We start from the raw sequence: 132,550 nt of genomic DNA on the forward strand, positions 1-132,550 counted from the left end.
AAATAAAAGAGTTGTCTTTACATCTGGATTCATATTGCAGAATAACTACATACTAGTGTCATTGAACTGGGCTACAATATGTTAGATAGGGTGCATTAACTATTGTGCATGTCAATGAAAATTGAATAGTTTTAAATTTTGCATTTGGACACAACATATTTTCAGTTCTTTGATGTCAGACAATTACAAAACTATGAAAGAGCAGATTTGACACAGGGCCACCAAAAGCTAACAGCACAGGAGTTACAGTGGCCTTGAGTCGTGTGAAAACATGAAACAAGAACAAGCAAACAACAGCATATATATATATCAGTTGTCAAGTTTCCATCAAGATGTGGTGCAAATTTTAACTGAATTTCTAAAAGAAAAAAAAACTGCAAAAGAACATGTGAATTAACCCACCCCCAACCCCCCCACCCCCCAAAATCAGGAGATGGGCCTATCAAGTTAAACAGCTGGTGGCGCTAATTCTCCAGTCGGGTCTGATTAAACCACTGCAGAAGAAGAGGACACCAGGAGATTATGTAATGAACAGAGTGCCAATCAAACCTCAGATGGTGGAAAAGGATGTAGAAAATGAGGATAAGAATGATGGAGATGATGGAAATCTGGAAATATGGTTTTTATCGTCTCTTCAGTGGAAGTTTCAGTCACATTATTCATGTGTGTCACGATTTATTTGCTAAGTCTGCAGCATTTTGCTTTTATTGATACACCACATAACTTTTTCCACCTCAGTCCAGCCAGAAAAGCTTTGTGATATTTTGTACTTCCACTCTGGTTTTTGTATGCATCAAGTAAAAATGCACATAAACACAGATGTATGTAAACAAACATACTGACAGCACCTGTACTACGTGTCAGAGTACTGCACTGAAACACTGAATAAAAGATCACAGACCAATTCTGAGGGTGGGTAGGGCAATGGGTTCCTAACATTGCTGATAAAAGAACAGAACAGGTTCATATTCTGCAATGAACATGTCATTACTTTGAAAGTGTGAATCTCTAGGAGAAAGGAATTTTAATTTGCTGTACACAAGATTAACGATCTGCTGTAAGGGGCTGAGAATAAAAACTAAAGTCTACAGAAAATATCCAAACATGTCCACACTGCTGCACAGAAGTATGACTGGCTTTCAGTCACTGTAAACCAACACTTTCCACCACTGAGCATTTCAAAAACTCTCTCTCAAACAGAGAAATATGACTAATCCTGAACTCAGGTTGTCAGAAGTAATAGCCACTGTAAGGAGAATTTAAACTGTACAAGTCTTGATTTTAAATGTGCATACTAAAATCTTTATCAAGCTATGGGAAACTGGCCTTCATCTGGTACATGATATCACGAACACTAGGGATTCTCATCCTTAATCAATAATCAATCCATTGCTTTAAATAAATGTAACATTATGGTTAATAAAACATATTACGTAATACATACTAAACTGACTTTTGTGTAGTACCATCACTACAGAGTGGCCCAGTCATTTTCATGAGATGAGCTCTTGATGTGCGTAACTGAGCAAGTGAACATTTACTTATAAAGCCAGTTCTGATGAGACATCACAAAGCAATTCACAAAAAGAGATAAAAGACAGACAAAGCAGACAGACACCTTAAAGGTCACATATAGTCTAAAGGTAGATGTCCATGTGTTTTTTGATTATAAATCAGGTCTAGGTTCTATATTACTGTAATACTGTGAAAGTATCGAAGCCTCAGTCCACAGAGAAATTCACACAGCCTGTATTCAGAAACTTAGCCTTAAAACCAGCCGTCAGGACTTCTGCAATTTTGTGATGTCACAACAAAGCAGTCACCGCCCTAAGCCATGCCCTGAGCCTGGGATATCTGAACCCAACCTTGCAGGCTGGCTTAACGAGCTCCACAACAGCACCCTGGAGGTTTTGTGGGTTGCATGTCAGGGAAGCAAACCTGGTGATGAGCTTAAACCTAGCAATTCTGAACAAACCAAACACAAACACTGTTTCCACCAGTGTGTTTTAGTCCTTCAGTCTGTTGGTCAGGACAGCGCGTAAACCTTACAACTGAGTTCATACAGTAGACAACACAATGAACAACTAGTCAGTAGCCACTGGAGTTCTGGTGGTAGATGACCCCGCAAATCCCACAAGGAGGCCAACTGTCATGTGTTCTTGTACCAAAACAAACATGGAGAGCAACCAGCAGCTTGTACTGTTTATATGGAATCACATTTGCAATGAAAACGCCAGAAAAGACAGGCAGGACTGTATAGTCTACAGAAGGAACTAGAGGTGAGTGACATCATTGGTCGACATAAAGATTTTTTAAACAAATATCTGCAACTGGATCTGAACAATCTTTATATTACACACTATACAATTTTATCTGCCCACTGTCAACACCAGTTGACCCAGACTGGCACAGAGCCTGTCCAACTTTGTCCTCACGCCTAAATCATATTCATGATTGACTCAACATTCCTCCCATCTCCCATAATCCAACTCCCCAAGCCTGTGTTTTTAGCTACTGGACAAGCTGTGGTGAATTAAGTGTGCTAGAGCTAAAAACGTCAGTTAACTGATTGACAGAAAGCAACTATTTTAACAAGTAATTAATTATCTATTTTTTTAAAGCAAATATAAGAAACATTCCCCAGATCCAGCTTCTGAATTGTGAAGATTTTCTGCTTTTCTTTGTCCAGTGAACTACACAAACTATCTTCAGGTTCTGAGCTGTTTGACAGAGAAGAAATCTGAAGGCATCACCTTGTACTTTAAGTAAGTTTTCCCCAGTTTCAGCCATACACTGTGCACACAACTCACCCTGAATAATGTGTTGCCAGTCTATTTTATATTTCTAATTGATATAACAATTAACATTAGCTACAGCTCTATTTCACTAATACAACAAGGGGAAGTTGAGCTTTAAGTACAAAATCTGTCCAGCATGTTTAGTCTCATCAAATGGCCCTTTTTAACGGGCCCACTTTAGCATGCTTTAGCCACCCCATGGCCTGCTAAGTCCTGCTTTTAGGTGGATAACGTTGCAGAAACCAAACAAACATTTGCAGTTCCAGACCTCGACAGTCTTCCCCTTCAACCAAACTTGGTCCATGCAATGAACTTCAAATCCATTTTTTGGTTTTGCCGAGCCCAGCTTTCAGTACTTTTTCTGTACAAAAGACTGTAAAGCACAATAAAGTCATTAAAATCAGTTTTGTTGTTTGGGCTTTTTTGACAGTTGTGTCATTTTTTAGCAGCAACTAGCAGCCTGGATAAGTGTCATGTGCCTGACGACATGCTGCAGAAATGCAGTTTCATAGCAAAATGTACACATTATGTACAAATTTATGAGCCAATGACATAAACTCAGAGGCTGCAGTATTTCATGCTGAGCACATGCTGCATTTCGAAAAGGCTGCTGTTGTTCACTGACTTTACAACTGCAGCAAAATGTGACACAGCCTCAACGTGGGAGGAACATACACATATGTCAGTTTCCAATAAGGAACCTCATTCATCAAGGTAAGAGTAGAACAGTTGGAGAATTACATAATACCTGTTTATAGTCACAGGCTGACAGAGAATCAGCTCTGGTACATACTTGGTATCAGTAGTAGCTGCTGTGTTACTGGTTACTTGGTTGGGTGTTCTTCACTGGTAGCCACTAGCAACTAGTCATCCACTAACCATCAGGGTAGAGGGTTAACTACTGTCCTCTGTTAGCTTGGGGCTTGTATAGTAGATGGCTGGCGTCCCTGTGGTTGTCACTTGCACCCTGGTCAGTTGCTAGCTGGTAAGTTAAGCCCTGGCCAATAACTTTGTGTGGCGGCAGGTGATATCTGTTACCTGTGTGGCAGCGAGTGAGCTGTTGTGACTGTCAGGTGTCGTCTCCTGTCGTTTAGCTAGCTTACAGCAGTGCGTTCACTTCCAAGTTAGCCGCTGTGTCAACTCTACAGTGTAGTAAGTGCAGGCGAGCGCTTAGCAAGCGCAAAATTTCACCTCCTCCAGGAAAAACCTTTAACTGCCTGTCGGTGGGTAAATCCCTCTCGCACGGTCACGCACACACGCACCCAGGCACTCTCCCGCTCTCTTTCTCTCTCTCTCTCCCGCTCTCTCTCTCTCTCTCTCTCTCCCATGAAGCTCACGGTACCGTGGATGTCGGCGGGTCCTCCCGGAACGCGTATTTTCGCAGAGGTCGCTTCCTCCCCGGCTTTGGTTTCCGCAGAGGCTCGGTGTGTCCCCCCGCGGAGCTCCCGTGCTCTTCTATTTTAACATGAAAACGTTTAAATTAATAAGAGGGACTGGTCTCACCTCCTACCGTTTCACCGCCTCCATATTTACAGTCTCTCTCTCTCTCTGTCTCTCTCTCTCCCACCACCAACAACAACATTATTGACGTCCTCCTCCTGCCACGTGACCAGTCTGCTGGGGCTAAAAATAGACTCAATAGAAAGCAATGGAGGCGGACAGACAGACAGGCAGACAGACAGACAGGCAGGCAGACAGGCAGGCAGGCAGGCAGGCAGACAGTCAGACAGACAGACAGGCAGGCAGACAGGCAGGCAGGCAGTCAGACAGACAGGCAGACAGACAGGCAGGCAGGCAGTCAGGCAGGCAGACAGGCAGGCAGGCAGTCAGACAGGCAGGCAGTCAGACAGGCAGGCAGACAGGCAGACAGACAGGCAGGCAGGCAGACAGACAGGCAGGCAGGCAGGCAGACAGGCAGGCAGGCAGTCAGACAGGCAGGCAGACAGGCAGGCAGGCAGGCAGGCAGGCAGGCAGGCAGACAGACAGGCAGACAGGCAGGCAGGCAGGCAGGCAGGCAGATGTACAGTTTAGTTTGTCTTTCTTGCCCGCTTAACCTTGCTGTCCTGTGTTTCCTGCACACATGGGGCCTCAGTGCGTACAACAGAGCTGCTGAGGTGAATTCATCGCTCTTTGCTAACTGCTAAAGAGCAGGGCTGCACACTGGAAGACTTACAGACTACTCCCTATCAGCTGTGCAATGCATGTAATGCAGACAGGGAATAACTAAAAACAAGCTTGATTCATATTCTGCATCTATATATATATATATTCACGTTGTATTTTTGCATTTTATGTATTATCATTACACTCCTGTCACCAAGTCCTGGAGGGTCTTTACACAACACTTTACACTAATCTTAGTGTATTTCCTGAGTTCTCAAGTTCTCTTCTATCCGTGATGAAACCGATTTCATCTGATGTACAATTAGTGTAGAGGCAAAGTTAGATGGCATGAGGAGAAGGGGTCTTCAGGGCCACAAGCCAAAATTCGTCTGTCTGACAATTAAGATCTTCTGTGTGCTTCTCAACTTGTAACTCTAATTCATGTACAGGCAGCCAAAAGTGATGTATGTCTTTGCTCTTTGTGTAAAACATGAGTGAAAAAATAATAATAATTATAAAAAAAATATTAATTTGAATAAAAATATAAAATACTGGATGAACACATCACTGTGCACATCAGCCAATCATGTGGCAGCAGTGCAGTGCTTACAGTTCTGCAGATACAGGTCCAGAGCTTCAATTAATGTTCGCATCAAATATCAGAATGGGGGAAAAATGTGATCTCAGTGGCATGATCGTTGGTGCCAGACGAGTTGGTTCGAGTATTTCTGAACCTACTGATCTCCTGGGATTTTCACACACAAAAAACATCCAGTGGGTAGTGGCTCTGTTGACGGAAACACCTTGTTGATATGAGAGGTCAGAAGAGAATGGCCAGACTGGTTGGAGCTGACAGAAAGGCCACAGTAACTCAGATAACCACTCTTTACAACTGTGGTGAGTAGAGACGCATCAGAATAAACAACATGTCGAACCTAGAGGCAGATGGGCTACAAAATCAGGAGACCATGTCGGGTTCAACTCATGTCAGCCAGACATCTGAGGCTGCAGTGGGCACAGGCTCACCCAAACTGCACAATTGTGGGCCCCAAGGGGCCTGCAAAAGCCCCATATTTACTATGTGAAAATAGTTTTTGGTGATTTTGTAGATGTGGGGAAACCACTAAAGCTAGATAAGGGTCTAAAAGAGCTTGACCAATGAGCTGTCTGTTATTCAACCATTCAAGAAGATTTCATAACCAATGGTACATATTGCATTCTCACTCCTGATTTGCAACTCAAAACATGAAAAAGTCACCTGGAGACACTTTTTACCCAATTCGCAGACTAAGCATTAGGTTACACTAGCTAGCTAACGCTAACATAGTCTGCTAGTGACAGTTCAGCCAACAAAATCCATGATCACTGACTATATTAAAAGTGTGGTCCCCTCTATAATACTACCATGAATGATGCTGGTGGTAAGTCTGCCATAATTTTCATTGTAAACTCCATAAGTCCTGAGCTATAATGGAAAGATTGATAGTTGCTGTAATTAAAGATAATATAACATTCTGTGATAGCCCTTTGAATATACATTGATATTGACAAAAACAGTTCATGGGTCACAGTGGACACTAGATTCCAATGTCTGCACGATCCTGTTAATTTTTCTATTGTACCATTTAACATGAATCTTATTCCACTGTATCATCATGAGCATCAGTGTTGAAAACAAACCTGGTCAATGGGTACAAACTGTGTACCACATAAGTTAAAGAGAAAAATCAGCCATAAGAAACATACATTTGGATCAGAAACTGACCGTTAGAAGATTGATATATGATCCAGTGGTTGGCGTCTTTGTATATATGTCTATGTGAGGCTACTATTATATGTAGCCAATATAGGAAAAAAAATACAGACACTGGTATATGTATTTAACAAGGCCCTGGAGGGCGGGAGTGGATGAATCAGTAACCGCCCGTAGGCAACGCTGTAAGAAGGAGAGCGAATATGTCGGCAATGAGACAGTGATGATTTCATTGGTCAGCGTCATACCTGGCGTCATACCTACCCTTGCTTGGGAAATTGTGACAGGGTCATTGCACAAATATCTGAGAGTGAAAGCAGAAATCTGAGAGCAGGAATTTTGCCACAGCACAGGAGCAGCCTGAGAGTGAGGAGAAGGGCTCAGACTGAAGCACAGGACATTTGTGTGGCAACAGTAAATCTGAGTGCAGATAGTTTTGAGCAGGAACAGAGGAAATCTGTGCTCGAGGGACAGGGGTTTGGAAAGCAAAATCTTAACATGAAATGAACAAATAATGCTCCCAAAATGAAAGACCACACTCTTGAATAAAGAAGGAACGAAGCTCCATGGAGGTAGACGGAATAGAAAAGAAAGAGGGTGGAAAATAGGGCGGGAAGGAGACAGAAGAAGGTGACTAAGCAGGGAGGTTAGCGAAAAGATGAAGGAAAGAAGGAGAGAAACAAGGAAGGGATGAAGAAAGGAAAGGAAGTTAGGAAAGAGGGGTTAAGGATGGGGTTGAAGGATAAGGGAAGAGGAAAGAAGAAGGAAAGGACATAGGGCAGAGAAACAGTGAAAGAGCAGAAATATTCTGCCTCAACAGAGAAAAAAAAGCTAGAAAACAGAAAGCAGGGGGGAGAATGAAAGGACAGAACGAGTGAGAGACCGAAATAGAGAGAAAGAGAGAGAGAAAGAGCTATTCTGGTAATGATGTTGTTGCCATGGAGACGTTGTCCTCAGTCAGACTACTCCACAGGTGCCTCGTGGGTATTTTTAAAGGACTTCACTGATTGGTAGAGGTCTTGGGTACAGAGGGCTCGTGAGTGTTTGACATAAGTGAAAGTGAAAGGTCATCTCATTACCCTCCCAACGCTTCTCATCACAGCCCTCTCCTCTTCTGCTTCCTCCTTGGATTGCTTGCTCATCTCTCAATAGTCATGAAATCAATAACATTACACCTGCGTGCTGTGTTCTGTTTAAAGCAAAGCCATTATTAACCTGTGTTCGATCCGGTTAGAAGAGCAAAAGCAACAGATACATTAAAGTGGGTTTAATCAATATGTTTGTATCAACAGTGATCATTTGACTACTTGTACTGTGTGTGAGACAGCCTGCTTCTATTGACAAATCTATAGAGAATTATCATTAACTCTGCACTTCCCTAATCTCTACAGCTTTTTAGCATCTTTCAGCTCTTTGTTTTGGTTTTCTGGCCCACAACCTCACTGGTTTGGTTCACGCTTACCACTCACAACAGTGTTGTTTTCAGTCACAGCAGGCAGCTGTTTTCAGGAAAAAATACATTACCTAGCACCAGACAGGAGGGAGACTTAATCAGCAATTTGCTGGTGAACATTGCGGGGCACTCAGGAGACATGGTAGAGACTACAAACTAAATTTTTACTAAAAAAGTTCACCTTATGAATTTAAAAAGTAATTATAGACTAGTGTTGTGATTATTGCCTGTTTCCCCTACTCCTGCTTGGCCAATTGAATCTGTTTTTGTAGGTTTAAAAACACACTGAAGGGGCTATTTGTAAGTTTTCTCTTGCACCAAACGTTTCTTGCCGGGGGGCAGGTGGTGGTGATTGTCACCTGACCAGAGCCTCAGCCATTGTTGTCTTCATCATACTTCATCTGGTTATAATACGCCCACTGAGCACATCTCCAGGGCAGATTTGAGGCTGCAGTGAGTCGCTATCGGAAAGTGTCGAGACAGGCCAGAGCTAGCTGGTTAGCATGCTAACTTCGGGAGAAGAAAAGATGTGATAGAGACAAGAGTTGGTGTTTCTTTCCATCTCTGGAGACAGCTGTTGGTGAGTAAAGAAATGAAGTTTGATGCTGAACTCACAACATTTCCTCTAGGCTGTTAAGTAAACAGCTGCTAATGCTAATGTTGGCTATATAGCAATAGCAAAACTTACAAATAGCTCCTTTGAACCTGAGCAGAAAATTTGTATGTGCAACAGTGTATGTATGTGAAGGTTTATGAAGGCCGACCAATTTTCTTCACAATTATCAAATTTTTGTACAATCCAAAATGTATGCAATCAGACTGATCTAAAACATACTATAATCACAATGTTATGAAGTTAAACCTAAAGCTGCATTTATTGTATTTGACATGTAATCAACTAATCAAGTTCTTACAGTTACATCATACAGTTAGGTGCTAGAAAATTGCTGCACCCCCAACAAACTGTCAAAAACCACAACTTGTCATTTTACTCTTTGTTTTTAGGCACTGATTAAATAACAGAACAGCAAGAAAATTATTGAACTTGAACTGAACCAATTTAATTGTCTCCTTGTTTCCAGTCTTTACTCTAAGGTAAGCTAACATAGCATCCACAGACATAAATAACTGAAATGAAATGAAATGAAACTTCAGGTCCAACATATGACTGGGTCCTCAGCCCAAGTTCAGCCCATATACCTCCACATCTGGGCAGAGTCCAGCTGTTATCCTCTGGTATTGACTGACAGCCAGAGGGTTTTCTGTGTGTGTGTGTGTGTGTGTGTGTGTGTGTGTGTGTGTGTGTGTGTGTGTGTGTGTGTGTGTGTGTGTGCAAGAATTGGTCCAGATGTGAGATCTTACAATCATGCTTAACATGGGCCAGATTCAGGCCAAGGAACTGGGTGTATACTGGGCCAGAAGAAAACAAGCATGTGTGTCCAAGTATGGGCTGGATGTATTTTGCTGTAAACATCTCATCTAATGCTTGGCAAGAAAACAAATAAGTGTATTTCCCCAAAGTTTTTCATAAAATGAGAAAATACTTTCTTGACTGTTGTGCTCCTGAACAACAGAGACCAGAGCTAACAAAGGGTTTTTAAGTTTTACACATTGTTCCTATATATAAACCAAACATAAATAAATAGACATGTGAAGATATACAAGATATATTTATGTTCCAGCCTGATATCAGTGTTTCTTTAATTGTGACCTCATGCTGCACCAGTGGGTGGATGTAAAATCTCACAGGTTTAAACCTACACAGGTACAGATGTGTCCAGTCATAGTGAAGCAGGGACAAAGATTTCATCATTACACTGGGACGAAGAAGGGAAAATGGGCCCCGTGGTGTCATTAAAAGTTATTAGACAATAAAAGATGAAGAGAGAGAGAGAGAAAGAGAGATGATGATGAGAAAAGATGAACAAATAACATGTCAATATGTAGCTCACACACACACACACACACACACACACACACACACACACGAAAAGGAGCAGTGGTGAGTCAGCCTCCTGTGAGTCACCGGAGAAATCAGAAATGTCAGACAGAAAAAGAGAACACACGCACACACACACGCACACACACACACACACACACACACACACACACACACACATACATACACACACAGCCGAGTATCATAGATTTAATAAAACAATAAAACTGCAACAGTAAATTTACCTGCTTAGGTTTTAGGGGGACATCTGATTGTGCATCTCCTTGTGTTGCCCTCTGAGACCTGAAGTCCCCTGCTGGGTCCCCAGACCCCAGGGTGAACACCACTGATCCTGCTGCTTTTCTAAATGCTGCACATCAATATGACCATAAACTGAACTATCCAAGACTGCAGAGCCCTCTAGAGGAGAGGAAGGATGGTGCATGAATGTTCACTGACAGGTGCTGCTGCATTACCACAACCACCTTTATTACTTTATTTAGGTGAAATATTGAACTGCTTGAACTTTTAATGCATCTTTATTTCTCTTTCATAATAGTATAATGGAAAACATTATGCTGTTTACTCCACTAAAAGTCACTTTCTATCATGGAGGCAAAAATATACAGAAACACAGATATTAATATACAGCATTAACCTTTATTAGCAGTTTATTGATATCTGAAACTAAACTCAAACTAAATTTCACTTATTAATATACAGCTTCTTAATTTTTTATACAATATTCCAAATATAAGGACATGATGTTGAAATTGCATTGCACGAGAGACAAAGCTTATAATGTGCACAAAGTTGTTTTAGAAAACAAATCTTTAAAAAAAAGTACTGTACTGTACTGTATGAATCACATTATCTAATTAAAACTTTTCATTAGTCATACGTGGGTATACATGTGCAAAACAATGCTTCTTCTGTACATACTCCCTGTAGTGATTCTGTGGACACCAGCATTTATTTCGATCATCCAGAGGAAACGGGGTTTGGAGATTTGCTTAAAGTAATAAGTATAAAGTATAGTAGTCACTGCTTTACAAATCAAATCTCATTTTACTAACTTTAAATATGAGTCAAACAGTTTCGCTGTGCAACAGCAGCTGGTTAGTTACTGTTAGATCCAGTTGGCTTAAATAATTCATGAAAGTGCCAACTGCGTAAGATTACACACTGGAGACTGCAGTGTGTAATGTGTAATGCACATATTGTCAGTGCTGATGGTTCGGTATTTAACTGCTGTATACATTATTACAGTAGGTGATAACATGACAACATAAAAGGAGCTTCTGCCTCCAAATGTACATGTACACCCATAACGCTCCGTTGTTAGTGGCAGGAGCAGCAGCAGTTCTGGCACTGGCAGTAGTAATGGCGGCTGTCATGGTATTAGGTTTTATATATCGTGCACAGGTGCAGTTTGTAACTGCTCCGATTTGCCTGCTTCTCCTCTAATGAGCAACTATGATTCACTGACAGACACTCCCATCCTCCCTCTCCTCCTTTTCCTCTGCACATCCTCCCCACCATCCCCTCTCTGCACTGTTGTCAAGGCAACAAACCTTTACACTGGAGCTGTTAGTCATCAATCCACGCAGTCAACCCCCCCCCCCCCCCCCCCGCACCCCCCCCCCTCCCCACCTCTCTGTTGATGTTATTGTGACGTTAGCCTAAATCACGTGTCCGATTCAATTCAATTCACTTCCTGTTCAATATTAGACAGAGCTCTGTTTTACTTTAAGAACATAATGTCATATGTGATGCAGCCACACAGACTAATAGAATAATAATTCTTGTACTACTACTACTTCTACTATTTTACTACTACTACCTCTAATACTAATAAAAATACCAATAATAATAATAATGATAATAATAAAATAATATTGGTAGTCGGCCTATAAAGTTGTATTTTGTTCTTTCCTCCACACAGTCCTGCTGTCACGGGGGTTGGGCTTTCGTAGAAGTGCGTCCAACACACACACACTCACACGCACGCACGCACGCACACGCACGCCCCGCACACGCACACGGGCAGCGGGAGGAGGAAGGCGGATCTCGGAGTCCAGACTCCAGGACTTCCTCAGCAGAGCGGAGCCTGCAGCGCAGTAAGTACTTCACACCATCCGCAGTTTATTAGAACCGTTTGCTTTCCCACATGGAAACTGCCTTTTTAATGTTAATGACATCAGCAGAGCGCAAATCACATGATATCCCATCGTTGGAGGTAAACAGATGTTTTGTTAAATCTAAACACTGCGCCAGGTAACAGGTGACAACTCGCTGAAGCTGAAGCCTTACAGCAGCCTGTAATTCTCCTGTAGTTCAGTGTACCCTCCCTAGTCTGTGTGGTGACATCACTGAGGATGTGTCTGAAGCGGGAGTGATAATTCACTTCGGTGAGGTTATAATAATGAAGGCTTTCAGCTGATAACAGGAAAGCCATTGGGTTTTGGCTCATTTCTGCTGCTGCCCTCATGTCGCTCCCGTCTGCTCGGCGCGACACTTCCTGATGTGTTTTCTAAACGACGTGTTTACATTGTTTGACTCTTCGGCTGATTGAAAATGTGATTAAAAAAAAAAAAAGGCAGAAGTGGTTTTTATTCTGAAGGAGATCTGTGCTGCGTAGCTGTTTTACTGTCAACTGTGCTCTCATTGGTCAAGTGTATATATTGTGAAAGTATTCACTCCTGCAAGCTTTCCATGCATTTCACCTGTATTTATCGATTTATCAGTCAAACTCGATTTGTAGCCAAGAACACTTTTCATACAGGTGAATACAGGTCAGAGTGCAACTACTCCCTGTGCAACAGAGAGTATTTCCTCCAGTGATGTATTTTCATGTTATGCTACTTTATACTTACATTTCAATGTATCATATTTTATTTTACTGGTAAAAAGATTATGATTTTATGTGTAAAATATATGATCAGTTTATAAACTATCAGCACAAATTAAAATTGGCTCCAGCTTAACCAGTTACAACATTACAATACTACTTACATGTTAATGCATCAGTAATAATGATACAGTAATTTAATCATATATAGTTAACACTGACAGTGGCCATTGCACACCACTGCATAATGAGTACTATTACCTTTGATATTTTAAGTGCTGATAATATTTTACTTTTACTGAAGTAAAATTGACAATTATATATTTAATATACTTGTATTTTTATGCTGCGGTATTGCCCTTTAATTTAGATAAATTATTTGAATACTTCTTTCACTACTGTTTACGGGTAACTGAAGATATAGATATAATAAGATAGAACAAATAAACATTAAGGAATCATTGTGCCTAAGATGCTTGGTATACATACTGAAATAAAGGCTATAAACATAATAAATAAAGAGGTGAATGTCTATGTAAAGAAGAGTACACGGCATGAAACAAGTGTATGAGTGGATGAATGCATGGGAAATGAAAAAGTAAGGGGTGCATCACACTGCAAATAGGGAAACAGCAGGAAGAGGAATTAAAAACAGGAGACTGGGTTTAAGATGTAGTATGATTATAATGTAAGTGTCCAGAAATGAGTTGTACAGAGTGAGGAATAAGCACTTTCTGAGGTGTTCAGTGACGCACCTCGGTGCCAGGGTGCCACATGCTGTGTTCATCCCAGGTACTGTCCATGATGCTGATGAGTCTGAGCAGCATCCTCCTCTCTGACACCTGCACCGGAGAATCAAGTGTCACGAGAGCTTGTCGCTCCTGTGGGTTTACTGCACATTTGTGCAGAAATGTGATTTAAAAAGCCTTTGAGTAATTGCAGCTGGATTTGTCTCTGGATCTCAGTAATGTTAGTTTTTTTATGCTTTGGTGTATGAAAGCTCTAGATCCAGATTTTCTGACATGTCACTTACTGGCCAAGCTAAGCAGCTAGGATCCAGTGACTATGCTAAGTGACCTGCCTTGGCTTTGCTGTGGTGATGGGGATAATTGTTGCTTTAGCTATTCTTTGTGTTCTTGCTCTTGGGTCCCCATTGACCCTGTCTTTGACACAGGGCCCCTAAATAGGCACTAAAGATGAAACAATAATGCAGGATAATCCTTAATTGATATTGTACATTACAAGTGCAAATTATCATTCTTAACTCAGTCAATTTTATGGAGTAAAATAAAAACACATATGTTTTTTAGCCACTGAGTTTAATCAAACTTCACCGCAACATTGTAAAAGGAAAAAAATACCCGGTTACCACATCTGGATTTCTCAACCTTAGCTCTCTAATTTAATTCATTTTGATTTAGTTTAACAAATGGTACAGCCCAAGGCATCAGTTGTACTCAGTGCTCCTCCTGTTTCTCTCTGTCAGATCATGGATGATTCTGCTCCACGTCCTGTTCGCTCCATGTTTGCGTGGCTGGTGGGAGCGTCGCAGGTGCTGGGTCTGGCGTCTGTGGTGCTGACCGGTGTGTGGATGGGTCACTTCCACAAGGGCTTCGCCTGGGACGGCTCAGCGCAGGAGTTCAACCTGCACCCTCTGTGCATGGTGCTGGGGCTGGTCTTCCTGCACGGCGACGGTGAGTCCACACTCACGCCACTGGTGGGTAGGGAGTGTAGTCACTGAGATTACAGGCAGAAAAAAAAACAAAGCTCTTTTTGGCACAAAGCCATGTAAATTGTAGGACTAAACTGAAGGTTAGCTTTTTCTACAATGTTCTTTCAATGCCAGCTACTTGCTTTCTTGTCAGCACTGACGGGCATAGTCTCCCTGAGGACCTGATAGCAGCCGGAAGTGTCACCTTAAAACGCACTTCTTCAGCCTGGCTTATAATTAAATATGGTTTTTAGTCATTAGTCACCTTATTTTATTCACTTATTTCATTGCAATTATGTTATAAATAGTATTTTATTTATCTGTTTGTTTGTTTGTTTTTTTTTCTCATTTTCCTCTAAATGGGACCATAATCATCATACTGTATTGAAGAAGACTTGAAACTAGTGATTTAGACCATAGAATCAATTGAGAAGTGGAACCAATTTGTCATAGACTTCAATACAGTCAGACTTTTTTTTTTTTTTTTTTTTTTTTTTTTAGTGGAGTCGCCCCCTGATGGGCATTAGAGAGAACACAGGTTTAAGGCTCGTCAGCACTGGCCTCACTTTTCAGAATTGGAGTCAACGTCCATTTTCATATACAGTCTATGTTCTGGACCAAAGCTGTGGACGCACCTACAGACCAGCGTTACAAACCCTTGAGCCACATCTCTAGCTTAGCTAAATACAGGCTGGAGTCAGGAAGTGAGCCTTTCCATCTGCCCTCCACCTGATATCTACAGAAAAACTCAGCTGGTCTTACATCACGTTCGTAGTCATGGTTACAATAAGTTATTTTTGGATAATATTCTGTAAATTGAGTGAAACAGGAAATAGGACCAGTAAAATGTAGATGCTGTATTTCTGTCAGCCTGATAGTGTGTGTGTTTGTGTGTGTCTCAGCCTCAGGCACTGTGCTGCTGACCTGATGCATTATGCTAACACTACCCAGACAGCCATCAACCCCCCCACTCCCTCCCAGTAATTCTGATTTATACAGAGACTTCTGGTTTTGGTGATATTTCCAGTGACAGAGGTTCATAAGGGAATTGAACTAGAAAACAAAGAAAACCTCAGTCAGCAAACTGAGCAGCATCTAGCAAGGGGTCCGTTCCCCCTGCCCTTTTACAAGTCAAATGCTTAAATTAAACCCTTTAAAATGTGGACCCTCTTTTTCTGCCCATTTTATACCACAGTTGCATTTAAATGATTTAATTTTAACTAAACTCGTATCTATATGCTCGCCTATGGATTGAGAATTGTCCCTCATAAAAACCTAGATGACTGTGGTCAATGTTGTCAAAGCCACTTTTATTTAACCTCTTGTCAGAAAATAAGCTGCTTCACAAAAATGTAATGATTTGCAATGAGAAAAGCTACAAACAAGTCACTGTGAACTTATTGTCCCTTTAGTGATCAAAATAACAAGCCAGGCTATCTGACAATTAGCAAACAGTTAGCATGCTTGTTAACATGAGGAGATTTATGTCCCTCCTAATAAGCACAAATTAAATACTGTACAATACAAAAAAACAGAACTACAGGGGGATTAAACAGCATAGTACAGAGAAAAAAGAAAAAGCTGGAGGAGATATTGTGACTGACAAACACATGCATGTTCCCAGCTAGCTAGTTTGTTAGCATGTAGCTCACCAGCTAGCACTATGAGTAGCTGCTACGTCACCAAACGACTGGAAACAAACTTTTCACAAAGATGAATGGATAAAATTCCCATCGGAGGGATTCCCCTTCATGTTCCACTGGGATCGTTCATATTCACACACAGACTAGTTCGTTCATGCGTGGGCCTATCATGCAGATTGCATCCCCCCAACTTAAAATGACTGTGTTAAGATAACAGGAATGTTTACTATGGGAAAAATGTACTTTAGATTAACTAATCCCTGTAGTCGCGTATCCTCCACCTGATCCTTTCTTCTCAGTTGTTAAAAAACGTTGGGAATGAACATAAAAAGATTTCACCAAACAGCAGAAGAGTGCTGGAAAACTTTTACTCAGGAAAGCTAGTCTGCAGTGTTTTCATGTCACCTTTTGGAGGTGACACAAAAAAGTACCAAGTGCCAGGTACTATGCACAACTCTTGCCCAACGGAAAACCAAGAAAAGGCGAGTAGAGTCCAGTTGAGTCGGCATTATGCAGGGGAGAAGGGCTATTTGTTACCTATGGGGAGAGGTGCTGCCTGCTCACACTGCAGCGAATCCTGGTGCTGTCTGTGGTCTCTAGAAAAAAGACAAAGTGAGATTAGTCTATTTTTCCTCTGGGTCCTTTTGTTAATGAGAGCAACCACATTAGTTCAACTGGTTCACCAGGACAGCTGTCTGCTACAACACTGGATTACATTAGAGCAATAAAAGCAAAGGTCAGCTGGACATTAGATGGGACAGAGAAGGATGGTTAATAAGAGATGGAAACACCCTGGGGGGGTTTTGCACACACACACACACACACACACACACACACACACACACACACGCACACACACACTCACACACACCCACACACACCCACACACACACACACACACACACACACACACACACACACACAGAGACACACCCCTCAGTGCTGATTCACTGTGATAACTGCTTTTGTTGCCTCAGGCCGCATCCACACTAATGGTGGATACATTCACTAACTCATCCTTTTTCTCTTTAATCTGTATTCACACTTAATCAGAGCAGAACTTTTTCAGCCTCACAGTATGACTCACACCTCATGCTCGCTCTGCAAACAGCAAGTGAAAAAAAAAAAAAAGCGTGAAGCTGCTCAGTGGAAATGGTACCAAGCAGCTGGCTCAGGTGGCCAAAAGAAAGGATTTCAACTGAACGCAATAAGCAATTGTTCAATGTTTTGCTCCAGTAGAAGGAAAAAAAAGAGCATGTTGACCTGTCAGCACAGCTTTACAACTTATGTGCTCTAATCATCACTTAATGTTTCTCTCAAATCTTTATAGATATTTAAATATTTTCTAAATTCAATTATTTAAGATTAAAACCTCATTTAATAAGTCACTACAAGGTCTTGCTGGTATGTTTTCCATTTTCAATTTTATTATTTTACTCTTTTAAACTGGTTCTTTATAACGTTTTCCTACTCGGTTGACATTTAAATCATTTCCTCAGGTTGATATTTCGATAAAACCATCTATTGCCTTGTTCCCTGTTCCCTGTTTCTTGGCCTCATACTGTCTTCTTCAGATTTCCTGAAACAGCTGCTTAAATTAGTCTTACATTTTCCTTCATTATTAATGCATTGAGATGTGTGCATAATGTTATATTATTTAATCTGAAATTTTTACTTTTAGTATTAACTTGGTATTTTGTGTATTATTATATATTCAGTATAAATAGATAAAATATAAATATAAATATAAAAATCACTTATCATGCATTGCTTATCTATTCTCATAATGACAAAAATTCAGTATTCTGTCTCTTTTTTTTTCTATTTTGATTTGTACTCTGCAGTCTCTGTAATGTATTGTCTGTCTCATTAGTTTTTTCAGTTATTGCTATAGTAATAGTCTTGGCTGATACAACCTGTGGGCTTAGTATAAATAAGTGTTATTTCATATTGCACGCTATCTTCACAAACTCAGACTGTGTACTCTGAGAAGAAAAAAACTTAAAAGTATTAGTCAGTTAACACCCCCCCCCCCCTCTCCAGCCATTCTGGTCTACAGAGTGTTTCGTAATGAGGCAAAGAGGAACGTAAAACTGCTTCATGGGATCATTCACCTGCTCGCCCTCATCATCAGCATCATAGGTGAGGAAGACAGAGAAGTAAAGAGATTAATACCACTGTGTGTGTGTGTGTGTTTGTGTGTGTTTGTGTGTGTGTGTGTAAGTGAGTGAGAGACAGAGAGAGAGAGAGAGAGAGAGAGAGAGGACTTAGCTTTTTTCTGACCTGGTGTCTGTTTGTTATTCACTTTGTGTGTGTGTATGTTTGTGTGCGCAGGTTTTGCAGCTGTGTTTGACTTCCACAGAGCAGAAAAGATCCCAGACATGTACTCTCTACACAGCTGGTGTGGCATGGCTACCTTTGTCCTGTTCTGTTTACAGGTACACACACACTCAGACACTCTCAGATGCACTGGGTAGTTCCTCCCTTTGCTCTCAAACAGCCTCAGTTCTTCACGTCATGGATTCAGCAAGAGGGTGGAAACTTTCCTCTGAGACTCTCCTGTTTACCTCATCCCTAAGATGTTCTGCTGGATCCAGGTCTAGAGACTGGGGAGGTCTCTGAGGTTTCCTGAACTCAACAGTGAGCTAAACAATACTCAGATAGGCTGTGACAAATGATGATTGATTTGTATTAAGGGGTCAAAGTGAGCTCTGTTCTCTATCCTGATTGACAGGCAGGTCGCCGTGTGTGGTACAGTCTGTCAATCACACAGTAGTCCCGCCAAATGCATACCCTGCTTCATTGTCTATTTTCCTCTAAATGGACCATAATTTAAAAAATGAACATCATGTTGTGTTGAAGAAGACTTGAAACTAGAGACTGAGACCATAAACTCATTAGGAAAACGTTTACTAAGGTAATAAATCAAGTGAGAAGTAGAGACATTTTCCCACAGACTTCAATACAATCTGACTTCTTTTTACAACCAGTGGAGTCGCCCCCTGATGGTCATTAGGTAGAATGAAGGTTTAAGGCTCTTCTGCGTTGGCTTCACTTTTCAGACCTGGAGTCTACGTCCATTATTATATACAGTCTATGATCTAGACTCATAACATTAGTGAGTGGATGCAACCAAAAAATAAGACAGGATATCCTGTTGTCACAATTGTGTTGTAAAGATAGATGGATATGTTAAAAAAGCAAACCAAATGATAAAAAAAACGTACAGGATAACAGCTGCTGGCGCCTCTGACCGCAGCCCCTCTGTCAGCTTTTGGTTTTCGGCTTCATTCTGAGTAAAAACTCTGTTGTGTGTGATTTGCAAAAGTGTGATGAAAATTAAAACAGTAACACAAGTTTTAATTCCTTCATTTCTCCTAGTGGGTGATGGGTTTGCTGTTCTTCCTGTTTCCGGTTGCATCGTCATGGTTACGGGCCTCGTTCCTGCCCATCCATGTGTTCTGTGGTCTGGTGCTGCTGGTTATGGCCATAGGGAGCTGTCTGCTCGGCATCACAGAGAAACTCCTCTTCAGCATCATGTATGTGTGTCTCTGACTGTATCTGCCTCCATGCTTCTACTCACTCATTATTATAAACATACTGTACACACTCCCATAGATACAATCTCTTCTATCTTTATGTTTTGTGTGTAATTTGTGTCTGTCTCGACCTCCACCTCCCGAATCCCTCTCTGTCTCTCTGGGCCCAGGCCGACCTACTCCCTGTTTGACCGAGAGGGGGTGCTGGCCAACATTTTGGGGATCCTGCTAGTGTGTTTTGGGGTGCTGCTGGGCTACTTGATCACCAGGGAAGAGTACAGACGCCCGCCCAACCCGGAGGAAGAGTCTCTGTCTGTCCACTTCAAGACCCTGATTGAGGGGGGGTCTCCCACCAGGCCCTGACCTCAGGTCTGACACCTCTGCTTCATCTGGATACAAGCAGTCGTAGTGGTGCCTACAGACTGCCTGTGCTACCAGTCTGTTAATGCCTTGCTATCAGTTCAAACACAAATTGTCATAAGCGTGGTCAGAAAAGACAAAAGTTTAGGTTTGGTCCGGTGAAGTCAATACAAATCATGGACAGGACCAAACCAAAATGTTTTTTTAAATTTTATTTAGATAATTAAAAGTAGTAAATGTTAAAAATATGATCACACCAAATCCGATTCAGTTTATACAGTTAATAGAGAATTAGCAAGGAGTCTGACACGTTCTCATTTTGTGTGGCGTCAAGTAGAAACACAAACAGTCAGAGTTGTCCTCACGTCGCATCATCATGACACGTAGTTACATTTTTGAGGGGACAAACGTCACCGAGAGTGTACCTACAGCAGCCGTGAGCGTAACACATTAATGCAAATGTATAACTCCATCTCTCTGGCAGCTCAGAAGCTGGAGAAACCACATTTGCAAATTGACTCCTACTGTGTCTTTGGCTTCTACATGGTCCTAAAACTGAGGCCCAAGCCCCGCCCATTCTCTGACTCGTGCTGCCAAATGTGAGACCCAAACTTGACCCGAAGCTTTATTTTTCCACTTGTTACTGACTGTTCACCAGTGGCTACACTCTCTCTCTCCCTATTGGCACTGGGAGAGACTGACGGACATTTCTCAATAAAACAGCTCTAACCTGAACAGAGACCACAGCATTACACGTCAGAAAAGGTTCAAACCCAACCCAGAACCCGATACTTTGTCTGGAGCCACTAGGACAGGGAGCAGGACTCTGTCTCCCACTCCTCTGATCAGTACGTAGTCCTGCAAACACACCAGTTGCTGGCACTAGAGCTGTGGTTCCCAACCTTTTCCAAGTCACTGAAAATCTCAGAAATGTTGGCAGCTCACATCCAACCCCATGACAATACAAGGCCAAATAATAATTTATCTTTTTTGTTCGACAGGGGTTTCACCATCTGTCTCTTGACTCTCCTTTTTTATACCTTCCTGTTGCCAACCAGCTATCAATCAATGCCAAGGTTGTAAGCTTTTGGCGTTCTATCATTGGCTTATCACAGTAATAGACCTTAATCCAAGATCTGAGGAAATAAAATGTGATACACACACACACACACACACACACACACACACACACACACACACACACACACACACACATATATATTGTATATAAATGGAAAGCCTATATAGTGCTTTTCTAGTCTTATCAAGCACTCCAAGTGGTTTACAATGTAGGCCACATTCACCCATTCACACACTCTCTGTTTGGCAAGTGACTTGTCAGCCCACTTGCAACACCCTCACAGCCCACAGGTTGGGAACCACTGCACTAGAGGGCACTGATATCAGGGCTGATCTGGACATTTTTAATGGATCTTTACCAGATAAAATACAACCCATCAAATTCTGATGCTTTCTTTGCTGAACTCTCGTGTGTTTTGTTAACCTCAGCCTGCCAGTGTTACAAAGTGTGTGACAGTGAAAAATCATTTGGGTGCACCAGTTTGAGTGACAATGTAAGTGTAAGTGAAAAACACAGATTCACTTTGTTCCAATGAATCTGTTATCTCTCCTCTCTCCATTTCATTAGCAGCGTACAAAACATTCAGACAGCGGCTTCTCACTTTTACCCAGCGCTAAGTGTAACTTTCTAAAAATTAAAATGAAAAACACTGATCATAGCAGCAGGTCTCATAAGCCGTCACTAAACCGTTAAACTTGGTCGTTGTAAGGGTCACGTGTCTGTACTCAGCCAAAGACCTGCTATACCACTGTCCAACCAGAGTGGACTGAATGTTTTTTGAGTCCCAACAAAATCAATGGAGTGATATGTCTCCTCTGGCAAAACTATCTATCTTATCGCAGGAATCGTTTTCTCCCAGTTTCACTCTCATTCATATCAGGTTAATAATTTAAGCTTATAAACGTTATAGTTTTAAATGCAGACATTTGGTCATTTGATTTGTGAAAAATAACGTGCCAAATTTAGTCATCATTTCATTGTGCTAGATGTATTTTAATCAACACTGCATATCTACTGCTGCTACGTATAGAATTATTTTTATCTATATTAGGCATCTTTGGCATGAACATGTCTTTCGGTTGAATTGAATTAAGTTCTGGCTTAAGTGTGGCAGCGTGTCGTTATGGATCAGACTTGGTACCAACACTTGATGCTGCTCTTGAACAGTTGCACACTAAAAATCAGTTGGTGCTTTCAATTTGACCTTCTGCTCAAGCTACACATTTTATTTTGGAATGCTCACGTGCCATCTTGATTTTGCACAATTAAAAAAAAAAAAATATTATTATTATTCCTTGAGCATAATTAAAAATAGATAACTAGACCGAAAATTAATAGGTTTGTTTTTTGAAGTGGGCAAAACAGAAGCTTTAAAATTCATCCCTTTGCACATCAGAAAAAGCTGCAGCTGGACCAGTGCCAAGTGATCATCCATTGTCTTCATGAAAGTGACAGATGATACTGCCAATACTCCATAATGATATTAATAAAAAAAGTTATGTCTCTTAGAAGGTTTACCTTTGTGAAATGTACGACACACTACTAATACTAGTTCACCATAAAATCAGGTGCACTCTTCTGAAGTTGGTCTTTTTATCCAGTGTACTACAGTAAATGTACATGTCTGAAGTCCAAAGTGTGAGAAGCCAAGTCAGTACAGTTTGTCCAGTAATTAGTAAGCTGTTTGTATTTAAATGGAAAATTATCTGTTCATTGTGTATTCATGTATGTTTATAGAGTTTGGCTTGTCGATCCACTTTTACCTAAAGATTGATAGAATTCATATAAGATAAGATTCATATCTTTGAATGTGTTGAACCCAATTTGAAAAATGTAGCTACAGTATTTTTTGCTTGTTGCCTTGACTTCAGGAATCAGCCACAGTGCCTAATGCAAAGCGTTTTCCATTAGTGGCTGTTGTTTGTCTGTATGTAGGTATAGACATTTTTCAGTAGGAAATGTATATGTTATTGGGACAACCTGAAATAAATAAAACAATGTGTGTGAAACAGCTGCAATTTGTTTGGTCCAGCTGAGTTTTTCACCTGATTTAAACCTCAGATATAGTGTAATTTTAGATGTTGATGTTGGTCTCTGGTGTGGGTACTTATTTATTTTAAAGCCATGAACTGTCACAGGTGCTGGTTAAAAAAGATTCAACTAAAGGCAAAAGTAAGAAAAAAGATCCACACACTGTGCTAACGGCTCAATTTTACTAAAACAACAACGTCTGCAACAATCCTCATTAAATTACCAAGACAAAGCAGAACAGGCCACAGAACAGGACACAGACTCATCACACAGGTGATTGTGATCTACATGATTGAGACTCAAACTGCCCCCTGGCTGAACAAATCAGGGCAGAGCTGGACGACACTGCCTGATCCCACCACATGGGGGGTGGGGCATGTCTCTATAGTCAAGTGTGTCTATATGCCCTATAGACACACATAGAGTACAATTCATCAAGGCAAGTCAAATATTATTGAGTCAAATAATAAGTTTAGGAATCAAATTTTGAATTAATTATTAAATTGAAATAAAGGTTAAAAAAACTACCAAAGCAAAATACTTACAAAGATTGAGAAAATAACTTTTGTATATTAATATATTTTTTGTATATGTGTATTTCTATAGTTATTTTATAACTCTTTCTATGTATTTTTGTAGGATCAGTCACTTCCTGTAATTTTTTCAGACTAAAAGCCCTCTAGCGTTTCAGTAGACAGAAACCCTTTATTTCTTAACAGGGCTCTTATTGCTGTGTTGCAGTAAGTGTATTATCTAATTTCCCGTTGCTGCCAAGTTTCTGTTGTTTACATGTTGTTTACATGTTTACATGTTATTCAGTTACTGATGACTTCTCCCTCTCTCCTGCTCTCTCTGCTTGGTGTATCTTATGTTTAGTAATTCCTCTGCCTCCTTTAGTAGTAATGATACATGTAATTAAAGTAGTTTATTTGATGTGATAGTGGTGAGACTCAGTGTAGTGGAAGCGCTCTTCCTCCCAAGCAGCTGGGAAACCAGTCTGTTTAAGAAAAGTCTCTAAATGTAGTGACAGTGTGCTAAGTTAACAACACTTTGAACAGACTTTAGAAAAGAGCAAGACTCAGCTCAGAGAAGCCTCTGCATCGTCAGACGGAGCAAAGTACAACATTCAGACACTAAGGATGGAGAATGCAGATATCAGGGCTAAATTCAAGGCTATGGAGATGAAATATGAGAGAATAATGTTTAAAGAGTGCTCTCTCTGTGAGCGCCAAGAAGAAATTATGAAATATCAAACGAATGAGAATCAAGCTACCATTGCCAGGCTCGAGTACGTGCTAGATGACCTCAAAGCATGTCAGTCAGAAAGCAAGACAAGACAAGCCAAACTTGAAGATGCCCTAGAACAGGAAATTACACAAAGCTCTGACTTGATGATGACGATGAGCTTTATTGTCACTGTAACAGTAGAGAGCCAATCAAATTGTCTCTTCTCTTGAAAAAGAAAGGACCATGTGTGAGATGTACCGTGTCAAGCTCAAAAAAGCTTTGAACAAGCAGAGAGAAACACTGCGGGAATGTCAGAAACTGGCCATGGCCTTCCTGAAAGCTCAGGACAGATTCTCCAGACTTCAGAAACAACAGCTGGCAGAGTCAAACTGTCATAAAAATGAAATCTCTCAGAGTCAAGCTAACATTGCTAAGCTTGAGTACATGGTAGATGGCCTCAAAGAATGTCAGTCAGAGAGCAAGACAAGACAAGCCGAGGACAACTAGACAACTAGAGGATGTCCTAAAACAAGAAAAGAAACAAAGCTCTGATTTGCAGCAGAGATCCAATCAATGTGCCTCTGCTCTTGAAAAGGTTAGGACCACTTGTGAAAAGTACTGTGTCGAGCTGAAGGACGTTTTGGCCAAGCAGGCAGAAACACTGGAAGAATGTCAGAAACCGGCTGTGGCTCTCAAGAAAACTCAGGACAGCTTAACCAAACCTCCGAAACAACAGCTGGAAGAGTCAAGCTTTCAATTCAGACACATCAATGAGAAAAAAAATGCTCTAGATGGGGCATTAAAGGCTCTAACCAGCCTGCAAAGGGAACACATGGATCTAGGGAAGAAGTACAGTGACCTTAACTCAAATTTTTGTAAGCTGCTTAAAACTCACAGTGCACTCCAAATCAAATATGTGAGGCTCTCCAATACACAAGGGAACCCCCAACCAGAACTCAGTTTACCTCAGTTCACCTTCAAGTTGTGATGGTCATGTGTGAGTTGTTAGGGTATTAAGCTGCCTGGGAAGCAGGTAATGATCATTCCAGTTTGTTGCTTTCATTCCTCTTTTAAACCATCAGTCTTCTCTTGCCAAAATGTGCACCTACATTGTTGTGTCCCTTGTGGACAAGGGGCACTCATTTGAGGACAGTTCATTTGACACGGGACAAATGAGTGCCCCTTGTTCACCAGGGCCGCTCATGTGAGAACAGTAATGTCCTCAAATCAGTGGCCCTTGTCCTACATCTGAAGAACAAAAGACACATCTTGGCCAGAGAAGACCACTTACAATGCATTCCTTTTAGCTGGGGGATTCTCATGATGCACTGAGCCCTCTCTCTTTCTCTCTCTCTCTCCCTCTTTCTCTCTCTCTCTCTTATTGATAACACCATTACCTATAGTATATACAGCTGTTCCTGATCTCTCTTTTTCCCCTCTCTTTCCCCCCACCCCCTCTTTCTCCTCTCAGGGTACGTCCACACTACTACTACACAACATCCGTCCAGACCAGTTCCATATCAGAAACAATCTGCGTCCACCTGAAGCGCAAGCAGGTGTAAACAGGAAGCTGATTGTCTTTTCTCAGGTGTACTCAGCTGATTACTTGTAGAAAATACTATGAATGAGGAAAGCAAAGGCAGTTGTAGCCTAAACATGCAGGCATTTCAATGAACAGCTGCTAGCAAAGACAACTAGGTCAGTAACACTTATAATTCATGTGTCACTACTGGCAGCCGAGGCTGATAAGACCCAATCAGGGAGTGACCCGGTGTGTCTACATCATCGTTTCCAAAGGTCTCCATTTTCGCCCGTCCAGACAACAATGCAACCTAACCAAACTAAAACAGGGCCCGCAACATTTCAAAAACGCTCTGTTTTCGAGGCTTGAAAACTGCAGAGTAGTATGGACGGGAGGCAAAAATGTAGCAAGAGAGATGCGTTTTAAAATGAAAACGTAGCAGTGTGGATGCAGCCTTAAACCCAACTGGTCGAGGCAGACAGCCGCCCACCCCGGTTCTGCTGGAGGTTTCTTCCTGTTAAAAGAGAGTTTTTCCTCCCCCCTGTTGCCAAGTGCTGCTCTTTGTGGGAGCTGTTGGGTTTTTCTCTATAATTAAAGAAGGTCTCGACCTTACTCTGTAAAGTGCCTTGAGATAATGTATATTATGATTTGGCGCTATACAAATGAAATTGAATTGAACTTAATTGGACAAGTGAGTGTCCCTTGTCCACCAGGGCCACTCATCTGAGAACAGTAATGTCCTTGTCTTACATCTGAAGGACAAAAGACATATCTTGGCCATAGAAGACCACTTACAATGCAGTCTTGAGATCCCTCACATCATTTACATTATGACTCATGTGGTCAGAAGGACTCACATGATGGCTGGAAGGGTCCACGACTCTCAAGGTGTTAACGACCCCACCTCCCTTTTAATATCCTATATTTATTTCTGGTTGTTAATTTTATTTCTACTTTTATTTCTGGTTTTACTCACTTCCAGACATTTCCTCTCTTTTAGCATTTTATCATCTTATCTTTATCGCTCTATCCTTATCTTTGCTTTACAGTCTTCAGTGTTTACTGTTATTGTTTTATTGCTTCTATTCTGTAAAGCTGACACACAAATGTCTGATGTGTGTCATGCAATGTGTCACACAGACACATTGTATGAAAAGTTCTTTACAAATAAAGTCTGATTGATAGAAGGACTCCACCATTTCTCTCCTCTCAACCCAATGGGTCAAGGCAGACAACTGCCCACATATAGTTTATTATTCCCACTTCCTTTTGAAGAAATTATGACTTGACTATGAATTTGTTTGGCAGTGCAACAATTCTTCAGCTGTTGGTAAAAATGGATATTCACATGTACCAGACCAGATGCTTCAGTGTGCCAACTTGAAATGCATGGGGATAAAAATAGCTTAAGGTAAAAGCAATATATGAAAATTATTCAAGGAAATTACAACTTGAAATATTCCATGAAGAAAAGTTTGTCTTGAAGCACTTATAGTATAAAGAGATAGAGAGCATACAATCTTCAAATGTAATTGAACTGAAACAATGCAGGCATAAAATAAAATGTTGTCATCTCCTGACCATACTCAAAAGGTGTAGTGTAAACTTTTACCTTTCATATTAACTGAGATGGGCACTCCTGAAGGCCAGCAGAAAAAATCATTTATTATGGAAAAACAAACTTATGACTACCTCTCATCCAGTGATAGAGGGAAACTTAAAATTTAAATTCAGGTTGAAGACCACTTGTGATTGGATCACTGAAGACGCACGTTAATACCAGGTCTGAAGTCACAGGCTAATCACCCAGTGAACTGTCACCCCCAGCTGGCCTTCGGCAGGGACTTGGCCGGCAGAAATATGTTATGAAAAAAGACTGCTGCAGTCCCAGTTTTATAAACTAGGTCATTGTTGATCATGTGTCTTTATTATGATAATGATTGATATCATGACCATCTATGATGCTTTAGAGGTTCATGTGTGGTGAAATAATGACAATATGGGTGCTATAAAATGCCATGCTTAAAGATGGCTGCTCTGGAGGACTGGAGACCAACTGTGTGACACAAACTAACTGAGCTTTTTTCAGTGTTAGATCTAATGACTGGTGGGGCAGACAGATTCATATGCAGGATAACAAATTAGATCTGAGATACCAAAATCAAAGATAACATTTTTTTTTTAAATCATTTGGAAATTCAGAAAAAATGTGGCCAAGTGTGCCAAACATGGTGACAAATATCTAACATTAGGTTAACTGGGCTTCTTCTGTATTTTTCATTGACAGGTCTAAAAACTTTTTGTTGCCAGGAGTCAACAGGAGTGACGTTTACTATGGAGACATGGCTTCTATGCCTGAGTTAGTCTGGGGAGTAGGGTGGCAAACCTTTTTGACATAATTACCATGTTTTTGTGAAACTGTCTAACTTGCATTAGACTTACATGAGAACAGACCAGTCTACAATATCTGCAAATAAAAAAAAAAACCCCAAAAAAAACAAAAACAAAATGCTTCAGCTTAAGGGTCTTAATACATTTATTGAAATTTATGACACAATCAATAATAAGATATTGTGCAATTATTCCCTCAAACAGTCCTTCAGCAACACTAGGATATTATAAAAATGTTACTCTTATCCTTCTTCTTCTTCTTCTTATCATTATTATTATTATTATTAGTAGTAGTAGTATTATATAATGTTATTTTATTTATTTATTTGAATTTAAATTTGAATTCACACATCGGCCACTATAACTGAAGTATGATTGTAAATGATTGTTTTGACAAACAAGCCAAACTCTGTTTAAAATTCTTGATACTTTAAGAACCTGATACCTGACTCCGGCCCCTGACTCTGGCCCCTGATTCCGGCCCCCGACTCCGGCCCCTGACGCCCTGACTCTGGGCAGGTGAGTGATGGCGTCGCACACCTGTCACTTATTAGGAGCGTCACTTCCAGTCAAGCCTTGATCTTAAATAATCACAACGTCCTTTCCTTTGTCGGAATTCTAAAGACAATGTAAGAAAAAAAAGAAGTATTCACAGTCAGCTTTTTTTATTCTATTTATCGCGTTTATCTCGAATTCAGTGGATTAATCCGTTTCTAACATTCGCAGGAAGTCCTTACAGTGGTCGTTCACCTTTTTCATACTGGTGCCTCACAGCATATCGCTGGGTGAGTAGCACATTGCACTGGGCATGTTACTGAAGGAAGACCAACCTAAATGCTTTGCTCTTCCAGGACGCTGCGACGACATTTCCTTCTCTTTATGCTGGATGAGCAAGAACGATGCTCTGGAAAGGTAACACACACACACACACACACACACACACACACACACACACACACACACACACACACACACACACACACACACACACACACACACACACACACACACACACACACACACACACACACTGGTGCACATTTTGTTCAGTTTTATTATTATGTTCAAATGTCCTATCACTATGATTGACGGTTACTAACACACCTGACTCACACATACAAACAAAAATCATGTCAAAAGTCATTTAAGGGTTGAATCAAAGTCTTTCAGTATCAAGTTCTTTGTCATGATCCTTCTATCATAATGTTTCATTTCAGCCCAGGATATGATCCAACTAACCCAGACAATGTGGTTATTATGATAACATTTCACTCCATGTGTTTGAGGCAGAGCTACACATGTTCTGTTTGTGTACAACATTTAGTAGCTAACATGTGTAACTAGTTTGTGTCACATTTTGAACACACTGGTTTAAAGAACGGACAGAAATGTTACAGCCATCCCCGGGCTCCCCTGCCTAGAAGCATGTGTCCACATACTTTGTCCATTCTACTGCGCCTTGGACTGGATGACTTAATGTACGAGATAGCTTCTGAATCAAAGTCGAGTTTTGCTGCGTGTGTTCATGTCCAGGGTAACAGATTCTTAGATCTGATGTGAAATGATCACTTTTACTTTGACTATTACTCTTCATGTTTTCAGGAAAAATGGGAACATATGGCTCAATTCCACAGCACTGAAATCCATCAGGAAGGTGGGTAAAGTTACCTCGCTGACTGTGTACCCAGCTGTAGAAAACAAGCTGACACTTCAGTATGGAGGCTCTGTTCGGGCGTGGACTTTAACAGTCTCTCCACGTAAGCATACTAGCTTTATCCTTATTTGATATTTGACTCGATGGTTATAAGTCATTAAATGAACGACACTCATCTCACTGTAAGGTACAAAGTTCACTAAAATCAGAGGCCAGCAGAAACCTCTGGAGCATCCAACAAATGCCACTAAGGTACGTCTGACATGACATGCATCATACTGCGGTTTTATACAGATGGATGGTCATGCTAGATTTTTAAACGCACATTTTCATACATCCATGTTGCTGTGTGTTTTGACTGTCCTTCAGGGCTTCCTGGACTCGTTGAGCCCCACTGAGGTGTTTGCATGTGAAAACAGCACGTTATTCTTCCACCAGGATGAAAACTTCTTTCTTGCTTTTGGTGAGATTATTGGCATTGCCTGCATTTTTTTTCTGTGGATATCCATAATTCCCAGAGGATGAATCCTAATGTGTCTAATGACCTTTGACCTTTTGTACCATTATCAGCCCAAAAATATCTCAATCTAGACTGACATTATCCTTGTTGTCCCAGTAAATGTGTTTATTGCTCATATTTCTTTTAATTAATGTTTAGTCCCCAGTGCAGGTCTGCATCCCTGAACACTTTATGTGACTGAAGCCGTTTTCTCTTATCCTAGGCCACACTCTGCGTCCCCCTATCAAGCTCGAGTCCAGGAGTCCCTCGATGTTGCTGGTCTCCTGGGTGGACAAGAGTCCAGCTCTCAGCGACAGCCACACCGTGACTCTGTACCACTCTGAACTGAACTCCTATAACACACTCAGCATGGACTCTACCATCTACAACCACTACCGCTTCACAGCTCTGGACTCCTGCAGCCCCTATGTGGCCTGTGTGGAGACTGCAGGCTCTCGCTCCTTCACCTGCCTCTCGGCTCTTACTGGTATGGCCTGGTGGTTGGGTGAATGAGCAGATAGTTCACACAAATGAAAACAACCATACATGCTGCGTGGTAAACCCGTGCACGTAGTTCTTTTTCTGTTTGTGTGTCTGAAATCTTTACGTCCAAGCCATCCAGTCTTTTTTAAAAATCAGTTTGTTTTGTTTTGAAATTAGGGTGAACTAAACCTTTATCTACGTTTATGTCTCTACAATTTATTTTTCATATCATAGTAAAGTGAACTGACTGTGTGGAAGATAGAACAAGTTGAGGGATTAAGGATTAAGATTCAGCTGCAGTTGTCCTCTTGGGTATTGAAAGTAATTGAATTTTGTAAACCCTTTTCTGATTCTTTATCGTTTTTCTACCAGACCCAGACGTTCCCAAGGACTTTGAGGTGACATCATGGAACAGCAGCAGCGTATCGTTTGCCTGGGACTGCCCTGAGAACCGCAAGTACTCTCTCTTCCTCCTGACTACCTTCTACCTCAATGGCACAGACCACGTCACGGAGGAGGTGCCCCTCTGGTTCGAGGAGGACAGCTTTGAGTTCACCCTGTCTGACCTGCAGCCCTGCAGCAGGGTGAAGTTCGGCCTGCAGACTGTCTGCCAGGCAGGGGCGGAGCCTCGCTACAGCAAGATGGTCCTGAAGGATGGGAACTCTGGTGAGTCCTGCACTGGTTGATGAACTGACTAAATGAACTCAGTGTAGGTTGATACTGCTCATATGTTTCCTTTCTAACCACAGCTGCACAGTTAGTGTACAGTCTGTGAAATCTGAAATCATTTTATTTTCTCTACACATTTTATTCTTCAGGGGGCGGGGGGGTCTCTAAAAATATTAACAATGTTTTTTAACTTTTGCATTTTCAAATTTTTTGTATCTTCGTCAACATGGATCATGTATCATTCATGCATGACGGTGATGTATCACCATTACACAACATAACAAAGAGAACTCTATGCATTCTGTTCTTGTCAACATAAAAATCTACGTTGTAGAGTCCCATGAACCTTCAAGTGAAGTCTTCAACGTTTCTTTATTATGCAGTTAGCTATCAGAGTGAGACACGTTAAAAAGAAAACAAGGAAGCTGGCTATTTTTGGTACTTCTGGACAAACAGCAAAGGCAGGTGACGAAAAAGTGAGCCTCCCATGAAGGTCATGGTAAAGGACACACAGAAAACAAACAGTATAGATTAGTTGAAAGAAAAAGACAGAGACATTTATTTATTGGCTTGAGATCACAGATGTCTGAATGTTTAAAGATTCCCTCACTTGTACCTGAAGAGTCACTCAGAGAAAACTGCAGGGCTTCACTGATGCCGTCTCTGCTCCTCAGTCCACTCCAGCATCTGGGGCCTGCGTCAGACATCGTTTGGCCCCGACAACTACACCCTGAGGTGGGAGGTGAGCAACACCTCGTCCATCTCCATGTTCAGAGTTTACTGCGATGGGGTGCTGCAGGGCACCACGCTACACACCAGCTACACCGTCGGGGGGCTGCAGTCGTGCCAACAGTACCAGGCCAAGGTGGAGGCGCTGTGTGGGGACGGCGTGCTCATGAGCGCCGAGATGGTCATCGCACACACAGGTAATGAAGAAACTGATGACAACCTAAGACAGACCAGTTGAGTAACTATGATCCCAGGCAAAGTGCAACTCAAATGTCTCTGCTGGTTTCAGATGAATGCAGTGGTCATTTCCCCGTCCAGCGCTCACGTTGTTTAAATAGCAAATACACTTGCGCCCATCTGAGCTTCAAAACAACAGTTCACAAACCAATGAGTGATGTCACAGTGGGTTGAAATCTCTCCACATGTAGGGGCCACAGTGTTAGCTGCCCTCCACAATCCAACCAAAGAATAAGTTTCATATATAAACAAATCTGCCCTGTAAAGTGAAGTATCATGTACTGTGGCAGATATTTCTCATTGTTTACTCTTGAACAAGCGTTTGCGTCTCCAACAGTTTATTGGTGACATTTGGGCTCCATATAAAAGCACGGTCACTGATGCTCCACATGGTGTGTTGGTGATAAGCTCAGTTCATATTTCTATTATCATATTGTTTTTGAGATGTAAAGATGGACAACCATTCTCCTGGACACAATATCTCAGTAATGCCTCAATGTAATTTCTTCAAATTTTGCACAAACATTCACTTGGACTCAAGGATGAACTGATTATGTTTTGGTGGTCAAAGGTCATGGTGACCTCACAAAACACTTTTCAGCCAATACTCAAGACTTCACATAGCAGTTCTGACAAGATCTCACAGAAATGGTTAATCTGGATAAACAGGGATGTAATGTGAAACTTGTCTGAGCGGCGGAGGTCTACAACTGTGAGGCGGTGATTCTAGTCAGTGTTGGTTTTGTCTGTGTCTACAGTTTATATAAAATCTCTGTGATCTGTGTGTATCCAGGACCTCATGGTGTGTCTGAGCTCAGGTACCGCTCTAACGACTCCACCGCGCTGTGGAGAGGCAGCAGTGTGCAGCCGGCTGCCGTGGCCTTTCTGTACAAGCTGTCCTTGGAGAACGGCACCACCATCCAGAGCAGCCGCGTGACCGACACTCAGCTGCGTCTGCTGGGGCTGGAGGAAGGGAGGACCTACATCCTGGACGTGTGGGAGGAGTGTGACGGTCCATGGGGGTCTGACCATTCTCATCTGTGGTTTGAGGGAGCTAATTCATCTTCAGGGGTCCATGTGAGGGCTGCCGGACCTGCTCAGGACCTAGGTCAGTCTGAGGCACCAGTTGTGGTGTTTTTGTTTTGAGAGTCACTACTTTCATTTGATGAGACATCAGGACAATCTGCTGAATATTTAGTTCCACAGCAGCCTGAACCCACTTCATTTCTGTTTTGTGGCTACTGTAGAGCTGCAGTTAGATTTATCCAGCATGGGTCTCACTATGGTTGTGCCCTGGTCCCTGCCTGAGGATCTGCTGGATGACGTGTCAGAACCAAGAGCCAAAATGGGGAAGATTTTCAAAGATAAGGTGGGAGAACATTCATTGTTTCTATCAGTGATCAGACTGCAGATCCAGTGTTCAACCTAACTGTTTACACCCCAGTTTACCTGAGTGTTTCTGTGATTTGTTTAGCTATGAAATTATGTTATAATTTAAATATTGGAATAGTTTTTGACCCAAATCTGCTCAGTCAAGTTTGATTTTTGTTGACATGTTGAATGTAAGAAACAGAGAATCTGTTTGCATCATGACAGCCACTAGACAGAGCTCAGATCTCATTCAAACATCTCATGATTTACACCAAATGTTGTATGTATGTATGTATGTGTCGACGGTTGACATTCAGTCAGTACACCTCAATGGTCAATGTGACAATTCTTACCATTTTATTTGTTTTCTATTTCTATTGTTTTCTCTCTTCATGACACACACTTTAGTGATCTTCAAGCTCTTGTATACATTTCAACTGGAGTATATGAACCGCAGACATTTTATTTGTATGATATTTATATTATTATTTATATGTTAACAGCTATTGGATGGATTGTCATTATCTTTCACATTCGTGGTCCTCAGAGGATGAATTGTAGTAACTTTGGTGATCATTTGACTTTTCATTTGCTCCCAAGATCAGGTCAAAATCTTCAGGGCTTCGGTTTGTGACAGAAAAGCTGCAAATCAAATCACACTCCTGTAAGATAAGCTGCACTTAGTGCTAATAAGCAGCATGCTAACAATGCTAACCAGCGACACTGATTTTTGAACATTGTAAACTTATGTATACCTGTTGAACATCAGCATGTCAACATTGTCATTGTGAGCATGTAACCTCACAGAGCTGCTAGCATGGCTGTAGACTCTGAGTAAAGGAGAGATTGACATTCATGAGGTGACAGGATGTGAGATTCACTCGTGGATGGTTCCCTTTACTTTATTCTAGAAATACAGTACATATGTGGGAACTTTATTTGAAGTTAAACTGTGTGTTAGCTCTGTGTCGTTCTTTTTGCATTTAGTTTCTTCATTTAATTTCCAAACTAAATCATTTGTGTTCTTCAGTAAGATAAAGGTCATTCACCACTTTTGTTGTTGAACCCTCATGTCTTTGTGTGTCTGTCTTTCAGCTGCAGGAGCTGCTGAAAGATTTCGATCAGCCGATCCGTGTCGAGGTGGCCACCTTTGAACCTGCAGAGGAGCCAGACAAAACAGAGGTTCTATTTATGTCTTTTGATGCTTCCAAAACTGAAGAGGACGTGCCCCTGCCCATTGAGGATCTGCTGGACTACATTCGCTCCCTGAATGCAACCAACATCACAGTTACAGATGGGGTCATTCACTGGGACGGTAGGTGATGGTAGCTCAGCTTGGCTCAATTATATCCTCGTCAGTTTAATAATAATACATTTAGTCACTTCATCTTCTTCTGTTTTGCTGGATTTTTTTTGCTTTGGCTGTGTGTTTTGTTAGGTCACGACCTGTGTGCTTCCTTCAAGCACACTTTGTGTTCCCGTAATTCTCTGTGCATCAACACTCTGGGCTCGTTTACTTGTGTGTGCCAACATGGATACTACGACGTGAGCCCTGTCATCCAGCCTGCGGTGGCTTCACATCCCATCTGCAACGGTATAGTTCTTCCTAAATTTGACAGTACCTTTATCTAATGAAATTCATTGGATACACTTGCAATACAACAACAGAACAATGTATCCAATTGATCTAGGACATGGGGAAACTGTGATTGGTTGTGAGTAAAGCAAATATACAAACATGGCCCTGTTAACACACTTGTGTGTAAAATATACAATGTGTTTTATTCTCCATCAGAAGATATATTCGTGGTTTTAACAACCAAAAACCATCTCAGTGTAGTTTTACATCTCCTCTCTCAGGCTTCTATTTGGAGCTCTAGTAGCAACAGGTCAGTGAGCCAATCAGAAGAGAGGCTCTCTTCAGATTTCAGGTAAACACTCAGAGAAGCCAAATCATCCTACAAGGTTGGATGGTGGGTCCAGGTGGGCTGGGTTTGGGTCTGGACTGCTTTGTTGTGACATTACAAAGTTCCAGATGTCCTGATGAATTATTTTAAGTTAAAATTTCTGAATACAGGCTGTGTGCATTTCTCTGTGGACTGAGGCTTTGATACTTTCACAGTAATAATATAGAACCTGGACCTGATTTATAATCAAGAAAACACATTGACATCTACCTTTAGACTATATGGGACCTTTAAAGTCTGACTATCATCTTAATGGAGCTATAGCTGGAAATTTAGGTATCTTGGGATATAGCTTCCTAAGAATCTTGAAATGTTTTATTTCTGTTTCTTATATTGAAATGTATTGACTTTATATTGACAGAGGAACTGCATGTTTAGGTGCTTGAACATTTAGCATGGCATAACAATTATTTTTGGGGCTGTTATTATCAGAACTGCCAAGGTCAAACCAGCCTACACATGTCTGTTAGGTCCAGATTATCATCTGGACCTAACAGACATGTGCAGCTGCATTCATAGATTCGACACCATAAATATGTTCTTGTACATCAATATTTATACATCATTTCTTGAGAAATTGATGAAACTGTTGGAAAAATGCACGTTCCTGGATCTGCCCCTTTAGCTGGATCGGCACCAAAATTTTATGAGTTAGTCCCCGGCCACAGCCCTATCCCTCCACCAAATTTGGTATAAATCAGTTTAGCACTTTTTACGTAATCCTGCTGCTAAACAAACCAACAGACGCAGGTGAATACATAACCTCCTTATCAGAGGTCATGAGGGCAGTAACAGTGTCTGCAATAAGTGTCATCCTGGCCGCTCTAACCCTAACCCTTGTTTTTATACAGAGAAAGGTCTTTTCAGCCAGTGTCTGGACAAACTGATGACTGGTGGAATAGCTAAACCATACCTGACCTCCTACATTGGGGGGGAGGTTGATGTAAAGCTGAATGATGGGCGGTGCACTGTGGATGAGACCGACATGTTTTACTATTTCCGCACGACACGAAGATCATCTGACTGTGGAACAGAGAGGCGGGTGAGTGACTGTGCTTAGCTAAAGGTTATAAAAGATCTGTTTATGCAATGGACAGATTCTGTGCAGGGATATGAAGGGCGGATAAAACAAGTATGTGTCTACTTATGGAATAGGGACACAAAATTCTTAGGTAAAATACTCACTTTTCTTATCAAAGGACCCTTCAGTCCGTACTGATTAAGAGCTATTCTTATTCATCTTATTATTCATGAATTCAAAAAACAGTGAGCTGTCAAATCTCCTTGTCCAGTGTTTGAAAAAATACAAATTCATATCAATATATTTCACAGGAATCACTTGCCTCTTATGATACATACACCAGTGATTCATGTTATAGATAATTAGTCCTGATCTAGGATCATATGCTCAGCGATCATGTGGTATGTAGTCTAGTTTTATGCATTTCATTTGAACAAATGTAAAGACAACTATAACCATGCTAGAGCTAAATGCTAATATCTGCATGCTAACATTCTTACACTGACAATGCTAAGATATGTTAAGCAGGTCTAATTTTCACCATGTTAACTATTTTAGTTTACAACGTTAGCATGCTAACATTAGCTTATTGGCACTGAACACAACGTACAGCAGAGGCTGCTGGGAATGTCTTTAGTTGTGCAGAGTTTTGGTCATAAACTTAAGTATTGGATGAATCAACATTTTGACCTGATGATCGCACAGGATGAAATGTTGAGCCTCAGTGACGGTAGTGTTCATGCTTCGGTCACCATTGATATCTGTACCAAATCCCATGGTAATCCATCAGTAGTTGTTGAAATGTTTTTGTCTAGATCGAAATGGCAGCCCACCCAACAGACCGACATTTCAACAGCCACACCACTAAGCATGGATAACAACTATTATCATGTTAATGTCAAATGTTGCAGAAGAGTCTGAGATCAAAGCCATATGATGAATACAAACCATATCTCTGTGAGGCTACTTCACTTTCCCTTTCCTTTTAGGGTCAGTGTATCAAGACTGTTGTGCATTTTTATGTTCAAACTGTGGAGTCTGCTGCCACCAGGAGGCACCAAGGTCCAGTGCAGCAGCATACTTCTACTTTTTTGTGTGTGTGTGTGTGTGTGTGTGTGTGTGTGTGTGTGTGTGTGTGTGTGTGTGTGTGTGTGTGTGTGTGTTGTTGTTGTCGTCTAGGTGAATAAAACCCACATCGAATTCCAAAACACTTTGATTGTGACCTTGTCCAAAGAGCAAACAATCAGCCGGCGGGATCTGAAAGTCGTCTGGAAGTGTGTCTACCCTCGGCATTATGCTCGCAACGCTCAAGTTAGCATGGATATGGAGTGGTGAGACACATTATATTACATATTCCAGGAGTTGAGCATTATAACAAGAATACAGGGATTCAAGATATTACAAGAATTCAAATATTTGTTTTCCAAAAGAACCAGAGATTTTGTTTGAGGAGTAGCATGTTAGATATTAAGCAACACTTGATGTGTACCATGTGCACAAATTCTTCACAAATGTCTTTTGTTACAGGCTCTCCTCCCTCTCCATGGTGGAGTTCAACTCATCACTGCAGCTGGTCCTGACCATGACCCTGTACAGTGATGAGTCTTACACCCACAGCTACAGGGATTCCATAGCCCTGAGTCTTGAAGACAAACTGTTCTTCCAGGTGGACCTGCAGGCCAACAACTCTTTTGCTTCAGATGTGCTGCTGCAGGTGGAGTCATGCTGGGCCACTGAGAGCACCGACCCACAGGATACAGTCCAGGGTGTTCTTCTTCAGGACGGGTATTCTTAAAAACGTGGCTCTGGTGGACTGACTCTCAGTTCAGTTTGTCGGTTTCATTGTTAGATGCAATTGCACATTAAAGAAGCTGTTTGTAAGTTTTGCTGTTCCTGCATAGCTGATGTTAGCATTAACAGCAGTTTACTTACCAGTCTAGAAAGATCAAACTTCATTTCTTTACTCACCAAGAGCTGTCTCCAGCAATGGAAAGCAGCGTTCATGTGGGGCTTCTATTTCTATCACTCCTTTTTTCTACTGAAGTTAGCATGCTAACTAGCCAGCCCCAGCCCTGTTTTCCCATCTCGTCACTTTAAGTACAGGTCACTCTAGAGTACCTTCTACCCTGAAAAAGTGATGCTTCCCAGAGGATATTATTATAACCTCTTGTGCTGTAAATGTAAAGATGTCTGAAGCTCTTTGGAAGACTGGTCAGTAAACAGCAGTTAATGCTAACATGCTATGTAGCAATAGCATAACTTAACATAACATAACTAGCTCCTTTAACTTTCTAAGTTGCTTTACAGCATGTTATGTGTAAACTGCTTTAGTTGTGTTGGCTGACAGTGATAAAGAATGTGATCCTGACTTTGCCCCAGCTGTCCAGCTGACAACACGTTCCACTGGCTCTCTCATAACGGCCTGGCACAGAAAAGCAGATTTTCCATTCAGATGTTCACCATGCCCAAAGGGCTGCCCCTGTATGTTCACTGCCTGGCCAACATATGTGGGCATGATGAAGACTGTACAAAGGTAAACTGAAGGGTTGTTTCAAGGTTGAGATTCATCCAGTAACGATGTGCAATTCACTCATTAACATATGTCGGTGTTAACATATGCCATGTAACATCTGGTATTAGTGGAGCTATTTGTAAGTTTTGCTATTGCTACATAGCTAACATTAGCATTAGCAGCTGTTTACTTACCAGTCTGGAAGAAATGCTCTTGGAAGGACTGGTAAGTAAACAGCTGTTATGCTTACATTGGCTATGCATCAGTAGCTACATAGCAAATGCTCTGAGTGGGAAAGTCCCCAGTTCGACTCCCAGCTGGCTGAACTCTCTCCTGCTTGTTATTCCCCTTTCCTGTCACTCTCCTCTATCCAATAGATAAAGGCTAACAAAAGAAATAAACATTCTCATTATCTTTCTATTAAATTCTGCTGACAATGTGACTGGATCTCATTATGCCACCACCTCTAGATGTGGTGTGAACGATCCAGTTGTATTCAGTCACATGTGTCCTGGTATAAGGTGTAAGTGGGGTCAAGTGGGATCACGGTTTCAGTAGCCTATCTCATTATCTGGTGATATCAACCTGACTTCCTGTGAACATGACGTTTCTTATCAACACATTTCTCAAAGATTTGTAGTGATTATATACTTCTTTAATCTTATTGTCACATAAAATTGGTTATAATTTCTGATGGTTTCACAAGAGATTCTGTGGTCTTGGTGCTAGAAGGGAGCAAACAATACACTGCCCCAATTCTAGCCATGCAACACTGAAAGAGCTCTTGGTTATATGATACAGTTATGTGACTTGTTGACTTGTTGCAGAATTGCAGCAGCCTGCAGCGGCCCAAGAGGTCAGTGAGCCTGATGGAGAAACAGGGGAAACGTGCTGCTGTAGTTTCTGCTGGACCTCTGGTGGTCAGCACAAGAGTGAAGTCAGGAGTGCGACCGTCTTACTGTGAGTCTGTGTGTCCACAGCATTTTGTTTTTGTCGTACTGAATCTCAATCTGCTGACAAATCTGTAGTGAGTTTTAATGCAAGGTTTGATCAGAAGTTAATTCAGTTTTCTGGAGCTGATGTTGGCTTAATGTGGTGACTGTGCGCACAAATTGTGGTTTATAATTTTTTTTTCACTCAGCAAACATTGGGATGAGTCATTTTTGTTTCCATGTTCCTTATTTTATGTTTTCATCATTGTATGACTGGTTCAAATGTATTTTTAAAAGAAATTTAAAGCTAGGGATAATATTTCTTGGCACAATCTGTCACTGAATTGTGTATCATTTTAAAGATTCGTAATCATTGTCATTAGATTTAAATGGTCAAACCGAAAATATCTGTCAGTTTGGTTTTTATTATAATTCCTAATGAACAGTTCACTGTCAGGTATATATGTGCGCTCTGAATTCAGATTTGGTTCAGTCACTTGTCTCCATGTCTTTTGCAGGGGCAGAGCACATGATGATGATCTCCATTGTGGCCGGATCAATAGGCTTTTTGGGATTAACTGTGCTCTCAGTGAGCGCAACCAAGGCAATCATGACTTACTATGAACAGTTACGGCTGAAATAAAGTGCTTCGAACATGAGCTATAAGTGACTTATGTCAATAATTAAGACACTTTATTAAGAAACAAGGCAGAAAACATATTTTTTAAATTGTTTTCTCGCCAACTTCATGCAAAAGTTGGGTCACCTGTAGGAATTGTTTTTGCATTAACTTTGAAGGCTTCATTTGTTTCCATTGTTCCAGGAAAGTACAAGTTAACCAATTTCTTAATCCCTTAAAAGGCCTTTTTTTATTAAATTGACATGATTTTTATTTAAATAAAAAAAAAAAATAAAAAAAAATGGAAAAATTAAACCAAAAACTTGACTGGTGGTTTAGGTCCATATAGCTGACTGCAATGCTGTGATTGGAGTTGGAGTTGTGTTGTGCTGACCATCACAGAAAATTTAACATTTTACCAAATAAATATCAACAAAATGACACATGCTTATAATTCTTATATCTTCAGTATCAGGTTAAAGTTGGTTGAGGAAGAGTCGAGCACATTTGGTGAAATTCACGTTTCAAATCCTACATACAGCCTCTCGTTAGCACCTGTACATGTTCACTTTTGTAGTTCAAAAAAAATCATAGACATATACATAGATGCTCCATTGGCTGCTGGATGGTACAAGAAGGAAATCATGGTGTCCTGGTAAAAAGTTGATGGGAATCTCTCCAAATATAAAGAAGTGTGGAGTGCAGGTGTGTGCTGGAGTGTTACGTGTCTGATTTCCTTTATTACCGCTGTAAGTGGGGGGTGGACTCTGTGGAGTGGGCTGTAGCAGGTCACTGATGGCCAAGGTGGGATACTGGAATCATGGAAGCCTGCACCTTATCCAAGACACTCTGCATCTGCTGTTGCTTCATCAAATATCTTATATACAGCCTCTCTTCCATGTTGCTCCATAATCTGCAAAAATGGATCTACCGAAACCATGTCCCACTTCTTCAAACATGTCATTAACCATTATATTAAACTACATAGGACTAATAACTGCACCGCGGGGGTCCCATTATCTACACCTGCATTGTCAGAAATACTCCCCCTTACTCCTACCTGTATAGTAAGGGATCTCAAAAATCTTTAATCCAATTTAACATCTGCAATCCTGGCATCATACAACGTAATTATCAAGACCTTTCCATAACACATCACAGGCCCTCTATAGCGATTTTTGACCGTTTTAGAGTTAGAGTGCACTGCATGTTGCTGTACTTGTCAATGTGAACCCACTTACACATTCAAAATAGCAAGTGTAATTAATAGAAGTATGAGAATTGAGACAAAGCAATGGACAGAGGGACAGTGTGCAAAGTGAATAGGACTATGGTGGTCAGACAACAAAGAGCCAATTAGTTCCCTAAGGAAGTAATAGAAAGCCTTAAGAGAGTGAATATTGTACTTAGTGTAAATAAGCAACTTTTACAAAAAAGTTTAGCATATCAACCTAAAAGGTCATGAGACAGTATATCAGCGTTGAGGTTACAACTGTTTCTGCTACCCCAATTGTAGGTTTGAAGGACAGATCAGGTCCACATGGCAACCCACCGTGACATCACTCATTAGTTTCTGCCAATGTGAAGCCTCCAGGTTGTAATTTGGCCGTCACCATCTTGGTTTTTTCAAACCAGGAGAAACCATATTTGGACAAGACAGTGGACCTGAGGAGGAGTGAGGGACAGATCTGACCTGCTCTGTACTCTATCCTGATTGACAGGCAGGTCCCCGTTTGTGGTGCAGTCTATCAATCACACAGTAACCCCGCCCTGACGCATCCCCTGCTTTATGGTCTATTTTCCTCTAAATGGGACCATAATCTTAAAAATAAACATCATGTTGTATTGAAGAAGACTTGAAACTAGTGATTGATAAACTCATTTCATAACTCATTCAACTCATTTCAAATCATGTGAGAAGTAGAGCCATTTTCGTATAGGTTTCAATACAATCTGACTTCTTGTTACAACCAGTGGAGTCGCCCTCTGATGGTCATTAGATAGAATGAAGGTTTAAGGCTCTTCAGCATTGGCTTCACATTTCAGACCTGGGGTCAATTTTTATATACAGTCTGTGGTCTGGTCATGTTTTTTTCAAGTCTGTCTTATATCACTGTAACTGTTCCATGCTGATCGCAAACACCCCTTTCTAAAGTGATGTAAGCGGATGTAATTAACAAGCTAACAAATGAGCTAACAAGCTGTAGCTAGCATTAGCTCACAATAAATGCACTGAGTATTGTTGACGTCTTAACTTACTGTCCTGGAGGTTATGGGTCATTCCCAGTGAGGTTTTATGAAACAGAGATGAAAATAGACAGTGAAAATAACTTGATTTGAACTTTTAGAGAGGGCCACTGCCATATTGATCTGTTTTTGCTTTCCAGAGTTTCTTCCAGCACATGACTTTTATTGGACCAGTAGAAGATCAGAAAGAATCCCCTGGAGCATTTGTCCATTTACTGTAATGACTGAACTCAGAAAAATTGAGGAGCACGGAGACTGAAACTGAAGTGCAAAGGAAAAACTATATCCTCAAAACCAAAACAAGAAACACAACCTAAAATTTGAAATGCAAACCAGAAGACAGGCAACACAGGCTGTGATTTTTAGTATAGTCTCATTTATTTGTATTTCATATAGTAGCTCCTCATATTTTTTAATTGATGGTAATTTTACTATATGTTGGCTAGTTTGCAATTATTTTTTTGTTTTTTTTTAATTAAATTTTTAATTAAACTGAAATAAAATGTGGTTTTCTGTTAACAATCATTCCTTGTTGAGTCATTCTCATTCATACTACTTGTATGAGAGGAAGGGACGATTTCTTGGAGTATACCTTAACATTTTGTCAGTACGAAAAGTAACCCCCTCCACTCCCCCAACAGACACACTTACACATCTGACTTTCATTCAGCTTTATTTCTCTTTGTAATGTTACCTCAGCAGTCCATAATTTCACATAAGCTGATTAAAACACATTTTAAATGTTTGATATTGATGCACTAATTGATGTAACAGTCCTGGGTTTTAAATATGAACCTATCTTACACACTGTATCCCCACACTGATCCTGCTCAGTTCCAGCATGGTGTTTAAAACCTGGGGCTTGAATCCTACATATACAGCACAACACACTGTTTTAGCTGTCATCCAGTTCATTGAGGATTTAAAGCAAACTGATGATAGTCTTTACCATCCAAAAAATAATGTACTTCATTATTCTAACTGGCCAGAGTTACATACTTTTTTTCCAGCAGTCAGACAGAGAAAATATCTTGTGAACCACATCTTCTCACAGCTGGAGACTCCTGAGCAGTAAGAAAAAAGGGCAGTGGTCAGAGAGATTGACAGAGAGGTCAGAGGTCATAGGTTACAGCACCAGCAACTCGGAAACCATTTGCTGATTAATTAGAAACATAAAAAAATTTACAAAAAACATGCATTCATTCTTGTGCATAAAACACATTAAAAAAGTAAATGAATAAGGTTCAGGCCCTTGTACTGAAAACCATCTGTTAGTCATAACGTCTGGAACTGGACTGGACTGACTGATTATTAGTTAACTCCCTCCCCTTGTTAGTTTCTGTGACTGTCAAGCTTTCTGCTCTGTCACAGTTGATATTAAATTAAAAAAAAAAAAAAATCTTATTCTTTTTTAAACAATGGCTCCTTGATCAGCAGTAAACCATAGCAAGTCTCCAGAGATGTAGTGCTATTTGAGCGCACCAGTGACGATGAAGGGGTGCACATGGTTAAGTTGAGGCTCAGTTTGAGGGTTATGTAACCACTGCTCCTACAGAGGCAAGTTGGCATACATTAGTCAACTTGACGTTCTAATCTTACAAAACTGGTCTTTAAATGCACTTGACCCATGATACTGTGCTAAAGAACTGAAGCAAACATTTAACATCCCCACCAGTTGGTGAACCCTATACAATAGGCCTAACAAACAAAGCATTGACCTTGTATAGCAGTATCATAGTATAATAGGAAAAAAATTAACATCATATTTCATTCTAACATAACTCTGTTTACTGTCTTAGCTTTTAATTGTTCATATTTTCAAACCAGATGTTTTCCCTTTTAGCTTTACAGGACTTTTAGAGAGATGAAAAAATTATGTGTTTGGTAAATGTACGGTAACATTATCGCAGATAACAAGTTTGGCTGACGTTAGAGCTGATAAACACAAACACATTACACATTTCTTACTTTTTTACTTTTGTGTTTTTGTTTTTGTAAAAGCTAAAACAAAATGACATCAACAGTCTTTTAATGCGGAAGCTTGAGTTTATTGCAGCTCCATGCACACTGCTTCAACATGGCGAAGAAATGCAGACCTTGACAGGCTATGCTATGCCTGGTCACGGTTGCTAAGCTGTGACTGGACAATCACTGTTCAGGGGAGGGGTTTTGCGAATGGCTTATTGACTTTTTTAATGAACTACTGGCAGTAGGAGGAGCCAACTGCCAGATCATGGGACATGTAAGCACTATGTTTCCATGGCAACAAATGTAAAGGCTCCTGGTATGTTTGGAAACCAATAGAACTACATAATACAAAAGACCTTCATAGAAAAAAACAAAAATAAAAAATCTACCTGAAGTAAAAACATCCAAAAATGTTAAAAGGCATTTCCCCGGGTTGTTCATTGTTGAGTGGTGCCATTGTACATGAGCAGGAACAGATTTTAACCCAAAACTGAGAAAAGCTGAACTTCAATGTTGCTGGAAAAGAAGGTTTCTTGTGTATTTTCAGAGTGAAACCCCTCAAAAAGATAAAAAGGCAAATCCAAAAGGAATACAGAGTTTGAAAAGAAACAACATTTATACAGTTTAACACAGACATAACTTAAAAAAGATAAATATCACTTACTTTTATTTTATAAACAGCAAGTCAGGGCTCATTCAATGAGAGCATCATCCTAGTTTCTCAAACTATGGCTTAGGACTGGGTCATTGACCAGCATCTGCTCAGCACAGGTTAGAGAGCCTGGAAATGTATCCAGGTTTCCAGTCTTTGTTTCATTTAAGCGCTTCAAACTTGAAAGGAAAATTTTCATTAAAGGCGTCAACAGCACACAAAGGTAATAGTGGTGATTTTTGAGTCCCTCCTGTCTGGACTGAATGTCACCATCTAGAGTTGCATACATCAACTTGGCAGAAAAACTCTACAGCAGTGTAATACGGGCATCCAGAGACATCAGTTTTAAAATGCACTGTAAGCCAGAGATGACCAGGGAAGGAAGGAGGGATTTTTCAGTGACATCTTTTTGTGTTCATTTATTTATTTCCCCAATCTTCTTCTTCCTTGTTGTGCTTTGTGATGCCAGGAGCTGCCACTTGCTTCAGAATGAAAGATCAAGTTCTTCAGAACATATTTTTTTCCTCTCTTTCCCTTCGTCATTGCTTCTTTTCTGTCTCTGGCTGGTTGACTGACAAATCTGGGCTGTGACAGGCAGTGTTTCCCATATTATACTCATATGTTTAACTTCTTTTGCACAATAGAGGAGTCAGTATGCTTCACATGAAGTGCTTGTCTTTCTAAAACTGACAATCTGACATGCCCTATTCACACAGCAATTGGCGAAGAGATAGCCAAGCTCTTTTTGTGCGTCAACGTACACGAACAAACTACTTAAATCACTTTTCATGTGTACTACAGAGTTTGTACAACCAACAACTATTATTGCCTCCCCGCTGAATCTCGTACGAGCTACACATCATACCGCATCTTACTGTAATAATTCCATAGCCTTATTTGATCTTGGAATATACGGTTACACTAACATCCTTTCAAACAACTTTACATTAACCCTCCTCCCTCGTGTCTGACTTAACATTTAAACTTTCTCTATACATTGGACTCAACAAAGGGTCTTTTTGGTTTGACAGGAGAGGTAGGTCCTGTCTTTCTCTCTGTTGATCTATCTGAGCAGCTCTGAATCACTGGCAGTGTTCGGGCTAGCTTCACATCCACGTAGGAGGGCTTGTTACTGGCAACTTGCACCGAGCCTTCACCCTTGGGGCCGCTGCCTGGCAACACCTCATAGCAGTCGATCAGGTTGTCGTGGAGGAGGTGACCATTGTGGGCGTTATTGTTGCTACGGTTGTGGTAGGCGATGGAGGAGGGCTGTGCTTGACTGAAACCTCCTTGATTGGCAGGGTTTTTGCTAGGCGAGGTGACCACGGTGTCTACTGAAGACACAGCCCAGGAGCGTGAGGGGCTGAGACAGGATGAGGAACTGGAAGGAGATTGTTGCTGATACTGCTGGTGCACCCTCACCTTCTTGTCAGTGACACCCATAAAAGGAGTGGTCCTAGATGACCGCCCCACCTCTCCAGGGTAAGTCCCACCTCCTGCCATGCTTATTTCTGACTGGGGGGAGGAGATCAGAAAGAGATCATCATGGTAACTGGTAACCCCTCCCCCTGAGGCCAGATCTGATGGTAAATCCATGTGCTGGGTAGAAGCCGAGGTCCTGAAGCTTGAGCCATGATGAGTTGGCTGCCCACCAGCGAGGCTGCTGCTGCTGGTGGAGAAACGGACACTGACACTCTGGATGAGAGGCCTGGAGGCAGAAGCAGAGGAGGAGGCTGGGTGGGCACTGAGTGGGCGTCGGACCCCGCCCTGGTGGTGGTATTTATAATCATGCAAGGAAGGAAGGCTGTCAGGGGGTTCCACTGTAGCCTCTGTCACTTCCATGGGGTAGTAAGATGCTTTGGATTGGTTGCGGCTGAACTGATGAGCCTGGGCAAATCGGTTCATCCCCACCCTCTCCCCTCCTGCTCCTCTCCCATAGGCAGATGCAGATCTTGACTGGCAAACCAAGTCAACATCCACATCATCTGGTGGATATGAAGCTCCAGAATTCAGACCAGCCTGGACTTGCAGGCTAGGCCTGCCATCTAGGGCACTGGTGCAAATTCCTTCCCCCAGTTCGGCCAGTTCTTGAGGCAGATTGGCAAACTGTGAGTAAGCAGAACTTCCCAAAACCATGCTGGAGTGGGATGAGGAACTCGGCTGACTGGTTCTGACAACCTGGACTTTGGCTGGTTGGAGCCACTGTCCTTGGACAGGGTTCTGCTTCTGGAAGGATCTCTGATCAGTCAGGTAGTGGTGGTGCTGCACTCCTGGTTTCTGGTCTGAGTGGAGGAGGGCTGAGATGGACTGTGGATAGTGGTGCAGACCTCCAGACACTGATAATGCAGGGATACCTGCCGATATCAGGCTGGCTTGCTGCTGATGCTGCATAGGGGAGGGAGGGGGGCTGAATTGGTGATAGGAAGAGGAGGGAGGAGGAGGAGCAGAGTGACAAGGCGAAGAGGAAGAGGGGGAGTGAATAGGACTTTGGATGTGATGATACAGGTGAGTGGGGGAGAGGGAGGTTGATGATGGCACCCCAGGGCGGCAGTGCGAGTCAAGACTTTGAACCACTGGTGGAGTGTGGAAGGAGGAGGAGTGTGCAGGAGGATCTCCTTCCCTGTAACACCTCTCCTCTTCCTTATCTTCTTCCTCCTCATCCTTGGTGAGCCCCTCCTTGTCTTGCACCTGGAGGGAACCTGGATCTCTGCACCTCGCCTCATTGATGGAAACATTCTGTTGATAAACATGGTGTGATGAGGGAGGGGTAGAGTCTTGTTGTTGTTGTGCAACCTGCCGACACTCTTCCTTGACCCGGGACAGCAAACGCTGGATCTCCCGGTTGGATGGACACAGGCGGCTGGCCTCAATCAGGTCCTCCAGAGCTGCATGGAACTGTCTGAATGGTGACAGAAAGCGAAAATAGAGACAGAAGGACGATTGGGACAGTGTTGCAATACTCAATGCAAGATCCAGTTAAAAAAATTCTACTTGACCTGACATGTAGATGCTTCTATAAGTCAACACCTTGGGCAGTACAGTGCTCACAGTTAATACCGTACAATGTCACAGTGGGGTGTGATCACAACTGACCTCACCTTATCACACCCACATCTGATGACGGGTGTGGTCAGAAGTGCTAGTCAACCCAGAGAGGTCAATGCCACAATTCTTCTCCTCCTAACACAATTGAGTGTTGAATTTCTCTTGAGAAACCTATGAAGTGTGACTGTCACGGTCACAGGTTGTCATTTGTCAATTCTGATTGGTTGCCAAGCTTCAAGAAGACAGGTCTTACTTGATATGATGCTGCCAGAGAGCAGCCACCAGTGATTAGAGTAGAGAAATGGACTCATAGGAATAACAAACTGCAGAGGAAGGTAAAGAGCAACTTCTTGTTTGGACTGTGATTACCCTTATGGTTCTTGTCAACTACAATGAACTGAAACCAATGCAGAGCTCGGTACAGAGTTGTTGACATGAGAATCAGAGTGGGTTGGCCCGCCACAGTGCAATGAGTGGAGTGGGAAAGCTAGTTGAGTTCCCCAGGGTTCAGGTAAGACCTGCATCCTTTTCTTGCTGACTGGCAACTGCAGCTTTTCAGGGAATGTTATGGCCTGTTCGTAGTTGGATCAGTCATAAGGCTTAGTGCTAATTAAATCTGGATCTAACCTACCACCTACACAAACTGCTCACTGATTGTTTGAAGCACTGCGAAAAAGAAATCTAAAAGCCTGAACCTTTTCCTGTCAGTACATAGCCTCTCTGCGGTACCTTCCCATTCCAACACCTTGAAACTGACTATGCCAAGCTAAGCAAGTCAAGCTTTACTACAGTGCAAACATACTCAAAATTTGTTTGGTCCTTAGACATGTAGCACTTGTGGCATATTAGCATGTAGACACGTCCTTGTACCAGAGGTCCAAAACCCCAGCTTTGAGTTAAAGAGCAGTACTCCCTCATGGTCAGCTCAGGACATTTAAAATGTGGAGTTGGGGCCTCTCAAGTAGTCACATTTGTCTTCTTCTGGCAGTTCCTGCCTCCCGACAAGGGGGTGACGTTTGTGGTCTTCATCGTTCACAATACACAAACAACAATCACATTAAAATTCTATTATGAACCATCAAGGACTATTTTCTCTTCCAGAGGAAGTAAGGGTGGGTGATGTGAAAAATCTGCCAAAGACACTCATAAATGTATGGTTCATGCTTTTACAGCCTTTATGCCATCTTCCGCTTAACTTAGAGATAATAAAAAAAGAGAAAAAAGGGAAAAAAACTGTAAAATGTAAGTCCCTTACATAACAAGAAATGTAAAATTTGACATATATGCCCCTATATCATATATGAGTGATACCATATATATTAACTTCAAGGGGATATATTATTATCACATATATACATCGTCAGTATAGCTATAAGGTTATGATATATATGAAATAGCCATAGTAAAATTTGCATATGCACATATATGTGCATAGTGTTACTGTTGTTGACACTAACTGCAATGTCTCTGGTAGCTTAAATATGGTTATATGATTAGCACTTTTGGCACAAAAATATAAATAAAACAAGAAAATTAACATACGATACATTTAACAGTTCATGATGTGGTTGTATAGGCATATGCCATTCAACCTCTTGTCCTTCTGTTGCTATAGTTACCTGCGGCTGCGTTTGGCCCGGGCTCTGGCATAAAAGGCCTCATAGGATTTTGCTTTTAGCTCTAGTGCTTTGGTAGCAAACTCTTCAGCAAGGCTAAAATCCTGCAAGGACAAAAAGACTTGGTGACTTGATGGTGCTCAGGTTGAGACTGAAGACACAAGACTGTGAGATTGCTTTCAGAGTGAAATGAAAAACACAACCTTCTTGGCATCAAACTAAAACATGTAATGAGCCAGTATTAAATTTAAAGTCATATTAAGACCACGGATTACAAATCATGTTGTGATACATTTTTCTCTGTGTGTATCTGTGTGTGTCTGCAGGAGAGAGAGATGTAAAGAGACTCACATTCATCTTGCGGCGGCAGCGTGACAGGTTGAGTAGCACACACACTCTCAGCTGTCTGAACGTCTTCAGTTCGTCTCCTGGAAACTTCTGGAGGGCTGACTGATAGGAGTGAGCAGCCTCCCTCACTTTACCTTGCTACAAAGTCAACCACACACACACACACACGCACACAGACTTACAATATCAAATAAATGTACTTGTGTCTGGTTTGTGATTAAATTGTGCCTGTGTGCGTTACCTTATATAGTTTGTCTCCCTCTTGGATCAATTTACTGAGCAGGACCATTAAGATGTCTGGTTTAGAGGTTGCCATGGCCCAGGTCGCTGGTCCTGCACACACACACACACACACACACACACACACACACACACACACACACACACACACACACACACACACACAGTAATGTTTTATTACCTTTGCTGAGCAGGTCTGTTCGTACATATTTGCCATCAGTATTATTTTGCAAAACTTTTCAAGCAATTCTAAACTTCTAATTTCCCATATTTGTAGCTTGTAATTTGCTAAAACCTTTGAGACCCACATTTGTTTGATACAGTCATTAGTTTTAATGAGGAACTTTATACGCCGGCAGAATGAGGTTAAATAAATAAAACAAAAAGTGGATGAATGATGGGGACAGTGTTACTGAGTCATGTTTCTACCTATCTTGGCTCCCTGTTTGAGCAGAGCGATGACAGCTGAAGTGTTTCTGCAGCCGACTGCTCGGTCCAGAGGACGCATCCCGCTGCAATCCACATGCTCCACTGACGCACCATGTTCCACCAGGAACTGCACCTAACACACAGAAGGACACATACAGGGGTAGCTTAGACTACGGACACGAATGGAATGTGCAGGTAAAGCAAGAAAAAACATGGCAGATACAGTGACAAACGTTTCTGCTGTACACACCACTTCTGGGTCACCGCGAAAGGCGGCCAGATCCAGAGGTGTCCGTCCACTACGGTCAGCATGAGTTGTGGCTGCACCTCTCTCTACCAGCTCTTGGACCAATAGCAGCTGGCCTTTCAGACACGCCCAGCTGAGCGCCGTTAACCCCTCCCTGTCTGTCTGGTCCAGAGAGGCTCCTGGAAATAAAGATAACATTGGGGGTCAGAAGTGTGCACCAGGATCAGACCTAACAGTTATACCATTGATTCTATTGCTAATACTAATAATATTCATTGACCTGTCATGTGATACATCACCATAAATACACAAATATACAAACTTCATTCTTGAGTCCAAGTGAATGCTTGTTCCAGATGTTATGAAATTCCCTCTTGAATGTGACCAGACATGATACTGAATTAAGTGTGTTGAGATTGTGTAACAGCACATTAAAAACTGAGGAAAGCTGAGGAGTTTCGATTCTGGTAATGAGTTCATAAATGTGATAAGCCTTTATTATTGTGATCAAAGGCTACATATCTGCCAGGACCCGTCTACGTGACTACATCATGCATCAACGCTACAGAATGTCCATTTGTTTAGATATGAGTGGGCATGCATGGCTAAAGTCACAACAGTGTAAAAGACGGACCATGAGAGGGAGAAGAGAAGGAGAGAGAGGTGGAAGAAAGAGGGAGAGAATGAAGATGAAGAGAAAGAGAAGAGAGGACAGAATGCAGAGTGACTGTGGTCGTATTTATTCTTTAACTGTAACTTGCTTCTGAAAATAAATCAATCTCTGCAGCCGTTCACCCTTCACTTCAAATTCACTACAGTCCACACCAACAAACAGCAGCCCTGCTAATAACAGACTGTTTTAAATGAAGGCCTGTCTGTCTCTACAGCTGAGGTGAATAAAGTCCAGTTTGAGCATTTATAGTAACATTTGACTTCATTGACTTAATTCAAAGACATGCGCATTTTGCACAGTAAATTTTGATTCTTTTGTTTCCTTGAGTGACAATAAAAATTATTCATGGTTTCATTTTACTACTGCAGACGTTGTTGTTGTTGTTGTTACCATGATCCAGCAGCAGCTGGGCAGTGGGCATATGTCCCTCTGAGGCTGCCGTCATTAGAGCTGTTCTGCCCTGCTGGTCGACCATGTTCACCTCCACCCCGTGATTCAGTAACAACTCCACCACCTGAACAAGAGGCAGAGGGAGACACACACTCAGCATTTCTACAGCAGGAATCTAAATCAATGTGTTAACTGTGTGTGTGTGTGTGTGTGTGTGTGTGTGTGGGCTGTACCATACCTGCCAGTGGCCCCGTCTCACAGCGCTGAAGAGCGGAGCCACACCCCGCCTGTTGCCTTGCTCAACAGCTGCCCCCCGATCCAACAACAGCCTGCACACGGACAGACGACCACCTCCTGCTGCTGCTGTCAGAGCTGAGAGAGAGAGAGAGAGAGAGAGAGAGAGAGAGAGAGAGAGAGAGTTTGTTTCTAACAGTTAGGCACCAATTACACCCTGATGATTTTCAGTGAACGAGCTGACATGTCACAGTTTGTTTTGTTTATTTGCAAAGGTTAAAATAAATTAAATGACACTCAGAGATTTAAAAATATACATTATATGTATATTTTGTATGTGTATCTATGTATATTTTTCTATGTATGAAGAGCTCGAGCCAACCAAACTGATACATGTACAATGATGAGAACTAATTTACAGGGAGTAGATTCATTTTCTTATAGCAGACAATAGAGTTAAGCTTGATTGTCCAGTTATCATCACAGTCTCCTCGTGTTATTCTGAGCTGCAGTGACACTGTCAGGAATGAAGGAGGCTCTAATCATCACTATATATTTAATGTCATTAACTCCCGCTCTGCTGGTGTTTTAAAACTAGAGTGGCTGCATGCAAAGTCTCAGCAAAGTGATTCTACTGATTTATACAAATATCTACTGCTCTTGTTAAGTTAGCACTAATGTCCTTGTTGAGATCCCATGGGGACGATCACCCTGTGTGAGAGCTGACTGGTCAGTAGTCAGGCTGGTGGCAGGTTTAGATCTAATGCTCCGAAGTTAACCTGCTTCAGAGCAGGTTAGAGGTGAAGCATAGGTTACCATGGTGATCTATACCCGTTAAAAGTAAGCCATCAGTTAACTGAATCTAAATCTCACTTGTCCTACAGGCCTCTGGTAAACTGAGGCTGTTGTGTTGATGTGATTTTGTGCTGTAGTGCAAAATGTCCTCCACTAGAGGTCAGTGATGTGGAGCACAGCAGTAACATGTAGCAGAACATACAGCTTCAGCTTTGATTCAGGTGACTTTGCATGAAGCACTAGGAGTCCTGCACGATTAGCATTAGCAGTGTAGCATTAGCACTGTAGCAGCACTACAGTGTTAGTACTAACAATGTATCTTAGTTGTAGTTGCAGTGTAGGATTGTGGCAGTACTGTGTAGTACTGTATTAGTTGTATTTTAATAATAGCAGCATTACAGTACAACAGTGGGACCTGCAGTATCATCGTTTTCAATAGTTACAGATTTTCACCAAGATTTATTTAGATTTTATATTTCTGAAAGAATCAGTTGTGTTTCTTTCATGACGACACTTTTGACCTTAGTTTACAATGAACAATGAGAGAGAACAGCTCAGTGTGTGCTTGCAATTAGAGAAGGTGAAGGGAAACCATAAACTCATAACTCATTACTAGTTGCTCTAATTAACAACGCACACAATAACCTTTGTTATATTATCTTCAGCCACACTTTATATTATTTAAATTAAAGATGAATTATTAAATTAATGAATCTACTGATAAAACCTGTAGTATTAGTGCGATATTAGCAATAGTCCTGAGGTATAAAAATACTGCAGTGGCAAAGTATTAGTAGTAAGGACTGTTTGTATTATGAGTATTTGTTGTGTAGGCATTTTGCAGTACCTGTCTCTCCCCAGAGACTGTCAGATGTGTTGATCTCAGGTCTCTGCTCCTCTTCCTCGTCTTCCTCTGGAAGATCCAGGAGATATGACACTATCTACACACACAAGACACAATAAAAATCAAAAATGTTGAAAACATGCTAAATGGTAAATATATTTTCATTATTCAGTAACGTACAGTATTAGATTATAAAGGTGTGTGTGTGTGGTTGACCTCTGTGTGGCCCATGTTGGCTGCTGCAGTCAGAGCTTGCTGCACTGCCTGGCTCTTGCTCGCCCCCCTCTGGCTACAGCAGGAAGTGCAGCTCCAGTCTGCTTGCTTCAACAGGAAGTGCAGCACCTTGAGGTGGCCTTGCTGAACCGCGTGCACCAACACACACTGACCAGAGCTGTCCACATGACCCACCTGAGTACACAGGGAGACAGAGACTTAGAGACAGTGTCACCTGTAACACTGCAAAGGCAAGCAGTAAACTGTATAAACAGTATTTGTTACCATAGTGACACCTTAACTTTAGCCTAATCTCATCTCAAACACACACACACACACACACACACACACACACACTTGTACTTCCATCTTTGTGAGGACACTCACTGACATAATGCATTCCCTCGCCCCTTACCCTAACCTTAACCATCACAACTGAGTGCCTAACCCTAACCCTGACCCTGACCTTAACCTAAACCTAATTCGAACCATAACTCTAAAACCAAGTCTTAACCCTCAACATGTGATTTGAAGGTGTCTCAAAAAGTGAGGACCGGCCAAAATGTCCTCACTTTCCCAAAATGTCCTCACTCTGTTAGTAAAATACTTTTTTTGGTCCTTACTACATAGCAAGTACAAGTACACACACACACACACACACACACACACACAAAAACCACAAAAAAAACAACAAAAATTGGTCAAAGAGCTTAAAACCAAATGGCAATAACTGCACAGCTACAATACAGTGAAGGCTAGCTGGTCAGAGCTAGCATTAGCTAAAACTAAAGCTACTTACAGATTTTTTCATTTTGAAAATGAAAACATCCAGTCTGATAAAGCAACATCTGCAGTGAGTTATTCCATTTACATAACTACTTGTGGCAGAAACTAAGCTAACTGTGATGGAGAAATACTCTTGCTAAAGCTAACTAGCTTAGCAAATTTCTTGCCATCTCACCTCTCGACTGAAGTCTCCTTAAATCTATTTAATTGTAAATCAATTGAATACACTGATTCCAATTTAAATATTAATAATAGTCAGACAGAGACCTTGCAAAACAAAGATACAGTTAATTCCTTGAAGTTATGAACTTAACAGGCAAGAAAGCTGAAAGACTGTTTTGCATTTTCTCCTCATATACCACTTTTTTTTGGTTTTGTATAGGTTTTATGGCACTGATTTTTAAAAGACAAACAAATCAGGTATAAGGTATAATAAGGTATAAAATAAAATGCATTGAAACCTTTTCCAGTTTGCTGCATAGATTTACAGATTTGTTCTTCACAAAGAAAGTGCCCAAGAAGTCTGAGTAAAGTGCTATAATTCCCATTCAATGTCTATAGGGCACAGTATAGGATATTAAATGCCTGGTATAGTTCAAATAAACTAATTTGTGCCATGTAGAAGTGATTAAAGCTGTCCTAAACAGCCGCACTTGTCATCTTAGACAGAAGCAGGACATGGTAATCATTCTGTGGAGGTAATAGCATTTACAGTCTATTTGACCGTCCAACAAGCTTTTCAGCTGAACCATATTAAACACTTAAGTTGGAGTTGGAGCATCTGTTTGTAGAGCTTGTAATGTGATCGCAGTAACTTTCTGATGGTATACGTTTTTGTTTTGTAGTAAAATCAGACATTGCAGTGTTTATTGGTTTGGTCTACGTGCTGCTATCAGTCCATTTGTCACGTCTCCAAATCCCACAAACTTGAGAGAGAGAAAATGTTGCAGGTAGAGGCTACCTTAGCATTGTGCTGACTCAGCATGATGACGATGTCCAGATGTCCAGCTGCAGCAGCAAATCCTAGAGCAGTCAAACCATCACGTGACTGAGCATCCACCTAAAGATACAACATAGATGCCACAGGTTAGATTGCACTAGATGGAACAAACAAAACAATTAAAACCAGCATGATGTTTCCCCAAAGTCAGGCACCGAAAACATTAAAATATCAACATTTACCCGAATGAATATAAAGCTTTTACCTGAGCTCCGTGGTCCAGCAGCAGTGCCACAGCATCAGTGTGGCCCAGGTGGGAGTGGACACACAGCAGGGGGGCGTTGTTAAGGACATCACTACGGTAATCCACATCAGCCCCACCCATTATCAGCAACCTGCTCACCTGGACAGGTAGAGAGGCAAGTTACAGCCCACCTGCATTAGCAAGTACTGTATGTGTGTGTCTGTGTGTTTGCAGTATGATACCTTGATGTTGGGGGTGTAGAGGTTGCGCAGTGATGAGAGAGAAGGGCTAAGGTTCTCTGTGCTGTAGGACAGCCACAGCCCCTGTAGAACTGAGGAGGAAACCCCAAGCTTCTTACTCAGACCCTGGAGATAGAACAGGCGCCAAGAAACAGACAGGTAGACACACAGAGAACACTGAGACACTGTTTTAGACTTTAGACTCTGTTTTCATGGCGCTGCACTGACCACACAGACAGTTTTCTCTTTTGCTGACCTTAAAATCCAATATTAGGTACTGAAGAACAATTTTAAAGTACTTTAATTGAGTATTTCCACTTAATGCCACTTTATAGATCTACTTCCACCAAAGAGACATTTCCCCTCTAGATGTCTCGCATGGTTTTATCTAAATAACCATAAAAGGCCCAACAAGGTCAATTTATTTATTATGTAACAAAAACAAAAGATTATTTTAAAAAAAAAATCCAAAAAATGAATTTTTGTAGCAGGACTTTTTCTTCTTCTTTCGTCTCCCATAAATCGTCTCACAACCCCTCAGATTTCTCTTGTGACTCTTGGGGGGGACCTGAACCCCTAGATTGAAAACCACTGGACTAGATTACCTTGAGCAGCTGCAGCAGTAAAATGCAGGTTACACATGCATCACTATTAACAACCTAATAATAGATCATATTAAATCAGTCACATGGACAATTTTGCAGAACAAGTCCTTTTACTTTTGATACTATAAATACATTTTTCTGATGATACTTCTACTTGCTGCAGAGAACAAATATCTCAGAGCCTCGTCTGTTGGTGGCATCACTCAGTGTTAATTTAGTGATTCTGTCATCAAGACCAAATGAAATACTTGCAAAAATGTATGTGTGAAATGTAAATGCACAGAAATTATCCTTAAAATCCAAATAATCTGTATTGTTATTTTAAAACACTATTCAATTGTGTACCTTGTGGCAGTACCAAACAGTGTTTTTGCGTGTGTGTTTTCAGGTTGTGTTGCTCTACATCATCCAGAAAGCAATGTGATTTCCTGGGATGCGTCTTTCGATTTGTTGGTCCTGGAGATGCTAACACACTTCTTCACCAAAGACCTGCCACTTTGTGTTGTTGCACTTGTACCTTTCAGTGTGTGAGCTAACCTTGTAGATATGAGCCTTCAGGATGTGATGTCCCAGCTCTAGTGTCTGCTGTCGATTCAGCTTCCCCTCCTGTCTGCAGAGCCAGAAGGCCAGCAGAGTATGTCCACTCCTGACAGACAGACAGACAGACAGTCAGGCTGAGAGCTCACTGAAACATCTCTTCCTTCCTTTCTTTCTTTCTCTGTGCTCTTCACTCTTTCTTTCCTGCTGCCTGTCAGTGTACCTGGGGTCACAGAGGAACCTGTCGTCCTGCCCCTCCTCCCTCCAAACTAGCCACTCCCTGAAGGAGGCGTGGTTTAGCATCCAGCTGCCGTCGCTCCGCCTCAGCAGGAAAGATGAGAGCTGCTCCAGCCGCTGCACGAACTCGGCCCAATGCAGGGCTCCTCCAGTCAGAGCGCTGGCGTTCACCACCTCGAACAGCTGCAGGAGAACAGGAGAGGAGTGGTCACATGTCAAGTTTACTGTTTCATTACCTCCATCATGGAGGTTATGTTTTCACCTCTGTCTTTTTATTTATCAGCAGGATAACGCAAAAAGTACTGATTTGCACCAAACTTGGTGGAGAGGAAGGAGCATGAGTCAGGGATGAACCTGAACATTTACCATGAATCGAATTTTTTTCTCTGAAGTCTGGTCAGTGTTGTTTGACACTGGTCTTGGTGGCCCTTGTAGTTTTCAGTATGTCAAAGATATACCTACAAGACTACTGCTGTGTCTCAAATCAGATACTTCAGTCAGTACACTCACATGTAGTACACTGTGTACACAGTATACTCAGTGGTGCAATGCATGCATTTCAACAGGGTAGTGTTTTCCAAAATCAACCAATTACACATGTATGTGTGTTACGCCTCGCGGCTGCATCACATGATCTAGAGATTCAGCGTCTTGCAGCAAATATAGACAGAAAAGACCTGTTGATGTCTATTTCACATCATACCACCAATATTACACCAAACCGACACCCTCCACTACAATCTCTATGTCTACGCTGAATCTGAGTATGACACAGACATGACAAATAAAAATATATTTTCAGCCAATTAGCAGCTGCATGTGGAGACAGTGGCATTTTAGTGACATTTTCTGTCACGAAAAAACAAAAATTAATTACAAATGAAGAGAAATCCAACATTCGAGTATCCTGCAAACTATGTAGAAACACAAAGCACGCCTGTGTGAACACATAGTTTGTTTTTCTGCAGCAGAACACCAACGGCAGCCGTGGCACACACGCCATGCATCCAGTATGACCCTGGTGTAACCTTAACCCTAACTCAAATTGGTCCTCACAAAGATGGGAGTCCAAGTACACACACACACACGCACACACACACACACACACACTCATTCAGAGACAGTGATGGTGTGTACCTGCTGGTCGGTCAGTGGGTGCAGTGATGCCACGGTGATGTTGAGCAGTGGCAGGACTCTCTCAAAAGATGACTGGGTGGGAAACCTCATGTTGAGCTGCAGCAAGTAGACCTCTGCTAGACTCACAGGGACCACCTACAAACACACACACACACACTTTTAATGTCTTTCTGTTCACTGCAAATACTGTAAATATAACAGTAATTCAGTGGCTACACTAGTACATAACTGACTAACTAAATTGTATTTTTATGGTTTTATATTATAATTAATTTATTATAATTACAATTTCCTGTTGAAATTAATTAATAACCAATTAATGCCCCCCCCTACTCACCTTGAAGCTGGAGCTCTTTAGGACCAGGTATCCTCGCTCTATCAGGTCCAGGGTCAGTTTCAGGTACAGGTATGAGCCTCTGCTCAGGCTCTTCAGGTGGCTGATCAGTTTGGTGAGTGCTGTGTTGTCAAGGCGACCATTGCTTAGCGACACGTTGCTCTGGATCTCACCACTGCTGTGAATACGCTGCATGAGGTAACCCTGAGGAAGAACAGACAGACATATGGATGAACAGGTAGACAGACAGAGAGACATACAGACAGACAGACAGTCTGTGTGCATGCTACCTGCAGGTCCTGGTCTATGGCGTTGTTCTCCTCCATCTGGTCCAAAGAGATGCGGTGAAAAGGCAGAGAACGAGTGGTTTCCTGATTTAGTTCAAAACAAAAAAGAACAAGTTTTGTCAGCAAAACCGCTCCCAATCTGCGTTCTGTACACTGTGGTCTGGCAGCACCGCTGGTACATTTACTTCAGACAGATGTTATTTCAAGACTTAACCCTTCGTACACCTGAGTGGACATACACACCCTTTATTGCGCTCTGACTGACCATTCCTTGAGCCTTTAGTCACTTTTAGTTTACACTGATAACGACAGCAGATTAACCAGAGTGTACTTCTTGTTTCAAGCCAGCAAACGTCAACTTTGCGAGTTGAGATGAAAGCTGATTTCATCACCTGTCATTAGTCTGAGACTTTATTAAGTGTCTGGCTGACTTTTTAATGTTGGAGCCCACTCTGGACCTGCCTGGACAACCCTGGAGAAGCTGATCTTAAACATGTACTTAATGTAGGGTCCTAGTTTATGATGAGGAAAAAGACTCTTATTTTGTTCCAATATAACAATGTTTGGCTGTTTGGCGTAACACACTTAATCTTATTCTCAATACAAAAACAAGATTTTTCACTTCAAATGTTTAAAGGTTTTTAGGTCTGATATGTTTGACATGTGTATGTTATCTTGGGTAATGTTGGCTGGAGTTTAAAGTTTTCTAAATCCAATAAAGAGCCACAGATATTATCCTTCCAACACTAAATTAAACAAACTTAAACCTAATATGTTCTCAAACTGTTCATTTTGTACCAAGGAAAAAACACATATTCCATAAATATCCTTATATTACCCACCTCTGGAGAAAGATCTCAGTGCTTCACCACCTTCTCTTAACTCATAGAACTAAATGAACCTGTGGTCTAGTTTGTGGATTGTAAAACTGGAAACTCCTTATTAGATGAATCCATCAAACTTCGGTGGCTTCTTGGAAAGTTCCACATTCATCGATCATGATTAATTTACGGTTTGTGGTTGACCTTAAATAGATCTTTAATTCCTTTAAAAAGCCAAAAGCATTCCTACATTTTGGATACAATTACATTAAATGCATTATTTACTGGTGAATTTTTTCTTGTTACAATTCCCTGTTTTTGTTTTTGTTTGCAATGACAAAACTCAGTAAATTATGGTTTATTTTTATTTATTTATATTATTTTTTCCTCCTATTTACAGTTGTTATTGTTGCCATGTATCCCTGTGCTTGTATTCTGTGTTTGATGTAATTTGTGTATTTTGTCTCAAAGCCAATATTTGTAGCTTACATTCAAGTAAACACACAGTTTAATCAATTTCTTTAGTTTACACTTTGGCTCATTGATATGTGTTTAGTTTTTTGTGTCATGTTTTCGTTTTGGAAAGATTAAAAACTCTTGATACCACAGCCCCATGCACATCACTTCAGCATGTGGAGAAATACAAAGCTTGAATTGATCCTCAAACTGCCAAAACAAAACCATTCCTTTTTTAAAGGAATGATTACAAACAAACTACAAACTGACTGAGAGTCTAAAATTTTCTTGAGCAAAGTATGTTTTTTTCTGTTGAGAAACCCAGCCATGAACTGTCAGACTTTTGAAGGGACTTTAGAAGCTGCTGAAATGAACATCAAAACATTTTATTGTTAATGTAAGTTTCAGAAGCTCTAAATGAGCTATTTGTAAGTTTTGTCTTCCGTCAGTTTCTTGCCAGGAGCGGGTATTGATTGTGGCTTGACAAGAGCTTCAGCCATTATTGTCTTTATAACACACCCTCTGAGCAGGGCTACGTCTTTGGGGCAGATTGGAGGCTACAGTGAGTCGATATTGGAAATTCGGGCCAGGGCTAGCTGCTAACATCAGTAGAAAAAAAGATGTGATAGAGACAAGAGTTCACACTGGAGTTGCTTTCCACCTCTGGAGACAGCTGTTGGTGAGTAAAGGAATACATTTTGATGCTGAACTTACAACGTTTCTTCTAGACTGGTAAGCAAACAGCTGTTGATGCTAATGTTAGCTATGTAGCAAAAGCAAAACTTACAAACAGCTCCTTTAGATCCCATCAGCAGCTGAATAAAAAAGTTCCAAGTTTTGTTTCCTGAATTCTGACATGCTTGTGTGTGTGTGTGTGTGTGTGTGTGTGTGTGTGTGTGTGTACTTGTACTTGCTACATAGTAAGGACCAAAAAAAATATTTTACTAACAGAGTGAGGACATTTTGGGAAAGTGAGGACATTTTGGCCGGTCCTCACTTTTTAAGACACCTTCAAATCACATTTTGAGGGTTAAGACTTGGTTTTAGAGTTATGGTTCGAATTAGGTTTAGGTTAAGGTCAGGGTCAGGGTTAGGGTTAGGCACTCAGTTGTGATGGTTAAGGTTAGGATAAGGGGCTAGGGAATGCATTATGTCAGTGAGTGTCCTCACAAAGATGGAAGTACAAGTGTGTGTGTGTGTGTGTGTGTGTGTGTACCTGCTGACTGGTCCTGACAGTGGTGATGACCTTCAACCAGGAAGGAAATTTCTGAATGTTTCGGGACAGGAAGGAAGTCAGTGTGTCGCCGTAGTCCGGCCGGTGGAATTCTGCCTCGTTCAATCCATCAATCAGTATAATAAGCCCTGCCCTTTCCACGTGCAACTTCCTCTCTGAAGAACAACAACGTGGACCATCACAGGTTAAAAACTGTCCCATCGCTTAGCAGAACAGAAGTTGGAAGAATCTGCATATACCTCTGTAGAGAGCATCCAGTGGTTCCAGTATTCCTCTTTGGAGGGCAGCGCTCGGATCCTGGATGCAGGAGCGCAGACTGAGCGTGCTCTGCAGCTGTGGTGACCGGTGCAGCAGCTCCCGATAAGCGAGCAGCTGAGGGGCATCACTAAGCATTGCAGCCATGTTGTGGACGAACTCCGGAACCAGACAGGTGTGACAGTTATCAGCCTGACAGAAATGATACGAGACTACCTGCAAAGACAGACAGTTGTGCTGGGGATTATGCACTGGACTATTTTATAGCTCCATAACTTCCTGGTGTGTCCCCTGGTTGTCAGCCAACCCCAAGGTGATGACAAGACTTATCTGAGATATGACGTGATGGTACTGGTGGTCAGAGTTTGATACCTTTGGACAGAGCCAGGCCAGCTGTTTCCTCCTGTTTCCAGTCTTTATGTTAAGATAAGCTAAGCTAAACAACTGCTGGCCATTTGCTTCATGTTTACAATACAGACATGAGAATGGCATCAATCTTCTCATCTAGAAGGAAGTAAATACCATATTTTCCAAACCTGAGGCTGGAAGCACTCTTACCACTCTTACTTCCTCATTCAGAAATTCTGGATCAGGCCTTGTGCCCTGCCCCCCACCACTGCTTGCACTAGTTTGGCAGGTGAAAATACAGAGTATCAAGATGACTCAAAAGTTTGATGAGGAGTGAGGATGTGTTGTGCAGAACGAATCAGAACAGTTAGCGCAGTTTGCATCTTTTTTTTGTTTATGTTGTTGGGTAGCTTGTAATTGGCAGTGGCTGACACAGTGTTAGTGGTTGTACTAATGTAAATGCTTTTTCTCTGTACTGACATGGTCTTGGATTTTTTTTAACCCAACCCCTTATCTCCATTGGACCACTCGATTGGTTCCTTAGTTATGTGATGTATGAATCTCTGGCTATCTGAGTCCATTTGTTGACTGCAGTTCTAATGAGGAAATACTTAGTCATGGCGCTGACTGATTATTTCACTGGTGATACGTCCTGTATTATATAAAAAACTCCAAATGGACATATAAACAAAGTTAAAACTTGATTTTTATTCGAGGTGGTCTTTAGTACACTTGTTTATATTCAAGCCAGAATCAATCAGACTAATATTAATCTCAGCATTTACTAAAGCAATAAATCTAAGACACCTTCCAACAAAAGCTGGAAAAAATAGAAGTAATTGTGATTGTAGTGGTTTACAGATTGGGGTATTTTATGACAACATCATAAATATAGAGCACTGTGTAGCCAAGCCAAGGGACCAAGCTTTCTGAAAGCCCTCGAGCAGTCGTGAAAGAGGAAGGGGAAAAGATTTATACCACTCTCATGTCTGTAGAGTAAATACTGTACATAGCTGGAGCCAGCTGTAGTTTATCTTAGCTTAGATTAAAGATTGGAAACAGGGGGGAACAGCTAGCCTGGCTCTGTCAATATGTGATCAAATCTGCCTTCTAGCAGCTCTAAAGCTCACTGATTACCATGTTAAGTCTTCTTTGTTTAATCCATACCATAAGTAACCAGTACAGCTACAGGTACAGTAGATCTACATTAAGTAAAGTTGGGACACTACCTGTCCTGCAAGCTTCCTCAGCACCTCCTTCTGTCTCCTCCTCATCTCTGGAGTCCCTGGACAGCTTCCTCCTCCTCCCTCATCTCCTCGTCCTCCTCCTCTTCCCAGGGAATCGTTGGAGAAAGAAACAGGCGCCACATCTGGATTGAGGGTGCAGGGAAAAATATCTCACTTTAAATGTCAGTACAGATGTAAACACACAAACCACCTCTCTCTTTCCATGTGGTTGTTGTTTTTCTGGAGACTGGCTCAGCTCTGTGTCTGGCTGTTGATTGTGAGACTAGCTGATTTTATTGGGTTTTGTGTGATGACTCAGCTGCTTCTTACAGAGTGAATAAGTTTGTCTTCATGGCTGGAATAACTCACTGGGGGTCCTCTGGCAAACATGTGAGATGGGCTCCTGCCAAAAAATCTACTATGTACACTTCAAGTTCAGGGCAAACTGTGTAATACTAAGCAAACACAAAATGACTAAAACAACTTTGGGCTTTTTCGTCCTTGTGGAACCAGGACCTCTTTTTGTTTCTGGGCCTGAAATCTAATTTTCTGTGCATGATCTAATTATGAGCAGGTCTTTGACATAAATTCTTCAAATCCATTGGACAGGCCCGGTACACAACTAGAGGAGTAACGGAAAGCTACTATCTGCATCTCTATCTTTGTTTGTTTATGTCACATAAACATCTGTATTCAGACTCATAAAGGAAGTGGGTGGGTGACCCACACAAAGTTAAAATCCTCCAGAATGCTTCATTTTACATTATTTTGTAAGTAACAATAGAATAACATTTTAACCATTAACATTAACGTTATAATATGTAACTTTTCTGCATTAAAATGACGAAACCTATGTTATATATTATATCAGGTTGTGTTCTTACATTATTCGGAACGTCTCCAGCAATTCTCACACCTAGAGAAAATGTGATTTTAATCATGGTAACAGTCTGTTTCATTTGGTCGCCTTGTGAAGGATTTTATTCATCGGACGTCTGGATCTTGAGTTATCAGAGAAAAAAGCCAGGCAAATGTTAGACAGATGTACCAGCCACTCTGAGACATTGTGTCCGCTAAAGAGAATCAGTGAATTTTTAGGTGACGCTGCTTTATTCTGTGTTTCTGCCAGTTTTAATCCCCTGGTCTATTTGTTATGGAGAGGAGGACACCTCTGTGAATAATTCAGCTGCTGGTAAGAACCATCCGAACGTCTGGTTCATAAGTTGTCAGAGGAACAATCAAAACATAGGTTAGCAGCAGTCTAAGCTCCCAACCCTTCCTTGATGTCTCATGTCCACTGTATATTGTCGGTGAAAGACTGACTTTAAATGTAAAACTGCTTTACTCAGTGTTTTTACTGGTTATAATCACCAGGTCTGTTTATTTTGGAGAGGAGAAAACCTCTGTAGATAATTCAACTGCAGGTAAAAACCTCCTGAACCACTGACACTGGAGAAATCCAAACTGGGAGAAGCTTACGACAATGGTGGTAAGAGATGACAACTCTCATGAGTCTATGCTACTTCACAAAGTCACCCAACGCTGTCTTGTGTTATTGTTTTGACAGAGAGACTCCAAGCTAGCCCTAAAAGAATTTGACAACTGAGATGAAACGTTGTGCAACAAAGTGAGAGTCTTAGCTAAGAGCCTCTTAGGCCCCATGTGGAGATATCAAGTAGTGACTCTGGTTAGTCAAGATATCAGGGGAATCTGTTTAGAGCGCCTGAATGTTTTATTTATTTTAAACAGTTTTTTGGCAATTTTAGGCTTTTATTTCAATAGAGACAGTGACAGAGAGACAGGAAAGTTAAGGAGGAGAGAGGGGATGACATGAGTCTGAGGACTGAGCCGAAATGTTATGTGCCCCACAAGGTGAGTCATTGGTGCGTCCTGTGCCTGCATGTTTTAATAAAAATATCGATATTTGGCGCCAGTTTGTCGATAATGTATCACAAGAGGAAGTAATACAATATATTCTTATATTGATATTTTGTCCAATCCCTAGTTTTAAGTGTACACGATAAAAAAAGAGAAAGCTTCGATAAGAAAAATTCTCTTTGCGTAGTTTTTCCATTTGCTATCAAGTCGTGAGGTTTTTCAATATCAGATCATAAGGCAGAAACACAACTGGTGAGGTCTTTAGGGATGAAGCTCACTAAATGTCTAAATAGTGAAGTTCCTGCTTACGCTTGGGGATGGTCTGGCTTCCGGCAGCAGTTGGCCACATTCGGTTTCCGTGACAACTGAGTGCGACCAGACGGGCGATGATGGCTGTCTTGCCAAAGCCCATGTTGCCGATGATCACCACGCCCTGGCTGGTTGATGGGTCATCCCTGGAGAGACAGGCGTCCACTTCCTGAAAGAGCCACTCCCTGCCGGTGAACAGCCAATCAGACGAGAGGCCGGGAATCTCAAAGTGGAGGGGCTTCAGGTTGAGAGAGGGAGTGAAACGAACTGCAGGGAAAAAGGGGATGAGCTGAGTATTATAATACTGCTTGTTAAAATAACAGTGTGCGTTTGTGTGTGTTTAAGAGTATGTGTGTGTTTACCTCTGTGGTCCTGACTACAGCTCCCAGAATTCTGTCTGGGCATTCTCAGGGACGTCCTCGAAGGGATGTGTCTCTGCTGTTCGTCCAGATAGGCCAGATCTTCAAGGTGGGCGGAGCTAGTGGCTTCAGAGAGATATTAAAAACAAAGTCCTGCTGAGCAAAAGTAGAAGGTGTTCGCCTGATTTTAAAATAATTGAATAAAATAATAATTTAAAATATTGAAATATACGTTTTCCTGATTTCTCATCATATGAAGTTTGATTTTAACCACAGAAGTGCATGAGGAATGATTTGGTTATTTGATCAAAAAGCCAAAGTACCAACAGTCTGCACATTAAAGATATCAAAAGATAACTGAACTACAACTCCCAAAGTGCATTTTGATATGAATCATCCAATCCAACGTGCTCTTCATTTCCAATCATAATCTCACTGAGTATAAAAAGATTTAATATTCATAAATATTCAAGAGTTGTGATCCTGAATTGTAGTGGTGGGCAAAGAATGTAAAAGGTAACAACACTTAACATTACTGTATGACTACTGTGTAGCTGTCTTTCATTAGGCTGTTCGTGTGGTAGAATATGTCTGTGTTTGTTAGAAGTCCTGTTTTAAACCCAGAGTGGAAACATAATTACGCCTTTGTTTGCTGACTATCACCAGTGAGCTCACTATAGCTGAGAAAGAATGATGTGTTTCCTTCCTAACAGGAAAGAGTGTGTGGGAGCACACTGCAGGACTAGAAACAGCTTGATTTACACACACACACACACACACACACACACACACACACACACACACACACACACACACAACCAAACACATCATCCACTTGCCACTTTACCTGCAACTGAATTAGGGCGGGGCATGAGGTAGAGAGGTATGGAGTGGGTGGAGCCTGAAGAGCGGGCAGCACCAGGACCTCGTTCTGGGTGGAGTTTGTTGAGGCTGTATGTGGAGGCGGCCAAGTTATCATCCACCCTGTACAGAAAGCCATCATTCGGATTTCCTGTTGCTACCATGCAGGAAGAGGAGGTGGAGGCCACCACCATCCGGCCCCCCTGCTGCCAGAGGTTGAGGCTGCTCCCATGGTAACCATCTCCAGAGTATTTGGCGCTGTTGTCCTGCTCTGCTGCCGACTCTGCAGAATAGCTGGTCAAGGTGGCTGAGGGAAAGAGCGGGGGGAAGACAGAAAAAGGTAATAACTTAGCAGTGCAAAGATTTCTTTTAGAAAAGAAGAGCATCCACTGTATCTCACCTATGATACCACTGTCTCTGCTTTCCAGTGTTGAGGTGGGGGAGGTGACAGAGGCATGGGAGGAGGAGGCATGCTTGTTGTTGTTGTTGCCCTCTTCTCCAGCAGGGTGCTGCAGTGTGGAACAGGGGGAGGCGCTGCTACTGGCCAGACTGGAGGAGGGAGAGATCCTCTGTGGGAAGACAACAGATTGTGTCCTTATTTTCTTATGTACATGAAAATAAATAAGATGAAAATGACACATTAAAAATAGGAACATAAAAGGAACTAAAACAGCACGCAGAGTGCAGACAACCAACAAGGCCAATATCAAACAACATACAATGAAAAAAAATTCAAATTTATCGTAAATGATTCGAATCTGCCCCAAAACTTCCAGGTGCTTTCCTGGCACCATGTTCCTTCCCTCCACTAAGTTTGGTGCAAATTGTTTCTGTACTTTTTTGCTTAATCCTGCTGACAAAGAAACAGGGGTGAAAACATAGAGTACTTGGCAGCGTTAGCAAATAAAAAGAGATCCTTAAAAAAATTAAAAATCTAATTTACATTCAATAGTAATGTAATAGACTGTATAGCCTAATAATGTAAGGGGATATTCTGCTGCAAAATTTTAACATTTGATATATTAAATGTATTTCTGTAATAATAATATTGCAATTTTACTTGAGTAAAATTTCTAATGCAGGATTTACTTATCAATTAAATAATTATTTACTTGTAATTAAGTATTTGTACATTGTTTCAATTCAATTCAATTCAATTCAATTTTCATAATATATTCAATCATAATATACATTATCTCGAGGCACTTTACAGGATAAGGTCGAGACCTTACTTTGTGATAGAGAAAAACCCAACAGTTCCCACAAAGAGCAAGCACTTGGGGGGGGAGGAAAAACTCCCTTTTAAGAGGAGTAGGAGTACTTAAGGAAGAAACCTCCAACAGAACCGGGCTCAGGGTGGGCGGCCGTCTGCCTCGACCGGTTGGGTTTAGGAGGAGAAAAAGGGGGAGAGAGGAGAAAAGAGAGAGAGAGAAACCAGGAACAGCTGTGTAGGTAATGGTGTTATCAATAATAATGACAGATAACAGTGGTTAATAGTAATGATGAGTAGTGGTGGATCTGGATCCCGCTGCTCCAGAGGCAGAGAGTCCTGCAGAATGAGGACAGAGAGAGGGAGAGAGAGGAGAAGCACAAACTACGGGAGAAGTTGTTGTGTCTCTAAGTTTAGTAAAAGGTCTATATGATGGTTTCAACATATTTCAGAGCTGTATTTTCAAACAGGAGCTAGTTAACACTACAAACACTGGCTCTTCACTTTGATGCTTAATAATGAACCAAGCTAACAAGCGGCCTAGTTAGTAAGCTGGGTAGGTTGGCAGCATGTCAAGCAAAGGTTTGAAAGCTAAAGAGGTTTAGTTCCTGTAATTGTGTTTACTCTGACATCCCTGTTGCCATAGCTACAAGGAGCTAACTAGTTAAATTTGTTAGTTGTTATTAAGCTTACTATCTTAAAACAGCAAGGGGCCATAGAGAAAAATGCCATTATGAAATAAAAACAGACTTCTGAAATAAAAATGTCTATAATGACATAAATATTATGTCTAATGAAATCCTGTTTTGATAATGAGAGATAAAATAACATTTCATAATAATTTTAAATAAACACTTCTTCATAGGTTTTTAATTATAAATAATAATGAATAATGAAGCAATGTATTTTTCTTATTTGTGCTTTGAAAAATGTTTCCCATATGGCAATGCCACCTATGCATACATATAATATGTGAAGGGGAGAAACAAAATAACAGATACACTTTACTCATATATAACAATACAACATTAATAGTAACTACTGAAAAATGACAAATATGAATTTACAAAAGAACACTGAAACTTTTATGTCTAAAAGTGTTTTTATGTCTAAAACACTAAACACAACCTTGATGTGTGTAAGGCATCAATTATACTCCCTTGCAGACGTGCACAAGGGCACAAGCTGCGAATGACATGGACACACATTTGTTCTTATTATACTTATTTCTAGTCTGCTTGGAGAAGCATGTGTGCAGTTGGTGCTCTTGTAGTAGTGGCTGCACGTACTGGTGCAGAGAAGTCCGCGATGACACAACAAATTGGAAGGTAGAAAGAGTTGCGTCCATGTCACACAAACTCACGTGGACCCTTGTGTACTTGCGAATGCGTAAAGTGTAACACTAGTTCAGGTGTGCATCTGTGAGTGAGTTGTTTACCTGTGCGTCATCCTGGCCGTGGTAAGGAGAACCTGGCTCTCCACCAATTATTTTGTCCCCCAGCAAGAAGCCCAACCTGGTCATCAGAGCATCAGCCGCCTCGTCTACTGTGGGGGGAGGTCCTAACTCCTCATCCTCACCTGGATGATGGAAAGTGAAGTAAAGGCGAAAAAGGTCCATTCAATTTTTATATTTGTCTTAATCAATAACAGCTTAAATTTGTTTTGTGCTTGCCCAAAGAAACATGAACATGAACAGTGAGCTATCCTGTGAGGTGAATGGTGCTCAGAGTCGGAGTTACAGGTTATGTGATGCACACTGGCCCAGAAAACACAATTTTCTATTCATAGTTGATAAAAAAGCAACAGCTGCTCGTGAAAGTCACGAACACTCCATCATGACTGTATTATCACAATCTTAGCCATTAGCTTCATTTAAAATTAGAGTCTCTATGCACTGTATCACTCAGTCGTCATGTGCACTGAACAACATAACACAGGAGCAGGATTACACTATAATTTTGAATCTTTTTCTAAGTTGTCGGTTTGAAAGTCACAATCTTTCTTCATTAGTGCTGGATGAAATTAAAACTAACTCACACTTTAGAGCCCGGTGATATTTCAAAATAGAAAAATTAACTTTTCAAGGCTCTCTGATGGGCAAACTATCCGAAGGCAACTCGTGTTTTCAAACACCTTAAACATATTTAATGCATTTCTATACTGCAGTGTCTTGTTTCATAATATCAAATCTGCTTTAAACTTACAATATCAGATGTATAAACCTCTTGGGTCAACAGAAACAAGCTGCAATTACAACAATGACAAAAGTAGGTCTACCTTGATATAGCTAGCAAACAGCAGCTTATATACATCCAGCAGATGAAGAGCAATAGAGTGTGTTATTATGATGTGTATTATTATTCATTCTCTTTTTGTGTGTTTTTGCTTGTTTTTAATCTCCACCAACTCCTGAGAGAAACATCTGCCTCTTTAGCTGCTGAATGCTCTACTATGTTCATCAGCTAGCGGCTAACTGTGTATGTGCTGTTGGCTGTTGAGCAAGTAGCATGAGTTGATCCTTTCACTTTCCATACAGCTCTATCCAAAAGTCCAAGTATTTTATTTATGACCAAATACCTGCAAAACTAAAGGCATTAAAAACAGCCTCATCTGTATTTTGTGTTTGCTGCTAATAGCAAATATTAGCATGTTAAAACACTGCACTAAGATGGTAAAAATGGTAAACAGCTAAACATTAGCATGTTAGCATAGTCTAACAGGAGGAATTCCTTATGTCTCCATGGCAACAAAACATGTATACTCACAGTACTAGTAGTTTAACAGACGTTTCAAATTAGTGCAGGCACACCAAAATCTAATATGAGGTACCTGTGGTGTAAGTTTAAAGCTTCTACTATGTGGGCTTTTGGTCTTTAGTCATCATGTTCACAGAGTCACAGACGTCAGCATGATGACATAATGTCCTGCGTACCATGTCCCGTGGTGGAGGGACATAAAATGACAAACTGTGGTTTTAGTGGGTGTTATAAGTTGGATTATCTCTTAGCTGGGCACAGTAACTTCCTGGAGACAGACAAAACTTAATTATTACAGTTTTAGAAGTGTTGATAGGCAGCTGACCAGCTCCTAGTGGCACCTTTATATTGAGAGTCGATTCATCTCATTTAATTCTCAGCAACAAGACTCTATATAAAGATGGACGTTGCTTCTGTTTTGAAGCTCAGAGTGGGCTGCTCCGCTGTTGCCATCTTGGCAGTGCCTGACTCCGCCTAACTCCTAGCTAATCCAAAAATGGGCAAAGAGGTGTGGGACGTGCGGAGCAAAGACTTTGAATCATGCCAGTTTGTGGCAAGCACAAGCTCAACCTTGTCCCTCAAAGCAGAACGCCCTCAAGTATGAATAACTTACCTAACCTTAATAAAATTTTAATGAGTGAATTATGTCAAAATTAGGAAATTAGTTACAGAGACTAAAACCTTTTTTTTGTACCAGGCTGTAAACAGTTTCTGCTGTAAAGCTGGACATTTTAACATGGGAGTCGATTGGGATTAACTCACTTTTGGAGCCAGCCTCAAGTGGCCATTCGAGAAACTGCAGTTTTTGGCACTTGAGTTTTGGCTTCATTTTTCAGCCCCAGAATTTGCTGCTTGCTTTAATATCAATTTTGCCAAAGTATTACTGTCCAGGAAAGCCTCACTGTCAAGTTACAGCATGGTCAAATACAAACTGAGGCACATAAATTTAATTTGCAGTGGTGGAGACAGACTGACACACAGACTGACCACTGGAACAACCCAGGAAGTCATCCAACATTTACTGTTTTCTCAGTCTACTCTATTGTCCTGGTGGCCTGGAGCCCCCTCCTCCACACGCTATGAAACTAGATTTGTCCAGTCAGGAAGAAAAATAGGTATAAATCTATCCAATAAGAGAAGATAATGAAAATAGAATATAACAAAAATAGAACACATCATAAGAAACGTTAAAACGCATTCACACAAAAGACATCAACACAAAACCCACTGGGAAGACTGTGTGTGTGTGTGTGTGTGTGTGTGTGTGTGTGTGTGTAAACTAATAATGTCCATATTAATATATTCACTTTCACTTCACTTTCATGACCTAAATATTCCAAGAGCAGAAGAGTAGCCACACACACATATACAGTACATACACGCACAAGAATGTAAGCCGCAGCATGAAAGCTCAAACTCCGTTTCTTTCTCTGACAGACTGTAATTATGGCTATAAATTGCCGACTGTTGGACTAAATACTAGAGAAGAAATGCAGACTGAAAATAAAACCAACTCAACACAAAGCAAACCGGGAAGACTGTGTGTGTGTGTGTGTGTGTGTGTATGCATGCACATACATGCGTGTGTGTGGTCAGTCAATGACAGGGTGTGTGAGTCGTTTTTAGAGGAAGAAAAATAAAATGGAAAGATCAGATACAGAAAGCGCAGACTTTTCCATTTCTGTATCATTAACTACTATAACTTCAGATTCCTGCTGTCTGTCCCTCTTTCTTACATTCACTCCTTCCTCTCTCATCTCTGTCCTGTTCTTTGTCTTTCCTTCCTTTTTTCCTCCCTTGCATCCTGTCTTTCTATGTTTTCCTTTCTTTCTTGCTTCCTCTTAATTTATTTGTTTCCTAATTACTTTCTGTCTTCTCTCTCCCTTCCTTCTTTCCTTTCTGTTGGCATTTCTTTCTTTCTTCCTTCCTCCTTCATATCTTTAATTCTTCTTTCCTTCCTTTCTCCCTAACCTCCTCTCTCTGACTTCTGTCCTTCCTGATTTTATAATTTCTTACCTTTCCTATCTTCCTGCTCTATCCTGAAGATACAGTTCTATTGTAAACTTATGTCTGTAGAAAGTGTCAGACAGGATTTGAACCCACAACCTCTGTGTTACCAAAACAGCACATTACCCAGCTGAGCCACCACAGCATTATACCCCCCCGTGATCCAGCTGAAGTGCTGACTGGATGGTTGCACAGTGTCTGAAACCCCCTCCCTCACACTTTCCGATGGGATGGGATCATAGGGGGGCTGCACCTGATGATGTCTGTAACTCTTTGAAACCAACAGTACTACATTCACACCAGCTGCACACAGTGATTGTCCAGGTGTGGGAAGAGGAGAAAGTAAACAGGGTTTAAAGTTCTCTCACAGCTACGTCCTTCACCTTTCCTGAGTACAACACTATGAATGCCTTCCAGGAAAGATGGTGTGCCATTATCCCCACATATAAATTATATTCATGTCACACCCCTCTCTAAGACAGCAGGTTTTTCACCTAACCTTTGAGATTGGCTATATGGGTTAGCTATAAACTGCTTCAGATGTAATTGGACTTGTTTGTGTCAAGCAAACCTCAGTCTGGTTGTTTTCTGACTATTTTAAGTTAGTCAAGTGGAAGAGTACCCCAGAGGAGCATGGAGCAACAAGAGAAGACGTGGGATCAAAGCGTTTTCGGGAAAAAGGTATGTGACAAACGAATGTGATGTCTGTAGGGATGTCACGAGATCTGATAGTTCAGTTCCAAGTCGATGCCAAAATTCTGACGGTAAGTCATATGTACTAGAGATGCACTCGATCATCAGGGACAAGCTACAGAGACCAAAGCCAGCGAGCAAACGGTGCCACAGAGCATTTCAAATGAAAGGAAAACCTCAATCTTATCTAAACTCCTCAAAGACAGACATCCAAATTTGTACACAGAATTACTGTAATGAATAGTGTGATGGCATCAGGGTGAAACTCACTCACCCTGATGCCATCACAGTATCCATGTCCTGAAACATTATCCTGAAACTGTTATTGTTGGCTGGCATCTGTTGTAGCAACGCTCCACAAACAACGTTCACAATGGCTTATGTTTGCTTGTTTAGGCTAACATAGTGACAGCTCATAACGCGAGTTGGGTGCTCACAACATTAGTAGGCAACAGTCATTACTGTTCATTCTGTCTGATCTGTTCTGTGCAATCTGAAGGTTTTTTGAGCAGCCCTTGGCCAAATGACTGGGCAGCACTCCCAGCGAGACAGGACAAGTGACCAAACAAGCTTTATCATGACAGAAGATGGAACATGTGCAGAACACTTTCTTGATATTGCAACGTCCTTTCCAATTATGGAAACAATTCTATTAACATCTATTAATTGGGCCTATTTCCTGTTTTGCCAGTCTAGTCCAGTGTAGGAGCTTAAACTGGTTCATTTTTATGTAAACCGGCTGCACCGACTTTGTCACTGTGACGGGTTCTGGCAAATTAAAAAGTAGCCTTCATTAGAAACCCGTGCTGATGGCATCACAGTGCTACATGCAACTTTTATTGAATTAATAATAAGCAATATGACAACATGATTAGCATATTATGTTTGTTTATAAACGGCGCTAGTGTCGGACGAGCAATTTACTGCAGAGTCGAGGCGGGCAACATTAGGGAGATCAAACTTCAGTATTGGCGGCTGGCAAACCAGGTTAGCGGTGCATTACTGCCACCAAGTGGACTGGAGTCACAACAATCTTATTCATGGGCTCCCTCAGTCTCATTATGTTCCAGTTGGGAGCGTCTGCAGAGTCAAGAGCGACACCGAGTGGTAAATTTGGTACACCAGTCCAGTACTGTGCTTGACTTAATGTCAAACTGATCTGAAAATTTTTACAATGGCCTAACCTTAGTCAGTACTCATAACATATTTTCATACCAGAACTGGAATGTATTCATGAACATAAAGTACAACTTTATTTATCCCTGCCCTCTATCCTCATCTGTGTTAGAATATGTGGATCAAAATCAGCTAGAGTTTCAGACAGGATAACAAGATTCAGTCAAGCCACATTCTCAGAGACAGTACATGGCAGCCATCTTTAGAGCTAATGTGGTTCAAAGCTAATGAAGCTAATGAAGCTTGAAGCTAAAACATATTCAAACATATACAGTAACAAATGTGGTCAATGTTGTCTCCAAACTCTCCATATATTTAGTTTATCATTCAGTCACCCTAAGAAACCTGCAGTATGTCACTGTTTTAAAGAATCTTGTGTCTTTACGCTTAAAGCCTTTATAGGGAACATTGGTAAACTAAATCCTTTCCTCTCTGCTGAAATATGGAAAACATATTTGAATTTTTCAGCATGAGTTTCATTTATTGTGTTAGTATTTGTTATTAGACTTTTTATTGAAGTATTCCCTTAGATGAATTCAGTGATTAAAGTAAAGGCAATAATAACAGACATCATGTCTAGTTTTCCATGAGAAGCAGCACCTCTTCACAGCTATCAGAGATTTATGTTGTATTTCAGACAAGGACGAGGATGTCTGCTGAGCCTACATTTCATGTTTATGTACACAGGTTATCGCTCAGCCTTGGAGGACTGTGGTCTTTCTGTTGTGGCACTAAGCTGATGGATCAATACATATAGAATAAAAATAGTAATTGTTGTCAAAGCCAGCAATATCAGCCAGGTAAGACAGGTCATTTGTTTCATCCACAGCTGTAGAAATATGGTGACTGCTTAAATCACCCTCACCCAAGATCAAGCAACCTGATACTCAGAAATTCCTTTGTGACCATGAAGGCCACACAAGTCAAACTATCAAAAGGTAGGATTCATTTTCTATCCACAAAAGTTGATTTGACTGATAGTAGTCTGCTCATCGTAATACTGTTTTGACTTGTCAGATGTCAGGTTTGGAGTGACAAATGACAAGTTCTACCCCAGTTAAACTATTCCCGAGGGATAACCCTGGTTTAACCCACTAAGCAGTACAGTATTTTGTTACTGGTTATAATGGATAAATATTATGTATAAAGGGGCACAAATGATGTTCAGTTTCTTCTTCATGAGAAGTAGGCTTGTACACAGCTTATAAAAATAGTTGTGTGTTGTTCTGCTGGCTCTGGAGGAACTTTCCAAAGTTTAAGCTTGCAACTGCAGATTTTTACCAAAGAGTATGAGTATGAGAAACTTCAGGCGTGACGTTTGAAACAATGGCCATTTAAGGGGTGGAGCGGGGGTCTAATGAAATGCTATCCAATTGCATTAGGGAGAAATGGAGCATCCAGTGTATTTAAGCTTGACCCATACCATAGACTAAAAGTCAGGATATTTTGGCATCTGCTTCATTGATTTTCACCATTTTTTTGAATGAGTACCCCTATAAGTACCCCCTATAATATACCAGAACACATGTTAGTGAAGGAGGCTAACAGAGGGAGACTTCAACTTTCTGTTCATACTTGATGGACACATTTCAAGATGAACAACTCAAAATGGTATTTGTTATCATTAGTAAATGTGAAAATACACCAGGCCCCTAACAAGGACACACAGACAGTTAATTTCATTACTGGTAGAAACCTGTCTGCCTGCTGAAACATTGCGCCACTGCACTCTCACCTTCCTCCTCTCTTCTTCCTCTTCCTCCTCTCTCTGCTCCATTGACGGGATGCGCCACCCAATCTCGACACAGCTCAGGGCTGTCCTCGTGGGACAGACAACAGCAGACATAAAACAGCAAGCGCCGCAGGAGGGAGGAGGTGTGGCTGACGACATCCACTTCCATGATGTCTCGGCCGCAACCGCAGACATGCAGCAGTCGCCATGGGCGACGAGTGGAGGACCGCTCATGCCGACACCACTTGGTTCTGGAGCAGATGCATGGTTTCAAAATAGTCGCTGTGCAGTCCATAGCTAGCTGGGTTCTGATTGGTTCAGAGTGCTGCCATGTAGAGGGTGGAGTCAACTGAGTCAATTGCCATCGCGCTGCTTGTACTTAATGCACATTATAACATCACTCCCCAGTCCTCTTCTCTTTGGTCCTGAGCTCCTCCTTCTCCAGAGTACACAAAAGAGAGAGGGACAAAAAGATGAAGGAGGTAGGAATGAAGAGATAAAAGGAGGAAGAGACTCTCCAGGAAAAGAAAAAACACCAGAGGTACTCCAACTTCTGAAGCAGAATGACTGCAGTTAATAAGCAGAAGAGTAAAGCGTATGAACACTGTGATAACAGCCAAACTCTTCATATGTTCAGGAAAGGTACTTTGTTAGTTCAAGCAGTAAAACTGGAATGCACACGCTTTTAAACCTTCCCCAAACTCACACAGCAGATCTGGACAGCGTATTCCACTGGTTATTGTCCTTTTCAGCCCAAAAAAATGCACTCCTTTTCATTCACAGGTAGAACCTTCTCAAAACTAAGCAAAGAAAGGTAACAGCAACTACAGCATGAAGTGGAAAGAGTAAATCTTCTCCTGGATAAAGTCCTCTTTGGTTAGAAATACAACAAGTTAAGTTTCCAAGTGTTAGAAGAGTTTTTCTTTCAACTGCAGAGCCTCCATATCTGGACAGAAAGGCGACCTCCCTCGTCTGACTGCACTGCAAATCAAAACCTCCTCCTCCTCCTCCTCCCTCCTTCTACCCCCACCCCCCCTTCCTAAAAAAACAACACACACTCATACACACACACACACACACACACACACACACACACACACACACACACACACACACACACACACACAGGAGAGAGGGAATGACTGCAGGAGGAGGTGAGTGGAGAGAGTACATGCGGGCAAAGTTTAGAAAGGCAGCTCAGTTTTCTATCTTGCAACAGAGGAAAAGCTCAGCCAGAACAAGGAAGACTCAGAGGAAGGCTGACAGAGCAAAGAAAGGCTGCAATTAAAGTGAAACTCCTTTTTCCAAGATCAGAAGACTGTCTGAAGACAAATCACAGTGATGAAAGATTGTAATCCATTTTAGTCCTAAAAATGTGAAAAATGTAGAAAGAAAAGTGCTAAACAAAGAGTTAGGATTAAACATCAAGTAAATGATGTTAAGTTGTTTAGTGGATGTTTAAATCTAAGTCTAGAGGGCATTATCATCCACTGGATGTTTTTGAACATGATTAAATGTTCATTCCCCTAAAATCCCTTCATAAAACCTGGGTTATTTTCAATCAAAATAATAATCTTTTCAATGGTGAGGCAAGGGGGAAAGATAGGATTAGGATCTTAAAGAGCTGGAGTGAGTTTTACAGTCATGCTGTCCATAGAAATATATAATAGTGAATGAGTAACAAATCTGCCAAACAATGGAAGAAGTTGAGAAAAAAAGGATTCAAGTTAGGCTAGCTATAACGTAAAAAAAAATGTAGTTACTACACAGTATCTACTAACAAAATATGCTCTTTCAGCAAAAAAAAAAAAAAAGATCAAGTTAAATACCTAAATGTATCTCTGTTTTGCAAGGAACCCAGAAGCATCTGGCTGTCAGACAGCAGATCAGCACTGAGCTAACAAATCACTGTAATAAATTCATACAATTAAATTACAACCATTTATGTGTACAGTTACAAGTGCTGCACGCCTTTCTATTACAACTTGTTTGGTACCAAAGAGCAGACAGACATAGTTAGCTGCTAGCTTGTGAACAAAGCAAATGCTTCTCCATAACTGTAAATAAGCAAGCGTTTGCTCACAAGATCCCCATATCAATTCAAAAGGTGATGATTTGCTGTGATCACTTTAAGGTTTAAGTATGTGATTAAAAGGTAGCAAATCTCATCAAACTGTATGAATCCTAATAGAGTCAAAAGCTGAGACAGCAGCTACAAGGATCGGCCAAGCTAGTTAGCTTTAGAAGGAGTTTAGCGTCTTCATCGTGACTGGATTTAGGCACTGCCTTATTTTATTTCATGTTGAATAAAAAAACTGAGTGACCAAGAAGTCAGTTCATTAAAAGAGATATTTTTAAATTACAGGTAACAGTGGAACAAGTAGTTTTAGTTAACGCTATCTCACTGGCTAGCTTTAAGCTGATTAGCCATAACTACACAGCTTCAGTAGCCTGCAGTTACTGCAGTTTGGTTTTTAGCTTGTTTTTGAGTCACTGAAGATTTTGAAGTGTTTTTCACAGATAAACATTTCTATGACATATTAGTTTATACAGTAAAACAGATGTCAAAAAGTCAGAATCAGGTCATCACTCAATTTTGAAAAAATATGCAGTTACCGTATTTTCTAGAGCATATATGACAAGATTTAGAAGGAAGAAGAGGCTAAAAACAGAAGAGGAAAAGCAGTGAAGAGAAATAAACTGAAATTAGAGCTTGAGTACATGTGGCTATGGTGTACTGAAGTGAAAAAGTTTTTTTTTTTTGTTTTGACAGAAAGTGAGTGCGAGAGACACACAGAGAGACTCCAGAGAGAGAGTCCACATGGTAATGTTTAGAAGAAGTGTGTCAAATCAACCCCGAGGAGGAGGAAGAGGAGGAGCAGGAGAGGAGAGGAGAGGTTGGCAAGGGGTTGGGTTACATTTCTGCATTTTCTCTCTCACTAAGGATCTAAGCACCTAGGGACGATCAAATGTAGGGTCAAAGTTCAACCCCCTCGCTGCTGCCAGACACAGTGTAACAGGTCACAGCTGTGTCTGTGTGTGTGAGAGAAAGGGAAAAAAGAGAAACCAGTCTAATGCTGGTTATGGTTTCTCCTCGATTCTCTCCTGCCCTGCTTATTCCTGGGATATTCCTGCGTGGCGTATGGCCTGTCAACCCACAAAATGATGACGTCACAATAAAGGCTAATCACCAAAGAATACTCACATATCACTATTATGAGACCTTTTTTCAAGTAGTCTCCCGATTGAAATAAAAGGAGGCCGTCTTCAAACTGTGACACATTTTGAAGTGTGTTTGAAGTCGGTTTACTCCACAGTTGGTTTTATTTCACCAGGGAAAGGTATCATAGGGATTCAGGACACTTTCACACTCACAGTTTAAAGTGTCCACACAAAGGGAAACAATACTACACAGTTGTTTTTTTCAGTTTTGATCCAGTTTGTGTTCACACTGACTTCATAAAAATGAATGAGACACTATACAAACTGATTAGACTTTGTCATTGTCTGGCATTTTGACTGACTAGGCATAAGAAATTGGTCATAATCTGTTATTACTGCTCATTTGAATTTAAATTTTTAATGATAACGAGACATGGTCTATTTATGTATTGTATATGTATTTATAAGGGCATGGAGAGAAAAGATGAACAGAGAGGCCGACTGTGTGGTCACTTTTCATGTCAGCACCACAGGAAGCCGGTGAAGTCACTGCAGTGACAGTAGTGGGCTGTCAATACCTGAATGATCTAATGGTTTTCACAAACAGGCCAGCACTCACACATCCCTCCCATTACTCTCAGCAAGAAAGTTTCCTCTCTGGGTCTGCAGTTGGATGTTAGCTATCCCACTAGAGGATATCTGCCTGTCACTATTTCAACCAAACCACATTGTCACTCTCCATAAGTGCCTGAGTACATATGGCTGCCCATGGCAGTTCCTCTGGGTCTGATGATGAGGAAGCGTAAACGTTGGTTTCACCTCAAACTGAGGCTCTCCTCACACCTGGAAGTGCTACCAAGGGCATCACTCAGGCAGCTCTTTTAGCACAGAGGAGACGCAGAGACTATCGTCTTCGCTGTTGTCTGAGGGCCCCTTCCTCTTAGTCTATCTGCATGGGTGTCTCGGGGCTTGATGTTGATATTCTCATATTGATGTGTTGTACCGAGTGTATCAATTGCAAGGGAACTGGAGGTTTGGCACATAACCAATGTTCCCTGAGGGAGGGAAGTGAGGTTAAGCACAAGTCAGACTCAGTGACGTGCAGTGTAGATTGAGGAGATGAGACTGTGCAGCATCTTTTATGCTCCTCAGGAGGGCGGGGCCTTCTGTGCCTGCATCAGTCTCACTGGCCTTGACAAGTGTATTGGAAGAAATTCTTCAGGTTGGTTGCAATCCTAATACTGATGTGTTGTACCTTGCTTCACTCCCTTAGGAAACATTGGTTATATGCACAGCATCCAGATTAGACAGTTTTCTGCAACTGGCATCCTTCATTATCAATGCTACATGGATCCAGGTGGGGAAATCGTTAATGTCACACACTTTTAAGTGGACTTCATGAACTGCAAAAGTACATGGATAAAAACACAACACACCACAGTCCCAGCTGCTTTCAACTGTCAGATTGATCAAGGAAAATCCCAGTGCTCACACACCAACAAACATGCTATCATGGTAAATGTGTATGTTGCTTGTAGTCTGAGATCACTTCCTGAACATTTCAACACATGGGTTGAATTTAATCATAGTTAAGCTTTGGAAATCATGTGAAAATCACATATCTTCTATCAAAAAATCCATTGACTGTTTGTTTGCTCTGAGAACAGAAACCAAACAGCTTAGAAGCAGACTGAGACCCTCCTGTTCAAGCAAGAAGTTTGATTGACAGTTTTCACAAAGTTGACATAAACCTTTGCAGAACTACAGTGCATCCAGAAAGTATTCACATTGTTTCACTTTTTCCACATTTTGTTATGTTACAGCCTTATTCCAAAATGGATTAAATTAATCAAAATTCTACACACAATACCCCATAATGACAAAGTGAAAAAAGTTTGCTTGAAATTTTAGCAAATTTATCAAAAATAAAAAAACAAAAATAGAACATGTACATAAGTATTCACAGCCTTTGCTCAATACTTTGTTGAGTATGATGCTACAAGCTCGGCACACCTATTTTTGGGCAGTTTCTCCCATTCTTCTTTGCAGAACCTCTCAAGCTCCATCAGGTTGGATGGGGAGCGTCGGTGCACAGCCATTTTCACATCTCTCCAGAGATGTTCAATCGGGTTCAAGTCTGGGCTCTGGCCACTCCAGGACATTCACAGAGTTGTCCTGAAGCCAGGTCTTTGTCATCTTGGCTGTGTGCTTAGGGTCGTTGTCCTGTTGGAAGATGAACCTTCACCCCAGTCCGAGGTCCAGAGCGCTCTGGAGCAGGTTCTCATCAAGGATGTCTCTGTACATTGCTGCATTCATCTTTCCCTCGACCCTGACTAGTCTCCCAGTTCCTGCTGCAGAAAAACATCCCCACAGGATGATGCTGCCGCCACCATGCGTCCTGGTGGTTCCAAACTACTTCCATTTACGGATGATGGAGGCCACTGTGCTAATTGGGACCTTCAATGATGGTCAGTTTCAATACATTTTTTTGTACCCTTCCCCAGATCTGTGTCTCAATACAATCCTGTCTCGGAGGTCTACAGATAATTCCTTGGACCTTGTGGCTTAGTTTGTGCTCTGACATACACTGTCAACTATGGGACCTTATATAGACAGGTGTGTGTCTTTCCAAATCATGTCCAATCAACTGACTTTACCACAGGTGGACTCCAATCAAGTTGTAGAAACATCTGAAGGATGATCAGTGGAAACAGGATGCACCTGAGCTCATGAGTGTCATGGCAAAGGCTGTGAATACTTATGTACATGTGATTTTTTTTTGTTTTTTGTTTTTAATATATTTGCAAAAATTTCAAGCAAACTTTTTCCACTTTGTCATCATGGGGTATTGTGTGTAGAATTTTGAGGTAAAAAATGAATTTAATCCATTTTGGAATAAGGCTGTAACATAACAAAATGTGGAAAAAGTGAAGCGCTGTGAATACTTTCCGGATGCACTGTACATCACTGACAGTAAGAGGGAGATTGAGAAAACATATTTTGAGGGCCTTTAATGCTGAGTCATGATCCAGGAAGTCCAGTTTACACACTGCAGTGTTAGTGTTGGTCTGAACAACAACCTATCCTGTGATTGTCTGAATGTGTGACAACAAACGCTACAGCTGTCAAAGCAGCCAGCGCTCCAATCAGGTTCTGTCTGTGATCAGACTTTTCTTCAGTCACAGAATATGTTAAATATACAACGCTGACATGCAGCCATTTTTATTTGGTAATGGTAGCCTTGTAGTGAGCAACACTTCAGCTGGAGATTGATACATTTCTTCTACTGTATTGTTTGATTGTTCCTGTATTTGCTTCAGGACAGATTGTTACACTACATGCGACTAAATCACACTTAAAGTCTTCTGAGGTCAAGCAGATTTTAGTCCTTACCGGTTCTTTTTCCCAGCCGAAGGTTAAGGAGGGGAGAGGAGGGAAGCGAACGAGTGAATCCCTCTGTCATCCTGACCTCTGACCCCTCTGGCTCAATGCTACTGCCACCTGTTGAAAAAGAGAGAGGGAGTCAGAGACAGTTTTGGGGATTGATATGAAATCGGGGAAACCACCAGAAGAAGATCTCTGCAACCTGCCAGCTCGACATCAAAACAGACATCTTCTCTGTAAAATGAAAATATAAAGAGCTTCTAGCAAGACTACAGCCAGACTGGAGGCACACTTCATGAACCTAACACAAGATAGGTACACAGATGACACATAATGAGGTACTGACCACTGTTGTTCTTGCGGCTTTTGCCTCCAAGCAGCATCTTCAGGCTGCTTCGAAACATGACTGCTCACGACAAGAGGTCACACGCAGACTTCCTGTCGACACCCCCTGGGGAAAGAGAGAGAGAGTCAGTGAACTATTAGAACTTATAATTCCCTTTCGAGGTGACTGGTAACATCCTGCCATACTAATGCAGATGCACAGCACAGCCATTATAACCTGCTTCTGCAGCTCCCTCACATTAACCTCCTTCATAAGGTGCTACATTTTTGGTATTGTTGATTCAACTAAGATTTAATACCCTCGTATTTGTTGATTATTCTTGTCAACATTACCCACGTTGCAACCATCCAACCAACAGTTTGGTCTAAGAAGTGTGTTATGCTAATGTAGTGTCAAGCTACTAGCTGCAGAGGTCTGGTAAGCTCACTTCCTCCTCAGTCCACAGCCAGGGATAACTGCGCTACCTGATACTGCTTATTGATCCGGTACTTTAACGTTGCTCTTATTGGTTCTTTTTGTTATTTTTTTAAGAGAAAAAAAAGAAACAAATTAAAAACAACAATTAACACTGCTTTTTTTTAATGTACTGTATATAAATTAACATTCTTAGCAATCTGCAACAGCATTGTTTTGATCAAATCATTGACGGTTACCTTAAATTGCTAACCCACGTTCGTATAATTCAGTTAGGGGCTGCAAGCTCCCTACATACATAACACATCTGGGGCAATTATGGATGAACTATGAGCTTTAACAATTTAGCACCAGGGCTTGTTCAATATCTGGTTTTGGTACCCACCCCTATCCATAACCCCAGAATGACCAAGAGAGATATAACATGTTAAATACTGAACTTTAGAGTTGCTGAAAGACAAATCTTTTAACCCTCAGACAAAGCTAAGCTAGCTGTTACCCAGTTTCCAGTCACTGTGAACAGCTAAGCTAAATGATTACTGGCTCTAGCTTCATATTTGACATAAAGAAATAAGAGTGGTCATCTTCTCATCTAACATCTCTTGGCAAGAAAGCAAATTTCCCAAAATGGCAAACTATACCTTTAATTCAACTGTACTAGTCCTGATGATTATTACATATTTCAGTTATTTTAATGGCATGAGTCTTTGTTGGTAGTAAACTGAGACACTTGTGCACTTAAATGTAGCAACTGACAACAGACCTGTCTGATTCCACAGAGTATCTCATTTGTGCGACTGACTGAATTACTCAAATTATTCCCCACACACACACACACACACACACACACACACACACACACACACACACACACACACACACACACACACACACACACACACTTCTTTTTTCCTACTATAAGTGTGACTTTTGAACACACCCAACTTGCAGGCTTGTAATCTTGTTTCCAGGCAACCATCTGCTGTTGCTAAGCGATTCATTAATGGAAATGTGCATTAGAATATAACCCTGTTGGTGCTGGTAGTGTGTGCCGACTGCAGGACTTTATATGTCCGGGTCACTAAACTGTAACAACAACTGATCAGAAAGTGATTTAATTAGAGACACAGAGCTTCCATGTGACTCTTACAGCCCTGATGACTGATTTTAAACTTCTCTGTCTTCTATCACAAAATACAGCTGATTATAACTGAACTGAATCAGAATCAGAATCAGAATCAGAATCAGTTTTATTGCCAAGTATGTTTTCACATACAAGGAATTTTTTCTGGTGATTGGTGCAATTGATCAGCAACAGTGGGGCTCTCTAGCCTTGTTGATGAGGCTAATAGCAGATGGGAAGAAGCTATTTTTGCGGCGAGAGGTTTTGGTCCTGAAGGACCGCAGCCTCCTGCCAGAGGGGAGTGTCACAAAGAGTTTGTGTCCAGGGTGGGAGGAGTCAGCTACAATCTTCCCTGCACGCCTCAGAGTCCTTGAGGCGTACAGGTCCTGGAGGGACGGAAGATTGCAGCCAATCACCTTCTCAGCAGAGTGGATGATACGCTGCAGTCTGTTATTGTCCCTCTCCGTGGCAGCAGCGTACCAGATGGTGATGGAGGAGGTGAGGATGGACTCAATGATGGAGGTGTAGAAGTTCACCATCATAGTCCTTGGCAGGTTGAACTTCTTCAATTGCCTCAGGAAATACATCCTCTGCTGAGCTTTTTTGATGAGGGAGCTGATGTTTAGCTCCCATTTGAGATCCTCTGTGATGGTGGTTCCCAAGAAGCGAAAATGCTCCACGGTAGCCACGGGGGAGTCACACAGGGTGATGGGGGTGGGTGGGGCTGGGCTCTTCCTGAAGTCCACTATCATTTCCACTGTCTTCAGAGTGTTTAGCTCTAGGTTGTTCTGCCTGCACCAGGTCACCAGACGCTCAGTCTCCCACCTGTAGGCAGACTCATCGCCATCAGAGATGAGTCCAATGAGAGTGGTGTCGTCTGCAAACTTCAGGAGCTTGACAGACTGATGGCTGGAGGTGCAGGTGTTGGTGTACAGGGAGAAGAGCAGAGGAGAAAGAACGCAGCCTTGCGGGGATCCAGTGCTGATGGTCTGGGAGTCAGACACGTGCCTTCCTAGCTTCACGTGCTGCCTCCTGTCAGACAGGAAGTCGGTGATCCACCTGCAGGTGGAGTCAGGCACGCTCAGCTGGGAGAGCTTGTCCTGCAGCAGAGCCGGGATGATGGTGTTGAAGGCAGAGCTGAAGTCCACAAACAGGATCCTGGCATAGGTCCCTGAGGAGTCCAGGTGCTGGAGGATGAAGTGGAGAGCCATGTTGACGGCGTCGTCTACAGACCTGTTGGCTCTGTAGGCGAACTGCAGGGGGTCCAGGAGTGGGTCAGTGATGGATTTGAGATGGGACAGGACAAGGCGCTCAAATGATTTCATGACCACAGAGGTCAGGGCAATGGGTCTATAGTCATTTAGTCCTGTGGGCCTTGGTTTTTTGGGGACAGGGATGATGGTGGAGGATTTGAAGCAGGCTGGCACGTGGCAGGTCTCCAGTGAGGTTTGAATTTGAATTTGAGAGAAAACGAGTAAAAGCAGTGAACAGATGACATGTTTAAAAACAGTGCAGACAAAGTCACTTCCACATGCGCATCAATACTTTTATTAGACAGAACGTAAAATACTCAATGACACAAACTGTCTGACAATTTGTATTTTGTTTCCAATGCCACAATCTAGCCCTAATTCAGTTTACAGCTAGCCGTGCCTCCTCCAAATAAATGCAGACACACAGCAGCAGCTTGCAAGCATTTAAACACTTCTTCTGTAGACCTTTCACTACCAACTTGTTGAGAAGGCTTTACAAACACAACCAGTGTGCACTCATAGCCAAGCTGCTCAATACAGCATCTATTCAGATGGTCCAGCTGGAGAAAGAACTGCCTCTTTTTTATTCAAACTTTATTTAACAAGGTTTGATTTTCACAGAGTGAGTTTTCCACAAAGTTATATGATATTAACATAATTTTGATGGTAAACAGCCAAGGGTCAATCCCAAAGGCTAGCTGAATACTGTGTCTTATAGTGAGTTAGGTGTGAAAGAAACATTTAGCTATATGAGATAAGTAAATAGTAAACTAAGGTAAATTCTGAACTAAAGGCTAAACTTGGCTGAATTTATGAAACTATGTGTCATGGATGATAACACAATACTGTTTACACTCTGAAATAAAACTGGACAAGAAACAAAAAAAAAACCAAAACAAAACATGTTTTTTATCAATGTCAGTGTTTTGATGAATTTTCTTCCTGTGCCTAAATCCATAAGCTACTACCTACAAAACTAATTCATAAACTACTCATTTATTTTCCTTTTTCAAAAACCTTTTCCCTTCATGGATTAGAGGATGACCATAAACAGTAACAGCAACCTCAGTGACAACTACAATTTTACCTTTTTCGCTCCATCTAACGGCGATTCTAATCATCCACAATTCTGAATCGATTCATAAACTTCAAAAATCGATTTTTTATTAACGTTCCTCCGTCTCTCTGCGCGCCCCCACGGGCTTCCGTACACAGAGTTGCAGCAACTTGGAAAAAAAAAAAGACGCAGCACAACTCTACTGTGAAGGGGCAGGCGCCATGGAGGAGCAACAAATTCTGCCAGTCCCATCTTCAATGAAGGCAGGAGTTTGGACTCATTTTAGGTTTTATTATCTTCCTGGGACACAGCAGCTCGACATGAATCATTCAGTATGCAAGGTTTGCAAAACAAACGTCACGTCACCACCCAGAGTTAAAAGGAGCGACGGCGGAACAACAGCCACCTCCAGCAGCCAGCCAATGTACACGACACCAATTTGTCAACAAACTCCCAGCCAACTCTGAACGGGCCAAAAAACTAAAACTAAATCTATCGCCTGTTTTATCTCGAAGGACCTGCGTCCCTACAGCGTAGTCGAGAACACAGGTTTAACACAGTTCAGCATGAATAAATGTTGCCTTTTGTCTTAAGTTTGCCTTTGTGTGATTACGTCATTGGAATCAGTTTATTTAAAAATCACATTATCTTATACAAACTATATTGTTTTGATGCCATAATTTGCCTTAATAGACTATGCATTGTATCAATTTTTGAATCGAGAATCGATTTTGAATCGAATCATGACCCAAAGATTCACATCTCTAATATGCACAGTTTCAACAACCTGAGAAAGTTTGTACATTGTCACAGATGAAGAGGAGCACAACTGTGTGTCTTTAAATAAGATGCAGACCATGCAGAGCATGCATGCATATTCCTTCACCTGATTAAAGTCCCTGACCAAGGAAATTCTGCAAAGACCAAATTCACAGTACAATAGATAAAAATAGAGATGATCTGAAAACCAAATTCCAGACTGTACCCCCCACCTTCCCTTTCCCTCTCTCTAATTAAGTCAATTACTCACTGGTCATCAGAGCAGAAAATTACTATTCTACCACAGACACACTCAAATCACTGAGACAAACGTCGAGAAAATGTCTTCTTGTGTCACTGTGTGTTACTGTGGTTGAGTTAAAGAAACACAGAGATCTAAGCATCCATGCACATATGGTCTGACTGAGCCAATAATATAAGGGTTAACACTGTCACTGAAAACACACCAGGTGTCACAGTGTGAGTAACCACTGACCTCTGTCGCCCTCTGTCGCCCGCCGCTGATTACAGCAGCAGGTTTATCATTTTTCTCCTGTCTCAGCCTGCTCTGTGTGCGTGTCCTCCAGAGGACCTTGTACTCAACGTCTCATGAGAGATTTCAAAACAAAAGACGTGTGGATGGAGAACAAATAAAGATCCTGAAACTTCACCTCCTGTGTGTGGGGTCTATGTCACTGAATGACAAGAGGCAGCTACAGTTTCCTGACAAAAGTGAACACCCAGTGTAAGACAAATAATAAGACACAAGCTGTTATTACCTATTCTACACTTCATCGCGATTCCATGTGGGTTTTGAGCGTGCAGCTTGTGTTCACACCATAAGAGTGACACAGTTAAGTGTAGTCAATAAGCAAGTAAACAAGACTAGGTCAAAACCTAACATGTGGCCGGATTCTGTGTCGTCAATCTGCAAATTGAATGACGTAGTCGACAACTTCCACCCTGATGATGGAAACGGCTATCAATCAATGAGAGTGACTGAGGGTGGACTAACACATCTCCAGGAGCCTGAGCTGCTCAGCTAACACCGCAACCACGGCCTGAAGCACTCAGCAGTGGCTGCATTTCATCAGGCTAGAGATGAAACAATATAAAAATGTAATGTCATGGTTACAGTGACTAAACTGATCACAGACATCAGCATTATCACGGTGATTTTGAAATGTGCTGAAAATGTTCAATAAGTAGTAACAGACAAACTGAAATCATTTCACCAAGTGAACGTTGGCATGTAAACATTGAAATAATAACATGTCCAACACATCTGTGTCACAGATGAGGAGGGAACAGTAGCAGTACTGGGTTTGCTGTGTGCTCTGTAAACAAGGGAGAAGAAAATGTACTATTATTATATTATGATTATGATTATGATTATTATTATTTTGTGTCTCTGCGTGTGCTCTGTGTACGTGTGATCAGATTAGAGATGCCTCAATTGATTGGCTGCCAATCATGATCAGCCAATTTTCATTAAAAATAGGTGATTGGTGTTTGGTGAATTAATGCTACTAGTCACTGATCACCTTAAAACCAATCACCTTTGGTTAACACTCACTAACTTTGGTGTAAAAAAGTATTAGTAGGCTGAAAAATCTTCGGAGGAGCTCTGTCACTGTCTTTTGCCATGTTTTCAATGACAAATAACAAACCCACGTTGCTGTGAGTCAAATTAACCACAGTAATTAACCATGGAAATACACAGTAACTGTTCCATCTCCACATCAGGCAGCTGAAAAAAGTGGGACTGTGCTGTCAGCCCCTCACTGAGGCCTATGGAGGACTCATCCTGGATGCATCCTGACCAGAGGGATCACTTTTCTTTCTTGTTGTGTGTCCCACACAAGGAAAACTCTTGTTAAAAGTGCAGAGAGTCTTCCTTCCATGGAGACTCTGTACTCACTGCAGGAATAAAGCACAGTCCATTCACAGAGACCTCCATCCTCCAGAACACTCTCTGTTCAGGTGGAGGAACACACAGAGATCCCGCTGTATTGCCTTTAAGAAGATTCAACGTTTGCTTGATTACACTGAACCTAACAAAGCTGGCATACTGCCGCCCCCGTGTGTGGTTCTAGATAGCAGGCCAGTGTTGTGCCAGAATCAGAGGCCTGACGTAACACAACAGCATGTTGGCATCTGTCCCAGAGAGCTGGCTCTAGCTTCTACACAGACATCATCCACTGACGGCTTAAAGGTGAAACAACAATGACCCCGCCCCTCCTTTTACACAGGATGGTGATGCAGAATAAAGGTGCAACATTTCCTCTTTGGACAGGCTGTGTAAAAGGGGCTACAGATGATCAGCACACCCTGAACTAGGTTCAGGAGCAGCTTCTTCCCAGCAGTAATCAGACTGCTTGCTAATGACATTCAGGCCAGTGTGAAGCACAGTGTAGAAAAGGACACTGGCCATCTCAGACTCATAAAACCATTCCTGCGTGCGTGCAGGTTTTGAAGAACTGGAGCCACTGCAGGAAAATGTGCCGACTCTGGCCCTTTCTGTAGAGACCCGCAGAGCTGCTGGTCCAGTCCAGTTTGTTGTCCAAGTGGACACCCAGGTATTTACCATCGAGGGACAGCAGGAGTTCTGGATCTGCTTAAGTCCACCACCAGCTCCTTTGTTTTGCTGATGCTGAGCTGCAGGTGGTTCAGCTTACACCAGTCCACGAAACTGACCACCACCCTCTGATACTCTGACACATCCTCTCCCCTGATGCATCCAACACCTGCAGAACTTCTGTAGGTGGCAGGACTCTCTGTTATACACAATAAAGAGAAAAGGGGACGGGACAGCCCCCTGTGGAGCTCAAGAAACAAATTCACAATAAATAATATCAATAAATTGAAAAAAAAATAGTAGAGATTATATTCACAGCACCTCCACTGAGGTCCTGGAGCAGCAGTTACATTGTAACACTGAAAATATATATATGTATATTGTACATGTTGCACCACAGTGTAGCAGCATTTAACAACAAGATATACATAAATAATAAAGTGTTTTTGAATAAATGCGCTGCCTCACTGTCAGATACAGGTGATTCACAGTCCCACAGGAGAGCGAGAGAGCGAGAGAGAGAGAGCGAGAGAGAGAGAGAGAGAGAGACAGAGGTTTCAGGGTTAGAGTTGTGATGGTTAAGCTAAGGGCGAGTGGATAGGGATTCATTATCCCTGTTCAGACAGGACAGCTCTAAATTCAGGTGTGAACGCACACAAGACGCACTGAGGACGCATATGAGCTCCGATCACTCCGACCACAGTCAGTGGTGGTCTGGACCACATTGTGGACACGTTCTTTTAGCAGTGTGAACGCAAATGTGTCCTGGGCCACACTGAAGGACCGCCTGCTCAACTAACGTCCTCTGTTTATCATGAAACATAGTGAACCGAAAATATTTTACTCTTTCAAATGGTTTAAACCTGATTTCATTGTAGAGCTGTGAGCAGCCATTGATTCGCTCTACCCCTCCTTGACCCCACCCCCTCTCTTCTCTCTCACACACACATTGACAGAGGAAGCAGGAAAGTGAGATCTATCGAGATGCACACGGAGACGCGTTCTTATGCCAGGGCCTCAATGACGGGCCCCGACGAACACAGGAAACAAGGATGTGTGCGTTGCGTGTGTATGTTTGTGTAATCTACACAGTGTGTGGCTGACTGACCGGTCAGAAAAGCCACTGTTGTCAGCAAACAAACACTTTATATCTGGTGCGGCAGTGAATCATATGAGGTGCGTCAAGTGCTCGAGTCCGCCACCAGGACCAGGACAACGTGCAGACATTAACCTAAAACCGTGTGTGGACACCGACTACTTCAACTTGATTGCCAATCTCCAGACCGGTGGCTCACCAGAGAAAATCTTTTTTGTCTTTGTAATAACATGATTGTGGGTCATACAGGTCTTTATATTGCTTGACCTCAACAGGTTGCCTCTCCTTATCCATTGTCCACACAGGAGAGACAGACACAGGAAGAGGTGAGGAGAGGGAAGCTGAGCCGCACGTACAAAACAGCCTTTTCTCTGGAAGAAAATGTGTTTTTTTCAAGGGCAGCGAGGCTGGAAATAGGACAGTGGCATGTCGACACACACCACACTACACATACCCACACAGAAAATAATAGGGACGGCTGTGTTGACACACACCATGTGATGGCGGTGCGTTTTGACCTTCTGTGTTTTAACTATTTCTAGAAACACAAAGAATCAAAAATCTTGAAATAGAATAAATGTTCATTCCTGGTACAACCAGACTGAGCTGCAGATATCTCCAAACTATCTGCACAGCTCATCCAGGAACAAACATAATCCTCTTCTGAGGAACAGCCCCACTGACGCTTCTAGTCACAGCGGCCAGATGTCGTCTTATTCCCACATATGCAATGTGTGTCAGTGTGCTAATCCTTAATGACAAGCATCCAGACACAAACACAGACACACACACACACACACACACACACACACAACCACATGCTCCTGACTCAACTGCAGCAAATACATTAAATGTCGGTATATGTTGGGTTCTTATGCAAATGCTCAGAAGATAAATTAGACAGTGGCAGAGAAAATGGAGCAAAACTCCTTTGTGTGTGAGAGAGTGTGAGAGTGTGAAAACAATTGTAAAAAAACTGTAAGAACCTATATAAATAAAGCAAAAGGCAGGTAAGGTAAGACTAAATAATATAAAAGTATATAACTACTGTATAAAATGAACATGCAAAAGTATAAAAATGAATCAAAACTCTCAAACTTTTCATTCCTCATTCTCATTTTACATGCAGATAAGTAGATTCAGTCACAATTTATTTTTTATTGTGTTACTTCAAGGTCCGTTCAAAACAATGAAACAGCTTATTAGTCTTTTCCATCCAAGCCTTCTGTAAGACACAACTATCTAAAAGAAAAGTAATCAATCTGAATTAAAACAGATCAACAGAAGCAACTAAGGACCACTGAAGTAAATCAAACCAAAGGCATCAAAGAAAAAAACAGAAAAAACAGAACAGGCACAGTTTTTTATAGTAAGTACTGATTTTTGGCTACTTGGGCTGTAAACACAACATTTTAGACACACTAGGTTCTGTTTTCATGAACCTGGTGGCGCGGCGCAGATTGTCATCAAGTGTGCTCTGCCCAGTGTGCTGGGGGCCTGCCAAGTGTATTTTGGTACTTTCGTCTGGTGCATTTGTGGAGCACTTAGAAACAGGGTGGAATCAGCTAGAATACATTAATACACATTAGAGGTTGTGACCATCGTGGCCAATCACACTGACTACTCTCATCTCCTGTAAACACAGGGGTTTTCCCGTCATGATGCTTCCTGAGTTTTCCTCAGAGGAAACTTCTTGTTGTCTGGGATGTACAGAGTCGAAAACAGCAGCTCGGACCTACTGCCAACAACAGATTATGCAAAAGTGATTTCTGACAATCTGAAGCTTCATCTTCATATTGCAACATAAATGTGACCCTGCACAAATAAATTAAGAGCTTTTAAAGTAACATTCTTTTGTTTCTGGGTAAACAGCATCATAATCAGAGTGCAGCTTTTTTACTGTGATCACGTCAGCTGGTTAAAAAATGTACGATAAACGTAAGACAAAGTAAAGAGTAAAGCATTGGTTCCCATCTGTGGGCTGGGGCCCACTGGTGGGCTGCAAAGGTACTGCAAGTGGGCCGACATATCATTTGCAAAACAGTACAGTTTTGGTGAAAAAATATAATGATCTAAATAATGTTTTTAAAACAAAATGATCTTTAACAGCTTTAAGATGTTTAAAAAACTCCTCTCATTGGCCGATAGGCCTATCACCGTTCATAAGTGATGAACTTTTGGAACTTTTAAGTTGCTGCTGGCTGGACCACTTTGCTGCTGGACCACCTTGTATACTTGTATTGTTATGGGGTCGAATGTGGGCCGCCAACAATTTTGAGATTTTCAAGTGAGCCATGAGTTTGAAAAGGTTGGGAACCACTGGAGTAAAAACAAACAAAACATGAATGAAGGCGTTTGTGGAATTTGAGGGTAGTACGTGTGTGTGTGCCTTCACCAAATGAAGTGACCAAATTATCATGGTACATGAGTGTGATGAGTTCAGGGTGGCTGACTGTCAAAGACGTCACTGGACAGGCACTGCCGCACTCTTAGCCACGCAGTGTAACCAGTCAGTTAATTCAATCAATGAATTCAATGAATGAACACACAGCAGTGGTGGAAGAGAGCCGCAATATAGGACTACTACTACTACTACAACTACTACTACTACTACTACTACTACTAATAATAATAATAATAATAATGATGTTCTAGGAATGGATGCAGAAGTAGCATAAACCTAAAAAATTTGTTTATACGCTTCAGAGACAAATCTATCCTAAGTCCTATTTTCACCTGCTGCACCAACATTAAAACATTCTGTAGCCAACTGGGCAATAAATTAACAAAATGTTTTAATCAATTTAATATCTATGAATACATTTCCAAAAGACTGTCATTTAATAACATCAGTCTCGTAGGCTGCTAATTTTCCTACTATAATCGCTGCTTCAGTTACCCCATCAGGAGAAAGCTCATTCTGCCTCTCACTGAAAACACACCTGATACCAGGGGCTATAAATCTCGTCTCTGTCAGTTACAACTTTCACATTACACATAATCAATTCATCCATTCTTTGAATAAAAATATGAATTAATGAATGTTAATCTGAAAAAGAGCTAATAACAATAGTGTGATGCCATACCACAGGTAATGAGGATTAAGCACTAATTATACTAGAAACTGTAGGCGTGTGTGAGAGTCTAGCATCTGTAATAAAGGGCAACAGACTCTGTCTATATTGTGGTTAATATCTTATGTTATTGGCTGCATGTGTATTGTTATTTCACAGTCAGGACTTTTTTTTTGTTACTTACAGTAACAAAACTTAAACTTAATTAGTATCCAGGGGAATGTTGTTTTGCATGCAGGTATTACTCTATATTATTGTATATATATATATATATATATATATAATTGGTGTTTCTGTAATTACAGGGCATTTTTTGCCTTTATTGACAGGATAGTGGAGAGTGACAGGAGAGGGGCAGAGAGAGGGGGAATGACACGCAGGAAAGAGTCGGGCCTGTCGGGAGTCGAACCGGCACTCGCCTGCTAAGAGCATGTGGTATGCGCCCTAACCATTCCGCCATCGGGCCACCCGTTTCAGGCATTTTTTAGACCCTGCAGTCAAATTTTGGATTGATTTTAAAGTTTATCAGATGATGCTTGAAATATATAAACACATTGTCATCACACATTTTGATATTAAAATAATAATTATATTAAGAAATGTGATTCAATAAAATTCCCACAACTGTGGTCTCGATGTTGAGACACATAAAATTAGTTAATGAAATTATAATGACATCATTTCAAATGAAATAGTTTCATACAGATTTTACTTTGCGCCATATTAAAAATATTATTTTTTCCTTACTCATCATTTATATGATTTTGCCATCTAAATGCGCCTGTCCCACACTTTTGAGTCCTTACTGCAACACTGAACAAATATCACAGTAAAATATTTGTTCAAAGCAGAACAAAACTAGTTTCTATGTAAATAGAAGGTAGCGAGTGATCACATGGTGAACCTGTCACCACCCACACCAGGTGACTTAAGATCCAGAAAAATCTTCTTCTCTGATTGTGCATTTTGAAATAAATAAAAAAAAGTGCAGTGTGAGCAAATGGAAATTGAACTTGTGCACTCTTACTGTATTGTATGTAAAAAAAGGCTTAAAGTTCAAACCAAATTGAGGAGAGATGTGGGAAATGAAGAATCTGATGTGAGTTACTCATGGCCGTCTGCTGCCAGTAACTGTGAGTCAGAGCTGACATGGTGAGAAGCTCATTCATGTGAGTGTTTGTCCATATGTGTGAAAGAGAGAAAGAGAGATAAGTGTGGTGTTTGCATGTCTCTCTCTCTCCCTCTCCCTCTCTTTCACACACACACACACACACACACACACACACACACACACACACTTGTACTTCTATCTTTGTGAGGCCACTCATTGACATAATGCATTTCCTGGCCTCTTAGCAAAATTTTAAACGTCATAACTCAATGCGAAACCATACCAAAGTTGTGAGGACCAGTTAAAATGTCCTCACTATGGTATTTAAGCCAGACAGGTTCTCACAAAGACAGAAGTACACACACACACACACACACACACACACACACACACACACACACACACACCATCTGTTGTCAGTTACTGCTCCATCTGACCTCCTCTAACTTTTTCTCTTAAACACACAAACACAGAGGAGCTTTGTCCACATTTGAGAGCAACATAAAGATACAGAAGAATAAGTTCAGTTGATCCTCCACTGAGTGCTCAGCTACTGCTCATCATACAAACTAAACCCTCACATAGACAAATAACACGGTTCCTTTTACACTCCGATGGCTATTCCGAAAACAAACTATCACCATACAGTTCACACATCTGTCCAGTTCAGGTACTGCAGCCACGTTCGAAGTTCTTTGTTTAATTTCAAACAGACAAATCAATTTGGGAACATGGTCCTACACTGCATTGGTCCTCTATTTGTGGGTATATTTGTGTGGTATTGACAAGTTAAAATGATTAAACCCCGTGTGGTAAAGTCACATTATTCAGCAGTGTTGCAAACCCGATCACACACAGACAGCACAGATGGACGACCCAGTTACCAACTGACATGCTTACTTTATAATTAGGCTCCAATTGTCATTATATACATTATCTAAATATCTACTTATTTGAATTTATTTTACCACTTAAAACACAGTAATTCAGTAACTTAAAATTACAAATATTGCTCAATATCTCCTCTTATGTAAGAAATTACATGGAAAAATGAGTTTTGCCAATTTTGAATTTTCCTCAAAAGGGTGTTGGCTATAGGTTAGTCATCAGTAGATGTGAATATTTTTGTTTGAATAAGTGTAAAACAAAAAAACACAGTCAATAAAATGTTATTCAGTTTACTAAAGGAGATTAATATTCTTTCTTTAAATCACAAAATACCCTGATATTTCAAACAACAACCATATTGGTTTAAATGACTTTTTTTAAAGGACATTTTAAAGGACTTTAAAATATATATATATATATATATATATATATATATATATATATATATATGTCTCAACTATTAGATTGCCATGAAATTAATCTGCATTGCTTTGGTGATTTAGATGTTTACCTGAAATATCTCAACATCTTCTTGATGGATTGGAACAAATCTTGACACTTTGACCTTGTCTCCGGATTACCATTGTAGGTTCGTGTGTTAGCGTGCTGTTGAACATTTTATGTGTTGAACATTCGGATGTTAACATTGATATTGTGAGCATAATAGCATGCTAATGTTTCCAATGCAGCACTGTCCCTGAGTGCTGCCTCACAGAGCCACTGGAATGACTGGAGACACTCAAACAGTTTTCTCATATGCACTATAGACGTTGTTCAGAGTTGTCCTGTCAGTGTCTGATGCATTCTCCCCTACTGGATATACTGGTAAATAATGGTTTAGGTGAGGGGTGGTGCCAGGGTACAGTGTGTATGTGCACATCAGGGCTGCAGTGCATGTGTGAGAGCACTCACTAGTCTTGTTGCTCTATGCCAGAAACAACTGTAACCTGCAGTTAGTTCTAAGATTATCCATCTATCCATGGGGGAGCTGGAGAGAATGCATTCTGACATTTGGCGAGGGCAGGGAACAGGTCGCCAGTCTATCACAGGGCTGACATAGAGGCAAACAACCAGACACACCCACATTCACACCAATTTAGAGTCACCAGTCAACCTAACATGCATGTCTTTGGACTGTGGGAGGAAGCCGGAGTCCCACAGGGAACCCACAGAGGCACGGCGAGAACATGCAAACTCCACACAGAAAGGCCGTAGGCCTGGGGAGATCAGTGCATCAGATCAGGAGATGCATAATTTAATAATGCAAATTACTGGTTACTGGAGCTGTATTCAGAGTTCAGAAGTTTGCTGATGCAAATTCAATTCAAATGATCCTACCTGTTCTACCTGTTCCCAGGTAAACTCTATTATTTGTCTATGTGTGTTTATACAGCAGAGAGAACTGCACTAGTTTCTCATGAGGATTCTGCAATGATCCGAGGAGTGTTTGGCCCTTCTCCCTGCTTCTCCTTCGGATCAACCTGGGATTTACACTGACTGATTGCCCTCTTTTCTCCAACACCTCAAAGGGATTTCCCTTTTTAACAACCGCACAAAGAGTCGCAGCTTCCTATGAGCAGAGGAAATCACCAGTATCACTCACACAACTTGTTCAAAAACACACCTACACACACAAGACCCAGAGCATACGCACAGCACTGGTGTGCTTGACTAGGCTTGTGTGTTGGTATGTGTATTAGTTATTAGCAATAGCGGAGTGCAGATGGCCTTGCCTTCAACTGAGCCCACACAGATTCTCCACACACACGCACACGCGCGCACACACACACACACACACACACACACACACACACACACACACACACACACCAGACTCTTATCTCTCTTCCCCAGAGAAGCAAGTCCTGACTTCCTGCAATCGCTCAGGACTCCCTCAGCTTGCCCACATACAGGAAGAGTGAGTTTGTGTGTGTGTGTGTGTGTGTGTGTGTGTGTGTGTGTGTATGCAGCCTCAAAAAAGAGTTTCCTGTAGATAAACAAACAAAGGGCTAACTGATACGCTCACCCTTTACCCTTTCTTCATGCTGTAAATGATTTTCTCTTACACACTCTTTGAAGTGATTGAAAGCTTAATGAGGAAACTTCACACTGCAGGCCTCAGTGTCCACAGGTGCCAGTGTTTGTGATTTGACGAGATGACACTTTGTGAGTTGGGATTTCACTTTGATGAAAATTGTCCTACATGTCCTCCCTACATTTTGGGAAACTAAATGGGCCCACTCACACTTTTCTAGTCATTGCTCCAACTTCATAACTAATCTGTGTTTAGAAAATGAGTCCAATTTGCTGCAAATCACATTTCATGTTGTAATTTTCGCTCTCTAGCAAACCAACTGTGGCTGAGCATACAGACATCGGTTTGAAGTGCACGTTGACTACGTAACAACAGCTTAGTGGTGGGCCATCTGACCAAAAGATCATGTGGCAGTCTTTCGAGTAGAATCCCAATCCATGATCTTCATCATGATCAGCATCTTGTTTCTGCTCTGATTTTACTGTGAAAGTCCTGAGTGGAAGTTGTGATTTATATTCTTCCGCCGCTTGGATGCTTCTTTCTGATGTTTGTCTGCTCGCCGCTATTCTTCGCCCACAATGCTGTCTTCTTTTCATGAATCGTGCTGCAACCAATCACACTTTTTTCTTAGCTCATATGGAGTATTCGTTTGGACAGCGATGGTACTTATTTATGAGGGGATTTATGTAAGTTCTTTAATTTGAAAATTCTGTCGCTGTTGACCAGCTAGCCCTGCCTCGTCCCGCCTAGTGTTTCTCTCTCTTGTTCCTTGGGCGTACTGTAACTCCACCGACTTGGACTGGAGCTGGTCACAGTGGTTCTTGTTCTGCTCCGGGAGAGAACTGGTACCTGTGTCACTACTCCAAGCTCTCTGAGCCTCCAGAGCAGAACGAGGACTGCCGTTGCCCGCTGCAGTTCATGGGCTAGCTGCTTAACAATTACCAATGGGCTGGTTGGCAGTGATTGAACTTTTAAAGTCGAATATCTATATATCTAAATATTGCACCTTTTGTGATCATTAGAAAAGTAGATCATATGATCATATGATGACAAAGAATGATCGTCCATGATATAAGATCGTCGTATCACCCACCCTCTACAGTTTCATGTAGTCTGGCGATCTCAGGAAATAAATACTGATGCAGCTGATAAAATCTGAAGGAAAATCTAAAAGAAAAAACTGTTAACAGCTCTGATTCTGCCCTTGATTTTTACCGACTGCAGGCAGATTGGAGTGATTGGGCAATTTGTTTTATTGGGTCATTGTCACAAGTCACGCACTCTGGCTAAAACCCTGACGCTGGGTCTGAACTAGATCTGTCACTTTTTATTTGAAATTTGAACTTTTATTTCAATGTGGTTAAAAATCAAATCATTGAAATGTAATGACATGCTCAAATTAAGTCTATAAACACAACACACCAACTAAAGTAGTTGTGGTCCAGCAGAGGACAAAATTAAACTTGACCTATTGCGTGCCCTATCAACATATATCATGTTAGCGAACTTAACTGATAAATAAAGTTTGACGACACTAACAAGCAAAGCCATGCTGATTATCACAACACATACACAGCCGAGAGGCAGTGTGTGGAAGTATTTTAGGTTCTACACTGTAGAAAAATATAAATTACGAACAAAGATGAGACTGTTTGCCGGCTGTAAAAAGCTGTTGCCTTACCTCTACAATGACCAAAAACTCACAGGCTCACCTGTCAGCTGCAAACAGCCACATAACCAAACAAGAGGATTCAATATAGTAAGAAAACTACTAACCTTAATGATGCTGCTGCTGTTCTCCAGTTGTTATACGAATACTTGGAGATAGGAAAGATGGTGGAATGAGAAAAATACAAACACCTGTACAATGTAATACTAGAGTGAGGCTCAGTAGAGAGCCAAGGCCGAGCAATCCTACACGTCTGTCTCTATCTTATAATGGAGAAATAAAAAGGAAAAAGGAAGTAGTCTGGGACGTAAGCAGGATACAGTTCACACAGCTGTATGAATTGTCTCATTGCTATGTTGCAACTGCTATTGTTATTGTGTAATTTTACTAGTTGCATGTTGAATGAAATACTGATGTAAGCATTCCTAAATGCTGCTGGTGCCACATATTACCACTAATACAACTGTGTGTGTAATGCAGAATCAGCATTTCTTCCACCTGATTCAGATTATTATCTGGATCTGCACCAAATCATACAAACTCATAGATCTCAACACCATAACATGTCTGATTTTTTTTACATAGAAATTCATACATTGGGAAATTGATGAAAATTTGTAAAAACTGCCATATCCTGCAATGTTAAAGAAAGTGATAAAAACAATTTCCTGGATCCGCCTCCTTAACCGGATCTGCACCAGAGCTAAATGGGGTCTTCTGTGGCCCACTCTCTAACCCTCCACCAAGTCTGGTGTAAATGGGTTCAGTAGTTTTTGCTTAATCCTGCTGACAAACAAAACATAACAAACAAAAAAAACATGGATGAAAACAAATGGCTGTGATAAAAATATCATTTACCATACTTATTAATGTTCATGTTTTATTTTTACTACTGTTGATTGTGCATTTTGCTGTGGTGATGTTACATTGGACTGAACTACAGCCACAACAATATCACATAATCTGATCCAACTTAAATAACAATTAAAACCTTCAACAGTTACATAGTAATAATTATTAAATGCATAATTATAATACACTGTCCAGGGGTTTTCCTGTTTCATTCTTCAGCTTCCTAGTTTACACAGTTTACACAGTTTACATTGCACTGCAGTGTTTCCCATTTCTTCTATCTACATTTACATGCAAGTCACTGCATCCCTGCTGATAGATTATGATTCCTTGTATATTTCCAGTTGTGTGTATAACTTTTATCACTGCCACAGTGGGATCATGACAACTGCTTAGGACTGCAAACTGCTAAAGGACAGGTTAAAAAACCATTGGCACACAAAGCACTATGATAGGTGCATTAGCTACTGTAATATGGAAATCTCAGAAGATCATCGAGGACATCAGTCAGGTGGTCCACACTCACTCATCCGTGCTATATGGAAAATGATAGCAGGGTATTAAATCATGCACTGCCCATTTCCAAGACAGGTTCTTCCCACAGGAAGTCCGAGTGATGAATTGTGCTCACACACAGGCACTGCACATTAGCACCATGGATTATGTTTCTGTAGGTTATCACACTACTTTGTGATACATATCCTATCACTTGTTTTTACTGCACTGGGCTCAAGATTGGAGTGAACCTGAAAATGTATTTAAGAATATATTTATTTTGGCATGTGAATGTATAAAGTGTCAGATCTAATACTGAATTTATGTTAAAAAAAAAAATCAGAAAAACATTGTCTCATAATGTAACCATGGCACAGCTTTGTCTTATTTTAATTAGCACTAGCGATGCTGTGGGAGTGATCTTATTAAACTAATGACTGACATGGTGGGGGGGCTTTTAATCAGAGTGGTGTTAAACCTAGACTAAGAACTGCAGGGTTAAGAAGATTAACATGATCTTACAGCCAACTGCACCACCACTGTCTAGGAAAAGAAGCCAGAGAGAGGACGGGAGGAGACAAAATGTGACAAAGAAACAACCTGGTCAGAGTGACATGTTTCTGCAAGTCCAGAGGGGCTCAGGAAAAAAGACAGGGACCACTACAACTGCAGTTCTTCTATATTTCAGGCCTATATGAAGCCTTGCTTGCTAGCTACTGTAGCTAGACACTAGACAAGCTAGACAAGTATTTTGGTAGACATGTTAATGGATATGTTATGTGGCTAGATATCCAGCTAACTACATATCTAGCAGAACTGTCTCCTGCGTTGGCCACCTCTCACTGCTGCTGTCCTGAGTTGGACACATCCAGTCCAATGTGTTTTTCCGTCTTTTATGCATATAATTAGGACTCCATGTCAAATTTCACATGTGTTTGTGAGCGTGAGAGCAGTAAGGGTGCAATGGTCCTTCCTCAGAAAATTGTGTCTGTGTTTTGGCTGTACTGCTTAAAACCTGCACTTATGAGTTGATTTTGTAGCGAGCCAATGAAAATCCAGGATAATATGTGACAATCTGTAGTCGAAAGCAAGGAGGAAGAGGAGTAAGCTGTCTGAAACAAAACAGTTGCTGCCATGGGAAAGATTTTAACAAAGAATGAGGCAAGAAAACGGGCAAAAACGCCCATTTAGTTAGTAATTAAACCACAGCACATTTGAGTTGTTTTCACACTGACACAGGATGCAGCAAACAAAGAAAAAACAGCAAAGTCATTACCTATAAGCTAAGGTTAGATAGTGTAATAAAAAAAAAATGTGATACAGTGATGCAGTAATGTTCAGAGTAGCCCTCTCAATGATGATTTATTTTGTGTTTCATCATCATATCAGGTTCCTTTAACGTAATATTGTGTGCTATACGCAATAAGATAGGAATATCATTGGAGCCAACTTAATCAGACTCATGGAGGTTGTGACAATTAGTCTCATTAGTGCAAGCTACTGTAATGCATTTGTTAGGTATAAAAAATCAAAATACTTGTTCATATGTTTCATGGCTGCTGTAATACGGTGGGGTCCAAAAGTCTTTCCCACTCCAAAAAAAAAAAAGGAAGAAAGAAAGCTTTTTTAGATTATTTATTTAGATTATTTTATTATGTAAATTATGTAGCAGTGCCTTCACATACTGATAAAAAAAACATCAATCAAAAACACTGCCTATGTGTGGCCAGCACCTGTTTACAAGGTTTAGAAGTCAAACATCTTGTTTATAATGTGTTTTTTTTTTTTGCTTTTTTTTAAACAATAACTCAGCACCTCAGAAAATAGGTTTTTAAAATGTGTGTGTTTATGTTTGATATTTAACAAAAAATAGGTTAATGACACTTGTAATATTCTCGGATTATTGGTGCTGAGTTTGTTCTGAATATACAGATATGGATATAACTTTGGGATCTGTGTGTTTTAGACAGTTGAAATACAGTATATAAAAATGTTAAGGCATGTCCAACTTCCTCAAAAGTGGCTGGTTCAGGGTTAATGAATAACAAAAAACAGTTTGGTGTGGGCATGAATGCATGTGTTGAAGGCCATAGAGGCTACCTCAATAAATCTGGAATTAAACTTTGTGCTCTGGTGTTGTATGTTCCTGTATGAAAATATAGAGAACAGGCAGAAAGAAAGCCAGAGAAGAGAAAGGAGACGACAAGACAAGGTAGGTAGGGTGTGCATATGACAAACAAGGCTTATTTCCTTTACAATAGTATCAAGTTGTTGAAAGAAAAGTTGGGTATAGAAATTTTAATGCTGCTTTGGTCTCAGGTAAATATATTTGAGCTTATGCATGTGGTAAATACACAATCCATCTGTCTATGCATGGTAATGCATCAATTGGTGACCCTTTTAACTTAATTCAAAACATGAAGTGTGCCTTTAAATCTAATTTTACATGTATTTTGAAATATACTGATATGTATTTTCTAATGCCTAACATCTGGGAAAATAGAAAGAGGGAGAGGAAGACCTGGGAGGCCATTGGACAGGCCATACAGGAGGTGGAAGCAAGCAGGCTTACTGTGGAAGTGAGACTACTCTGGCTGTGTCTATGGTCAAAAGAGACTTCTCAGCCCATAACATGAAGTACTTGAAGTACTGTTTGTGTTCTGGCAGTCATGGGTTTCCACTGACAAAGCATCAGGTCTTGCCCACACTGGCCATATACATCCTCCACCACACAGATACACTAGAGACTGTGTTTGAAAAGATAGGGTGGATCAACTATAGGTGTGGAACCACCATTGCCCTACTGCCCAGTCCCCTTACATCATGAACCATGGTAGGACTTTCTAGAACAAGAGGGTGCCCATCAAGTATTCCTGATTTCTGACTGCACCCTTGGAGCACAGGTTGTGGAAGAAGCGCTGTCAAGTCTACAACTGCGATGAGCTGCAGTTTCAGCATTGCTCTAGAGGATGTTCCACCTTTTATCATATGGGGGGATATCCGCTATAACAAGGGTCCTCCTATGGGGAGTTGCCGGCTGCGGACATAGATGGGGAGTTTAGGAAGTTAGGGAAGTAAAAGGACTTCCTGGAGTCCACTGTGTAGGCACGCCTGCTGGTGTTTGTCATGGACACCAGTCCTGCCTGGGGCTGGTCTGGGTGGCACAGAGGGAAGGTGTCATTCTTCTAAGCCTGCCACCATACATTTTACACAATGCAGGATCTCAATATGAGTTTCTTTGGACAGCAGATTTCTGTTGTCTTACAGGAGATCTGTTGGCAGTGAGACACTCTTACTTGGTTTCCAAGAGGGAGTTTTCATGGGTTCTAAGAGACTAAAGGATTAAAGTGGTTCAGGAGGTGTGGCCTCTACCCTCTGGACCCAACGGCCATTGACTGGTCCCAGGTCATGCCATCTGGGCTCTGTCCCTATTTGCCCCCACCCCCAGGACCATCTGCCCCTCTATGTCCTTCTCTCAACCTCACCCATCCCCTGGCATCATGCTGAATAACAGGACACCTAGTTTCCTGTTACGTCCTGGCTGAGATCAGCTTCACCTCCAACACAAGCAAGAGGAACACCACAAAGATCTGTGTACTGACTGCTTAGTAGATGTCTGATGTCCTAGAGAAGGCAGAGAACCATGCTGCAAGGCTCAAAGCCCAAACTCTGGCCAGAAGAGAGAAAGCACCACCGGGCCAAAGGCACTAGCCGATTCACTTCCTCTACCCTGTCTGGCGCCTCCATCACAGAAGAAGAGTGCTCCTTTGGCTGCTCCAGCCACCAGTTCCAGTCTTTCCATGACAGGTTCCTCAGCCTGCTCAGCCCACTCTTGTGCCTAACACTGTCCCTGGCTGCAGTCCCTGCTTGCTCAGGGAATCTGTACCTTTCCCCACCTTCTGTTAGGCAAGCTCATGGTAAAGCATACCTATAGTACAGTATTTTTACCTTTGGCTTAATTTAAATATAAAAATTTATCAGGTAGTTTGGCTTTAAGGCGCATACCACATTACCACGTCGCACTCCATCCATGGCCCAATTTCCAGCCCTTCTGCCCTTGTGTCCTGTCTCTCTGTAGGTTTTCAATTAACTAAAGACAAAACGCTCCCAAAATAATTTAAATTTAACATAACTGTTCTGATGCATAGATAATATTAAAGAGTATTTATTTTCATTGTAATAATGAAATATTATTATTCTTCACCATCAGCAGGAGGATGTGGCCTAGAAGGGTTCTGAACCCCTTTGTCTCTCTCTGAATGTAAATGGTTATATAACCTCTAAGAACAAGCAACATCTTAACATGTTAGTGACATTGGCTATAACAAGAAATGTCCAAGTTTCTTATTCACCCTCAGCAGACCCTCTCCAATGTTCCCTTATCACCTAGCTCCACTTACTCTTTTGATGGAACCCACAACATCCATTGCTAGCATACTACACTCTTGGTATGCCAACCAATGATAATTAGACATTTTCATATATTTAATTTTTCTGAAAGTGCAGCACACTGCAGAAAAGGGAAGACAAGGGCTGACAGTTTTGCAGTATGGCTGGTGCAAGACACCTGACCTTTTGGTAAGTTAGCAGGGATGTCATGGGTTCATTGTATAACAAGATGTACTGTACTGATAGATAGAACTGACCCTGCATAAATAACCAGCACACACACTCAGTGCCAGAACAAATATGTAGATTAATAAATGACATAGTGTTGTGAGAGGTAATCCCAGAGGATTTCTGTTCTTTGCCAAAGCAATTGTTAACCACCAGCTGGCTCAAACACACATCCAGCATCCAACCAACAGGAATTAGAAATGTGCACAAAATGTGGGAGAAATGACAACGGGAGACAGCTAAGGGCAGGGGAAGTAATCATTTTCACACACAGACACACACAGACAGACACACAGTTCGTCTATTCCTGCCTGCAACCTGTGCTCCTCTTATTTATTCTTTTCTACTTTTTCCACTCTTGTTGCTCGCAATTATAAGTTAAATGATCAAAAGCTGTGTCAGCCACAGTTTGTATTATACAGCATTGTCTATAATATGAAGACAAAATATAAAAAAGTATATTTCTGTGGTATTTAAGGGTGATTTTAAAGTGTACTGTCATTACAATATTTTTGCAGTAACTCAGAGATGGTGAATTCAGTATCTTATAGATTATTATAAGATCCCATCCCTTACCAGGGCCCACATGATAACTATTATAAAACAACAACAATAATATTAACTAAAATTTTTATTGTTATTAGTGTGAGAAAATGATCATTATTAATATTACTAGTAGATGATATATGTTATTGATTTCCTTCATATTATGGCTGCGCTTGTGGGAGATGGGAGCCTCCGCACACACAACACACACACACACACACACACACACACACACACACACACACACACACACACACACCAGCCATCTTACTACAATATCTATCTCTACCTCCCTCGCTCACGCACGCACACACACACACACACACACACACACACACACACGGGACATATAGTAAGCCTACCCTGAGCGTGTGTTTTCCCTCAAATCACAGGCGATGAGCTTAACGTCTGACCGGCAGATAATAGGTGGGTTACGGTCGGGTTAACATCAGACCCTCGGTGAGTTCTCCTTCGTGAATCCCCGGTACACGCCAGCGGAGCCGTTGAGGGTGAGGCGGATTCCCACTCTTCCCAGTCCCCCATTCATTCCCGGATATCAGTGTCTGCTGATCAATAGGATGATGATGTTGTGACCAGTATTTTCCTTCCTCCGGTGAGCACGAGCTGACGTCTGAAGAGCTCCGGTGGCACGAGCCTCCTCCGGGCGACGGTGGCTGATGAATTATTCATGAGAGGGGCGTGGCCAACACGCTCAGAGTGTGTGTGTGTGTGTGTGTGTGTGTGTGTGTGTGTGAGCGCTACAGACAACAACAGAAGCCCTGGCTACAGTTGGACCAGCAGCTGTCCTGATGAGGCGGAGGACATCTAGTGGTCAAAGGACAAGTTACTCCTGAAAACCACCTCACAGGAAGGAGGGTACAAGTACGGAGGAGGAAACAAACACAAATGTGATTCATAACAGAAACCAAACGACTCCCCCGTCTCCAGCTCCTTTTCATTACTCCAAAGCCATGTTTTCTCCCCGACCTGTCTTCCCCTTGCTGTCCCCCTGATGTCCTCAGTCTTTCCTCCCTGTACCTGTCTGCCCCGCCCATACACGCACCTGTTCCCATTTATGGTCAGCCCTGCAGCCTCATGGGCCCCAAATGACCCAAAAGTCTGAAACCACTTTCCCGTTAGAATTTAATGAGCAGGATGAGCTGAAAAGTGTTGGGTTAGGTTGCTGCTGGGACCAGAGTTAAGGTAGGCCGGCAGGATTCAGTGCTCCAAACCAGATTTGCTGCAGGTTTTGTGCCAAAAAATTAATAGTCCAACACATAACTTCCTGTCCATAGTAATAGTAAAGCTATGACTTTGTGAAACCTTTAATGTTTCTTGTGAATGAATAATCACAACTGTGGCCAAAGAAGTGCATTTTATAGCATAATCAGTTTATGTTATTGTGGGAAATGCTACAATGCTGTTTCTGATGTTTATATGTTTGCTATGTTTAATATCTTTGTTGAAACCTGTATTTTGAACATGATTTATGTATAGGTTGAAAAATAAAGAAATGGGCTCTTTGCAATTATCAAGATGACATCATTATTTTACCTGCTCTGTGCCCTTGATTATAACCAACCCAGTCCTTTTCACCAGTTTAAATGTCTTAAAAGTGGTGCAGATGCCTGCTTAAAGTCCTCTTTACCAAACTTGAACTTCCATACAACCATAATGACCAAATTTCAGCAAATATACAGGGATGTGCAGAGGATGTTTGAGTGTCAGGGGCCCAAACTCATGAAAGGTGCAAATAATTAAATAAATAGACTAATATAATAAATCGTTAAAATAAACAAAGACCTCTGTATGTATCCTCTAATTATTGAACATGAACAGGTAATTAAAAAGCACTATAGTGTAAGTCCCTACTGAACCCTGTTTACCCTTATGCCCTGCTCTTCTTTCTACGTACCTACTGCTATGTACAAATCAGAAGACCAGAAACACTTGAAGTATAAAGAATAGCTTTATTGTCAGAGCAATACATTTTGGTTTGTTTCCTCCATCAGGATCATCATACAACATATCATTGCATAAACAACCAATCACATATACACATACATATTAGCCAGTGGGGCACCAACACATAAATGAGCTGGGTATATGGTCATGAGGCTTCAGGCCAATTACATTCCCACACTATCAGAGAAGCAACGGATTAGTCAAATAACAAACATGGTTGACACCATATCTGAACCATAAACAAGTGAAATGCATCTGTGGCGCAGTGCCCAAGCCTGTATAAATGTGGTCTTTATCTTAACTGTGCCTTTTATACTTCTAAACTTTAAAAACACTCTAAATAGTACTATATATATATATATATATATATATATATATATATATATATATATTCATTGCAAGTATCCTAAAAACAAAACAATGTAAAAGCTAATATACAATAAAAAGAGGAAGTGCCATGAGATACATGTTTATCTCCGTTAGTCCAACCCCTTACTTCATACTACTAACTGATAAAAAAAAAAAATCTATATCAGATTTCAGTAAACAATGGTTTAAAAGGAATAGTTTGGCATTTTTGGGAATATGCTTATTTGCTTTTTTGCAGAGAGTTAGACATACCTGGACATTTACTATGGAGCCTGGAGTCAATTAGTTTAGCTTAGCAAAATGTTTTTCTAAAGATTTAATGCAAATTTTTCATTTTCCTTTCTGGGGCTGTTTACTCACTGCACACAATTTATTGAATTTGTTATAGCTGGGGGCAACTCCTCCATTTCCTTTGTAGGTTGCTTTGTGACACAATAGTGTCCATCAATAGCAAAAATCAACCAAATTTGTGAGGCATACTGTCTGCTATGAGTGTCACTCTTCACTGTGAATACACTACATATTACCTGCTTAGAATTAGCACATAATATAGATTTGAAACCCACATAAGGTATGTTTTGTTTTTTGTTGAACATTTGTAATAGAAGGAAGAGCATATGATTAACATTTTTGCAGTGGATATATTAATTAAAACGATAAGCAGGAACAAACTAAACGTTTTGATAAATATCTTCTTGTTCTCCATAAATGTCCAGATCATCTTCAGCTAAAGGCTGGAGCGCAGTTACATAGGCACCATCAGTATCACTGCTTTCTTTCCCTTTAGCTAGTTCATTTACACCAACACAGTCTTCATACACCTCTTCCTCTCTGTTGTAATCTACAGTAACATACGTCTCCTGGCTTTCTACATTGCAATGGACTTCATTGTTCTCATTATCTTTGTCACTCTCTTCTTTGTCTTTATCATGATCTTCATCACGGTTGTTTTCCACCACCCAACTTTTTTGCTCCTCCTGCCTCCTCTTGAACTGCTCCGGTTCAAAGTTCATGTAGTGCTGTCCCTCCTCCTCCTCCTCCTCCTCCTCGGTGTCTACATACTGATTCCTGACAGCCACTGGAACACAAGCGCAGAAACAGAATGTGTCATGTCACAGTTACCAGCATGCTGTGTAACACACACACACTCAGATATCTAACTGTGTCTTGTAAACAAACAGCAATAGCGTCATCTAAGGTACTGTGTGTCATGGTGAGTACAGACATTGAGTTAAGGAGATGACTCCTGGCTGCACAGTTTGTCTTCTTGTGCGGACCAGACAGATCACAATGAAGACCAGCAGCAGCAGCAGCACAAGGCCCCCAGCAGTTAATGAGGAGACCAGCAGAGACAGTGGCACTAGGAGAGAAAACACTGACAGTTACTGTTTGTTGTTCAGAACAATAATGTGTTTTTTCTATTCTGTTGTTTCTATTAATTTTATAGTCCCACAAGTTGTTTCTTTAAGTTTTGTCTTTTGGAATCTGACAATGATTGGTATGGTATGATATGCAGGCATAGATGTAGGTGTAGGTAGGGACATGGCTCTATGAATGTGAAGATGCTCCCAACATATATTTTTCCTGATATAAAAGATCTTGTAACCTTGGACAAGTCTACACTGTGTGACTAGTGAGGTCTGTGCAGGGCTCCCAGGTTTACAGTTGAAGTCGGAAGTTTGCATACAATTAGGGTAAAGTTATTAAAACCTATTTTTTGACCACTGTCTTGACAGTAATTTTTCCAACAACTGTTTAATGCCAGATTGTTTTGCTTTTAATTCATTTCATCACAATTCCAGTGGGTCAGATGTTTACATACACTAAGTTGGCTGTGTCCTTTAACAGCTTTAAAGTATTTTAAAGTGATAGTTGGGTTATTTGACATGAGGTTGTGTGAGGTAGTTATCTGCGCTCAGTGTATTACCTGCAGTAGATTCGGATTGGTGCACTGCCAATTTAGAGATGCAGCAGAAGCACTGACCTACCTTCTAACTCAGTGCTTCTTGGCTTGACGTCATGGGAAAATTAAAAGAAATCAGTCAAGAAATAGGTCAAGAAAAAAACAAGTGGACTTCCATAAGTCTGGTTTATCATTTGGAGCAATTTCCAAACACCTGACAGCTCCATGTTCATCTGTACAGACAATTGTACAAAAGTATAAACACCATGGGACCATGCAGGTGTCATACCACTCAGGAAGGAGACATGTTCTGGCGAGAGATTAACTTACCTTGGTGTGAAAAAGTACAAATTAATTCTGACCTCTTGATAATTTCTAAGTCCTAGAGGAAGACACAAAACTAGTAAAACAGCAGAGAAAAATATGCATCAAAGGTTTAAATTTTACCGACTTACATTTAATTATGACAGTAATTGGTGTTGTCTCTGTAGAAATGAATTTCCTTGAAGACAGAGTGACTTCATACACACAGCTGTAGTTGCCCTGGTGTTCATACTCAGCTGGAGCAAACTCAAAGGAAGCTGAGCGATTAACTGCAGGTTTGGTGACAGTGGTGTTGGAACCAGAGAAGATGAGAGAGAAAACACCTCCAGGATAGTGGGAGGAAATTAAGCAGGTGATAACAAAGCCGTAACCCCTTGTGACCTCTGCGGCTTCAGGTCTCCACACCAGCCCTCCATCAGGAGATGTCAGGGAGATATTGGGCTGCTGCAGTGGCACTGGGTACAATAGGGACAACATAATGTGACAATTTAGTTTTCCTAAATTTGTAAATCAGTAATGCTAAGAAGAACAAATATATGACGTAAATAAAGCTGTGCAATTTTGAAAAGCAGTGGAAACAAGAATGCAAAACATTCCATCCAAGTTAATGGAGAATGTCCATTTTGGGCAGACCCAAAGAAAACAAGATGATGTACCAATTCACGAATTAGGATTTGTATTGGTCTGTTACTGGCCAAAAAACACTGGATCATATATTAGACATAAAAAATGTACCTCTTGAATTACTTGGCTTAAAAGAACATCAAAAAAAGTAATATGACAAAGTTTTGATAACTGCATTACCCCATAACAGTTGTACAATGCAACCCAAGGTCTTGGCAATGGTACTCACTCTCTGCACTCTTTAGTATACTTGGTAATTCATACATGCAAATGACAAATCAAGTTCAGTGGGTGGATTTACTTGTCTTACCAGTGACAGAGAGTCTGACAGAGTCACTTAGAGGAGAGTTGAAGTCTCGGCTTGAAACCCTTGTCTGATATTGACACTGGTATGATCCCTCATTATCAAAGTTCACTTGAGATATGCTGAAGGTAGCAGAGTTGGTACTTGATGTTTGGGTCTTTCTCAATGAGCCTGACGTCTGCTGTAGAGTGAATGTTCCTCCTGAATGCTGAGTTGAGATTGAACAAGTGATACTGACGTCATGACCCCAGGAAACCTCACCAACTTGGTTCATGGAGATGCTGGGCTTTGGGAGGCTCACTGAAAAACAGTAGATATTGCCTTTGAGATGAAATATATCTGTATATTTAAACTTCTTGACATTTCTACTTTTCTATAAGTGAACATAAAAGGGATTGGGAATTGTATTTTTTATTTACCAGTGACAGAGAGCCTGATAGAGTCACTTAGAGGAGAGTTGAAATCTCGGCTTGAACTCCTTGTCTGATATTGACACTGGTATGATCCCTCACTATCAAAGTTCACTTGAGATATGCTGAAGGTAGCAAAGTTGGTACTTGATGTTTGGGTCTTTCTCAATGAGCCTGACGTCTGCTGTAGAGTGAATGTTCCTCCTGAATGCTGAGTTGAGATTGAACAAGTGATAACGATGTCCTGACCAAAGGTAACCATACCAACAGGGTTCATGGTGATGCTGGGCTTTGGGAGGCTCACTGAAAAAAAATCCCCACAATATTAGAGCTGTAGATGCTGCCTTTGAGAGGAGATATGTCTCTATATTTGAATGCACTGACACTGTTATGTAAAGTAGCAATCTCAAAGATCTCTGTTCCATTGTGTTTGGTGACCATCACCATCATCCATGTGATGGAATACGCGTCACAAACTTTGTATTCGTGACGCGTGTCATTTGTGATTTTGCACATACGTGAGTCATACCAGATACCCACTTTAAAAAAAAATGGATTAGGAACTGCATTTTTTCTTTACCAGTAACCGAGATTCTGACAGAGTCACTTAGAGGAGAGCTGAAGTCTCGACTTGAAACCATTGTCTGATATTGACACTGGTATGATCCCTCATTATCGAAGTTCACTTGAAGGATGCTGAAGGTAGCAGAGTTGGCACTTGATGTTTGGGTCTTTCTGAATGAGCCTGACGTCTGCTGTAGAGTGAATGTTCCACCTGAATACTGAGTTGAGACTGAACAAGTGATGGCAATGTCCTGACCCCAAGTGACCTCACCAAGAGGATTCATGGAGATGCTGGGCTTTTGGAGGCTCACTGAAAAAAACCAACAAAAAAAAAACCTTATATTACCTTTGAGATGAGATATACTGTATCTATATTTGAACCTCTTGACATTTCAACTCAATTTAAACTAATAATTTCTTGAAATGAATAAAACACAAAAAAGAATTAAAAACTGTATCTATTCTGTACAGACTTAAGGGAGAGCTGAGGAGTTGACCTGAAACTCTTGTCTGATACTAGCAAATGATCCCTCATTATCAAAGTTCACTTGAGGGATGCTGAAGGTAGCAGAGTTGGTACTTGATGTTTGGGTCTTTCTGAATGAGCCTGACGTCTGCTGTAGAGTGAATGTTCCTCCTGAATGCTGAGTTGAGATTGAACAAGTAATACTGATGTCCTGACCCCAGGTAAAGTAACCCCAAAATAGTAGATTCTGCCTTTGAGAGGAGATATGTCTCTATATTTGAACTTGAACAAGGGATGCCAATGTTCCAACGTCTTCCTCAAAACCCTCTGTTGACTGCCTATTTAGTCATGTTTGAGTTTACAGTAATGGACTACACAGCATTTGGTAAGAAATTCATTACAGTAGGTCTCTAATTGATAATGCTATAACCAAATTTAAGGAATGAATTCCGCTGTTATTTGCTCCACGTGTGAATACAATGGAAGACAGCTATTTCAACTTAATTCCCACACAAGTGTGTAATCTTATTCATATTGCTGCAGCCTAACGCCGTATGACACTTGACACTGTTGCCCCTCTGGAAAAGAAGGTAGTGAATTAGAGGAGGCTAGCTCCGTGGTACCATTCATAAATGTGTGCTTTAAAGCAGACGTTGAGAAAACGTCATTGGTGCTCCACCAATCTAGAGGAATTTCTACCTATTCAGTAAAGATAGTCTAATAACATATAAAAAAGCCCTCTGGCATGCCAGAACCTCCTATTTTTCATTGATAGAAGAAAATAAGAACAAGCTTTTCTTTTCAGCACTGTAGCCAGATGGACTAGGAGTTATAGGAGCCATATTGATCCATGTATTCCTATAGCTCTCAGTAGTAATGACATCATGTGTTTCTTTACAAATAAAACTGTAATTACTGGAGAAAAATCATCTTTGCACAACTGGTGCAGATGTACTGTCCAATACAATAGACCGAATTGACTGTAATGTCTGATTTATATTTAGACTGCTTCTGTCCTATAGAAGATCTCTCTGAGCAACCATCGACCTGCCTTTTAGACCCTACACCAACTAGGTTGTTAAAAGATGGTTCACCTTTACTTAACACTTCCATATTATATCTGATCAACTAACCTTTATTAGCAGGGCACATACAGCAGGCTATCAAGGTTGCAGTAATTAAACATTGGATTGTTATTTTCCACACTGAAAACATCATTAAAACATTCACAGTGTAAATTGGAAAAAGTATGTGAACCCCTCAGCTACTGGTATTAACAAAAGCTTCCTGGGCGAAGGAGTCCAAATCTGGAGTCCAATCAATGAAAGAAGATTGGAGGTGTGGGTTAAGCTAATTGCTGTTTTCATTAAGCAGATGCCGATGTGAACCATGCCTCACGAAAGTATATATTATGAAAAGACTTATGATGAAGATTTGCTGAATTCCATAAAGCTGAAAGGGTTACAAAGTGCACAAATGAGCTGTGGAACATTTGTGCTCTTCCTCAATGTATAACAGCTTCATTATATTTAATCTGGTACTTCAGAAACCAACTAGGACTGTTTTTGTAGAATAGGTTTGCTATAAGCCTTTACTTTGGCCATGGCTAATTCATTTTAACGCAAGGGCCTTGTTATTTTTTATGTAGTTCTGTTTTAGTGGTGTATATTACCAAACGATTCTGGAGTTGATTAAATGATTGCTTACTATGCTGTTTTGCTTGTATGCTGCTTTCCAAACAACAAAGCCCGGATCAACAGTAACATCAAGACCCTCCTCAACCAGAAAAAAGAGGGCCTTCAGGGTTGGAGACAAGAAGAAGCACAGATGTGTGCAACATGAGCTGAAGAGGAGATTACAGCAGGCGAAGAAGGAAAAGGAAAGCAGAGAGGAAGCTGCAGCACAATAACACCAGAGAGGTGTGGAAAGGGATGAGGACCATCACTGGCTATAAAGAAAAGAACAGTGAGACAACATCAGATGATGTCGACAAGTCCAGTGAGTTGAACCTGTTCTACAACAGCTTTGACACTTCTGCTGCAGCTTCTCCTACAACATCTCCGTCACACTGCTGCAACCCTGACACTGCAGCTGCAACTTCCTCCACACTGGAGTCAAGTCTCCTGTCCCTCACAGTGGATGAGGTGAGGGCAGGGCTCAAGAGGCTATGTCCTGGAAAGGCAGCGGATGGTGTGTGACTGAGGCTGCTCAAGGACTGTGCAGCTCAGCTGGATGAGCCCCTCCAGAGGATTTTCAACAAAAGTCTGCAAACAGGGAGGGTCCCGGTCCTGTGGAAAACATGTCTTGTTCCATTACCTAAAGTAGGACGCCTGGCTGAGATAATGACAGGAACATATTGGAGTGGATGATGACGTCCTCTACATGCTCAATCAGACCCAATCTTACTTGGATGAGCCAGATAGTTATGTGAGGATTATTCTCTTTGATTTTTCAAGTGCATGGACATGATCCAACCCCCCATTCTCAAAGACAAGCCGGAGGGTATGGGTGAGAATCCTTTTCTCACGCCCTGGATTGTGGATTCACAAGATGACCACAGTACGTCTAGCTGGGTAACTGTGTCTCAGGGACAGTGGTGAGCAGCACTGGGGCTCCACAGTGAACTGTTCTGACACCCTGTATAACGTGGACTTTAAATACAACTGTGAGTCTTGCCACATCCAGAAGTACTTGGATGTCACAGCTATTGTGGCATGTATCAGGAATGGGCAGGAAGGAGAGTACAGGGATCTGATGATGGCCTTCGGTGAATGGAGTGACATGAACTGCTTCCTTCTGAATACCTCCAAGACCAAGGAGATGGTCAATGACTTTTGCACGTGTAGGACCGCACCTTAGCCAGTCAATGTTCGAGGGAAGGACATTAAGGTGGTGCACACTTATAAATGCCAAGGTTTGCACCTGGACAGTAAACTGGATTGGTCCTTGAACACAGATGGCATCTACAGGACGGGGCAGAGCCAGCTCTTTTGCCTCAGGAAGCTCAGGTCTTTGACAACTGTGGCAAAATGCTGCACATGTTTTATCAGTCAGTGGTGGCAAGTGTCATCTTCTATGCAGCAGTCTGCTGGGGCAGCAGCATGTTACAGAAGAACACGAGAAGACTGGACATGCTGATTAAAAAGGCTGGGTCTGGGACTGGCATGAGTCTAGACTCATGAGATGCATGCACTGTAATATGCACACCATCTTGGACAAATCAACCACCCTCTCCACAACATCCTTACAGGCCAGAGAAGCAGCGACAGCAGCAGCCAGCTTCTCACCTTGCTGTGCTGCAGCACTGAGAGGTTCAGGAAATCCTTTGTTACTACTGTCCTTCTTCCGGCTCCCAACGAAGGCGGACGCATCTTCCCCCTCTCTCCTCTCCCTTTTTTTTCCCTGCTTTGCATCTCACGTCTCGTCCTGTCTTGTCTAAACCTTGGAAGCCTCTCTCCGCACTGCTCTCTAAATCTAAAATCATGGAATTGGTCAACTGGTCTCTCAACGCAATTGACAGGATCTTCTCGACGAGAAGCCCGGGTTCGGGGGAACCTGTCTGCCCTGGCGGAACATACGCCGCTGGTTACATGAGGGACTCCTGGGAGCAGTGGAGGGTCGTGTGCCTGGCGAGTCTTTCCGTTGAGGACATCGAAGATCTCTACATATTCGGAACTGTGATATCAGGCTTTCTGCTGATTGGATTAGGCATTGCCCTGGTGTATCGGAAAATTCAGAAGACGGTGACAGCAGTCCAAATCCCCACGCTGCCCGACATAATTGATGGAGTGAGTAAAGCTGTAAGCACTCAGACTGTGATTGTGAACCGCAACTTGGGAACCACCTTGGAAGGAGCTGTTAATGCTCAGACTGTGGTCATAAATCGCAACATGGGTCACATCTTGGAGAAGCTTGCAGCTTTGAAAAGGAGAATGGATGAAGATGACCAGAATGGACTAACAGAGTAAGCCGTGTCTATTGAAATACGACTGCTCGCCCTAACCCAAACAATCATAATCTAATCTGCGTTCCGGCCCCCGCAGCACCAGCCTTGGCCAAGGCCGGTGCTGGAACAACTCCCCCACGAGATCGCTGCAGTGAGACGCTTCTACTCCTACCCCCCCCCCCCCTCCTCCACGGACACCTGTGGATTGTTGACTCCGTCCAGGAACCGATCAAGGATGTCTCCATGGCAACTTGCTGTGTTATCGCGATGACACCCTGCGAACTGAGGCACTGATTGTGAACTAGACGAAGCGACTCCCCAGGCCTATGCACACACACACATTCACGGACACCTCTTACATGTACATATGCAACTCACAACCCAACCCCATCCCACGCCTTCGCCGCTTCCTCCCATCCAGCGCGGCGGGCGGGGTCCGATAGCTGCGCCTTAAATGGCAGCGGCTGCGGCTGGCTGCCTGTCTGCACTGGAATCACCTCCTCCCCCCTTTACCCCCTCCCCTGGAGCAAATTGTCTTGAGTCACTGTGTTGTAAGATGTGTTTGTTTATATATGCCTATGTTGCTGAGGTTTTTTTCCCGAATCCCACACTGTACCCCCCCCCCCCCTCCCTCCCCCCAGGAGTATAGTTTGGGTTCTGTTATTTTTTCTCCTCTCCTCTCCACTTGTTTTTCCCCATTCCTCCTTTTTAAATGGCGCCGCAGATGGCTGCCTCGGTGTTTTGGTGCGCTCTGCACCATTCACCAGAACAAATTCCTTGTACGTGAAAACATACTTGGCAATAAACCTGATTCTGATTCTGATTCTGATTCTGATTCTGATTCTGATCTATTTAACCACTCAGACAAAGGCTGTGCATCATGACGCAGACTCACGTCTTTACTGAATACTTTAATAAACCACTGGACAATTTGAATTTCCCTGGGGAATTATTCCTGAGTTTTTGTTATCTTTATCTTTACTAATTACTATAGATTGAACCAGCTCTCAGGGCTCTGAGGCGGCATAAATCATTCTTTTTCACTGTACCATGGCTTTGAGCAAAATCTTTTAAATATAAGCGTCTTCTCACCTGAACAGATGACACCAGCGTCCTCACTGTGTCCACAGTTGTTTACCCCAAGTCCATTGTGCTGACACTCAGTTAGAGACCCTTCACTTCCTGAACAGGCCACATCATCAAGCCAGATTTGCCCAGTTCCTTCACCAAAAAGTGCTGATGCAGGAGCACTCAGTGCTGTACCACAGTCCAACTCTCTGCACACCACCATAGTATCATTTAGGTCCCAGCCATCATCACAAACTGTTCCCCAGGTGTTGCTGTGATAGATTTCAACTCTTCCAGAGCACCGACTCGATCCAGATCCAGCTAATCTGATCTGAGCACCTGAGCCAAAGAAGAAATAGTTTACAAAATTTAGCTTTTTATTCCATAGCTCATTGGTCAATAGCAGTTACATCATTGGTCGTTAAGCAGTTACATCACTGGTTGTTAGACAGTTACTTAATATCCTCAAATTTATGCAACATGGAGCCTCTGACCAACTGTTGAATGAAAAGCAAAAATTTCCATCCATCATTTATACACATTCATCCTGTGTAGGGTTGTGAGGGGCCTGGTCAAGAGGCAGCATAAACAAAGATGTTGTTATCTTGTAGTCATATGAAATACTGAAAGTGAAAGAAAACAGTACCATTCTGAAGGGAGACAATTGAAGACAACTAAAACAGCATTTAGATGACTTTTATGAAGAAAATATTTTCAGGAATCACAAAACTAACTCCTGACAAGGTGACTAACTACTCATGGCAGTTAATGCCAGTTCTGAACAGGGCAATAGAGCCACACACCAGCTGTCTGCAAACCACCTTATCACAGTCTGTCATCAGATCATAGATTTTAACACTTGATAGATTTCAACACTTACCTTATTATTTTTATTTTGTTGTGTTGTGTTTTAGTGGTCATATTAGCAAACAATTCCAGAGCTAATCAAATGATTACGTACTAATTACCATAGATTGAACCTGGGGCCTTAAGGGGTCAGAGGTTCTGGGGCCTCGTGACAGTCACCCAACTTACCCAGTGTATATATCAGCCTTGCTCGGGTCCTACAGCTCAGAGAATCTAAGATGAGCTGAATAAGCCAAATCTGTTCAATAAATATATCTTCTCACCTGAACAGACGACACCAGCATCCTCACCGTGTCCACAGTTATGTTCACCAAATCCTCTGTGCTGACACTCAGTGAGAGACCCTTCACTTCCTGAACAGGCCACATCATCGAGCCAGATTTGCCCAGTTCCTTCACCAAAATGGGCTGATGCAGTAGCACTCAGTGCTGTACCACAGCCCAACTGTGTGCACACCACCATAGCATCATCTAGGTCCCAGTCATCATCACAGACTGTTCCCCAGGTGTTGCTGTGATAGATTTCAACTCTTCCAGAGCACCGACTCGATCCAGATCCAGCTAATCTGATTTGAGCACCTGAGCCAAAGAAGGCATAGTTTACAAAATTTAGCTTATTTCATAGCTCATTGGTCAATAAGCAGTTACATCATTGCTCATTAAGTAGTTACATCATTGGTTGTTAAGCAGTTAGATGTATATCCTCAAATTTATGCAACATGGAGCCTGTTGAATGAAAAGCAAAGATTTTCATCTATCATTTAATACCCATTCATCCTGTGAGGGGTTGTGAGGGGCCTGGTCAAGAAGCAGGGTAAACAAAGATTATCTTGGTTATCTTTCAATCAAATATCAAATACTGAAAGTCAAAGAAAACCATATCATTCTGCAGGGAGACAAATCAAGACAACTAAAACAGCATTTAGATTACTATTATTAAAGAAATACCTTTGGTAAAAGTCCCAAACCTAACTCCTGAAGAAGCAATAAACTTCTTCAGGAGTTGAAAGCAACATGGAGCCGAAACCCAGCCGTTTGCGAACCACCTTGGCTTTCGTCAGAGAATATTATTTTTACTTTGTTGTGTTTTAGTGGTGTATATTACTAAACAATTTGGGAGATAATCAAATGATTACTTACTAATTATCATAGATTGAACCTGGGGCTTTAAGGGCCCTGATGTTCTGGGCTCCAGTGGGTCAATCAGTCTTAGTCAGGGTTCCACAGCTTGGAGAATCTAAGCCTAACTAAATAAGCAAAATCTTTTAAATAAAAATGTCTTCTCACCTGAACAGATGACACCAGCGTCCTCATCATGCCCACAGTTGTGTGTCCCAAATCCTCTGTGCTGACATTCAGTTAAAGACCCTTCACTTCCTGAACAGGCCACATCATCGAGCCAGATTTGCCCAGTTCCCTGACCAAAGTCGACAGAGCTGGGAGCACTTTGTGCCATGCCACAGCCTATCTGTCTGCACACCACCATAGCATCATTTAAGTCCCAGTCATCATCACAAACTGTTCCCCAGGTGTTGCTGTGATAGATTTCAACTCTTCCAGAGCACCGACTCGATCCAGATCCAGCTAATCTGATCTGAGCACCTGAGCCAAAGAAGACATAGTTTACAAAATTTAGCTTTTTATTCCAGTCACATACCATCAAATTGGACCTCTGACTAACTGTTGATTGCATCCATCATTTTCATCCTATGTAAGGTGATGAGGGGTCTTGGAGCCTATTCTAGCTCAAAGTTTAAACAAGGATTTTGTAATCCTGCAATCAGATATTGAATAATTAAATTATAAGAACAACTGATCATTCTGTAATGAATGAGGAAGCGATTAACTGTACTCATAGATGAACTGGACTGCATGAGAACCAACTGCATGAATAGCAGTTGAAAGCAACATAGAGCCACAGCCCAGCTGACTACAAACCACCACAGACTGTAACAGAGTTCAACTCTTCTAGAGCACTGAGTAGACACAGCTAATCTGATATGACCACAGCCATGTAAAACACAGTATACCAGACTTAAGTGTATGTATCACACAGGAGAATGGACTGACCTGCTGCAGGTAAACATGAGGTCAACAGAAAAGAGACTGTAGGAGAGAAAAAATATAAGCAGAAATGTGTTGAAATACATGTACTTCCTGTTTTAAATATACATTATTTATCACTATCTTCCAACACGGTAACAGTTCTCATCAATAATTCTATTATAGCCTTATTACACCCATAAGGTATATGTTTATTAATAACATTTTTAACACTTAAGTTGAGGGTCAAAAAAGTATATATTTATAAGTATAAATGAATAAAAAAAGGAAATTAAAAACATTTTGGCAATGAAGAAAAAGCGAATTCTCTAATCTTACATTTATTTATTCATTTATTTATTTCTGAAATTTTAAATGTATTTATTTATTTACTTTTTTCTTTATATATTTACTGATTTAATTATTCACGCATTTCAAGATTTATGCATGTATCTATTTATGTATTTCTACATTTATTTATTTATTTCTGCATTTCTACCTTCATATACATTTTTGCATTAGTTAAATTCAGAAATACTGTATGTTAATTAGGTGTGGGTGGCCCAAGATCAGTCGAAAGCCGGATTGGTTATAGCGATTGGATGGATCAGCTGCTATTGCCTTGACTGGTACAGTACATAGAAGCTTTACCTTTCCAGTGTTGCCAACTTAGAGACTTTGACACTCTCTCTGCATAGACTGTGCTGAGTGAGAGGCAGAGCAGCACATTCAGTCCACACAGCAGCTGACAGATGTGAATGACCGTCTAACTTTCTGCCTGAGTAATCATTTTTAAGTAAATGTAGCACAGGAGCTTTGCCTTTAGCTTGCGACTAGCCGCTCCGCACCAGTGCACCACACCACCACCATTGCAACGATCAAACATCTGAAATAACTTTATCCAGCTAAAACAAACAAATCAACACAAAATTATCTTACACAGTGAGGCAGTAAGCATAGATCAAATAACCATGAAGAAAATCACAACAAAACATTATAGGACTACACAGAATGAATGAATGGATGACAACACCTCATCACACAATCCCTGCATTTATAGAACTTATCATTCATCATTAATTGTGATGTGAGTGACAGAGTGACCACATGTTATCACAAAAAACTGATTATGTAGCTGTGCATTTGTCCAACATAGAGGTAACAACTACACTGCTGTAGATTTAGATCCCTGATCCCGCTCCATAAAGAGAAACATGCACTCACAAATTAGATGTTCATCTGCTGGGCCTCATGCTCAGCAAAGTCATTTACAACACTGCCCAGATCCCTGCTCTGTCGTTCTCCATTGAGAGTGTAGCCAATCTAGCTGATGCTACCCTCCAGCTGCACATCAACAGTGCTAAAAGTGGTTAGCACTGTCAACTCACAGCAAGAAGGTTCTATGTTTGCACCCTGGGCCTGGGGTCTTTTCGTCTTGAGGTGATATATTCTGTAACCTTAGATGCCTGCCTAGCTCAGTCGGTAGAGCATGAGCTTCTTAATCTCAGGGTTGTGGGTTCGAGCCCCACGTTGGCTGATGTAGGCCTTTAGGAAGGGGGCTATGCACAAGAACAGAAAGCAAACTGCACTTCAACCAATCCAGCTTTAGCCTGAAGTAGGACAGTCCAGCCAATTAACATACAGATATAGAAATAAGTAAATGTATTAGCTGTAATAAATATTGAAAGGCATAAATAAATTTAAAAATATAGGCATAAATAAATAAATATATTCATCTAGAAATACATAATAAATAAATACATGTAAAAATACAGAAAGCATTTTTTTCATTACCAAAATGTTTTTAGTTTGAATTTATATATTAAGTATGTGATTTATTTTTGCATTTATTTATTTGTTCATTTATTTATTGATACTTAAGTCATTTTTTGTCCCTCAGATTTTCTCAGTACCCTGTAAAAATACTTCACAGTATTTTATTTAACATTTATTTTTATTTAACATTTATTGTTTATTTGATTTATTTTTTAACAGTATTTAATCCTCTCAAATGTCCAATTGTTACTACCAGTTAGCCCATAGACTTATTTTTCTTCTACTCTGATAGAAATACACTGGGGCTGTAAAGTTTTTCTTTTTTTTTTTTGGCAACAGCAGTTCCTGTTCACATTGAGGTCCAACCTTTTTCTATGGTTTTTAAACAAATTAATGGCAATCTATGTAAAGAGTGAATTCCTCTGATATTAAGGAGTACATCATGTCTGTTTGTTAGGATTTGACTGAGTTATGACTCTTAGAAGTTATGGCTGTGGTGAAGTGTGTCAATTGGGAAACAGTTTTGAGAGTGCAGTGGAGTGATAGTGGGGTAGAAAGTCACAGCAAAACCTTCTTTTACATTTTCTGTGCTTGTCTAAATAACGTGTTCCTATTGGGTTACACCCCAAGGAAAACACAAGAATCAGAGATTTAGACTGGAAACACTCATGATACAACTGTTATATATTTCTTTTCCATCTTTAGTCCCAAAGAAGCTTTGACATATCACAACTACATTTTACATTTAGGTACAAATGTAAAACATAAATTTCTTTCAGTAAAAAACAAACACAAAGAATAAAAAACAAACATTAATCCTGATAGAGAAGTTCTGTGAACACCATTAAAATAAATGACTTGGCTTGTGAGTTTCCTTTTACATGACAAAATGCAAAATCTAATCCTTGCTGTTTATCCTGTAGGACAGATCAGTAGATACAGATACAGAGTGCAACATGTCGACAGTAGCACAGGTGTTACTCACCAAAAAACAGTCTTGGTAGAGGTTTCAACATTTTGGTCAATGCAGGTGAGAGGTCAGGTCAGAGAAGTGTCCAGGCTCGGGCAGGGTGGTGTAAATGCAGAGACGCTGCACAGCAGTGTGCTGGCAGTGGCATGAACTTTTTCACTTATACTTTCCAAAGCAAACAAAGAGGAAGCAGTTCACACCCCAACCTCAGTGTTATTCACTCTGACATGTCTTTTTATAACCACAGAACATAGACCCGTAACTGTGTTACGGGTACTCTGACACCCACACTTTTCATAAAAACATCTCTGTCTCTCCCTCACACACACAAACACATCTGACACAACTGACCCTCAGAATGAGGCTGGTCGACCAGTATGGTCTCATTAATAACACTTGTCCACCATCAAGGTCTGATTAATTATGCTGGTACACCAACACAGTATCACTGGTTAAGTTCTTCTTTTTTTTTTTTTTTAATTTATATATATGTATACTATTCCATTTCTATTTTTCTATTGTACCACTTTCACACAAGCACACACAGAAACTCACACACACATGCATGCAGGCACACTTCCTCTTATCATGTATTTAATGATAACACAGATTGGTAGAGTTAATTTAATAATAATGTCACAATAACTAAAATATAAATATCACATTGACATAAATATTCAGACACTTTGCTGTGACATTTGAAATTTAGCTCTTATTATCTCTGAGATGTTTTTACACCTTCATTGTGCACCTGTGTTAAATCCAGCTGCTTGTACATGATTTGGAAAGACATACATCTGTCTATAAGGTCTCACAGCTGACGATGCAGAAACCAAGCCATGAGGAGGGAGGAGCTGCCTGCAGAGCTCAGAGACAGAATCATGTGGAGACACAGATCTGAGGAAGGCTACAAAAACATTTCTGCTGAGTGGGCTCCATCATTCTTAAATGGAAGAAGCTGTTCCTTTAGAAAGGACTTTATGTGAAAACACTCAGCTAATCAATTTATAGAGCTAATTTATAGGGCTGGTGTTATCAATAAGAGCCTGATAAGACAGTGAAGTTAAGTGGATTAAACGGAGCATCAGCAGCAGGGTCTTTAGTTTTAGTTTAGGGAACTTTAGAAGCACAACAGAGAACATGATCTTAGGAGGAAGCGTTAAATGTTGAGCAGATGTGTTAAAAGCAAGATCATTAGCAGATACATTATTTCGTTTTTTTAACTTCCTCTTTCCTCGCAGTGGACCATGCTTACGGTATCTGGAGATTACATGCACACACTTCCACACATCCACAATAAGCACATACTAGAAGACTTATTTTTGATACTTTTGCAGTGCATTGTTGACTGATGTTCGTTTGGACTTTAGAGCATCAAAGGGCTTCAAAATTAAGCATTGGCCATACAAATAACCCAGATGAGCCGGATGACTTTGTAATGCACTGACCTTTCTGTTTAGTTGAACATGGGCTCATGAGCATTAGCAGCATTGTTAAGAAACAGTCAGTCATGGAGCTTAATATTCCAACTTGTTGAATAAATTCAGCAGGAACAAAGTTCACTTCTGGATTCGGAATCATTTGAATAATTTGCTGGCATCTTCTCCATAGCTACAACCAAAGAGGCTTTTGGGTACTGTAGTGTATAGAGTCAATCTGACAAAAAAGGAAATACCTTTAGACTTAAGTAACACTGGCCATAAAAATGTGAAATATGAATATAGAGTGTCCCACCAATCTACTACAGTAGTTTCTAAGTTGGTGGGAATAGTTGTCTTTTTTGTCATGTGCATTGTGTTCTGACAGATTTTGACAGGGTACAATTACATTAAAATACAGTAGGCTGTCAGACAGGCATAACTGTGGGCACTGTTAGTTCAAAGGGGAAGAGTCAGTTGCACAAAATAAAATATGAAGTGAACCTCAAACATTCAATGGCAGAGAGCAATGGTGAGTGTTTGGTTGTAAAGCTACAATTAAGATGAACATTTTACAGGGTGATTCAGAATATGAGGAAAACAACACCCCTGTATTAAAAAAGGATTTTCTTTTTAAACATTTACTTTTCAAACATGTCCTTAGTGAAATACAGGGAGTAGGAATAGGTCAATAACATTTCAAAAGTTTATTCCTCTTGTCAGGGAAGCAAAAAGCAATATAAGTGAATCAAAGGAGAGTCCTCCTTTTTGCCATGAGTTCATAAATGTTGATGACCACATTCATGGTGAGTTGAGATGTCCCTCTGAATGTACAACAGCAGAAGATCGAGAGTCATCCTTCTCTACATCTGTTTTCTAAGAAGGGTCTTGATCAACTTGACTGATGCATGTGAGACAAAAGAGCGATCTATAGGGGGAGTGGCTGAGAAAACTAATGATTAGCAATTTACCAAAATCAACTGACTGGAAAAATGTCATATTTAATTTCCTAATGGTTAACATACATAAAGGATGCAATCTGCACCATAAGAGCCTGGGTCCAGAAGTGAATCAATCACCATAGACTCCCACATTAAAATTTCAACTTTACAGCAGAAATTAAACATGTTTATAGTCTGGTACACAGAACGGTTTTGGTCTCTACAGTAAATTTCCTCCTTCATGAAAACTGTATGGGGGTAAATTTTTATATAACTCACCTGTTTACCTTTTATTAAGTTTAAAGTTATGAATAATTGAGGACATGCTGCTTTGAGTGACAGGTGGGTGACTGTGTGCTTGCCACAGACCCGTATGCACCCAAGTCTCGGCTCAACACACGCCCCACTGCTTTGCCCTTTTTTCAATTAGTCAGGAGTTAGGCAGAGTCCGGCTCTGCCAAGATGGTGACGGTGGAGCAGCTTCAAAGCTGCTCCTCAGAAACCTATGGGTGACGTCATGGAGGCTACGTCCATCTATATTTACAGTGTATGATAATGACCAGTGTTACGGCCGCAGCTGGCATCTGTCCCCCTGTGTGTCTAACTCTGGTATTAGTATGAAAAAAGACTCTGTGGACTCTATAGTAAGGGCATTATAAGGGTATTTTGTAGTGCACTACATCTCATATTCTTCTTTGGAAGGTACTTCACAATGTTTTTTCTCCAATATAGTGCACCCTATAGAACACTTCTGCCCTTCACTTTGTTAGACCAAAGGCAACCCAAAATGCCACTTTTTCCTTGTTTTTTCATACCCATACAGAAACACCAGCTCACTCTATTACAACATCAATTTAAAGGGACTTCCATCATGTTTTCTCACTTGTGGGGGTACATTACAGGACATAATTATATATTTTTCTACTAAAAGGGCACAAATGAGGGGACTTGATTCAACATTGTCACATGTAGAGGCACTCTCTATAACTAATACAGCCATTAAGAATTTTGGCATGTTTTATCTTTTATGTGGGCGCCTCAGAGAGCATTTACCATATTAGCTCTCCTGCGGTTGTTCCCCAAACGCCCCCTCCAGTCCAGCAGTAGTAAGGATTATGTTGTTTTTTATGAGCGTAAATGTGCTCTAATGAGACTGTATTCACAATGTTTTGAATTATGTGTTTTAAAAGGAAGGGTTTTTTTTGTTTTTGTTTTTTGTTTTTTACTTTATTACGTTTTTTATCTTATGAACTCAATGAGTTTAGCTTTTTTCATTCTGGACTTATGCTTGGAGCCTGATCCTTCAGAACAGCAGTCGGTTTAGGGCCTGGGTTTTTCAAAGATCGCTGAATATTTGTTCTTTGCAGTGGCGAACTGTGAGCATTAGTGCTAGGCCTTCAACCAGACATCTCTGAATATGTTCACTCTGAGTTAAGCGCCTGCGTGGGGAATATAAAAAGCAATTTTCAAGGATTCACTACGCTGGCGGGTAAATAAAGAGTAGTGCTTTCATTTTAATCCAGTGGAGCCAGAAAGATTAATTTGTCACATTAATCCACATTTATCTCTAAAAAACAACAGCGGCAGTAAAAGAGTCAGAGCTGGAGAAAAGAATCAAAAACTATTAAATTTTACTCAGTGTGGTTCATTGAACCACATTATTTAGCTGATTTCTATGTCCTCAATTGAATGGAAGCTAAAGTGCTGGAATCTATTGTTTGTTATAGATTAATGTTTAAATATATTTTATCAGCTGATGGGAACAAAGTTCTGCTGCAGCAGAAGATGAAGATATAACGAGGAAACAGATCAGACAGAAGTTTATAGATCTATGATTGTAACCTCAGATTCTGACCCAGGAACAGCCTCTTGGTTTTGGTGATTTTTGGTTGAAAATGTGTCGAGGTTAAAACTGAGTGCACATTTTCCGCTGTCTATTTTGTATTTAAAATCTTGCTCAACAGCATCAATAACTATAAGTCAACATGTAGTGAACTGATATACAGTAACTGAAATGCTTTTAAACTGTTTCAGACAACAGTTTCACTTTTAAATGACATTTAGTCCAGTTTTTAAATGTCACTTCTGTCATCCTCACTCAGAAACATCACATCATCTGCAATGTGACATTATACCTATGATCAGGACCGTTCCATCACTGCAACCAATCCAACATGAGAAATTATCATTTGCTGATCAGAGTCTGTATCTAAAGTTTAACAGATTTTTACATTTTTTTATTTACAGTGGTCAGTGCATTGTAAATGCTTCAGTGCAGAGAAACTTACTGACAACCTGACAGTTGTCTTGATGTCCACAGTCTCAGTGTTATTAAGACGAACAGTGAATCAATTTTAACCTGACATGGGGACGAAGCCTCCATGTTTCTGAATGTCAGAGATCTCTGTCTCTGTCCTCTCACTGATGACTGATGGACATTAAAGACAGATCTTGGATCTGCACTTTGATGAATGAGCATACTGTGCTGTGTCATCTGCGGCAGACAGAAACTCAGGGTTTGTTAATCTGACAGTGAGCAGGTTAGTGTCACAGAGTAAGTTACCATGGTAACTGACTCAGAGTTGATTGTAGTTTCTGGGGCGGAAATCCCGCAGGTGACCAGTTTAAAGCTAATGCAACAGCATAGCAACACCATGATGATATGAATGCTTAAACCTTTGTTCATCCTGACATGTTACACAACATTCTTAGCTTAGATACAGTCTTCTCAATTCAACTTTTCAGTTCATTTTACAGAAACTATGAGTACAGAATAATTCATTCAGATTTACCCTCATCGTAAATCAGCAAGATGGCGAAATGTTGGCAGTTCCCTCTCTTTGAAGTGTTCGTGAACTCCGACTGTCTGTCTGTTCCTCAATTATTTATATTCACCCGTCCGTATGGGTCCATCCATTGAAAGAATCACAAGAGTTTTTCATAAAAGTATTCCAAGATGTGAATATTGTCATGTGAGATCCACTGCTGTTATCACGGCTATCTGACTGACCAGCTGAAGCTGTTGATCTGCTAGCTTCAACCCCTGAACAGAAGACAGTAAACCCTGTGAGGTAGCTCTGGCCTGAGCCTAATGATTTCTGGTCCCACCAACTATAAATCAAAATTGATTGTTAATTCACCTGCAACTGTCTAAACAAACACGTCGCTGTGGGGGCTTTACACCTTCAGTCCTGGTTATGAGCTCCTAACTAATGAGTGAGCCAGGAAAAATCTGATTGGATAACTCTATTTTCATGGTTTTAGGACAGTAACCCTTTAATTTCTGAAGAAAACCCCATAGTAAATGAGACTTATTAGCATTAGAGGAAAAAAATATTAAATGAAAGAGATTATATAACATATAAAATGCTGATATGTTCGGCCCTAAGGGTTCCCCACTGGTTCTTCAAAAAATCTGATACTGAGCTCTGTGGCTCTCTTTGTGGTTTTACACAGCTGACTGACTCATGGAAGAAACAGCTAGCCCGCTAATCAATGAATGATTTGTACATTAACAATGCATAAAAATCACGACATTTATGTTTAAGATGTCTGAGTTATTATGGGAATTGTTACCCAGTGATGCATGTTTCCTCGGCTCTGCTAAGTTTTATGGCATCATGGGTTTATGGGCCATGACGTGACTGTTGGGTTCAGTCTCACGGCTCTGGTGTTGTTTTCAGCCACAAAATGACTGCAAGATGAGCAAAAAACTGACAGATCCACAAATGGCTGCTAAAAAGCCAAAAATATTTTCCAAAGCTATTAACAGAGCTAAAACGAGGCTTACAGTCATCAGGTGGCCAGACACACAACTTCAGATGAACGCTACAGTAATGCTGCTGTGTGTCTGCTGGATGTTTAAACACGCAACCAATTAGATCAACTTCAAAGGTGATGTCAGTGCTGCTCCCACCATAGCATGTCTCCCCATTCATCAGCTTCTCAGGATCTTCTACTCTGTAAAAACTGAAGTTGTGGATGATCTAAATGCTGATGGAGGACTTCTCAGAGTTCAGGTTTGCACTTTCATACATTAGTGAAAACGAAGGGCTTGTCAGAAGATTAAAAAATATTATCACATAGAAGGAAGAAACCTTGTGTCCCAAATCTTTGCTGAAGTACTGTTCAAGTTCACTGCTGCAAAACCTAGCCCTTGCAGAGGCAATGTCCTGTTTACCTCAATTTCTTTTTTATTTTGGCACTGACTCAAAACAACCTCAGGGTAACAAACCTTGATATCAGCTTATCAAGTTGATTTCCTTGTTTCTTAAAAACCTGTCTGTTTATTTCTTGATTATTTTACTGTTTCTTCATTTCTTTCTTTTTCTTAATATTCATACTTTGAGTATGTGTGTAAAAAGAAACTAAAAAAAAAACAAACAAGAAGTTGGTATGATTTACATAGACACTCAGCAGGCACAGAGGAAC

The 132,550-nt window shown here is 41.1% G+C and overlaps 5 protein-coding genes across 14 annotated transcripts in view; 2 read left to right on the forward strand and 3 right to left on the reverse strand.

Annotated features, from left to right (window-relative positions):
- Nucleotides 1-4,386, reverse strand: part of hdac5 (histone deacetylase 5) — a 57,018-nt gene extending 52,632 nt beyond the window's left edge. For 2 of the 3 annotated variants that reach the window (XM_071474783.1, XM_071474781.1), the window contains exon 1: nt 4,141-4,386. The gene's annotated coding sequence lies outside the window, so the exon portion shown is untranslated. The other variant, XM_071474782.1, reaches the window with a different exon arrangement.
- Nucleotides 4,387-12,067: 7,681 nt separating this feature from the next.
- cyb561 (cytochrome b561) lies at nt 12,068-23,249 on the forward strand. Its single transcript, XM_071474795.1, has 6 exons — nt 12,068-12,166; nt 14,384-14,591; nt 18,295-18,393; nt 18,586-18,689; nt 19,633-19,790; nt 19,961-23,249. The coding sequence occupies exons 2-6, from the start codon at nt 14,387-14,389 to the stop codon at nt 20,151-20,153; spliced, it is 759 nt and encodes a 252-aa protein (XP_071330896.1). The 5' UTR covers nt 12,068-12,166; nt 14,384-14,386; the 3' UTR covers nt 20,154-23,249.
- Nucleotides 23,250-28,882: 5,633 nt separating this feature from the next.
- On the forward strand, nt 28,883-41,135 carry LOC139618655 (uncharacterized). Its single transcript, XM_071474784.1, has 19 exons — nt 28,883-29,031; nt 29,129-29,187; nt 29,254-29,314; nt 30,005-30,159; nt 30,244-30,308; nt 30,426-30,519; nt 30,779-31,042; nt 31,411-31,704; nt 32,382-32,633; nt 33,467-33,781; nt 33,921-34,042; nt 35,140-35,359; nt 35,483-35,638; nt 36,863-37,053; nt 38,212-38,363; nt 38,560-38,817; nt 39,412-39,565; nt 40,372-40,504; nt 40,995-41,135. Coding segments are annotated over exons 1-19 (3,072 nt in total). The 5' UTR covers nt 28,883-29,029; the 3' UTR covers nt 41,120-41,135.
- Nucleotides 41,136-43,998: 2,863 nt separating this feature from the next.
- LOC139618650 (protein TANC2-like) lies at nt 43,999-109,003 on the reverse strand. 7 transcript variants are annotated; one of them, XM_071474767.1, is made up of 29 exons: nt 108,525-109,003; nt 84,596-84,700; nt 84,259-84,366; nt 70,778-70,917; nt 68,530-68,698; nt 68,116-68,436; nt 67,272-67,394; nt 66,910-67,176; nt 64,726-64,865; nt 63,133-63,364; nt 62,876-63,048; nt 60,386-60,466; nt 60,099-60,299; nt 59,762-59,896; nt 58,611-58,807; nt 58,388-58,496; nt 57,249-57,371; nt 57,028-57,165; nt 56,784-56,882; nt 55,040-55,231; nt 54,827-54,920; nt 53,189-53,322; nt 52,951-53,074; nt 51,891-52,066; nt 51,641-51,773; nt 51,213-51,304; nt 50,975-51,109; nt 50,627-50,727; nt 43,999-48,861 (listed from the first exon to the last, which is right to left on the reverse strand). In XM_071474767.1, exons 2-29 carry the CDS (start codon nt 84,651-84,653, stop codon nt 46,953-46,955), a joined length of 5,904 nt encoding a protein of 1,967 aa, XP_071330868.1. In that variant the 5' UTR covers nt 84,654-84,700; nt 108,525-109,003; the 3' UTR covers nt 43,999-46,952. The 7 variants fall into 7 exon arrangements, 6 of the variants coding, with proteins under 6 accessions (XP_071330868.1, XP_071330867.1, XP_071330866.1 ...); XR_011689767.1 differs by lacking the exons at nt 84,259-84,366; nt 84,596-84,700; nt 108,525-109,003 and adding an exon at nt 77,707-78,700 and having other exon boundaries at nt 43,999-44,406; nt 45,975-48,861; XM_071474766.1 differs by lacking the exons at nt 84,596-84,700; nt 108,525-109,003 and adding an exon at nt 77,707-78,139 and having other exon boundaries at nt 84,259-84,364.
- A 1,140-nt stretch (nt 109,004-110,143) lies between these two features.
- Nucleotides 110,144-127,040, reverse strand: LOC139618656 (uncharacterized). 2 transcript variants are annotated; one of them, XM_071474786.1, is made up of 11 exons: nt 125,776-127,040; nt 123,042-123,077; nt 122,259-122,573; nt 121,236-121,550; nt 120,130-120,444; nt 114,642-114,935; nt 114,071-114,364; nt 113,658-113,951; nt 112,855-113,178; nt 111,722-111,856; nt 110,144-111,574 (listed from the first exon to the last, which is right to left on the reverse strand). In XM_071474786.1, exons 1-11 carry the CDS (start codon nt 125,804-125,806, stop codon nt 111,168-111,170), a joined length of 2,760 nt encoding a protein of 919 aa, XP_071330887.1. In that variant the 5' UTR covers nt 125,807-127,040; the 3' UTR covers nt 110,144-111,167. The 2 variants fall into 2 exon arrangements, with proteins under 2 accessions (XP_071330887.1, XP_071330886.1); XM_071474785.1 differs by lacking the exon at nt 125,776-127,040 and having other exon boundaries at nt 122,259-123,179.
- Between the last annotated feature and the right edge of the window lie 5,510 nt (nt 127,041-132,550).

This window comes from Trachinotus anak, unplaced genomic scaffold (assembly GCF_046630095.1).
Source record: "Trachinotus anak isolate AG129_WGS33_773 ecotype Australia unplaced genomic scaffold, CSIRO_AGI_Tana_v1 ptg000003l, whole genome shotgun sequence".
NCBI classification, from domain to species: Eukaryota; Metazoa; Chordata; class Actinopteri; order Carangiformes; family Carangidae; genus Trachinotus; species Trachinotus anak.

Coding starts and splice junctions, on each gene's coding strand:
- LOC139618655 (XM_071474784.1), top strand. Junction 31,705..32,381: donor CCTGAAGGATGGGAACTCTG/GTGAGTCCTGCA, acceptor TCTGCTCCTCAG/TCCACTCCAGCATCTGGGGC. Junction 34,043..35,139: donor GGAAGATTTTCAAAGATAAG/GTGGGAGAACAT, acceptor TCTGTCTTTCAG/CTGCAGGAGCTGCTGAAAGA.
- cyb561 (XM_071474795.1), top strand. CDS start 14,387: ATGGATGATTCTGCTCCACGTCCTGTTCGCTCCATGTTTGCGTGGCTG. Junction 14,592..18,294: donor GGTCTTCCTGCACGGCGACG/GTGAGTCCACAC, acceptor CCCCCTCTCCAG/CCATTCTGGTCTACAGAGTG. Junction 18,394..18,585: donor CCTCATCATCAGCATCATAG/GTGAGGAAGACA, acceptor TTGTGTGCGCAG/GTTTTGCAGCTGTGTTTGAC.
- LOC139618656 (XM_071474785.1), bottom strand. CDS start 122,664: ATGCAATCAACAGTTAGTCAGAGGTCCAATTTGATGGTATGTGACTGG. Junction 114,936..120,129: donor CGCTGGTGTCATCTGTTCAG/GTGAGAAGACGC, acceptor GGTTTTTTTCAG/TGAGCCTCCAAAAGCCCAGC. Junction 111,857..112,854: donor AATTACTGTCATAATTAAAT/GTAAGTCGGTAA, acceptor TTTCTCTCCTAG/TGCCACTGTCTCTGCTGGTC.
- LOC139618650 (XM_071474766.1), bottom strand. CDS start 77,998: ATGGACTGCACAGCGACTATTTTGAAACCATGCATCTGCTCCAGAACC. Junction 58,808..59,761: donor ACCCACTGACCGACCAGCAG/GTACACACCATC, acceptor GTTCTCCTGCAG/CTGTTCGAGGTGGTGAACGC. Junction 51,774..51,890: donor TTCGCGGTGACCCAGAAGTG/GTGTGTACAGCA, acceptor TCTGTGTGTTAG/GTGCAGTTCCTGGTGGAACA.